At 34.3% G+C, this 144,179-nt stretch overlaps 8 protein-coding genes and 1 long non-coding RNA gene across 17 annotated transcripts in view; 7 read left to right on the top strand and 2 right to left on the bottom strand.

The window, feature by feature from the left end:
• Positions 1-1,104, top strand: part of LOC105338374 (uncharacterized) — a 7,176-nt gene extending 6,072 nt beyond the window's left edge. The window contains exon 2 of the mRNA XM_066080171.1: positions 1-1,104. This exon is cut by the window's left edge and continues 1,079 nt beyond it. The gene's annotated coding sequence lies outside the window, so the exon portion shown is untranslated.
• Positions 1,105-20,818: 19,714 nt separating this feature from the next.
• On the top strand, positions 20,819-21,792 carry LOC136274062 (uncharacterized). The gene is made up of 2 exons (XR_010712346.1): positions 20,819-21,318; positions 21,541-21,792. It is a non-coding gene; the product is annotated as an uncharacterized lncRNA (long non-coding RNA).
• Positions 21,793-23,411: 1,619 nt separating this feature from the next.
• Positions 23,412-27,130, top strand: LOC105338375 (uncharacterized). The gene is made up of 6 exons (XM_066080170.1): positions 23,412-23,550; positions 24,291-24,476; positions 24,799-24,992; positions 25,138-25,337; positions 25,437-25,628; positions 25,949-27,130. The coding sequence occupies exons 2-6, from the start codon at positions 24,303-24,305 to the stop codon at positions 26,320-26,322; spliced, it is 1,134 nt and encodes a 377-aa protein (XP_065936242.1). The 5' UTR covers positions 23,412-23,550; positions 24,291-24,302; the 3' UTR covers positions 26,323-27,130.
• Positions 27,131-30,087: 2,957 nt separating this feature from the next.
• Positions 30,088-32,383, top strand: LOC105338379 (tumor necrosis factor receptor superfamily member 19). Of its 2 annotated transcripts, XM_011443467.4 has the most exons (6): positions 30,097-30,382; positions 30,490-30,671; positions 30,847-30,923; positions 31,031-31,192; positions 31,284-31,355; positions 31,442-32,383. In XM_011443467.4, exons 1-6 carry the CDS (start codon positions 30,182-30,184, stop codon positions 31,456-31,458), a joined length of 711 nt encoding a protein of 236 aa, XP_011441769.3. In that variant the 5' UTR covers positions 30,097-30,181; the 3' UTR covers positions 31,459-32,383. The 2 variants fall into 2 exon arrangements, with proteins under 2 accessions (XP_065936241.1, XP_011441769.3); XM_066080169.1 differs by lacking the exon at positions 31,284-31,355 and having other exon boundaries at positions 30,088-30,382.
• Positions 32,384-35,353: 2,970 nt separating this feature from the next.
• LOC105338380 (protein MTSS 1) lies at positions 35,354-59,961 on the top strand. 8 transcript variants are annotated; one of them, XM_066080165.1, is made up of 17 exons: positions 35,354-35,753; positions 38,409-38,470; positions 38,601-38,674; positions 45,828-45,912; positions 47,681-47,772; positions 48,024-48,098; positions 51,123-51,280; positions 51,524-51,685; positions 51,895-52,035; positions 52,585-52,605; positions 52,981-53,055; positions 53,754-54,165; positions 54,969-55,072; positions 55,804-55,902; positions 56,715-56,895; positions 57,383-57,508; positions 57,798-59,961. In XM_066080165.1, exons 1-17 carry the CDS (start codon positions 35,682-35,684, stop codon positions 58,535-58,537), a joined length of 2,679 nt encoding a protein of 892 aa, XP_065936237.1. In that variant the 5' UTR covers positions 35,354-35,681; the 3' UTR covers positions 58,538-59,961. The 8 variants fall into 8 exon arrangements, with proteins under 8 accessions (XP_065936237.1, XP_011441774.3, XP_065936238.1 ...); XM_011443472.4 differs by having other exon boundaries at positions 52,936-53,055; XM_066080166.1 differs by lacking the exon at positions 52,585-52,605 and having other exon boundaries at positions 35,355-35,753.
• Positions 59,962-60,468: 507 nt separating this feature from the next.
• On the bottom strand, positions 60,469-82,353 carry LOC105338382 (uncharacterized). Its single transcript, XM_034480688.2, has 3 exons — positions 82,216-82,353; positions 61,691-66,160; positions 60,469-60,665 (listed from the first exon to the last, which is right to left on the bottom strand). Exon 2 carries the CDS (start codon positions 66,148-66,150, stop codon positions 61,702-61,704), a length of 4,449 nt encoding a protein of 1,482 aa, XP_034336579.2. The 5' UTR covers positions 66,151-66,160; positions 82,216-82,353; the 3' UTR covers positions 60,469-60,665; positions 61,691-61,701.
• Positions 82,354-84,517: 2,164 nt separating this feature from the next.
• On the top strand, positions 84,518-100,893 carry LOC105338388 (meckelin). Its single transcript, XM_034480687.2, has 21 exons — positions 84,518-84,768; positions 87,579-87,667; positions 88,501-88,603; positions 89,236-89,338; positions 89,645-89,717; positions 90,639-90,701; positions 91,604-91,666; positions 91,787-91,914; positions 92,271-92,514; positions 92,772-92,835; positions 92,959-93,054; positions 93,534-93,614; positions 93,795-93,964; positions 94,096-94,350; positions 94,898-95,342; positions 95,565-95,773; positions 96,211-96,330; positions 96,424-96,528; positions 99,620-99,722; positions 99,975-100,117; positions 100,471-100,893. The coding sequence occupies exons 1-21, from the start codon at positions 84,558-84,560 to the stop codon at positions 100,549-100,551; spliced, it is 2,949 nt and encodes a 982-aa protein (XP_034336578.2). The 5' UTR covers positions 84,518-84,557; the 3' UTR covers positions 100,552-100,893.
• Positions 100,894-103,020: 2,127 nt separating this feature from the next.
• On the top strand, positions 103,021-106,065 carry LOC105348758 (uncharacterized). The gene is made up of 2 exons (XM_020062501.3): positions 103,021-103,205; positions 104,426-106,065. Exons 1-2 carry the CDS (start codon positions 103,118-103,120, stop codon positions 106,060-106,062), a joined length of 1,725 nt encoding a protein of 574 aa, XP_019918060.3. The 5' UTR covers positions 103,021-103,117; the 3' UTR covers positions 106,063-106,065.
• Positions 106,066-106,208: 143 nt separating this feature from the next.
• LOC105338383 (uncharacterized) lies at positions 106,209-109,600 on the bottom strand. The gene is made up of 8 exons (XM_034480287.2): positions 109,160-109,600; positions 108,254-108,414; positions 107,387-107,991; positions 107,236-107,302; positions 107,082-107,139; positions 106,860-106,972; positions 106,688-106,769; positions 106,209-106,557 (listed from the first exon to the last, which is right to left on the bottom strand). Exons 2-8 carry the CDS (start codon positions 108,402-108,404, stop codon positions 106,464-106,466), a joined length of 1,170 nt encoding a protein of 389 aa, XP_034336178.2. The 5' UTR covers positions 108,405-108,414; positions 109,160-109,600; the 3' UTR covers positions 106,209-106,463.
• Between the last annotated feature and the right edge of the window lie 34,579 nt (positions 109,601-144,179).

The following is a 144,179-nucleotide window of genomic DNA, read 5'->3' as shown; positions in this document are numbered from 1 at the left end:
AGATACAAAGTGTGAATGGTCAAAGGCCGATATGTTACAGTCATACTCGCAAGGACATGTTACATTAATTCATTTATTTTACAACACTATTTTCTTAAGAAGTATTTCTTTCATTTCTATATGATTAAAGACGCACGATTAAGTTTCAACTCAAATTGAAATTTTACTTAATCTAAGTGTACTTATGAGAAAATATATATCAAATATATAAAATGCCTTTATAAATTTTCTCCAACAGTCTTCAAAATGTCCTCTCTCTCTCTCTCTCTCTCTCTCTCTCTCTCTCTCTCTCTCTCTCTCTCTCTCTCTCTCTCTGCGTATCGGTTTCAGCCATTATTTTGTATTGTAACCACTGGGTCGCTAAAACCTACTTTATCCTAATGTAGTCGAATAACTACCCTGCTTATTCAACTCTTTGCGATTAAGGGTTCAGAATACCATGCATGTAACATTGTATTGCTAATGTAATTATGTCAACAACAAAAGCAACAAAGGAGCGGGAAAAGCTATTTTAGTTACATTTTTGAGTTGCTAAAACTACGTTGCCAAAATAATTTTTTGAAATAAGATATACTCTCTATGCAGAAAGAGTATTGTTGTAAGATACATTATACATTTACGTCGTTCCTACTGCTAAAACCTTAACCAATAAAGGTAAACTTACTCGAATTTCTATTCTTACGAATAGTCAAACGCGGAAGTCTTATCAAACTTTAATCAAAATTGACGTCATATTTCTGTAAGACATTTCCTAAGTGATTCTAAGGGAACCGTCGAAATATTTCTGTATTTTAGTTTGGTTTTACAATTTGGAACCTTTTCCTGCCAGCATTTTTATATTGCTTATAAGTTTGATTGTCAGAAGTTTTTTTATATACTCTGTGGTTGTGTGTGCATAATTTTTAATAAGCAATGTATCTTACTATATAACTCAAAGCAAAATATTTTTAGAGAGAAAGCGAAAATTTTGTTCAATGTTCATTGACAGGTTGTAGATTTTATTGATTTTGCATTGATTTTTTCCTGTAAATTGCTGTTTAAATACTGTAGAAAGGGTTTCTTTCATGTTGCTCTATGTTTACATTAAAGTATACACCAGTTTTATATCTCGTTTTATTTCTTGATCAAAATTTTTACACACAAATACTTGCATAACATTAGGTTGAAAAAAAATGTTAATTTATTGACAGACCACCAATGTTACGGTACAAAGCGGCACTGCTTTTGTTAATTTCTTTTACTTACTTTACACAGAAATAATGCAACGTAAAAATTAACTTGAAGAAATACAACGTGGACCAAAAAATAATCAAAGTACTGAAGTACTGAAAGCCCGGCTCTTTTGGTGTGTCTTTATGCACATTGTGTGTAGTAAAGACTGTTCAAATCTCTCTCTCTCTCTCTCTCTCTCTCTCTCTCTCTCTCTCTCTCTCTCCCATGCTTTTAATGTCGGCAAAGCGTCAGAGAGCGACCAAATTTTGTAAGCGGCTATAAACAAAAATATGTCTATCTAGTAGACATATTTTTGTTTATAGCTGCTTACAAAAATATGTCTATCTAGTAGAAATTTTCAACAGTTGCTGCCTTGAATTTTGCAACAAACGTTATATATTCAATCCCCATTTCTTCAGGGCGCAGCGAAGTAGTTCATGGAAATTCATGCGCATTGTATGTGTACAAAGTGCATAGTCTTGTTTTTAAAACACGTTATTAATATGAAAACTAAAAAAGATAGACAATTCTCTCGAAATTAAAAAATAAAGAAACAAAATGCCAACACTTTTGACAAAACGTGGCTCTTTGTGTAACTATTTCGTATAGCGGAAGCTTTTACTTTGACGCTGTTTGGTTTTTTGTTTACTTTTGAAGTTGTGCTATTTATAGTAACATTGGCGATTTGCCTGTGGCTTCAGCCAGGACTCTGCTTTCAGCAGAGCCCGGCTAAAAATGTATTAGAGGCTGACTTGCTTTTGGAATCACCTACATATGACACGATTAATGGAATGATTTTTTGAAAAAAATATTGAAAGGCATTTCCGTCTTGACACTTCTCGTGCACTCTTATGAACAAAAACATTTTGCTTCAACAAGTAAGTATTTTCATGTCTTTCTTAATAAATGTTAAATTAGATATTTGATCAACCCTAATATTTTTTTTATGAAAAAAGAGCAGAGAATTTTAAAAATGTGATAGACTATAATTTTCGTTATTTCATTCGATGCAGCTACAGTTCAATATTTATCAAAGGAATAAGACGCTTTGCGTGTCCGATTTAATCTAACGCTGTACCATGCAGTTGTTTGCTATTTGATTGGATTAATTTAATTATAGCACGGGAGTCATACTATTGATGGACATGAAAGCAGAAGCCTAAGGCCAAAGTACTACTGCGTGAATATTATAATATTGCCCCTAATGCAAAACATAGACGGGTTTACTGCGGTTAATGACAATATACACTATCTAACTGCACGCTATATAGTTCTTTTTCCTCATTTATCGAAAATATATTATTGCTTGTGTCAATATGTGACATGTTTTCAAATACTTCCAAAACAATACATATGAACAGCTGCAAGATGTATCTTAAGGTATTATACGTCTTAGTTAGCACTGAGCTCACATGTACGAAAACAGCTTTGATTATTCAATAAGCTCTGCTACTATTTTTTCTGACATTGAACATAACCTCCCAATAAATTACGTTTTTAACCATGGATAATAGTAATAAATCTCTGTATGTTTAACCTGATCTCTGTCCGTTTAGATATTCTCTCTCTATATATTTTTTTGCTTCTCCATGGACCTTTGGAGGGTTATCTTGAGCATATTTGTGTACCTCTCCTGTAACCATATCTCGCGCAGCCCGTACGGCTTGTGTAATAATAATAATACCATTAAGTACCATTACATATCAAGCACGTGTTGACAAGGAAGAAGATACAAGATAGTGCACTGTGTAAGGGGAATTTCTAGGAAGATTCGCAATAATCGGATAGCTGGGGAGATTTGATAAGGTTTGGAGTGTTTTATGGGAAGAAATGATATAAAACTTAATTTATTTTCTACAGAATCCAAGTATCTCAATATCACTCATTGGTATGATGTAAAATATTAATGCTGGACAAACTTAATACATTAAATGGGTTTTTTTAAGCAAATAAAAAATATTTATCAAAGTTTGTTAAATTTATCTCGTAAAAATATATCTAATTAAATTATTTACAATAACTTTATTTGATACCTTTATATCATAAGAAATTTCGATTCGATTATAAGGGGTTGTCACGCAAAATGAAAGTTGGCCTTGATTATTCCTGACTTTGAAAACAGCTGTTATCAGAGCGTCTTTCCCCAACCAGGAAGTCTATTTTTTATTTGTAAGGAATAACGACCGTCTATTTGCACTGATTTCCACAAAAACACAAAGCACCAGACAAATACTATTTCAACGTACAACAGCTGTTGAGGAATAATTAAACAAATATACCTCTCGCTCTCCATTTAAGACCCGGAAGAGTATTTGCTGGCCTAATTAATCGTCTTATCACGAAGGTAAAACTTTTTCCCAATCGACTTAAGATGCATTAAGTTTGCTTGACTCTCTAGATATTTTGATTACACCTTGTGTGTTACATATGACACGATGTTCCAGATCCCAAATTATTCTTAATAATACAGAGATCAATGTAAGACTTATATCGAGGCCACAGTTTTCGATCCCGTTTATCAAATTTGCACTAATTCCAGTGCGGAATTGATTTTTCACTCAATTAAGATAGCTCACTAGACTTTGAAATAGTTTCTCAAATCAGCAGAAAACTACTTGATTGTGAAATATATCACAATCCGTAAGAAGTATATAAGTCTAACAGAGGAAAATATGTAGTTCTGGAAAAAACTATGATGTTCAAAAATATAACAAAAGCCCCACATGGTTCATAAACTTGATACTTTGATGATATATATACAACCAAATCAATTGACACAAGCAAATCATCAAGCAATTCAACAAAACATTTAAATCACTATCTGATGACGTTGTGTCTCAAAAAGTTTAAGTGTTGGTGCAGTGAGCTACCATATTGCTTCCTATTAATAATCAAGCAAACCGAAATCATCTTAGAACCGGAGGTTCATAGGCAATGTTGCTCACTTGAGAAACGTTGTCTCTTGACGGGAGTGTAACACTGTGACTCCATGTCTGAATACCATGCAAACACACCAATTATTTATCTCAAAATAATTGTTTATTTCAACACAAACAAACAAATTAAACACAAAACAAAATATAAAACTTCACCCCGACAAAAGACCCATGAGTCACATCGCTCACGAACAAACAAATTAAAAAAAAAAACAAAAAACCCCACCCAAATGATTTATCGTAACAAGAGACTTATGCATGGGTAATACCGCTAACTTTAGTTACTTGGCTCCATATATGTGGATACCACATCATGTTACCACAAACTTTTAAAAGAAGTTTTAATATGCTGCTTATAGTATATTACCACACAGAAGAAAAAAAATTAAGTGATAATGTAATTACTCGATACAACGTTGATATGGATTTTATGGAGTGATAATAATGTATTCTGAACACAAACAGGAATATTTACCTTCACAAAATATAGCTGATTCGGGAAACTGAGAGAACCAACGACATATTATTGGACAATTGTAATGTCGTTTTGTTTACAAACATGAGAACCTCTTTACGTTTTATTTGCATTAAGAACAAGGCAACACCATTTTTTCTTTCATTAAAAAAATGGAGAAATTAACATCTTAAGGCCAAGAGTCCTTTATGTTTCCCTTACGATATAGGGGTAAGATGCAAGCCATAAGAGACGGTGGCCTCTTTGAGTCGCTATAGATCTAAGTGTGGGTCTGTAGAGGCACCAAGAACAGGAATGAGTCTATCAGATAACTGGACAGAAGATACCAGCAGCAATGCCTTCGCCACTAACCTACTGCAGGTATTTATTTGTTAAAAATTATGTCTTTTCAAATATTTATCTGAAATAGACTTTATTTATAATGGTTTCAAAACTATCCCCATATTTTGCATTTGATAAAAGTTATATTTATATAATTCACACAACTGATCCCTTTATTATGATTTATTCAGACGTAATATTATAGAGACAACCCTCTTTGTTATGGTGGAAAAAGAGGATGTACAGCTGTATATCATTTTTTTCTTTGTTGTTGAAAATATTCTAATATTAGAAATAATCTTTTATCTTTTCAATTGCCAATTTGGACTTGACTTAAACATAATAGATACCCAACTGTAACTTCGAGGCAATCAAAATTTGTGTCTTTGGATTTTAGCTGTAAAATATTTTTCTATTGTTCACAAATTCATAAATGAAAACCTGCAGGTTCAAATGATACACATGTTGCATGATAATTCTGTAAATTTTATACAATGTTTGTATTGAATTACAGTTATTTGTACCACTGCATATACCGCTCTATGTATAAGTTACATTTAGTTATACAACTGTATGTATATACAACTACATGTCCACATGTATGTAAGTGACCATACAGGTGAAATGACTTAGGGCTATAAAATATCAGAAGCCACTAGAAGAGGTAATTAAGTAATGATTACTTGATAGATGCATAAAAGACAGGGAGTTATAGGGATAGTAGTCTGTTTCTAAATATGTACATGTAAAATATGGAATATAGGATGGTGATGATGATGTTGATGATGAAATATGAATAATATGCATGAATGTAATTATCATAAAATGCACCCTATTACATTAGTAACAAATATTTCTACCACTTTATAAATCAGTTATTTTAAAATTTGTTTGTAAATTTTACCGTGATTCAGAAATTTTAATTTCTGCTCTCTACCATACTTATATGGCATAAAAATATATATTAAGTATCATTTAAATGTATCAAAGAAAGCACTTATTATTAAACATATTTATTACATACTTAGTAATAAATACAGGTTTTTTGCATATGTGATACAGATGACGTCACAAAATCCGAATCGGCCTCCGGGGCTGATACAGGTTATCAGCCCTCCAGGGCTGCTACGTATCCGTATCACACCCCTTGCGGAACTCCTCTGCCTTTTTTCGCTTCGGTATTTTTGCATGTTTACAGACGAAAAATAAAACATTTTCAGTTACAGTCGACATTTTTAAGTGCAGTTGAAAATTTCAAATGCTAGCAAATGTTTTAAAGCAGTCAACTTTTAAAACCTGATGAAATTCCGTTCTGTAGCTTCATGTTTGTTAAAACAAGAAGAACTAATATTTTTATTAAATACATGTACATGTCTAGACTTTTTTCAAATGATATGAATAATCTAATTGTTCAAGTTGATGGGTTTTCTTTTTAAATTTATTACGGGCCGCCGGAAGGCGGTCCGTTATTTGATACACATTTAAATATTGTTACTGCGTTTCTGCGGGGTAGTTCTTTTTAATAGAATTAATACTATGCATATTTTTATGAGTTAAAAGTAAATTTGCATGTAGAAATATGTGTTATGCCTTTTAGAAAATATCACATATTTTTTGTTTTACTTGTAAATGAAAAGTAGGTCATACTTAGTAGATTGTCGTATTTGGCGCGTTTTTATCGAGACTTTAATCTATTCGGAAAATTTCGGAGTTCTTCATTCTTTTCAAAACGGAATGCGGGACATACTAAAGACCTAAAATACTAAAGACCTGAATGTCATTAAATCATATATAAATGATATATTTGAATTTCTATGTGCCGTGTCAAATAAAATGACTTGGCGTGTGTTTTATAATATTTCCATGTAAAATGTGGTAGAAAATATCATCAAATGACATTATATTGATTATTTACGCAAGAATATGACAGAAATGAAAATTTGAATTTACTGGAAAATTTGAACTAATCCATTTTTATTTTATTATGAGGTCCCTTGAAATCATATATTAAACTTATGCATTAAGTTTTCATTCAATACAATGCAACAACCAAAAAACCAAAATGGTTTGAAATACATAATCTCCAAGAGAAAAATGATGAGTTAAACTTTGTATTAGAGTAATGTACAAATCAATGTGTTCTCCATTACTTCATACTGTGGCAATGATCATACAAATTCCGTTAGAAATGCTTACAGTAACGAAATCGATTCTTTATGATAATAGTAAAATGTTAAACTTCAAAACAAGTTACTGAAAGTATATTAAAATTTACCATAAAAATTAGTACAACCAACTCTTATTTTCTTCTTTGTGGTGTGTTTTTATGTAAACAACCAATGATTCATACAACAATTATATTTTTTGCGGCCCATTTGACGCTTGCGTCAATATGATTTCTTGTTACAAAGTATGTAATAAATATAATAATAGATACCCTTTTCCATATCACAGCTTGTATCAGCCCTCGACCAATATCAACCCTCGGGCCTTCGGCCCTCGGGCTGATATTGGAGTCTTGGGCTGATACAAGCTGTGATATGGAAAAGGGTATGTATTATTCTCTATATATTTGAGCAAGTCTAATTTTAAGATATACCAATATTTCAAAAGACACTGCATGAGCGATAACTCTCAATGTTAAACTGAATTACTTTGTTTACGACATTAAAAACAAATTTAGAGTTAACAACTGCGTGTAGAATTACTAAGTAACTGTGTTATATCGTACCGAGTCAGCTTTCATCCATATTATTGATCCAACTAAGTCTTGTAACAAGAAAGAAAAAATTAAAGCAAATAAAAAAAAAATTGCAATATATATTGCAATATTTTACACGGGTTGAGAGAGTGCGAATTAAAGATAACATAATAAATTTTCAATACTTATTTTTTTAAATCTCTTTAACTGAATTTCGTTTTATACCATGACTACGCAATTTGAAAGCAAATCTACACGTACATGTATACTTTTATAGTATGTTCATCATGTATATCAATATATATAAAAAGTCTTAAGTGATGCTTTCAGTCGTTGATAATGTTTTAGTTATTAGAATCATCGATGGCCACAGAAAGTATGAATATCATCAGGATTGTAATGAAAATGGCTTTCAGCTTTGGTTTGAATTATAATATAAAAATAAAATCCATAGAATGGATTCTACGGTTTCCTTTTTTTTTTGAATTTGTGGAAACGGAATATTGTGAAATTGGGCATAAAAGTCATTATATGAAAACATCTTAAATATGTACTTTGTTGGTGTTTTTGTCCTATTACGAAGTTTAATTGATTCTACATTGATTCTACATTCTAAAAAATAAAAGTAAGCAAATTTATAAGCGGCTTATTTATTTATTTTTGAAATAAAAAAAAAAACATTCAAATTACTTGAGAAACTCTAAATCCTTGTCAAATTTGCGTTAAATCCTCTTTAATAATGTCTTTTAAATATAGCTTAAGTGAAGCATACTAAAAATAAAATACCCTCAAAACCATCTGCGACACCAAAAGTGAAAAGAAAATTGAAATTTCATGCTTTCATGTTTACATTTTTTTCAGTGTTTGTGTCTGTGATAAAACTAGGAATCGATTTTGTAATGTACAGTGATGATTCAAATAACGTATTGTTGGGGCGCAAGCGGAGTTTGCATAATGAAAAGAAATCAAAATCTTAAAAATATGTCAATAATCTAATATTCAATCGCACAATTGCTAAAGATTATATAAAAATAAGTTCATTCTTTGAATATTATGGGGTGATAATTTCGGTCCCGGCGTGATTAAAGCTGTCATAAAGCCCTTGGGGCTTTATTGGATTTGATCCGACGTACGCCCCGGCCAAAATTATCACCTCATAATACTCAAAGAATGTTTCCTTATTCACATCTCATAATACTCAAAGAATGATTCCTATTTCCCTAAATGGTGTTTTTGTTTTAAACAGTTACTTGACAAATCCGTATATTGACTAAGAAATCCTAATGAGACTAAGAGAATTTATAAACTACGTTTCGAAGGATCTGACATAAGAAATGAACTTTATTCCTTTTGATAAAGTTCTTGATCTCAACACTCTCTGAACTGAGCACACTGTAACCTACATGTATCTTCATTTAACAATAAAGCTGCATAAAAAGCTGCATAAAACTCTGCCTTGCATTTTTAGATATAAATATATGTTTTTGGTCTTAATGCATATTCATCTTTGACGGCAAGTTACAATGGACCAACATATATATTTTTTCTGTTAAAAATAAACATAACAAACATTTAATTTACAAAGATAATTATTTGTGTTATGAATACCATGATCTCAAGTACAAAGAAGATGGGGGAATAAGATGGCGCAAATGCCCATTCTGTTTAGTAGTGAAATACAATTTTGAATATAATTTTTGCCAATTAAATCCACTCAAATATATCATAATACATGTTTGCAAAAGCAAAATTTCTAACTATAGTCAGTTTGTAATATATTTAACAAAAAATAAGAAAAAAAATATTGATGGAAATTTTGGTGGTTTCGAACCCGTAACATAAACACCCTAGGTATATAAGGTTAGCTTATGTCATGTACTCTAACCACTGAGCCATTTCAGACACAACAAAATGGGCTTTTTTAAATAGTGTGTGTGACTTTTGCCACGAACTACCAGACTTGTATTATTTTTTCAAAACGTTCAATTGTTGGGATACAAAATGTTATTTTTAATGTATAGTGGGTCATCTCTCCACGTTTTTGTTGATTGAAATTGGTTTGTTTTCCAATAGACCTTAATTAGACTATGAGAAAAATATGGAGCATAGACCCACTCTATAAAAGAAAACGCCTTGTAGTTCTAAAAAATGACAGTATTTTCAGGTTTTGATACGTATACGCCTGTTTGAATCAACATATTCCAAGTATTAAACATACCTATAGGTTAAAAATCAATGATTTGTTAAATATATATTGTTTTAAATGATTTTTAAAAAACAACATCAGATTTATTGATACTTTAATTTTTCAGTAGCCTGTCTGACCGTGAATGGGCATTTTACACGCCTTATCCACCCATCTTCTTTATTCACATTATTTTGTTTTTGTTTATTATGATCCATAAAACGTACCATCCTCTACCAACTACTTCATTAACAAATCTGGACTTTGCTGCTGCTCATATTCAGGAATTCGAAAATACAGAATTAAGTCCAGAGAATAATCAGAAAATGAAATTATCTTATTGAAGAGAGATGGTTTATAACGAACTTCCGCTATCATTATCGATAGAAACAAAAGTCCAAGCTTTGCATGCAGGTTATGGTTTGAGAATTAAATCACACTGTACATGGTAAATTTTATATTTTTGTTTCATAGAATTTTTGTTTCTTATATTAAGTGAAACTCGTGCAGTTCAAGTAACAAACTCATTAAAAACTGAAGCATCATAGATGGTCAACTTTAAGCAGGGAGTGTTGTATTGATGTCTTTTCAAACTGAATTAAAAATTTTAAATCTTAAGATATTCTATCTTAATTGTAAAGATAAAGTTTTAAAATATGTCTATGTAGATATCATTTTAAAATATGTTTATGCATGAGAGTTTACAAATAAAGAAGTGGCGGCCACGGAGACGCTTTGTTATAAATTATGGTTGTTTTTAATGCTTAACGTTTATATGCTTCTGTCATACTGAAGCATTAATTTGAATATGAGTCTTCGATTTGTTTCATCTAATCATTGATTTCACTTGTTTCCTTTCCCAGAATGTTGAGAATTCACGCAAAACATTTTCTTTGAAATTAACGTGAAATACTGTCTTCGAAGTGAATGTCAGTTTTAAGGTGGTATAGGATGTCTGTCGATATTATAAATGTAGATAAAACTAAATTGCAATCTAAATACTTTCACAACTTTACAATTTCATAATTTTACAATAGCTGACCAAAATGTTCTTTTTTTTAATTTTGGAAAGGTAAAAACGATAAAGACCCAGGGCTAACTGAACTCACTAGCTTACGTTCTAACCTATTGCTCTAAGCTATTAGGTAACAGTTTCGGGAAAGAAAACATTTATAAAATTAAACTTCATTTTACTGTTTATTTCGATAGGAAGTAGGTCACAATTAATTAAGTTGAAGTTCAAGTTCTTTATTCCCAGAGACAAATATCTCAAAGGTTATACATGTGAACATATACATATTTAAAATAAACAGTAAGACAAACAAAGTGTACATAATCAATTTTGATGATTGTCCCATACATTAAAGGTGTCCCATGCCACTTTAATTCTCCGATGGGCGTGGAAACTCGTGTGTCCCATACAGCAATGATGTTTGCACATGGGCTTAAACATGTTTATCTGATAAATAAATGACTCATATATGAATTTGCAAATAAATATTGAAATCAGTTGTACAGATATTTTTTTAAAATGTGTTTTTGCACGAGATTTTTCAAATATAGAAGTGGCCAGAGACTTTTCTCATTAGAAATCTAAGTAAGCTAGCCAACTCTCTTGCCTTTCTGTTCTATTAAGGGTTAATATAGTTAAACTCATTGGTCGTAGACTTATACTAGTATTTGATTTTCTCTAGTCAAGCATGATGTTTTCCCCAAATTATGACATTTCCCCCGATAATGACATTTTTACCTATATAACATTGGGCGCACGGCGGGTGTTACCGGTCAGCAGAGGGTGCTTACTCGTCCTAGGCACCTGATCCTACCTCTATCTATTTGGAGGTCCGTGTTGCTCTGCTTTGAATTTGTATTTCGTTTATTGGATTTTTGAGATGGTTCACGGTTTGTTATTGTCTTTTTTTTTTTCAATTTATCCTTGAGCTCTTTCAATTTGCAGAATTAAGCACGAACAACACAGCTCAAAACTGTTGTTCAATAGGTTATTTCTGTTCCACCAATTGGCGATATCTGTTCCACCAATAGGCGATATCTATTCCACTGATTTTGAAATTTGATTTAAGAGGGCTGGATGGTTGTGGCCATTTTTGGCAAAATTAACAGGCATACAACGTTGTACCAACGTTGAAAATACGTTGATTATGGTTGACGACGTTGAACAAAAAAAAAAACATCGTTACAAGACGTTGAAAAAAGACGTTGAAAATCTAACTAATTTTCAACGTCAATATGACGTCTTGTACTCGAGATATATCGACCAAAACATGATATATAATTTTTTTTATTGTATTGGTTTTTGTAATAAACATGATCATTTCTATGGCACGCCAAATTCACAAAAATGAGCTAAACATAGTTTCACAGTCGATAAACTAGGTTTATTGACTGTTAACTATAGTTTACGGATCGTAAACTATAGTTACCGACGTTAATCTATATTTCACATCTGAAAACTATAGTTAACGCAATAATCTATGTTTCACATCTGTAAATTATAGTTAACACTTAAAACAATCATTTGCGGTTGTTAAACAAAGTTTATCTGATAAATAGGGTTTTATGATCAGTAAACTACGGTTTACAAATCTAAACCACGCCAAATTCACATAAATTAGCAAAACATAGTTTCACAGTCGATAAACTAGGTTTATCGGCTGTTAACTATAGTTTACGGATACCGACGTTAATCTATATTTCACATCTGTAAACTATAGTTTACGAATGAAAACCTATGTTTTTCTGTCTGGAAATACACGTTAACAATAGATTTTGCTGATAAATATAGATTCACATCTGTAAACTATAGTTTACATTCGTAAACTATAGTTTAGAGTTGATAAATATAGTTTCATGATTGTGAACTTGATAATACAATTTGCATTCGTGACTGTGAAACTATGTTTAGCTCATTTTTGTGAATTTGTCTGATAAATGTAATGTAACGTTTCTGAGTTCAGGTATTCGGCTGCTCTGCCTGAGCAATTTAAGAAATATGTAAGTAAACTATAACTTTCTCAATCAAATATTTTAATCAATAATATTTACAATATCCCACTCTATTATGGAGCGCGCGCGCTTTCTATTAACCCTAACAGCTATCACAAGCTAATATAATAACAACTTAAGTCTCGAAAGCCTTATTCAGGCACATAAGACTTATCCTAATATCAAGGGTTTGTTCTCACCTATTACGAAGTGAACACTTTCAGCTTCAGACTGCAACTGCCTTACAACCTCCGTTGTAGCCGCTTATATACTATCACAACCCACGTGATCAACGAGGATCGAAAGGGAGTGATAAACCGGAAGCGCTTATTACTCAGCTCCAGTAAACAGAATGGGATAAATGATCTCGATTTCGACATCTGTTTCATTACCCACGCTTCCAGGAAATGCGTCTCGCATCTAAATCATTAACCTGGTCTAACTATCACGCAAGGGACATGAAAACTATAATATTGACAATAACAAAAGACTAAATTAACGATTTTCAATTATTCTGATAAATCAACAAATGATTAATAGAGTATGCTCTATGAACAAATAAAATCAGCAAAAAGAGTCATTGTCATAAAAAGAAATCCTTCATAATACAAATCAGCTAATGATTTATGAATGGCGCAAGCGCCGCTGTTTTATGATCACAAAAAAATGTTATGATTTCAAAAGATTTCAGTCAACAAATGCCAAAACGCTTCCTTTAAAACCAATTCTCGTCCTCGTGAATTTCAACAACTGTTTTTCCGTCTCTTTGATAAGTCTCCTGCACTCGATCCAGTTTCCGCCGTTTGTGTCCTTCAGTCTGCGTACCCACATCTTCGAACTGCCCATTGGTCTGGGTACTGGCATCGACAAGTTGACGCTGTGTCTGTGTATTTGCATCACGAGACGACAATACAGACACTGGAGATAAATCTGCATCAATGGATGAGCGTTTTCTTGGAGTGGTCATCGGGTGTCGAAACGGGGAAGGAGCGCGTGGCGTCAGAAGATCCTGAGAAACCTTCGACTTTGTTGCTGGCGCGCAAACAGGAGTCGGTCTTGTCGGCTTTCTTTGGACAACTTCTTCAACCAGGGGCTGCTGTGGTGTACTTCCAACTACATCCGACATATTCCCTGGGTCCAGTTGCTCCCAATCATCAGTGCCGCTATCAGCCGTAACTGAAACAATTTCATTATGTCGAGTGCGGCGATGTCTCCCCATGTCACTTTTCTTATTCGTGGCATAGTCACAATCGGCGCATTCAAATTTCTTCTGCCTTCGCTTTCTTCCACATTCCACCACATGCTTTTCCCACTCGCTCTCATTTGCAATCCTGACATTACACATTGGACATCGATGTCCTTCCATCCTAGGTGTTGTTTTTGTATTCACCATTATCTATTACGAAAAGGAAACAAACATGCTGCAATTACTCTAATTTCAAAAACTCGAATGAACACTGTATTTACACATATCAACTATGAAATTTTAAAGCTCTTAGCGCTGTAATTGACTTCATAGTCCTGCAGCCATTTAGGTAAGTTTTTAGTACGCCGCGGTCTACTATTTTCGCATGCGCCAATTTCTTCTTTTAATGCGCAAGGTCCCTCAGCAACAAGAACATTGTCTTGAGATTGCTCGTCAACAATCTGATCATCCTCTTTCCCAACCAGATCTTCCTCAGTTTCTCCCTGAAGGATCTGAGGTTGACATCTTCTCATTCTATCACAATGTATTACTGTGTTCTTCCCGCGAGACCCGCATGCAACCGTGTAAAGAACATCAGACACTTTATTCTGTACTTCGAAAGGCCCTCTCCAAAAAGATGATAACTTTGGACAGCATCCACTCTTCCTTACCGGAAAGTATACATAAACCATATCTCCTGTCTCGAATGAAGACCAAGACACCTTAGTATCATGATACTTTTTCTGTCGAAGCATCTCACCTGGCATATGTTCTCTCACAACTGCATGCGCGTTTTCTAAGCACTCGCGCAAAACCCAGACCCATTGATGCGCTGGAATGTCTTTCATCTCTGTTGGCATTTCAAACATTAAATCTAGAGGTGTTGTTGCCTCTCTTCCAAGCATTAGCATATTTGGAGAAAAGTTGGTACTCTCATGTACTGTTGAGCGGTACGCCATAAGGATATAGGGAAGATGCAAGTCCCAATCCTTTTGATTTTCTTGAACATAAGTGCTCAACATTGATATCAGCGTTCGGTTGAAGCGCTCAACCATCCCATCCGATTTAGGATGATATGGGGTAGTCCTGGTTTTTGTTATTCCCAACAACCGACACATCTCCATAAATAGCTTGCTTTCATACTGGCGCCCCTGATCTGAATGGATAACAGAGGGTACGCCAAATCTTACTATCACCTGCTCCATGATTGTGCGGGCGATAGTTTCTGCCTCCATATTCGGTAGAGCAAACGCCTCCGTCCATTTCGTGAAATAATCTGCGACGACGAGAATATGACGATTCCCCCTGTCTGTTTCGGGTAATTCGCACAAAATATCAGAGGCCAATCTTTCCATTGGCACACCAGATGCTAGAATCTGCATTGGTGCCCGACGCTTAGGGATTGGATTCTTTCGTCTACTACAAGCATCACAGCCTGCTATGTACTGATGGACGTCCTGTTGTAACCCCGGCCAATAATACCTCTGTCTAATTCTGGCCAATGTTTTCGTAACACCAAGATGACCTGATGTTTTATTATCATGGCACATCTTTAGTACATTCCTCCTCTCTGAGTCAGGTATTATGACTTGAAATGTCTTTCGGTTTGAAGGAAGCAAAATCCATCGCCGTACTAAGAATCCATTTTGAATGCTCAGTCTCTCAAATTGGTTCCATAGTGACTTCACTACATAACCATATTGTGTCACATCAGAAAATGCTGGTCGTCTGCCATTTTCGACCCACTGGCGCACTAGCTGAATATCTTTGTTACCTCCTTGCGCTTCCAGTAGATTTCCATTTTCTGCTTCAAAGTACTCTTTATCGAGTTTTGGAAACGCTTGCAAAGTTTTCACTGATGGAAGAGGCGAATCTTCCAAAGTAGGGACATATCCACATTGATTGCAGGGTATCCTACTAAGCGCGTCCGCATTTCCATGTTTCTTACCTGGGCGGTGCTCAATCGTCATGTCATACGTGCTAATGACCTCGAGCCATCTTGCCAACTGGCCCTCTGGATTCTTGAATTTAAGCAACCACCTAAGCGATCCATGGTCTGTTCTTAGTAGGAACCGTCTGCCGTACAGATAATGGCGGTAGTGTTTAATAAAGTGCACTACAGCCAATAACTCTTTTCGAGTCACACAATATCGTTTTTCGGCTTTTGTCAGTGTGCGACTTGCATAAGCTATCACGCGCTCCTTTCCATTTATTTCTTGAGAAAGCACTGCGCCTATAGATATGTCTGGCAGTGATAATATTGGTGCAGAAATCAGCCTGTTTCGAAGTGTTTCAAAAGCATCATGTGTCTCCTTTGTCCATTGAAACTTGCGCCCTTTCTCTGTCAAGCGGTGCAACGGTTTTGCTTCTGAAGCAAAGTCCCTGATAAATCGCCTATAGTAGCTGCACAATCCTAGAAAGGAGCGGACCTCAGACACAGAAGACGGAACTGGCCACTCCGCAACTGCTTTGATTTTTTCCGGGTCTGTTGCAATGCCCTCTTGTGAAATGATATGCCCTAGATACGAGACCTTAGTGGCAAACAGATTGCACTTTCTTGCTTTTAATTTAAGCCCCGCTCTCAGCAGTCTATCAAATACCCTTTCAAGGTTGCAAAGCATATCGTCGAATGACTTACCAATAACTATAATATCATCGAGATATACAAGACATTTGTCCCATTGTAGACCTGCAAGGACCGTCTCCATTAAGCGTTCAAATGTCCCAGGCGCACAGGTAAGACCAAAAGGCATTACCTTGAACTGGAATAAACCTTTGCGCGTTACAAAGGCTGTTTTACTCTTGTCATCCTCTTCCATTGCAACCTGCCATTAGCCGCTGTTGAGGTCAAGCGTAGAGAATAAAGCATGTCCTGACAGATGATCAACTGCTTCTTCTATGTTTGGAAGGGGATACGCGTCCTTAACTGTGACTTCATTGAGTCGTCTATAATCTATGCAGAAGTGCATCGACCCATCTTTCTTGCGCACAAGAACCACAGGTGAAGCCCAGGGGCTATTAGAGGGTTCAATTACCCCTTTCTCCAACATTTCGTTCACCTGTTTATCAACTTCTTGCATTAGATGCAAAGGAATTCTTCGTGCCCCTTGTTTAATTGGTTTCTCTATAGGCCCAGTGTTGATTTTGTGTTTAACTACTGAGGTTCGACCTAAATCAAAGTTCGAAGAAGCAAACAAGTGCTGATACCTTTGAAGGAATTTATCGGCTTGCATAGCTTGTGCATTAGATAGATTTTCCTTACATCGATCAAGCAATTCTCGCAAATCAGGTCGTAGTTTTGAACTATTTACTACCGCTGTTTCTTGTGGATTCTCTTCATCAGCAGCAGTCATCTTTGCCAGCAAAGTCCCCTTGTATATTTGCTGAGCAACGTCTGTAACATTCATCAGACATACAGGCACCGTTTCACTGCCCTTAACCAATGTCCTACCTACGAAAGCACGCCCCTTCTCAAGAAATCTCTCTTCTGGCTAGACAATATAGTCTGAGGCTCCAAATGTATTCTGTCCTGGAACTTTAGCCTCTACAATCATTTCACTCCTAGGAGGGATACAAATATCGTCGGCCGCAACAACACGAAAACAACCCAGGGTCCCCTCACAAGAAATGCGATATTCCTCATTGTTAAGTCGTATTGTATTAGAGTTGAGATCTATAATACCCTTGCCTTTTTTCAGAAAATCTAGACCAAGGATTCCATCGACCGTAACATCTGTAACCATTGCTGGGATAAATGCTTCAGTCTTCCCAATTTTGATATGATATTCTGCTTTTCCATATAGAGAAAGTGGGTTTCCACTTGCGTTCAAAACTTTCTGTCCACTCTCCTCTAGTGCTGGGCGTTTTTCTGCTGAAATGATATCATGCACCCTTTTTGAGATCAACGTCAATGATGAACCTGTATCAATCAACATTTTTGACCGTACTCCATGTATATCAGCTTCAACAAAAATACCAGATTCGTTTATCATGGTGCTTCCACCAACATGTCCTTGCGCATAGCGCTGCTTCCTCCTGCGCTCACTACGAATCCGCCGCGCATTGCCACCTTTCTTCGCTGATGCATTACTGTTTCTGTTTGTTTCTATATCTTTAAGTTTCGGACAATTTCTACGAATGTGTCCCTTTTCCTTGCAGTAATAGCAAGTCACCCCATCATTTGTGTTTCTGACTGGCAACTGTAATGTTCGTCTCCTCCGAAAATTCTGATCTTGGACCTGTTTTTCCAAGTTATCTAACTGGGTTTGCATCCTCGCCATTAATTCAATAAGCTCTGTTGATTGTGCGGGTTGATCGCACTCGCGTTCCTTACCCTCAACCATCCGCAAATCACCTCGCCTTTCTGTTCTATAGTATGCATCTACATGTAGTTCTACAGCAAGTCGGACTGCATCATTTAAGTTTTCAGGCCTATTCTGTTAAATGCGCAAGCGCATAACCGAATTTACTAGTGCATCAATGAATGCGTCCTTACCAAGCGTCTCCCTTAATTCCGCTGTCGCCGTAGGATAAGCAACGCACGTCAATCTACGGATGGCCTGTCCTAGCTCGGACAGGGTCTCAGACGCTCTTTGTTTTCTCTCCTTTAACTGCGCCCGGTAAAGTTCGGTCTGATTGGGTGGAGCAAATCGTTCTTCAAGAGCTTTTACCAACAAGTCATAATGCTGCCCTGTTTCTTTCGAAACATTTCCCAGTACGCCCTGAGCTGTCCCTCTTAGTGATACAGCTAAATACAGGCCTTTCTCTTTTTCCGACCAATTGTTTATAGTAGCGCATGCATCAAAATGGGACTTATAGTCAAGCCAAGAATTACTTCCATCAAATGTCGCTTGTTTGATGTTACACCTTGAACCTTTATTACCGTGGTCAAATTCCTCTCGTAGTCGATTTTCATTTATCAAATTTCTGGTTCCAGCTCCCAGGCTATGCGTCTGTGCGCTGTTATGAAAATCTCTTTGTCGATCATTTGGCGCATTCGCTAATAAAGCAGAAGCATTCACAATCGACGGCGCTCGCGCTCTCCGCTGTGGGCTCACCATAACTGGATGTTCATCATTCCTTAAGCTGTAATTATACAGCGCATCCGCAAGTTCTGTTTCACTTCTGCCATTTCTGTTTTGCGCTCTCGCTGATCGCAATGTAACATGTTCATTGGATACTCCTTCAACAATGTTTCCACTTTGCTCATTTCCCTGCAGTACCACTGTATCATCAGTTGCATGACTCTGGTCCCCGATCGCACCAACCAAAGTCGCTATGCCCGAATCGCGCGCTTGCGCTCGTCTATCTAACGGTGTTGAGTATCTCTCTATCTCCTTGCGCAATCGCTCGCAACTGCTCTCCAAAAATGAAATTTCTTCATCTACTATTTCCTCCATTGTAAATACTGATTTAAAATTATTAGTATAGATTATTTCTTTTGCCGAATCCCGACGCTGCCACCAAATTTATGTAACGTTTCTGGGTTCAGGTATTCGGCTGCTCTGCCTGAGCAATTTAAGAAATATGTAAGTAAACTATAACTTTCTCAATCAAATATTTTAATCAATAATATTTACAATATCCCACTCTATTATGGAGCGCGCGCGCTTTCTATTAACCCTAACAGCTATCACAAGCTAATATAATAACAACTTAAGTCTCGAAAGCCTTATTCAGGCACATAAGACTTATCCTAATATCAAGGGTTTGTTCTCACCTATTACGAAGTGAACACTTTCAGCTTCAGACTGCAACTGCCTTACAACCTCCGTTGTAGCCGCTTATATACTATCACAACCCACGTGATCAACGAGGATCGAAAGGGAGTGATAAACCGGAAGCGCTTATTACTCAGCTCCAGTAAACAGAATGGGATAAATGATCTCGATTTCGACATTTGTTTCAGTAATTTCACGATTTGTGAAACTATAATAACAACTCTTAACTATAGTGAAATATAGTTTCACAGATGTAAACTATAGTTAACGAATCATTAACTATAATTTAGGATCCGTAATCTATAGTTAACAGCTGATAAACCTAGTTTATCGACTGTTAAACTATGTTTAGCTCATTTTTGTGAATTTGGCGTGCCATACATTTCCCTAGATTAAGACTGTACATGCAATTATCGATCTTTGTACTTACAAATCTTTAAAACAATGCCATTTTTACAAAATACATTAAAAAATATAAACCAAATGGCCTAGAGTTGTAAATTGTCAGTGAGGGTGCGTTAGCTATTAGCGTATCACCTCGACAAATCTGCACTACTTGAAACGAGCTGGCCAATTAGTATCAAATTACTGGCGCAAACGTTAACAAGCTGTGGAGAGCGAGAGCACATTTTGAATTTGAAGGTGTGAAACTGAGGCAAAATGATTTGGATTTTATCATTGCAACGATTGGCTGTTCGTTCGCTCTAAAACGCGTTCGCCCTTGACGCCGTTCGCTCTAGTTTTCGTTCGCCCTAGGTCCGTTCGCTCTTGACGCCGTTCGCACTGGGTCCGTTCGCCTTAATTTTATATAGGATTAATTTATTTATATATTTTTGTGTATTCTGGTCAATTTAAACATTTTGAAAGATAGATATATGATTAATGAAAACAATACCACCCTTTCCACTTCTACATAATAACAGAGACATAAATAACATGTTATTTATGTCTCTGATAATAATCATCATTTTACTGACGGTGACATTCTATTGTTACGAAAACTTGTTAATTGATTTATTTTAATTTTTTAGGTCTTAGCTCTTTTTACGTCTTCTCTGCCACAGGAGATGCACGGGGGGTTGACCTCTGCCATAGTTGACAGTAGTTTGATACAGTTTCATGTTCCATATCCGTATATATCTCATAAATTTAGAGATCAAAGGAATGTGTAAATGTGTAAATTTCCAAAGATACATGTATAATAGGTGATAATCATCTGCTAAGCTTCTGAATGAGACAATTTAAGTCTCAAATTCTTTAATTGGTTAAAAAACAACAAGCGAATCATTATAAAAACAAGAAGACGGTTATCGACAATTTACGGCAATAAAATCTTACAAGTATACCAATTACGTCTTCTTCTTTTTTGATGAAGGAAAAACGTTGAATATACGAATAAAGTGAATAAGTTTAAAGTTAAAAGTTAATGAAATAACTTATAATATATAAGGAGCGAACGAGGTTTAAGGCGAACGATAATTTGGGCGAACGATAATTAGAGCGAACGGACCTAGAGCGAACGGACTAAGGCGAACATGTGGATAGGGCGAACGCACCCGAGACCCATTGCAACAGTAAAGTAAGTCATGTTTAAACTTATTAATAACATCAATTGATTTTAAAAAATGTGAAGGAATTTAAACACATGCATTATTGCATTGATCACATAATGTATGTACATGTGTTCCTTGCATATGTGATTTGTTGTAATATTACAATGTTTTGGTTAAAAAAAACGACATTTGGACTGATCAAAGGAGTTAACATTAAATTATTGAGTGCACACATTCTGTTTTTGCAGATGATGTTCGGGAATCCCGAGCGTATATCGAAGCAAAATTGAGAGTCCCATGATTATATGTCAGGAAACTCGATGGATGAGACAGGAGGAAAATCAATGAATTATTGTTTAGGACAAAAGACGACTCTTGTGATTCAAACCAACTTTTGAAATGTGTATCATCTGTGTTATGGTGAACTTGTTGCTCCTTATTGACTAATTAGAGACTATTGTGAGGAAATTTAATTCCTAAATAAATTAAGTATTTTCTTACGTTTGATGACTTGTTGTGTATAAAATAATCTGAGCTGTTGTATAATAATTTAAACCACTTGGGTTATATACATGTAGTTTAGAAGCTATCATTATACGAAGAGTTAAAAGACGAAATTTCAGCCATATTTCAACCAAATTTAGATATTGGATAAACGTCAGAAGACATTGAATCAAGGTTGAAACAATGTCAGAATTTAACGTTGAATCAACGTCGAAATTTCAACGTCCATTCAACTTTCATATTCAACCAATTTTCAACGTCATTTCAACGTTAAAGGGTGACGTTGTTTCAACGTTGATACAACGTTGAAATGCCTGCTGGGAATTAATTTGTTTAGAGATATAAAAAAAGAGTTTTAAAAAATCAAAACCAAAATATTTGGATTCTTTCTCTACTAAATAATAGTTTGTTACCAAAATACCGCAATCTAATTAAAGCAATATGAGCTGTATTTCTTAGAATTTTATTTTGCTGGAAAAGCCTGCTAGAATAATAAGTCTGCATGTAACTTAAATTTTTATGATAATAAGATTTTAAACAATCGAAGAAAGATTTCTCTTCTAAGGAATATATAGCAGTTCAATTTTTGTACAGAACGACAATAATTCAAGTTTGCTTCAATTAAGGTTTCTTAACAGCTTTTCCAACAAAAATAAGGCTAACAGAAATTAATATACCATGATTTTTTTTTATCATTTTAGTAGAAAATGCCATTTTTGTGAGAGAAAAAATTTGAGCATGAAAATTGCAGCTCATATTGCTTTAAAATTAGACTTTAATTAGACTAGAAAATTAGACTATAGCGTATCGTAGAGGAGCTGAATTACAAGTCTAATTTTAATTTGATTGCAAAATACCGTATTTATTAGGTTTAAGGCTGGCCTGGTAGCTATCCCCCCATACAGCCTCCTCAAGTTTTATCTTGTTAATACGTTTCTTTTGCATGGTTCAATGTTTGTGAATGCTTGACCTCCTAGTCTATGTAATGATTTAATAAGTACAGATATTTTGTCTTTTTGAAAGACATATTGAAATTTTCATGTTTCTACAATCAACTAATTTTACGACCTTGTTATGTTTGTTTTGGAAGAAGAAAAAAAAGAGATGGTATGGTCATATTCAATATCTACATATCGTTTCAATTTAGCGTAAAGTGATTGTGAAGAATTTTAAAAATAACTTGCAGTGTTTGTAAACAGTAGTCTCGTGATCGAATAGGGTCAATGCGTCTGGTAGTGGGAAGGGAGGAATTCTACTGTTATTTGTTACCGTTTAGTAATTTTGGATTTTTGAATTTTTTTAAATCTTAGATTATATAATCAATCTTAAGGTGAATTTTATTTGTAACAATATCAATACATGGAACAATCTTATATATGGGGGGATCTTTACCCACAATGCAACGCGAAGTCCTAGATTTTAACATATAGGCCTATTTAATATATGCAAATTCAATGTGATCTCAATCTAACCTTACATTCGGTGTTTTCCTTTTATTTTTTACATATCATTTAATGAATTTACTCTCTCCAATCTGAACTTATTCAAACTTGAATTTTGGTCGTAATGTCTTACTTTAAATCAACAGACGAGCTAAAGGTTCGAAGTTCATGCTTTGTCATTTAAACATGTGAAAGGATGCGTAAAAGTGCGTAAAACATAAACAGTGAAGCCGTCCTTCATGTTTCGTGCTATTTCTTAACACCAAGGGATCTAATTATCCAAAACGTTGATTTGTATGTCAGCACAGATATGTAAGTATAATTTGATCTTCTATTTTCTTATTTTTCTGCCGTCATTTTTATAAATTAACAACTATTTTCACATAGCTCGTGACTTACTTACTTGGCTTAGAGCCAATGGTATGCAGTCTAAGGAATGAAGTTTATGTTTGACAGACAATATGTTTAAATTCGGTTAATATACATGTACTTTATATGAGTGTTAACAGTTGTTTTATTGTATATTGATATTTAAGGGAAAAAACATCGCATTTTCGTGAGATACTGAAAGGGGATTTATCACCTCGAAATACATTGATGAATAACTTGTGTCATTTATTTATGAAAATGTATATCGATAAAGGCATATTTACAGAGAAAGAAATTTGTATTTTGTTACAAAATAAAAGGGCAGTCAGTTCCAAAGCTTACATTACATTCTCGGCGTATTCAATGTACTTGGCGTACTTTTAAATTGGCAAAATGCCAGCGACTTTCAGAGGAATTTCATTGATTAATTCAGAAAAGTAATCAGTGAAAATGAAAAAAAAAATCATAATATGCGTGCTTATAAATGTATTTATCTGAAAATGTCTGTAACAAAAGTTCCGGTACTTTAAGTTTGATTTGCTTTGATAATATATATTTACTTGCGAATTGACAACAGAGACCGATTCTCACTAATTAAGGCATACCCTACAGACATATCGATGATAAAATTGCTTATTTATACAAGAGCGGAAAAATAACTAATGAACAATGAATACTTTCAGGGTTTTCTGACGATGCGCACATCCTCCACTCTGATCCAAGCACTGTGCGTCTTCAGTATTCTATTTGTGGGGCTTGTTTTGACTAAAAGACCACCTTGTGAGGCAGGCAGGAGGCGGTACTCCGAGGGCAAAGGTAGATGTGTCCGCTGTAGGTGTCCAAAGGGGACCCAGCTGTCTGGCAGCGAGGTTGGTCAACCTTATAGTTACCTCACATGTATATTTAGAAACAGTAGGCAAAATTTAAACGAGTTCAAGAACCATCCTGGTTTGAAACTTTTTTTAAAAATTGTGTTAATACTTTTTAAAATTATTAAGTTGAAAAAGGTGTCGCCTATTGCTAAATTAGAGCTATATCTCTTGTGAAACAGTTTATTTTCAAAGTAATATGAAATTATCCCTTAAACTGCATTGAAAGAAAAAAGATTAGTCATCTTCTTATCTCAAGTACATGTATTCCAACTTTTGTTAAGCAGGTACTTACTTTCTTTGTTTAATTTTATTTAAAAAGGATATTCCCAATGACAAAGTTCTCGGTGCCCTACAATGTCCCAACTGCACACGCTGTAACCCCGGTGAATTCAGCAATGACAGGACAGGCTTTTTGTGTTTAGAGTGCTCAACACCCTGCGAAGAACGAAGAAGACTGACTAAAGTAGCCTGTGATGGGACAAACAATGTTGACTGTGGACAGTGCAAAGAAGGGTAAGGCAGCAATGGACCTACTGATATTTGATTATTCCTTTTCGTTATGTATTTGGAATAGTGTCCATTATTTAGCAAAGGCTTCATAATAACATACTTTTCTTCGAGTTTATAGCTTCATAATACCATTCTTTTCTTGCTGTAGATACTTTGAGAGATTACCAGGGGATGTATCGTGTATGCCGTGCACAAACGAGTTAGATCGAGCTGAATGTGTAGGTAAAATCATCACTCAGTCTTCTACAGCCCCGCCCATTAGTATTAACAGGAAAACAACTCTCGTGGAATCTCATGGAAAAGAGGATCAGGAAAATGGATCCGTCAACAGCACGTCACACTCAAACGGTATAAAGAAAATGAAAACAGTCAGTTGTAACAGAGATCCTTTCAACTATATTAAACTCTTCTTTTTTACTGATATTCAATTTTTTTTTATGTTTTCAGGAAGTCAGCTGATCGTAGTCATTCTTTGTATACTTACCCTTGTATTGATTATTGCCATAGCACTAGTTCTTATCAAATGTATTCCAAAATTTTGTAACATTTCGGACTGGATAGCTGAAAATCTTGGATCAGACTCAACGGTGAATTCTAATGGATCATCTGGCTCCTTGTTGAAAAATAACCTGGCAAACGGTAATTCATTTGTGTTAATGTCAATATTCGTTGAATATTGTGCTGCAAAAATTAAAGTCTTGGCTGATGAATTAATTGTTCCTTCTTTAACTGATCGTTATATTTGATTAAAAAACAAACAGGAAACGAGTACTACTTTTAAGTACTGCAGTAATGATAGACAACTCATATATTGCTTTTAAATTGTCAATATTGTGGTTGCATTTAACTCAAAATCATCTGTGTTTTGGCGTTTTTTTCTTCTTGAATTCATGTATATACAGGTCTATGGTATGTGCTACCTTACGTTTGATCATGTTTGGCAAATATTTTATGTACAGATCTGGAAATGGACGCAGTAACTCTTGCTGGTCGGGAACCGGTATACCCAGAGTTAGATCCAGAGATAACCCAGAGAATGAAGACTACTGTTGTCAACAGAGATGGTAGTCTACTGCGGACCATCGCCACCAAGATTGACCAGGACCCTGAACCCGCGTTTTTGCTGTTGGATATCAGCAGAGGCGCGATATTTCAAGAGAAAAAAAGTCTTAAGGGACGATACGTTTCTGAATATTATTTAGCAATCCTTCAGAAGTGGGTAGAGAGAAATTATCAACAAGCCACTCAGTTTGTACTGTATATGGCTTTTTGGAATGCTCAGATGTTCACAGTCTGTGATATTATTTTATGTGACACTCAGTCCAATTGTTGAGGCAAATTTTTATGATTTGTTAATCTGATGCATAATATAACTTTTACACCTTTATCTCTGGAAATCTATATTTTTAGGAACCCCCTTTTTATAACCGATTTTCTTATTTTTATGTATATAGCTTAGTACATCGAGTTCTTCCGGTCCCATCAGTGAAATCAGATGCTGAACAGTTAAATGGCCCGGCTTTGAAATCACTGAACTAAAGATTTAAAATAACGATTGTTTTGGTGTAAATATTAATAGGTTACTGCCATTCATTACTGCCATGCAGAGTATAACGTATATAATACGCTCTGTGATCAAATCGGATGCTAAGTACATTGAAGTGTCTTCAATATATTTTGTTTTCAAAATGCATCTCTTCTAAAGAGGTTGCCATACTAGTATAAAGATTAGTATTACAGGAATATATGAATATTTAAGAGACATCCATAAATGACATACATGTAGCTGTGTCAATGCTCACATCTTGTCAGCTTGCTTTTTTAATATTAAAAAATGGCAAGCTAGAAATATTGTCAATATATGCCGAATCAATGCAGATTGTTTTAATATTATCAAATCATTGTATATTGTTATAAATTTCTATCACAAGAGGGACGCTACACTCAGTGATTGTCGCACGCTGATGTTTCTCTGTTGCTTGCATGTTACTAGTACATGATTGTATAAATGAATGAAAGATTTATAGATAATTTCTACTTTTATACAGTCTATAAATAATGATGATTATGTGTACATACTTGAACGTTTCAGATTTATTACATTGTCTTGAAAACATAAATGTATTAAAAATTTAGCGCGTTGATTGTTTTTATTACTTTAACCAATTCTTAAAAAACGTTTCATCAAATATTTTAAAAGTTGCGTACGTGATATAAAGATTTGTATGGTGGCATATCTCTGCCCCTTGTGTGCAAGTTATTTTTCTATCAAATATGTCGACATGCAAGATAAATATGTTGACATGCAAGATATTTATGTCAACATGCAACATAACTATGTTGACAGACAAGAAAGTTGCAATAAAAAGGAATTATACGAAATCTCAAATATCGCCCACATGTGGCATCCAAGATGCTGGATGCTACTTATTCATGTCGACATGCAACTTATTTATGTTAACATTCGAGATAAACATGTTGAAATGCTACTTATATTTATGTCAACATGCAACTTCTTTATGTCAACATGCAACGTATCTATGTCGACATGCAAGTTAGTTATGTTGACTTATAAGATGAATATATTGACATGCAACATATTTCTGTCAACATGCAACTTAGTTATGTTGACATGCAATTATAAGTTGCATGTCAACATATTAATCTCGCATGTGAACATACCTAAGCTGCATATCAACATATTTATCTTACATGTCAACATAACTAACTTGCATGTCAACATAACTAACTTGCATGTCAACATAATTAAGGTGCATGTTGACATAAATATAAGTAGCATGTGAACATAACTAAGTTGCATGTCGATAAGTAGCATCTAGCCTCTTGGATGTCACATGTGGTCGATATCTGAAAATTATTGAGATTTTTGATAGCTCTTATTTAATTGCATTTTTTTTGCATGTCAACATAGTTATGTTGCATGTTGACATAACTATCTTGTATGTCAATATAATTACTTTGCATGTCGACATATTTGAAAGAAAAATAACTTGCACACAAGGGGCAGAGATATGCCACCCATAGATTTGTATCAAAGGCACAGTGATATCGATTTTATGATAACCCCACACGTTCGAATCGCACTGTATGGTAAATGGGAAATGAAGCCACAAAGTTGATATATGCACCTAAAGATTTATAAAATTCTTTTTCACCTCCTATATAAACGTAAAACCTTGAAAGTTTTTAATCTTTCAATTCTTGCAGGAACTAGAACTGAATGTTTATTTTGTTTGGTTCGAGTGAATCTGTTGGTATCACTATCTTATTTGATTAAGTTCATCAGCCATCACTCTAGCTTCTTTTAACGAATGGGTGGCTAATTGTATGATATTATATAAATAGTGCCTGTTTGGGAGGGTAACAGTTGAAATTGACACCCCAAGAAAACCATTGTCAACCGACGCGAAAATGTTACATGCGCGAAAATTATGCGCGTACGGTTCGCTGTAGAATTCACGTTATTCCTATATAAAACAGTAAAATTTTCTTAAAAATTTTAAAAAAAGACATTCAGTATAACAAAATAAATAGTGCCTGTTTGGGAGGATAACAGTTGAAATTGACACCCCTCGAAAACCATTGTCAACCTCCGCTTCGCGTCGGTTGACAATGGTTTTCTCGGGGTGTCAATTTCAACTGTTACCCTCCCAAACAGGCACTATTTATATAGTGTGTCTATCATGACATTAGGTTCTTAACTTTCTTAAAATGTTTGTTTTTAAAAAAAGATAGTGTCAAATATTTACATTTTACAATGTCTTTGTCTGATAAAATTACAAATCTATTTTGTATAATCCAATACAGTTCAACGATGACTTTATCATTCAATTATACAATTCCTCAACATTATATTTGAAAAAAAAGTAATAGGGAATCATTCTTTGAGTATTATGAAGTGCATGATAAAATACGGTCAGGCGTGATCAACTTTATCATAAATGATAAATGGATTTGATCACCCCCGACCGTATTAAATATCTCATAATACTCAAAGAATGATTTTTTTATTCCTTAAATCAACGAATTAATACTTCAACTAACTGATGGCGAGAGATTACTTAGTATTTCATTAACCACAAAGGTTAAATACAGGAACTGTATTATGTTCGAATGAACCCACTTCGTCAAGGTTTCGGGCAAAAAAAATGTACTAGTGAGAAAACTCATAGCAATGTTTGTTAACAAATCCTTTTGAATTTAATACAGGTTTATGAGTCGAGTTTTAGAAAATTTATATTTGTGATGTTTAAATTGAGACTATTTGTTGCTTTAGTAATTAAAATCAGTGTTGTCAACATTCCTGTCCAACGGATTGAAGATGATGGATTTAAAGAGATAAATCAGAACAAACCTTTAATCACAGACAATTAATTTTAAGGTGCAACATATTGAATAATCAATGGATCAGTTGATGGACTGAAAAAAGTCTAATATACTGAATCCACATTCATGTTCTTATCAGTATGTCTAAGAATATAAACAACAATACAGAATCAATCCGGAAAACATTCAAGTTTGTTTCGTTTTCTTGTCTTGGATTTTTTCTTCGATTACCTGTGCGTATTTATAAATCGGTATTTATAACTTTTTTATTTATATGTAAATATTAATAAGGGAAGGAAATTATTCTACTTTCGTTTTCTGTTAATTCGTGATCTGTGCGTGATCAGTTAAAAACAAATTTTATTTAGATAAATTTATTGAGTTCAATCCAAAAAAATAAATACCTTCTGATAAAAAAAAATCTACAATGCAATTTCTGAGCCAACGATACGAAAAAAACTGGAGTAAAGATCAATGATTACTTAATGCTCCAAACAACGATTCAGGAGAACCACTGGTTATATGGACTATTTGAGTATCCTCTGTATATTGCTAAAGTTACTGAAAATAGGCTTCGGACACCCACCCTACCTGGCAAGTAAACAATTATCCGTCGGACCCCCTTACCCCAAAAATAAATCTTGGATCCGCGCATGGCCATTATATTTATTATTATGTAAACAAATGTTATTCTCGGTGTCGTGATATGTGCATGATCAGATTCTCATTGGACAACACAGTAAATTAGGCAAAAAAATGTTTTATTTTGGACCACTCAAATTCGTTTTTGAGCTTTGTTTATAAACAAAGAGCATGACATTTTTCTGTCAAACCATATCTTGACTATGAGTTTGGGATCAAAAGTACTAACAAAACTTGAAATGGGAATTCTTAAATTCTTACCTTTTTTGCTTCTCTTGCACCTGATTTCCTACATCGATGTAGAATGTGCTCAAATCAAATGCAAAATAGGTGTAGAACGTTATCACAACGGTGACTGTGTAAAATGTACGTGTTCTGAGGGAAATGGTCTCAGCATTTCACAGGTAGGTCAAAGCCAGACATGGCCCCAAAATAAAGGCTAGCTAAAGAAAAAAAAAGTATCATAACGACGACCAATTTAACAATTGCTCAAAATGATTTTTGTGAGTAGATGCTGTCCAGGGACGTTACGATGTGCCCGCCCTGCTCGCCTTGCTCGGTTGATGAGTTTTCTGGACCCAAAACAGATCATCTTTGTGTCAATTGCTCGACTTCCTGTGAGATTCAAAATAGAGTTACCGTGAGACAATGTGACGGAAGAAATGACGCGATTTGTGGACAGTGTCTGCAAGGGTAAGTGCGTCTTCCGATTTTCTGATACAGCCTCCTCTATGACTAATTGCTACACTTAAATGGTAGATATTTTGATTGTTACACTTGAAAGATCAAATCTTGAAATTTTTTTCCTTTCTTCATTCTTGCTTTTTTAGCATTGCGCTTTCAATAGTCTTGTTTCGTTTTGACAAAGGTTCAGCGAGGATGAACACAATATCTGTTTATCTATGGATGAGCATGGGAGAAGGAGGCGAAAACAGCTCAAAGAAGGTAGGGTCATTGGAAAAATATATATATACTTACACCGTAATTAACTGCATGTATACACATGAGGGATAACAGGAAAATAATAATTTCCAATCATGTGAATATTCCAGAGGACCATACAGTTTACTTCGTCTTTGCCGGTATCGCCATTCCAGCGATGTTATGTGTCATCTGTTACTGCTGTCTCAGAAATAAGATTGGATCCTGGAGACGAGGGTCAGCAAAGCGATGCACTAACCCCAGGGACTGTAAAGCCCACTTAGTATACACCAGTAAGTATATCTATCACTATCCCTCTACTGAAGAGTAAATATTTCAATTTATCTATTTACATGTACTTATTTGTGGATTTTACCTTTGTAGTCAACGAAAGTTCTGTTAAGATGACAACGTACGATCCTTGTGATTCGAAAATGGATAGAAAAACATTGATTGGTAGATACTCTCTCTCTCTCTCTCTCTCTCTCTCTCTCTCTCTCTCCACTTTTTATATATTATCATAATTTTACCGTGTTTTGTAGGAAACGAGGAGTCATGATGCGTCTAGAGGAGGATGAATATTGTGTGTAGTTTTTCAGAAGAACGTGTTGCTTGCTTCTTTGATATAAACACTCAATGCTCCATGGAATTTGAGATTCAGCATGTCCAATTGAAGAGAATTATATTTTATTACGTGTGGCTGTGGTTGGGAACGGGGGGGGGGGGGGTAAACAAGCTGGAGAGGGCCACATTTTAACATTTATATATAATCTTGTAACAATAAGATTTTATATAGAGTATATTAGGCAAAATGTCCTTTAATATCTGTTCGCTCTGATTGTGGTATGTACATGTACCATATATTGCTTTGTCTTGTTTTCATTGTTGTTGGGTTTTTTTCTTCTTTACAATATTGTGATTACATATGATATACGTAATTCTCTTGTCTGTCTATTTTATACAAAATCAATGCATAATATTTATTGTATTATTGATGAGTTGGTTGCATACGCGGATCTAGCGTTTTCTGGGAGTAGGGGGGGGGGTCCGGGGGATAATTGTGTTTGCCAGGGGGTCAGAGGCCTATTTTCGGTAAATTTACTCTGTGCGTTTATTATTTCAGGTTTATTTTTCAGAGGGGGGGGGGGGGGGGCAGACCCTCCCCCCTTCCCCTCCACTAGATCCGCGCATGAGTTGAATGTTTTTTTGGTGTTTTTTTTTTAATAAATTTTGTTTAAATTTTTTGGATAAACTTTTTTTAAGTATTGTATATACTTGCATTTTAATGTAAGCCATCTATATCGGTTTGATCTTCGTTATAAGAAGAAGTATACAGAATGTTCATTGATTTGTACATAATATTCCGACCCATTGTCTTTCAGGAAATTATATTTTTGTAAAACTTTAAGGTGGCAAAATGTTTATGTACGGGAGAAAGTTTCTGTGCCATTTTTGAAGAATGAAATAAAAATTTATAAAATAAAGGTTTTAACGCGTTATAATTGTTAGGCAGAAAAACAATTTCTTGCAAAATGAACAATATATATATATGTACATGCGTAAAAGCAATTTAGGTATATAGATGATATGATGTCAATCAGTATATACACATACGTCAAAAATTGTTATTTTTTATAGAACACGGCTGTATGATTTATCAAAGTCCAAATAGACACAAAGATGCTTTTCAGACGGTGATGTCCGCAGGTCTGAGATCGATAAATTCAGTTGTAGAACGTCTTTTGAAAATTAAATATCATAATATGTTTTCATGAAATATGTAATGAAACCAAACACTAGCGAATGGCTTTATGGGTATGTCAGTTGCAGAGCAAGTTTTTTTTCTTTTTAATTACAAATCAGTTCGTTATGCAAGCAATTTCCATATTTATAATACAGACATCACACATATTCAATGAGGGCAAATTATGCTGTCTCCATGCAAGTGTATGTAAAGGCTGGGAGTGTCGTGTATGTTACATTCCAACTGTATGAAACTTGTCATATGACTATAATATTATCATTGAAACATCTCCCAGAATTGTGCCCAGGACCTGGCTGCAGTTCACGCGATTACACGCATTCAGTCAATTTGACTCGATGATTGTTTTTGTCACCAGTTTTAAACAAAGGACATATGGGGTTTAATTTTCTTCAGTTCTATAGTCATGAACGTTTCACGTGTTGAGGTCTTAATAATCATTATGGAACACTTTGCCGAACAGTTTAAAATCTGCAACAAGTATAGCCAAATTTAAGCAAGGCTTGCAAAACAATAACCCTGTAGATAAAATAAAATCTAAATTATACAACCATGGACAAAGAAATGCAAATATACTTCATTGCCAGTTAAGAAATTTTTCAAGTAACCTTAATGCAGACTTGTATAATCATAATTTAGTTGAATCATCAAAATGTTTAAGATGTGGGTACTCCTATGAAGATTCATTTCATTTTTTCTTTCATTGCCATTTTTATAATACTCAGAGAAATTCTCTGTTTAGATACATGAGTGATCATGACATACCAAAAGATATTAATATTTTACTACATGGTTATGATTGCTTATCTCTAGCAGAAAATATATCATTTTTTGACCAAGTTCATCAATTTATAAAAAACAGTAAAAGATTTTAAAATGTAAATTAACAATGAGTAACACTGTGCTAAATGTACTTCACATATACTAATTACTGAGCCAATTATACTATAACTACAATGTAGTACTATATATGTGTATATATATGTCTCTATTTTCTTTTTTGTTCTTTTGTCCATCATTATATTGTTATTTATCTAAATCCTTTATTACTATACTCTTTATAAGTTAGTAAATGTCCATGTAAATCTTTGGAAAGTATATACTATTAGTATTATAAATATTTATACCTTGATATCAGATGGAGAGATCTAATATAGGCTAGTATTGCCTGCTGTTCAATCCAGATTCATTTATACTTATATGTATATTTTTGAATAATACATTTCTGAAACTAATAATCATTAACCGTCGTTATTTCATCGAGCAACAAGATAGACAACTCCTACAGCCTACGATGGTAAACAATTTGAATACATGCAAGTTTGAGAACCGATTGCTATCTGTCATAGTTTAGTACCCAATTTTTCGCCTAAAAGTTTTGCAAGTTGCTTTACATGATTGAAGAGTTATGTTTACGATATGCGTGCATACATGTAAAGCGTGCATTCATCAATCAAATTCTTTTCTTGATTTTATTGGTCAACGTGTAAAGAGGAAAACAAAAAAGAATCGGAATAATTATAATTTATTATGATTAACACGTATAGAACACACGTGTTTATAAATCTAATCGAGATGAGTGAAATATTCAAGAGGTGATAGATTTGGAATCAAAGTACATGCACTACCTTGTACTTTTACACGTGGTTTATTGTCATTCTTTAATTAATGTTTTAATAGAATATAATTACTGTTACATGTATGAAAGAACATGAATGCTAAAGACCCATCGAATATACTAGTATACGCAGGGGGTTCAATCGCATCAGATACTTTGAATAACCATTTGTTTTGTTGCCCCGAAGAGACCAAAGATCAGTGGCAAAATGTTTTTGTCCTGCCTGTTCGTCCGTTGGTGTCTGTCAAAACTTCAACTTTCTTACCATTGCAAAGAAAATTTAGCGTGACATCCATTTATACATACGGCGCAAAAGTCAATACCTTCAAATGGTCTAAACCTCGCAGACATTTTTTATTAGAGAAATAAAACATACAGATAAAGAAAACTACTAGGTTATTTTTTTTACGGTGTCTGTTGGGTCTCCCTAAATTTGCAACACACAATATCCATCTTAATTTAGGCCTACCACAGGCGTCGGAACCGGCCCCCCCCCCCCACTTTTTTGCAAAGTTAATACCTAACCATTAGAAACATAGCAGGATGAGGGTTCAGTCCCCCCCCCCCCCCCCACTTTTTCTCGCAGGAAAGATTATTGTTCCTAAATTAACGTTGAAAGATTCAGAAGTTGGATTCAGAAGCATACTAGCCCCCCATGATTTTGGAGAGAACAAATTTGGGTGAGTAAATTTTTTTTTTGGAAGTATAGGTATACTCCCCCCCCCCCCCCCCCGCGGATTAGGATTTCCATGATTTTGGGAATTATTTTTTTTCTCAATATTTCTGAGGATTAGTCTTTCAATTTGCTTCCGACGCCAGTGCCTACAACAATTTGCATTTTTTAAGTTGAAAATAGTATCTACTTATTATAATCTTCACTTTCTCACTATCAACTGTCAATTTTTACAAAAAAAAATAAAATTTTCATTGGCTCTCAAATAATTTAGATCAATCAAATTACTTCACAGGTACATATAACTGTTTTCATAGAAGGACAATATTTGGGCTTTAGAATGAATAACCCTATTGGGGCCCCGTACATTTATTTCGTCCAATCAGATGTCGTAATACAACTCACGTGGATTTGTTTCGTTCTCAATGCATCTATGCAGTCTATGGTAGCATGGACGTTACACATGAGGACAAGTGGATAACCAAACACACAAAATATGGATTATTTTAGTGGAAAACTCTGCGGGAATAAGATTTGAAGTCTGTTTATTCTAAATCTAGGTAAATTGTAGACAAAGGGACGCTGTATTTATGGAAAAGTGTTCCAGACGTGGCGGTATCTGTGAATTTGAAATCAGCATTGTTTTTATCGAAAGTCTCTTCTGAAAAGCAGTTTCATTTCACTTGTCGCCTGCAAGCCGATTGATTTTTGTGGGTTGTCGAAGACAAAATGGAAGGTGGAATCGAAAAAGATTGTACAGCACTAGGTGGGCTGTTTCAGACTATCATAACTGATATGAGGGTAAGTTGGACCTTAGGAATCATTCTTATCAGGCCGAGCTATTGTTATTACACAGTCAAGACGTTTAACCCAGTAATTGATTGAACATGACAATAACAAAATTACGAATTGATGCTGTTGATTGAATGACCTAATTATAATGTTAAATCTTCAAAATAAACAGCAGAACGAAAAATTGCACATTGATTTGTTTCTTTTTATCAAAGAAACTTTTTAAAATTATGTGCATTAATATTTTCTGTATTTCGGTAGCTCGGGAACTTATTTAAAGCAAATTTTACTGAATTTTGAGATTATAGAATGAATAAATTAAGTTGCATTTTTAATTTAATGATCATATTGTATGTGTTATTTACTGAAAAAGTGCTGAATGTTGTTATAGCTATTCTTTTTGTAATCAGGGAGTTTCCTTGCTTTCTGTTTGATTCATTAACTTTCATCTGTTTTCAACTTATTTTGATCAGACATGTGTTAAGAACCTCAGCAGGTCTGTTAGGCAGTAATCCTTTTACCTCATGTATACACAGATTAGTGGCTATCTTTTGCCTCACAAAGAAAACCATGACTCAGACATTGGATCTTTAACTAGGTCAGATTAGATTAACAAGATCAATGATTGATTAATCTTAATCCCTTGGATTAAAAAAGAAAATAAGAGTTCTGGTGTAGGATTATAAGTTTTAAATCAGCAAAGACCTCTAATGCTACAGCTATATATTGTCCTTAAAGTATTTGTAATGTTCATATGCCGCCCATCCTTCCTTTGTAATGTTGTCTTATTAATAAGCAGCTTAATAATATGTACCAAAAACTCAACCATTTTGCTGTATGATGAAATATCGGACCTTGTGCCTGTCTGTCACTTTATTATTTATTTAAATGAAACAATCCTTAAAGGAATCGAGAAAGTGTTCAACCATGACAGTAGATTACATGTGTAATAAGTTTAAATTCAAAAATGTTAGTTTTTCTAATGCATTAAAGCAGCTGTTCATGGGTTGTTGCTAAACATAGTGTATGCACGTATTGAAATAGAATATATATGTTTTAATGTAGCATGCATCGAGGAAACACGATTCCCTTCTTTTTTAGTTTTATGTGAACACATTGTACCGGTAGTCATGCATGGGTTTTTTTTCTCCATAGAAAGGACTAATTAAGGAGTCCTTGCAAGATGTGTAGGTAACGCAGGTGTTATAGATCTACAGTTCGATTTAGTTATCTCATTTTGTAAGTAAGTTGCTGTAGTGAAAGAGAACTTTTTGACCTTAAGTGGAGAAGGGCACCTTTAAAAAGTTACCTGAACAATCATTTGGAGACTGATAACATCGGTTAGGCCAAATTTAGATCAGCACAAACATTTGTAGAATGTAAACAGCCATGAAAGTTACTGTACCATTGGTTTATACCATTGGGCTGTCTGACAGAGTAAATTTTATCTCTGTCAACACCAATGCAGGGCCTTGTAAAATGCCTCATAGATGGCATCCTAGTAATTGTATACATGTATTGAACCTAGACACACTTGATATGTAGACAAAATGTCGGGTGGTTTGTCTGAATGGGAAGTGCAACACACACCTGCAGCGAGTGTGCTATTATGCACAATTGATCCTTTGGTCGATCGGGTATAGAATCAACTGGTACATGTTAAAAAATATCGGCAATATTTAATCACATGGCGGGATTTATTGTGCAGCACTGCTGCAATAAAATCAGTGGAAGAAAAACACCCTTTGTGATCTTGTTCTTCAGTCTTCTGTGCTTTCATTTTGTAAGGAGGCAAGATCATTTACAAAGACTTTTGCAAGAGGTTTTAAAAAAAAATGAGGTTATACATGTAAAGATTGCAGGGAGGTTCATTATATTTAGAGATATTGCATTTATATTAATAGCTCAGAGCCTCAGACATTGCTCTTACATCAAAGGAGAGTTTATTAATCTTGTAGATTTTTAGTAAACACTTATTTTTTATGGAGATAAATCGATTGATTCATAAATCAGTCCATGCTGCAAGTAAATGTACAAAGGTTTTGGATTTATTACAACTTAAGCTACAATAAAACAGTTTATCATGACATGTTTCTAAGAAGAACCAAGAAATAGTCTTGGAATTTTGATAGCTTTCAAGATTACATAGAGATAGTGGCCCCCCTGGGATGGAGGTTCATTGATCTACAAATTGTCTCTTGTCAGTGTCCAGAGTTATCTAAGCTGACCAGTGTGGGGCAGTGTCCTTGGGGCAAATCCTGTTATTTTCCTGTGGACTCTGAGAGTAAACATTGGGGGGTTTCCTGATTAGGGAAGTGTGCTTGTACACAAACTGTTGAAGCCTTATCTGTGTTGACAAGCACTGGTCTAGAGTCGACTCTAGAATAATAACTTTAAAATATATGTATTAGTAAAGTAATTGTTTGTTTGGTGTGTTCCCCAAACTAGGGGCTAAATTGCTTGCATGAATATGTGTGTGCCAAAAAAAAATAAATCTACATCCTTTGATGGTCAACTATGTTCTAATGTTTACATTAATGTAGTCTTAGACTTATGGTAGAAATAAAGCTTTCAGCAAACAGAAGTGTATCACAACCTATGGACTTTGTAGAAAGGATATTCCAATTTTAGTTTTGAATTAAAATCTTTGAACTTGTTTTTCAGGCCAGTTCTGTGGTTTGGGAAGATTTTACCAGTAAAGCAGCCAAACTTCACACATCTCTCAAGTAAGAATATAGCTTCTTTGTTGATAAAAAAGAAAACAGATCCCATCTAAAATCCCAGCTGTCAGATAATAAATAAATTGTATAATCTACCCTCAGTATTGAGTAAACAATTTGCACTCTTTAATTTCAGAGCCACACTGGCTGCCATTGGAGGGTTCCTGGAAGCGTTTCAGAAAGTTGCCGACATGGCAACAGGGTCGAGAGGTAAGGAAACTCACCCAAACACCAAGAAAACCAAAAAAATGTTGATAGGATTTATGGCCTTGAGATGCATATGAAATTCATTTTTAAAAGCGATATATCCAGAGGCACAGAGAACCAGATGAAGGAAGTTTTTCATTGTTGCATTGCCTTTTTCCTGTACTGAAGGGCTGTTATTAGTAATGAGTGGCAGTACTCTATTCTTGGCAGCCGAGAGCTGGATTACTGGGTGTTTGATATAGAGCTTATTTTGTGGCCTGAGTTGTTTGTTGCTGTTGTTGCGGTAAAGGAGAGGAAGACTATGTCCTCCACCCAGTAAATTTGTCATCATCTTGGAAAGCTACATTAATAACAAACACTTCATCAAGGAACAGGAAGTCTACTCACTGCTTTATGATGTATGAAATGTCAGAGATTTGAAATGTAAAATTGGGCCAGGAAACGATAGAATAAATGAGGCAGGATGTTTCATCTCAAATAATGAGACTTGATCATGCAATGTTTAAATGCCACCTGTACTTTATCAGTGGAGGATTTGGCCGGCATGTCATCTGTAAAATAATTTCGCGTATAGAGTTCCATCAATATAAACATTTTATGAAAAGAGAAAGTACATTTTATATACAAATTTAATTCATCAAGATGTGAATCATCTGGCATATATATATCCGACCACATCATGGAATAGAAAAAGCAGTGCTCTGATTCAAATGGACAGAGAGTCTTAATTAAGGGCACCAGAGGGAAGTCAAATATACATGGAAATAATTAAAAAAAGGACATTGTTAGCCAGAGAATTAGCCATGAGTAGCACCGACACATACTTGTCCCATTTCCTTGAAATTCATTTTAAATAGGAGTTTTAATTAGCAAAAGTTAAGTTATTTTGTGGTTTTGTACAGACCACCAGTTCTGATTGGTGTTTGCATACTTTTGTTGCATACTTGACCTCAACATTTGGTTTTAAACAATTTTTTATGGGCATGAAAAATACACAACATGTTGATGTAACCAAAAACCTATAACACCTTCAAGGATGTTTTTATTCACAAACCTAGTGGAGTATGGCTTAGTTATATGGAAGTGTCTTTTTGCTTTTGATACATGAATTAAGTAACCATGTCTAAACCATAGTTTGAAACTGTTATCAGATAAAGACAAGCAGTCTTGGTGTATTCTACATTTTGAATGATCCTTCATGAAAAAACTGCTAGGTTTTTCTCTGTAATTGAATTTGTTGATTTTTTTTATGCATAGTGGATTACTACTGTTTGGGTTTTGATAGGAAAGTCTCAGAAGGCCCTATCTGAACCACATGACATGTTATCACTGCTTGATATAGATAACTACAGTTAGAGATACAGGTTATGTAATATGATGGTAGAAATATAAGGGTCTTGGGTGGAGAACTGATGACTTATTGGTGCTGTAGAAATGTACCTCTTGCCCCATATGTGGAGAATCAAATCATTTTTTAGAAACTTGAATAAATGAGAGTTGTTTTTTAATCAGTACGTTTTGCATTTAGAGAAGGACTGGGACAGCAATACTTGTCTTATTTAATGTGTGGAAGATGGGATTGTCTTGTCACTCCTCATAATACATGTACAATGTATGAACAGATTTATTAAGGCAGAAGGAAGGTGTCTTATTGCCTCATCGCTACAGCATCTTGTTTGTTTACAATGTACATACATACTATTGGTAGGGTTGGTCTAGACAATTATACCTCATGTACACCCACTATGATATTCATTGACTCCCATAGCTCTCATAAATCATAATTACAAATCAGTGCTCTTATCCACTTGTCATATCCTCAGACTTTGTCTTGTCACGATCCACTGATCTCTTTCATTATTTGGACAACTGCTGTGTGGTTTTGAAATTGCACACCTTTAAAATATTATGACATATTGCATGTGCCAATTTGCACTTTAATATCCGTTGTTGGCATGTACAGGTACACAATGAGCACACCCAAGGAAATTTTCTTGTTCAAGCCTTTATTATTTAGTTTTATTTATTCTTAGAAGACAGTATCATTTTCCTGGTATGTTTATTACAAGTTGTAGTTGGATGGCTATTGCCAAAAATACAAGTATGAATCTTAAGCAGTAGTGTTAAAATATGGAGGTAATCTAGTATGAAAAAAAAGAAGTATTAAAAATACAATCAATGTACTTGGAGCCGTGTTTCTACCATTTAAAGATGAAGACTTAATTTCAAGACCCTTTGTACAATAATGACAGGTGCCAATTATTATTCATGTTGATACCCTGATCTGTGTCTTAATCTTCTGTTTGGTTACACAAGGCTGCACCTACTTGGAGCCATTACCTTCTGGGTAAGAATTGGATGAAATCTGAGCCGTGCACTCGTCAACCCATAAACAAGGTCTACCCTAACTCAACACAGTTCTGTCATTGATGAGAGAATTACAAAATCAGCCCAACTCTATACAGGATACTACCCCCCAAATAGTCAATAGTGGATCACATCAGGTTCTTTCAAAAGACAAATGTTTTTTATTCTTTGTTAAGTGTGTTTGTGCAACTTCAGAAAATCAGATCTTTCAATATTGATAACTTCTTATACAAAATTTGAGGGTCGAGTGTTCCTTCATGAACAGATAGGGACACACAGGAAATGGGATTTAATTACCATTGAAATGACCTCGATCAATATTAAATCCCATTATGGTTGACTGGTAAAAGCATATTTTGATGGAATTGTTGATTGATTTTCACACTGTTTTGTTCAACCATGTGGAAGAAACCAACACCGCAGAGCAAGATGGCTCCAATATTTAAACCTCACACATGCTCTCTGTCCAATGTAATCTCACAGATCAGTTTTAAACATTTACATTTGCCCAGCATAAGTAGGTATTTTCAGAGAAAAAGTTTAAGAAAAGGATTATTCCATGTTTTGGGGATTAGGTTTTAAGGCGGACATTTTGGCTGGGAACTCAATTGAGGTGAATACATAGACTTGAGTATGTTATTGCTGTTATGTAATGTCCTTGAATGACTTGGTCCAACATTTGACATTAAAGGTAATAAAGTTAGCAAGCATTGTATAGATCACCTAAGATCTAATAAACACTGGCAACAATACTATGGAGGGGGTCACTATGAATGGAGTTAGTTACTAGTATTTAGTAAGGGTCTGCTGGTGCAGGGAAATTTTCCAGGTCATGTCATGTTGCAATCTTAGGAACGATGTAATGGAATGTGAGACACACCACTAATTTCTTATCCAATCAAGTCAATTATTCATGTACAACAGATGAACTCATTACAATGAAGGTTTCATCATTAAAAAAGATTGGCCCAAGGCTACAAACATGTAGCTTTCTGTAGGGTCTACATCACACAAATTTAATTAGTGCCAATTAAATTAAATGGCTCGGTGCTTGCATGATATTTCTGTGATTTGCGACAGTGAAGATGACCCGCTGTATTTCATACAAACAGGAGGAATGGATAACCAGTATTGATTTCATAGTTTGCTTTGATTCGCTGAAGTTAATGTAGAGCCATTATTTACAATCCAACTCCCTCTTGTTCAAGGAATGATCATGTTTTTCTGGAAAGAAATTTCTTTGGGGGGGGGGGGGGGGGCTTCTGGACATGCATCAGAGCATTTTGAGATTTTGGCTTTCTGTCTAAATTAAAACCCTTTAGAAGTACGTGTTACAAATTTTTCTTCAGCTAAACTATTTTTTCTCTTCTACAAACTTAAAAATATTTTTTATGTAATTTGATCTTGGAGAGGAACCAATCAGTTACTAATCTGGGCTGTAATTAATGTGATTAGTTGGGTCCACCATTGTTCTATGGCAGCCATTGATCTGAGGGTGGATGTCTGTTTGCACTGTCAGCAGCAGTATGTGACGATCAATAGCAACACCATGACAGCCCGACCTAAGTCTATATTGACTTGTACAGCCACTTTGTATGTCACTGATCAAGACTAGGAAGAGATCTGCTTGCATTGTTCAAGTCAATGGATTTGGTTGATTTTCAAGTTTACCCCTATCTGTTATTTAACCTTTCCTTGTTTTCATTTATGAAATATTTATTAAGTAACATGACCGGTAAATCTGTAACTGAAATACGATAAAAGATGAGGACATTCTAGGTATTACATGTTGTCATATGATATGTTGTCCTATAAGTTTGTGTATAGATCGTACTGCATTGAGGAGTCTGCACTGCTAAGAGAACCAGGTGTTAGTCGACATTAATCCTCAATAACCAGGACCTTAGACAGAGAGTGGCTAATTAACGGACATTATATGGCAATTGTACCTCTTGTTGTCTCTTTTATCTTCTAGTTGAGGGATCAAGTACTTGTTTGAGATACCAGTACTAGTATTGAACATGAAAAGGTTTGCAATCTTCACTAATCGACCTTTTGGCATACATGCTTTAGTTTTAACACCCCTGACCCGCTGTGATTTATGGCCTGATAAACAGCTGCCTTGTCCTGTAAGATGTCCTTAGCTGACTCTGAAGGACAACACTGAACAAAGTTTTGTTGAACTTGCAGAAATTGTGATTTTTGAGTGAGAAGAGAAACGAATCAGATAATGCCATGAAGTCATTTCTAAGGGCTTAGTAAGGGAATAAAACTTGATTGAATGCTAGATTTAAGAAGAAGCACATATTGATAAGGTATTGAGGACATTTGTCTTGAATATGAAATGTCCTTAATGATAACCCAGCAATGAAACGAGATGGTCGAAGGATTCTCAGTGAGGATGCTACAAGTTGATTAAAGTTTATTCAGGGTCACTGAAATGGCATCAATAAATAACAAGTTAGCCCTTAGGTATTGGTGGGGTGTTGTCCAACTAAACAGGCAGGAGTGCCAAGGAAAGATGTGTTTTATAGTCTGCATTAAGTCTTTGATGTCAGCAGGGTCTGTGACCCCATGACCTTCAGGGTGTGAACACAACTTGTGTTCTACAGTGCATGACCAGCCAGGGAGATTGCTAAGATTATGCATGGTTGTGTGGCTGAATGTGAAAACCATTGATAAGATACCAGGCTGATGATGGAGTGCTCCATGAAGCAGAAGAACTGAGTGATGCAGGGAGAATTGGCAGAAAAAGAAGCCAAAACCTAGTGTATGGGATACAAAATGATACAGATGTTTGTATGATACATGGGGAAATCGTAATCAGTATATCCCCAGCTATTGAGCTTGAGCCCCTGTGTGTGCGAGCTGTATACATGCAGTCATCTCTCATTTCTCTGGAATGCTGATGTGTGGAGTCAATAGATACATTCGGAAGGCATGCACCAAATTGTTCAAACATTACTGCCTTAGAAGAAGATTCTTTTTTTTGGGGGGGGGGGGGGGGGTGGGGGAGAGAGAAAAAAAGAGAGATAGAGGAGAGAGGGAGAGAGAGAGAGAGAGAGAGAGAGAGAGAAATATAGATTTTTGTTTATGCAATGTGATACAATGAATAAATCAGCATAGATCTCAAAGCTTGCAGCAATCTTAAGGCCATGTGGTTTAACTTCTTGTAACCCTGACCATCAGAGCAGGAACTCATGCATTGTAATGAAATTACACTTTCTGGTTACCCCTGTGTGGGAAAGTCAGAGTGGGCTGGTGTGTAGAGTTTACAAGACTGTATATTACACATCAGACAAAACGACAAGGTCAGGACATAAGTATTAAGGTCGAAATATGGGGAGTCATGTTTTGACAGCTAATTTACATGTATTAAAGCTGATGTAGGCAGTATTTGACACACTGCTCTATTTTAGGAATTTATGTGTTAAATTAATCCCATAGCTAATTATTTTAAGCTTTAGTGGAATCAATACTGGGAAAAGCAAGCTCACTCCTAAACCATGTGCAATGTTTTATAGTGTAAGGATGAGATGTGCATTACTCGGTGCAGTAAATTACTGGTAGTAAATGTCATCAATTACACTTCTTGGCTGACAATAATGGCAGCTATATGTGCAACAAACACAAACATTTATCTGGGGAATTGTCCCTCTGTCCTGAACCTGATAATGCAGGGATGTGAGTGAAGTAGAACCGTTCTCTATTTTATCAATACAGACAGATTTGGAAATCAGATCTCTGTATAAAATGGTATCTGTTGCACTGTTTGTAGAAGGTCGAAGCTGATCATTTAAAAGATGTGTGCATTCAAGAGATATAGAGCTATGATGTTTATTCAAAAGCACGCTGCAGTAAAGACCAGGGAGAAAACGGCCTGTCTGTGCATTGAATTGTCTGCCAAGGAGTGACCTCATTTTGTGTTAAGATTGAAGACAGCCAGTCAAGATTGAATCTCTGATTACATAAAGCCAAAACTTGAAATATTTTAAGAAAACTTGTATTATTTTGAGGAATTTATGAGAAATCTTTTAGTTTGAAATATATAAACAGGAAAGGTACTTGAGACTTTACTGCATCCTGTGTTGACAAAATAATAATGGGAGAAACAAGTGAGAGGGTGCTTATCCCTCTCCAGTTAGATGAGCTAGTCCTGTTTTCTCTTAATATGCTCATTGTGCTACACCCAATGGCTTTTCTTCATCCTCTCACTCAGCAGAGGGGTGACATGATTTCAGGCAGGAAGAAAGTGCTCAGTACATTTTGAATAAAACCACATCTGTTACCAGCAGGGTCGACTCCTCCATTATTTTTGAGTGGCTAGCTATTCAGCATGCTTCAGACGTGAAGTCAGATGATTAGACATGTACTGTGTACAGTACATGCCTATTTACTGGTACTTGTAAATATGAATTGTGCCAGTGTAGATAGATTTGAATGCTGCCATGCTATAAATAGACATTGACCCTCCATGGTCAGTGGCAAAACTTCCTTCACCTGGTTGCAGTCTCTGATAATTGTGGCAGGATTATCTTGCCCGGTTCCTGTTTCTCAGTGCCTGATAAGTCTGAGCCTATCAGACAACCAGGTGTTAATAGGCTTATACATATTTATAGTACAGACTCATTACATCATATACACTCTCTTCTACTTCATCAAAGAAAACCAGCATCTGTGATAGCTCTGATATTTGTACTACCTATTTAAATATACATATATTATAGTGAATTGTTTTGACTAGTATTTAAATGAGCAACAATCATGATTTAATTCCTTTACTTTTCAGGTGCTACAAAGGAAATTGGTTCAGCTCTTACAAGACTTTGTATGAGACACAAGAGTATAGAAGCTAAGCTGAAGGCGTTAACAGGGTAAGACTAAAGACAAAAGCAGGTGCTTTCAGCACACTCAAGTACAGGAAACAAGTTCCTCAGCAGTCCCCTTCCCCTAGTCCCCACTCCCCAGCAGAATCAGACAACACAGTGTAAGAGCAATCACATAACAGAGGCTAATTATGTTCTGTGACAAAGTCACCTGTTTCCCATAGTCTATTCTATGCGAGTACTATTCATTATGTTATTTGGTCCCTTATTTCACAGACTGAATTCAAGTAGTGACAGTGCCAGGCTTTGGGATTTAGTAACCTTGTAAATGCCCCGTCTCATATTTTTAAATCCAATACATACACAGTTTTTTAAGTACACATATTTTATTCTGTTTTAAACTGAGTGCAAATCATTGGGTTTAAAATATCAGTATTTTCTTGATGTTTCGTGTACTTTCAACTGTGTTGCTGCTAGATTGGTAGAATTTTGTAAGATGTTCTCTTGCAGTGAAGGGATTATTGTTTGCACATTTATTGGTATTTTTGGGTATTTTATTGATGAAATTGGTGCTGGGTTGAAATTAGAAAAATATTTTCTTTGCAGTAAGTAATTACTCTTGACTCCACATTCCATTTCCTTTAATTATGCATGGTTTCCCCTGCCTCAGAAATCTGACTTGCATCTTTAACTTTGGTCATAGATTTCCTTTCTCTAGTAAATACATGTACTTAATTATTCTCTTTCACCATTCCTTGATTGTCTCTAGATCAATGTGAGCTTTGCATCAATCTGTGACTTCTTAGATAAGAAATCCCTGTGTCATAATAAATGTATGTGTACATATACAGGGAAAGATGAGACCGAGCCCCGTTTATGAGGGGGCTCTACTGAGGAGGTTTACTGCCCTGTCTGTTGTGGTGTAATTTGATAGCTGTGTGTGACTGGTCTTCACACCTGGGTGATGTTTTCCCTATCAGTTACAGCTTTCTATTTGACAGTTTGTGAGTCCCATAACACCCCCCAAGATTTACACAGCTTCACTCAATTGTAGTATAATCCTTGTGGTGGAAGGCCTGTAAACTGGACCCAGAGTCTGTTTGATTCTGGTTTTATTGGAACGTTATGGCCTGTTAATAGGGGGATTCTCATTGTGCTGAGCTGGAGATAAAATCTGACATTATGACACAGTAGAACTAGAGTCTCTCTAATGTCTCAATAACGGCAATATCCTACAGGAAGTCACACACAGCTCAGGACTAATGACCTTAATTAGTTCCTCATCACAAGTGACTCTTCCTCTGCCTTCCATTGTATATCCTCTAAGAGCATCTTTACAAAGGTCACAGTGTATCCATTCGATGAAGCATCTCATCAGTTGGCCAATACATTGTAATTTCTTACCCCAATCTTAGTATATTGTTCTTGTATTTGAGTCCAGTAAACCAATGTAGAGACAGATATAGTTACATAACCCATCATCTCATCCCATTCTAAATGCAATCAGCAAATCAGGCTCTCTTAGATAGAATCTCCTTAGACTGTCCATTTATGTATATGTTTCAATTGATGTTTGATAAGTACATGTACTGTGAGTTGAGATTAACCATTTATATACATTTATATTAAGAATTTATATTTATATTAAGAATGCCCAATGTTCAGTGGTTTGATTTTGTTTCTTCTTGTAACAGTAATTCAAATATTTTCATTTGAATTAAAATTCATTATATTTTATCAAGATTTGAATTGAGCAATTCATGTAAATTATATAGAGATTTTTTTTTTTATTAATGCTCTTTCCATTATTCTGCAGGTCCATAATTGATAATCTAGTCAATCCAGTTCAGGAACACAGTGAAGAATGGAAAAAATCAGTTGCCCAGTTAGATAAAGAACATGCTAAAGGTAGGAGACTTTCTAAGGACATTCCAATCTTTTTCACGGCATTTGTTATCTGTGATGTGTTGAAATCTTAAGTCTATGCTGTATTTAAACCGGTCAAATAAGTTTTAAATGCCAGACTTCCTAATGGTCGGTGTTTGAAGTTTGTTATTGACTTGCACAATTGTTACTGCTCTATGACCAATTTTTGCAACCAATTCAATGCAATTCAGATGATTGAATTTTATATCTACAGTGTAATTTCTTTTTTCCAGAGTACAAAAAAGCACGTCAGGAGATCAAGAAGGCAGCTTCAGACACAATGAGGCTACAGAAAAAGGTCAAGAAAGGTCAGTAAGGTTCTTTTAGGGAAATTTTTTTTTTACTTGTGAAAGTGAAACCACAGTTATTAAACAGTTATTTTTGCATAAAAGTTATATTACCTATTTGCTTAAAGCACCTGCTAGGGTTGAAGAGATGAAAGATTATCTTCCCAAAGTTCATCAGATTTTGTTGAAAACAGAATTTGATATATTATGTGGTCAAAAATATTAATGTGGTCAAAAATAAAGAGGAGTCAAATGTGTTGGAATTTTGTCATTTATTTGGAGTTTGATGATGCAAAAGCATTCTGTTTTTGATACAAATAAAAAGATAATGAAAGATTGCAGGAGTGGAAAAGTGTTTCCCTCCTCTAGCAATTGTATAATGTTAAGTATCTTTCCTCAAGTGTTACATTTAACAGATAAATCTTAGTTTATTTGATTGACACTGTATCAAAGGAATACAGCAGAGATTAGAGCTGTAGAAAGTCTAAGAATATTCCCATAAGCAAGATATGTTTCTTAGAAACTGTGTATCTCTCTGTAAAAAAGTTGGCTGACTGCTTTATCATGATTATACAAATAAAAAAATGTTAGAAAATTTAAAATATTTTTAAAAAAGTACTTGAAATCCAAGAAGACTTGGTTGAATTATTACCATTGAGAGTACTACTTGTAAGTTAAATTTTGAGGTATTACTGACTTAGAAACAGGTCCCATTATCTGTATAATAGTGAAAAAATAGATAAAAAGCAGAGGAACCATGGATGTAGAACAAAAGTGGATAGAAAAAAACCCCCTTAAAAGCTGCAGTGGCTCTCTGAAGATGAAGCCAAGGGGAGGTGAACAGCTGACATGTCATATGTTAGGGAGAACCGTTGAACTTTTGATAGCCCTGAACTTCCACATCTGAACATCCTGTAACAAGGAGAGCTAGATCCTGCCCCGGTGTGATACTTCACTTCTAACAGGCCTTGGTACTTTAGTTCTACATGTATGATATATAGCATGTTATTAACATGACACAAAAAGATGGAACCTGGGCATTCAGAGACCCTGCAATTGTTTTAACAAATAATGTTGAATTTAATAATTTTGACAGGCAAAGCATGCCATTTTTATCAGGGTGTGTTTGAAAAGAGGAAATCTCAAATATGATCCTGTAGTGCTTAATGATTTTATATGATAAGGATCAGGGTTTGAAAGCTGATGGGGTCACTGAACCGATAAAAATTGTGTATCCTTTAAAGTCATCCCCAGAATTCAACACAACCCAAGTGAAATGGAAGATGGCATACACTAGTACACTGTAGTTGTATGTACTGGTGTATTTGCGTGTTTCGTGTGCTCTTGATAAAAAATAGTGTCATTGTTGTTTTCTGTTGAAATGAGTTAATTTACCTCCTCAAAGGTATCTCATGTGTAAAATGTACATTAAATGTTTCTGGTTCAGGGGAGGACAAAGAAATAGTGTTGTGGTTAAGTTTAATCCATTTGGTAAATTATACTTGAGGAAATGTGTGAAATGAACCTTTTCCTTTTATATAAATAAATATCTAGAACGTAGTTAGTCAGAGAAGGAAATCTGAGTAAATTTGAGAATTTTGTAAGATGTAATGTGATCAATTGTATTGTTTTCATGTACAGAAACTTGAAAAGAAAATATATTGTTTGGCTGTGAGTTTTAATTCAAACGGTTGTATTTCAAATGGAAATAATCCTTTTGGATAGGATTGTGACAAGGGGTCTGAGGTACATACTGGGTGGAAATAGCAGGATGTTATCCTGTAATGAATAAGCATGGCGATTAGTTCTGTAAATATTAATTTACACCATATTGTTCAGGAATTATTGAGTGAGCGATTACATCAGAGTAACTTGAGAGCAATGTATCTTGCTGTCAGTTATCTTCTGGAGAGCTCAAATTTGTCTAGACAGAACAGTATGGTGACAGTGCTGTCAGCTAGCTATACAGTTGTGTATTGATGGAGGGGTAACTTAAGTCAGCCCAGATTTTATTCCGCTAACACTGACCCATTTTGTACTGGAAGTACTCTATTCATGGGCAGAATCTATCTCTCTCTCTTATACTTCTTATTTTGACAGTTTGCTGGAAGAAGATCTTTTGTAGAAAACATTTAGGAGGGTATTTATTTATGTTTTTATATGTAAATGTGGAATGATCAATCACAGCTAGGATACATGGTAATTGCATGAAGCCTACACTTTCCCAAACAGGTCTACTTAGTTATGCAATATCTAGGCGTGAATAGGGGCTAGTTAACAGAACCTACACCTGCATTTTAACTGTGACACTGATAACCTGTTGCCTTGGGTCGGTATGTAAGCTGACTAATGCAATGTGTTGATAAATAAAGTCAGCTTTGATTGATTGAAGTACATATACACACCAATACATCACAATATCAGCAAAGTCTGCTAATAGAAGGCATATCATTAGCAGGAGAAATTGCCCTTTCTGTTGGTACACAGAATGAGTAGAGGACTGGAAAAGTTTGCCCTGTTTTTGTTCTTTCCATAAAACAGGCTCTGGCAGCTCCATTTAGCTCTTTAAGTACCTGAAATTGCATCATTGTAATTAAAGTGGGCCATATTGACTTGGGAATTGTTTAAACTCTGCTAATAGCTGCTCATTCTTTGAAGAATATCCTGCAATCTAATATGAGATTGCTCAAGACTTTTGTATGATTGGTCACATTTTTTTTTTATGGTTACATAACAGAGAAAAGTTAAACCAAAGAAAGTAATGCTTAAAAAATTATGATTTTACATTGTAACGGAACTGATTTTAATACATGTAATGATCTTGGAAGAAAGAGAGATAAATAAGGAATTTAGATTTTAGTCATGCAAGATATTGATGAAAAAAAAGACGTTTTAATGAAAGATATGGAAATCACACATTCTGAAATTGATATATATATCTGTGTACTATAGATGGTGCAGAGAAGATCACAGCAGCAAGGCTAACCTTATTGTACATACTATATGTACCTGCTTACCACTGACAAGCTGTTGTTGTTATTTCAGGAAAGAATGAGATGCAGCTAAAGCTGGACAATGCCATGGAAGATGTTAACAACAAATACCTGGCACTAGAAATGGCAGAAAAGAACGCCGTACGCACAGCCCTTATTGAAGAACGCAGTCGCTTCTGTTTTTTCATTAGCTACTTGAGGCCCTTTGTTGTAAGAAACGAATGCCTGTTATATATAATTATATTTACTGTAAAAACTAAAGTCATATTTATCTGTTTTAATAAGAGGTTCTGGGAAATGAAATTCTTTTTCTTGTTCATATGCATAATAGTTATTTGTTAAAGAGGCTCTACATAAACAGTTGGTTAGATACTTATGTTGACATCTGAATATGAATCTTGGTCATTGCCAGTATGGATGTAGAAGTTTTGAGATAATGAATTTGAATTGAAGGACCATGAGGTGAGTTTGCTGACAGAGATCACGCACCTACAGGAGATCATGGAGCACCTGTGTATGCAGTGTAATGACCCCCACACCCTGCCTCCAGCCAGCGAACAGGTCATCATGGATGTAAAGGGATTTGATAGCAGTAGTGTGTGGAACTTCTCACAAGTATGTCTCCATATATGTTATTCATCTTACATTTATAAAACAAGTGTCATTTATTATTTCACACCTGTCCTTGCATTATTTCAAGCTTAAACAGAACCTTGTCATATACTTGTATATTCAAGAACGCCTTACTTTCAGAGCCATCAAAAGATGTTGAGATCTTAACATCCAATCAGAGATATCCAGAGTTGTTTTGTTTTTGCTTTCAGCATTCACCCCCGAGCTCTCCGAGTTCAATAGGATCGCGTAAATCCAGCATGTGCAGCATCAATAGTATTACCTCTTCCTCCAGTGGTTCCATCAAATCACACTCTCCCAGTCACCTCAATCATCTCAGAAACTCGGCTCAGGTTAGTGCTGCACTGTCCCATCATTGGCTTCCTTCTGTAGTTATGACAAGGGTCACAGCTTTCATGTTTTACCATTGAAACATTTGTAGCGTGAGGAAATGTGGGTCAGAGTTCTTGTAAGTTAAGTTGCAATTTAAGTTTTAATTGACAATGATCGAACTAACGTGAAAGAAATGGAATGGATTAGGTTTTAATTGAAATAGTAAGATTTACTTTATGAAAGCTCAAGTCAGTGTACCATTTGTGATGTGGTGACCCTTGTCATTTAGTCAACAATAAAGGTGGTGGTGAGAAAGATGTCGGGTACAGGGAGACAACTCCTTTGGTTTGCATGTACATCCTATTTCCTCCCTACATTACCATGTAATAATGTGACATTTTCTTCTTGTGCTATAAGTTTTACGTTGCTTGGTTAGCTTCCCTTATGCATGTTTTTCCCATATAACCTTCCATGTAGTTGCTAATGCATTATAGGTAGACAAACTCTCATCAAGTTTGTGCAGACTCTGGTTTTGTGTGAATTGAACAATCTTCTTTCTATTCTCTCAGCTGCTCCCCAGATTTCGATTAGTAAGTGGTATTGTAACCCCTGCACCACACTAACATTTTCACAAGTCCTTTAAAACCACTTTGTATCCCTCTGTCAATGGAGTGTGCATGATATATTTGTGGAGGTGTGAATGTTTATAATTACATTTCTCAATTTGTTTGAGGAAAGAAAATTGTTCAGATTTGTGACAGATAGACTATACTTCTCTATTTTCCAAGTGGCTGTTTCAGTGTTACAATAAAACGAAAATTTGGATTCAGTGTCATTAGCAGTCGGTCTATTCTTCTCGATGTCTTTTTTGGCTTCGGAGTTGTAGTTTTGTCAGTTGCATGCTTTATTTTTATAATCAGACAATACCAATGGGTACAGCACGATTAACGAGCGTTTCTTCCCAGGACTCCGGATTTACATCACAAGATACCCTGTTTCTGCGACCTGCTACTCCCACGTCATTAAAAATTCGCCAAAAGGTACAGTCCATTATTCCTGTGTGTAAAGCTTCACGGTCTACTCCTCCACCATTGCATGCTGCTAGTTAGACCATCACCAAACCCTGTGAAATCATTAAAATGATTGCAAAACAAAGATTACATTCATCCTTTGTATTTTATTGAATCTATGCATTAATCTATGCATGAATTTCAATTTTCAAAAGCGTAACTGAGTAAATAGGAGTTATATTTGTAGTAAAAACAGTAAGAACTAGTAAATAGGAGATAGATTTGTAGTAAAAATAGTAAGAACTAGTACTCTATAATTTGGGCTGACATAAAAAAAAATTCAAGCATGCAAACTGTCCCAGTACAATCCTAAGTCATGATTGAATGATTTGACAGAAAACGTACCCTTTCTTGTCTAAAACATGATATGAAATATTAATTTTTGATGGTCAATTTATTTATTAAAAAATATTCTCATAGGAGTTCTCTCTTTGTTGCCTTGACAATAAAATGCTTTGATTTCTTAATTGGCAGTAACATATTTTCTTATGGTTTTATTGTTATTTTTTATTTTTGAAATCGATGTATTTAATGTTGTTTGCTTAAAGCTTAAACAGCTTCTGTACTATTGATCCTATTATCTTTTCTTTGCTTTTTAATCTTTACAATATGTTCTTGACAGTAACTTTTTAAGTTATTACTGTATGCCATCTGGTTGTTTGACATAGGATGCAGATCAGTTAAGTACAGATAATGCTGATGCAGACTCCCAGTCATCAACGCCCTCGGACAACACACCGTCTGCTAGCTCCACGTGGACCAACTGGCCAAACCCACCCAACACCAACTCAAAAGCAGAGGACAACAGACCACACACAATATCTTCTGCTTATGAAAAGACTCACAACAGACCAGCCCTGTCTGCCAGTCTCTTTGAACCACCCTCAGAAATGGCAGAAGAGGAAGACGTTCAGATGAGGAACAAGAAAAAAGAGAGGTCAAATTCCTCATCCAGTTCTGGGTCGGGACACTATGCCCGACCACAGTCTGCTACCATCAACAAAATGCAGCCAGTGTTGCCACCCCTCGCCCCGAAACCAAAGTCCAAGGCAGTGCCACCACCCAAAGTCCCAACACTAGGTCTGTTTAACATGTAACCCATTGTTCATATTTAAGAAGAACACAATTGTTTAGAACATTTTTTTATTGCAGTATTACACTTGTTAAAACTATTTTCCTCAAACATTACATAGGGAATAATGCATACCTTTTTCATACTACACCCGGTATCAGCCCGAGACACCAATATCAGCCAGAGGGTCGAATACCCGAGGGTTGATATTGGTCAAGGACTAATACATGGTGTAATATGGAAAATGGTATGTATTATTATATTTATTACATAATTATAGTAATTTAATATATCAAAGACATGATTTTTGTCCCAATTCAACGTGATAACGTGTGAATCATGTTAGACATTGTTTTGTGACGTATGCATTATTGCCTTAAATTTCTACCTAATTCTGAACTGAAAAAATTCAGAGAAGTTCCAAGAAGGTGCGATACGGATCCGTATCTACCCTGTAGATCTATATCAACCATGCAGAATCTATATTAGCCCCTGAGGCTGATAGGAGTATTATAAAGTTAGCTGTAATGCATATGCAAAAAGCCTGTATTTATTACTAAGTAGGTAATAAAGTACAGTATAACATGTTTATAACGAATATGCTTGTAAAGATTTGATGCTTACAGCAAAGTGATTTTCATTCCCTGTGACTTAACTACATGTTGTAAACTTGACGGATATAATGAACGACGCTGATAACGAAGCAAAACTGCCATTCCAAGGCACTTCATTTTTAGGGTATTAAACTGTGATTAAATGTGGAATAGATTGTTTCTCCATATTTTGATTAGATGTATATTCCTATTTTAAGGAGAGGCACCTGCCTATGTGAACATGAGTGATCTCGCAAACATGGCTGCCAACAAGCGAAGGGAGTCGGAGACTGATTTAAGTCCACAGCCCGGGTCTACTGAGGTATTCATAATAACACCAGTGTCATTTCCTAGCTTTCACAGAAATGTTGCCATCAGTTCACAAACGCACCTATTTGTAGCAGTATGAAACTCCATTGTTTTAAGGAAATAATTAGAATTGTGCTTGAATAAAGAAAATAAACACTGATCATCAAATTATCAATCTTATTTTGCATGATTTTCTCATTAAATGGTGAGAAATATTTTCAGCTTTCTAAAATGCCTTTAATTGCTATAACTGTCATGTGCTAAGCAGCTAATACAATTATCAACATATGCTTGGAAATGAACCATTTTATTCAACTACAGCACAAAGCATGAATTAAAAATTTATGTTCCAATATTTGTATTATTTTATTTTATCCTATTTATGTATTTATGATTTTGTTTATGGCCAATATTGTTTATATTTGTTTATCACTTGGTCAAAGTTCCAGATTTGTGACCAGTACTTTGAATAGTTTTCTATTCTACATTGTAAAAATGAGGTGCTGAACAAAACTGGAAATGCTTTGAGTTTTAAGCTACTTTTAAACAAGTAATTCATTACCGGTAAAAGAAATTTGAAACACTGTTATTTGGTGCCAGGGAACCTTTCTGATAACTATTTAACAAAATAACAGACTTCTAAAACTCTTGTTGTAGCTTAAAATTAAACTTTCTTCACTATTGCCTACAATTTTATTTTCTGTGGCCTTTTGAACTGTCACTCTTTTCTGTGTAAACTACTAGCTCCCCGAGGACCTGGTGGAAGCAATGCAACAGTTAGATAGTGCTACCGCTGCCTTAAACAGCGAGTACGAACAAGAGGAAGAGAAGCACCAAGCCAAGGCAAGGACTCTATATTATCAGTAGAAGGGTGCTGGCTATCTCTCAAACTTCTCTGCACTTTTGTATTGTAATGTGACCATGTTGTGAAATGGGAATAATACTTATATTTTATCTATTTTCACTTCTGTACAGGTGTAGTACAGTAGTTCTTTGTGGTACTGTGATCTATATACTGATATTTTGCATCAAAGTCTGTGAACAAAATCAAGTATTTGCAAAACAATTTAAGGAGAATATGAATTTTATTGTTTGCTTGCATGTTTTTATTGCATGGATTTTAAGTTTGGCACTGATCTAGAGTAATACATCTTTCACAAATAACTAAAATATCAGACTATGTATTTTAGTGGATGATTTGTTTGCAGATAGATTTTAGTTCTTTTTTTTTTTGAATTGAAATTTAGATGGATAACAAAATTTGCCATAGTATAAAAGTAAGATTTATCACGACATCACTGTTTGCAGTTGGACTCACTCTTTGAAGATTTAGACATCTCACACTATGACTGTTGAAGAATTATCCAGACAACTTTATCTTAATCAGATTGTCACTCGAATTTATATATGTGGAAAACCATGCACCATATTTATTTGACTACACTAAAACAGAAAATATACATGGAGCTTAAGTATTGATTTTACCTAAACGTCACAAAATTTCATTTTATAGCATTCCATTCATGTTCACATAATCATAGAACTCGTAATACTTTTTACTTAGATTAAAGCAAAAAAATAGTGCATTTGTTTGAGCAACCAGTAAAGTAATAATGGTTTTAATAGTGAAGATACCTTGTAATTTATTTGTACAGATGAAAAGAAACACAATGGAACTAGCGAAGGCAATACAGGAGCTTGAAGCCAGCACAGCGGCGCTCCAGTCCACTTATGATGGAGACAGCAGCACTAGTCAGCACTCCCTGCAGTGTTCCAGTGGTTACGGTACCATGAACAACACACCAGCTCACTCACAGGACACAATAGCCATGGGAGGTGAGAGTTACTGCCTTGCCAATCAGGGAAACATCATTTCCTTGGTATTTTCTAAATGATTAGGTTTTTGTTCATTTTTGTTTTGTGCAATGTTAAATTTCCAATTTTGATTCATGATTTGGTAATGTAGTGCTTTTAAGCTTTAATCAAGGCATGTGTTTGAGTTTTTCTGTTAATCAGAATGATTTCATTTCATTAACTGTCTATATCCTTATATTGTGATATTCTCAGGAAGTCTCAAGAGACGTTATGTGCAGACTCTCAGCATGTCACCTGCTTCAAAAAAGTCTTGTAAATATTCAACTTGCCTGGAATATTCACCTTTGTTTGTTTCTTAATGCATGGTTTGTTTAAAACTTTGTGCTGTGCTCTACCAGAGAGACTTCTTCAGAGTATCTGTTCTCTTTGTACGCAGATGCCTCCAGAAGTTTTGCTTCTTTTTCTCTTTGTGTTTTCACTTTATTTTCCTATTACATTGTGTTTGCAGATTTTGATCATAATACTTCAGAATGCATATCTGGCAATGAAAAATATTTCACCATCCCTCGTAATTCAGAAATAGGGAATATGTTCAGAGCTGAAATGCAGGCTAAGCGGCCGGCCTCCACTGCAGGTGTGTTGGGAGTGAGATTTAAGCGGCACTAGGTCCTGTTGAATATGAAAACTAATCTATCACATGTCATTAAATGTTTTTGTGTTTAATACAGAAATGCATGTCTTTGTATATGTTCTCTTATGTTATTATAGACAGAATGACTAATACATGTACTGTATGTCAAACTATGTATGCTACTATTTTTAATATTCTATAGTATTTGCATATAATCAGATCCTGTAAAAGCTTGCATTTGAAACGTGTTTATCAATGTGGGACTTGTGTAACATCATTTCGCTGCTTGTAGGTATCCCTGTGTCCAGACAAACAGGTGCCCCTATCACACGGCGCAGTTCCATGAACACTCCAAAGCCACCGCCCCCTGTCAGACGCTCCTCCTCTATCACAACAGCAAATCCACAAACTCTACAGCGACTCAGAAACACTCCCCCTAGACAACTTCAGTCAACTTCTCATGGTCAGGATTCGGACCCAAATCGTACATCGTTACATCGCAGAAGTAATAGTTCAGGGGGAGAACCAGCATACGCTGAATTACAAACAATTCAAATGAGTATTCATGCTCGGCAACAGTTACAGTACCAACCTGAGGCCAGTCCATATGCTTCAGTTGACACACAGCAGATAGCTTACTCAGCCCCTCCAACTCCCTCCCAGTATGGGAATAGATCTATGCCACCAAGTGGACATTATCAGCCCTCCAGTGTTAATCAGGCAGAACTAATGCAGAAGCTGAATGCCCAGTTCTCAGCACTGAATGCTCCCTATCATCAGGCGGATGATAGTCTCCCCCCGCCCCCACCAGAACTAGTCCAGGTAGACCCCGAGTTACCTCCCCCTCCCTCAGCAGCAGAACTGGAGGAGATGGAGAAAGTGTACAGCACCCCTGCTGTACAGCGACCTCCCCCAGTAAACCCTAAACCAGCTCACCCAGGGGCAGATCCCAGTAGACTAAGGGCTTCGTTAGTGTCAGAACTAAAAGGATTACGTAAAGTTTCTAACAGTGAAAATGATTCTGAGTGCTGACAGATACCAAAGGAAAGTTGGAAACAGGCACTCTAATGATATTGAAGACAACAAAAAACAAATGATTTATTCTATGATTGTTATTTTATGAACAGATCATGTAAACAGGACATGTAATGTTCTTAAACAGACACTCTTATTTTACGTGTATTAACTGCTGTAAGTAATTTGCCACTGTAAACATCATCACTGGTTTTTTTTTTTTAGTCTGTTTTTAACTTATTTTTAATAAAGTAGTATTTGACTTGGGATAAAGTCATTGTGATATGAAGGCAATTATTAATCATTTTTGTTTTTCATTCCCATTTTAGGTACTTGTATGTTTTGTTTGTTTACTGTGGTGCAATTACTCTGACTAAACATAGCTTTTTCAAAACACACCATTTTGATTTGCATAATATATAATTTTCGTTATTACGTTTTTACAAACATAAAATGTTAAGATGTTCTTGTAATAAGCAAGCTTTATTAACTTGCAGACTTAACAAAACTTTCCTTAGTTTCAGCTGATTTCCTACTAAAAATAACTCGTGACATTTGTGTTGAAGGTAAAGTTAGCCTATCCCCGCATTTATTAACTATTAACGTCATATTCAGTAAGAATAGTTTGTCTTCTTCACGTTTTCTTGTGTGCCAACAATTGTACATTAATGCCATTGGTTTTGTATATTCATTGATCTTCCAAAACAATCTCATCATGTTATATATTAGCATCAGGGAAAACTGTTGAAATTACTGATCACATAAAGAGAGGGTGTACAGGGATGCGGTGTGTGAGTTTTGTTTGTGTGACATGCATGTGTGGTCAATCATTTCATCCCAGAATAGACAAATCCTCACACTTCATGGTTCAACAATACATAGTGCAATTTTCATGTAGTGCAAGTCTTATTTAGTATTCATTTTACCGTGTGCTATTGTTTGTAATTTTTTTAAATCTAGTTTTATCCAACACAGTACAGCAGCTTTCTCTGTTATAAGAGTTGTATGCACACCATCAACATACACTTTACATTGTGTTTTAATTTTCAATACTTATTCAGACTTGTCAATCTTGTACATGTATAACGTAATTAGAATGAAGATACAAATGTAAAGCTTGCCACCAAGTGTCGTATTAATCTTTACAACTTCCTCTGCAAGACAATATTCATTATATATGAATCTTTATTGGAAGCAATAATATGAAGGATTAATCCTGATGATAGCAATAAAACAGAAAGTAAGCAGATTACCACTTGTATCAATGTTATTATAATCAGTTTGTTAAATTCTGTCATATTTACTGTTTTTACAAACAGGTGGTACTGATTATATTGCTAGTAGCTTGTGATGTCATGTTGTCGGTAAATGTTGATAACAGTTAGGACAATTCTTGATATGTTGTGCATATAAAATGCTGGAATAAAAAAAAATGTGTAAACGAGTGTTGTCACTGTTATAATATACTTTATGGAAGCTATATTCCTTATACTAAAACATGCACCTTGTCCTGTGCCTACTTTGCATACAGTAAAACTCAATAGATTGCAGTGATCGGTTTACATATATATATACTTGTAAGTATTGCATTTGTTAAGATGAAAAATATGGTACATAATTCATATGAAAAGCAATAGAAGTGTGTGCACCAAACTCCACTGAATATATAAAAGGATACTGATGCTACAGCATTAATTTAGCAACGCAGACACGGATTTGAAGCATTTTTTGGGGGGATGCTTTAAAAATACTAAAAATACACTATTTATATGGTTGACGTTAAAAATACGCCGTCAAAGAATGATTGTGTTAAATTGTATACCAAATAATTAAAGACCCGTTATAAGGGTTTTGTAATTCCATTTACACCTTTAATAAATGCATGTAATCCATCCATTTGATTAGAGAACTATGCCACCATAGATAACAATAGTAAACCCAACAATTAATGTAAGGTATTATCCATTTATTCACAGACAAAATATAAATCAAATCATGATGTAGAAAGAAACGCTTAAAATAACCATTATTCTTTATGGATAAAATGACTGAAAATATGCTTCCAAAAAGAAAAAAAAATAACGACTCTCTGGAGACACGTGACCGGAACAGGTAGTGGTCCCAGCAACTGCCATCTCTGCTCGCACTGAAAGCAGAATGTGTTTCAAATAAATCATTCAGTTTTAAAATGTCAACCTGGTTCTATGTATTCATGGATAGAAAGAATATAGCTCTCATATTTCTTCACTGATGCAAACATTCTAATAAATAGATTAACACAAGGGATGCCAAAGAGTACTCTACTACTATCATTGACTAAAAATTTTCAAGTGGATTACTCGTTATAAAGTAAAAATCGAAAATTTTCATTTTAATGCACCAGTTTTTGGCAACAACTTAAGTTTACAGACGTATTTTCTAAGCATTATAATTCGTAGCTTAGTCTGTTTCATCGGAACCCTATGGGTCAATTTTAAGAGGCTAATATATTATTATTATGGAATAAAGCTACCTATCTGCATACATGTAATGGAAGAAACAAATTTGATATTTCTTTTGATGTTAAATATCCATTCAAGTTATATATTTGTATAATTTTTCAATCATATCAATAATTATAGGACTTTGTTTTCATAACTACATGTATTAAACAATAATTGTTGATTAGGCACGGGACAATTACTTATCATGAAAAAAGACACGTTTGATGAACTAGTACCTTAGATATGTAGCTTAATTGTGTGCGTGTCCTAAAAGGGCGTTTGCTAACAAATATTTAGATAAAACAGTTTCAATATACATAAGTAGAAACCATGTATTATTATGTTTCTTTTTTCTTTTTAGTTAAGATACATGTGGCAGTAGCATAAGTTTCCTTAAAAAGAACATGCGTACAAGTTTTAATAAATCAACGAGTACTCTACTAGCGCTCGACTTAAACCTCCAATTAATCGTTTAGTCTCTACAAATAAAATTGAGTTCCCCAATTAAAAACTGTTGGAGCGCTTGAAATATTGATATAAAAGACGACTTTCAAATTGAAACGCCGTACATATGCATGCACGTGCAAGTCCCAATTTTCATACGAAATTGTCCCCTACTTTGTTTTCACTGAACACAATAATGTGTCATTTATTTTCTGAAGTGTTAGTATTGTCAATATATGAATACCTTTCTCTCCTCTACATGGGTGCTGGTGAAACATGGAGCTGTTTATTTCTATAGTAAGTATTGTTCATATCTCGAATAACGCCCTCGGCATCCTCTATACATCTAAACGACACCAAGGCAGAAGTTCCACCAGAATCCTTTCCAACCATTACTCTGACAGACTCCAGAATTGGACTATATCCTTGTACCATACTCGACACTTCACGGACGGATACAGTAAAGGGCAGGCCCTTTATAAGAACAGGGAATCGTCTTCCTTGAAATGGACCTGGGGGTCCATGCGGAGGTCCAAGTGGAGGACGCATACCATGAGGTGGAGGGCCATGTGGCGGGGGTCCATTGTGGGGCGGTGGACCATGTGGCGGAGGTCCATTATGGGGTGGGGGTCCATGTGGCGGAGGTCCATTATGGGGTGGAGGACCATGTGGCGGGGGTCCATTGTGGGGTGGAGGACCATGCATTGGTGGGCCATTGTGTGGACTGTGCGGGGGTGGACCCCTAGGTCCTTGTGGTCCGCCATGAGGTGGGCCCATACCGTGAGACGGTGGTCCATGCATTGGAGAATAATTCATTCCTCGTGAGGGCGGTCTGATTTGTTTTAGTATGTCTACCATTTCTGACTTTGGAATAGGCTTTAGGCTAACCTCGTGGTCAGCAATACATCTATCTGGCATATTTAATGCTTTTTCACATTCTGAATTGTCACTGAACTCAACAAACGCTTCTCCTAATGGCCTTCCATTTGAATCATGAACTATGTGGATTCCTCTTTGAGCGATGTCGATTCCATCAAAAAGTTTGGCAATGTCTTTCGCCACAACATGAGGAGGTAATCCTTGAAGGTGCACACAGTGGAGATTTGTTGTTATACGATTTCTGTATTCACCATCTGGTGCTAAAATTCTGTTTGGCTCTATATTTGTAGGATTCGGCAGTAAAGGTCTTTTATCCGGTTCCTCACTTTGCTTGTTTGCCATCATCTCTCTCATACGTTCATGTAGTTGTTCTACATCTCTAAGACTTCCCGCGCTAACGCGTATTAGACGAGAATTAAACATTTTCCCATCGAACGTTAAAGCAGTCTGGAAGTCGGATAACGTTGACATTTCAATAAAGGCTGTACCAGTACACCGATTTTTTATGTCATACTCAATATGGATACCTTCTCCATTTTTCGCAATTTCGCACCCCTTAAAAAATTCTACAACATCCACTTTCTTTCCGTTGATACCAAGTCCTTTCATCTGGATAATGTACTGGGATGTTCTGAGGGCTACACCCACTTTTAGACGTTTTGAGTCCTCCTGTTCTGGCGTCTGTTGGAGTTTACTAGCTGGATCGCAATTATCAAAATCTTTATTACTACATTTCAAAATTTCGATTCGACTACCATCAGTGAAGATTTTTCCATGAAAGTTCAACCCTTCTCTAAAACTTCTTTGGTTTTGAAACTTAATAAAAATAACTCCTGTCATTTGTCCCTTTTCATTTTTTTCACTTTTTATTCCCTCCCATGGTATCTCACATCCAGTGAAGAACCGGCGAACATCGCGAAAATTTGTATGCAGTGGCATACCCTTAACTTTTACAGTTATATCTGTTTCAGTTATCTCGGTTGAGGTCAAAGGTCGCTTTTGTCCTCGGGAGTCTGTATCTTCGGCTGTTTTTCCTAACTTTGGAACATTTGCATTGCTATTTGATTCAGACGATTTACCATATTTCTGGTTGCTACTGGTATTAGATGAAGTACGTTGACTGTCCGAACTTCTTTTCTCGAGTTCCTCTTTTGAACGAGGTACATCCCTTCCAAACTGATCACGACCTTTGCTATCTCGCCTTTCGTCCTTCACTCTATCTCTTATATCTCTCCGGTCACGATCTTTGTCACGATCACTCCTTTCATCTCGCCGATCTCTTCTGTTGCGATCATCGTCTCTGCGCCTATCTCTGTCCCTATCATGTCTGTCTCTATCCCGCGATTTTTCTCGGTCTTTATCACGCGATCTTTCTCTCTCTCTATCACGGACTCTATCTCGGTCTCGGTCTCTATCCCGACTGTATCTATCCCGCAAATCCCTTGTTTCTCTATTGTCGCGCGAATCCTTTTCACGACTTTCTCTAGATCCACGACTGTCTTTTTCTCTAGACTCTCTACGATCGTCACTCGATTTAGCTCGCATGTCAGAATCAGATCGTTTGCTGTCTTTATTATCTCTAATTTCTCGTGGCCGATTATTTGGATCTCTCATATCTGCATCGCTTGGAAATTCAGGTCTCCTGGGTGGCTCAAATGGTCTGTTGTTTTCCTGTCGTTTCATTGGTTCATTGACTTCTTGGTCAAAAAGAGATGGGATATTATTTCCCGGAACTCTGTCATTCGGGTTAACGCGAGCAATAGGTGGATGTCGACGGTCTTGATCCACGGGAGGACGATCAAATTGGTCTAAATGTGGCCTAGGTCCATGCTCATGCATCCCTGGTCTGAGGAGTGGTGGTCTTGGTCCTCGATGCTCCATTCCTCGAATACCAAATCTGGTTGGTCCTCGTCTTTCATTAAAGCCGTCATCACCATCAAATGGGGGCCTCGGTCCATGTCGAAAAGGCGGTTGCATTCTAGGACCTCCTGGTGTACTGAAAGGTGGGTAGTTTTCAGACAATCCTTCAGGTCTTGCACCTGGAGGCCCAGATCCGAGCAATCCTTCCCCTGACCTAGCGTCATTATCAGGCCGATCCATATCGTTTTCAAACGGAGGTCTTTCGTGAGGAGGTGGTCTAAATCTCTCTTCATCTTGTGGCGCGGAAGATTCCCTCCAAGGGGGTTCCCTTTCCGGAAAATGCTGTTCTCTGTTAAATGGAGGCCTTTGATTCGAAGGAAATCTTTCAAAAGGTGGTCCACCGCGGTCTGGAAAATGTTCTCGGTTACTTTCATGCATAATTCTAGAATCATTTGGTCTATTGAGCGGAGGTCTTGAATCCGGTCCATCGAACTGGGGTCTTGAATTAGAAGGTCGATCAAACGGCGGTCTAGAGTCGGGTGGCCTATCAATCAATGGTCTTGATACTGGAGGTCTATCAAACATAGGCCTAGAATTCGGAGCCCCATCAAAAGGACGTTTGTCTACTGAATGTGGTCCACCGTGATCAGGTTCGTGAATATCGTAGTGTGGTTGATCTGAGCGATAGTCGTCTTCTGCAGGTTGATTTGGTGGTGGATTAAATCGTGATCGTCGATGCGGTGGTTGATCTGGTCCACGCCTCTCAAAGGGAGGATCGTTGTCTGGGTTCCATTCGTAGGAATCCTGTTGATTGTGATGCTCATCCAAAGGAGGGCGTTCCAGGAGAGGCGGCGGTCTACTGTGTGGGAAAGCTCGACTGTCATTCCTATTAAAAGGCATATTAGGTGGAACACGTCCCTCGGGTGGATATGACCGCTGATCCCCATCCTTTGGCTCAAAATTTCTATTTTCCATTCGATCAGGACGGTACTGGTCTCTGATGCCTCCGGGATGTTGATACATTTGTGGGTTATTTTCGTCCGGTCTTCCATCGTAGCTACCTCTGATGTTAAATTCATTTTGTGGAACATTCCTGTTAGGCTGTGTCTCATTGCCATCTTGATGAAAAGACCCTCTTGAATAAGGGTCTCTGTTATACAAATCTGGAGGATAATTATTTCCATATCTTTCATTGGGGAATGCTGAATCACTTTTGAGTGGTGGCTTCTGTTCATCACTTTCAGGTTTACTAAATATCCCTGGATTAAGCAAACCAGACTTTGATAAATCGGATATTAATTTGTGTGGATCAAACTGGGCATTTGGTTCACTCCGCGTATCCTTATCAATCTGACCCATTCCGGGGGTTGGATGGCGCTTTTCAAATGCTGTCATAGGTCTGGAATTGCTATCTTCTGATGAAAGTGAACCTTTGCCAGAACTATCAATTTGCGGATATCCTCTACCCTGCCCGTAAACTGAATCATAACGATGGTAATCAAAATTCCCTGGGGCTTGTTTCTCAAGCGACTCCTGTTTGGGATACTCATGACTTTGTATAGCTTCCATTTGCGATGGCGGATATGGATAACTCTGTGAAGGCACTGAAGCCGTGGGAGCAAAGCTATCTTGGGATGTATAGGATTGTTGGGAAGATGAAGACGAATGCTGAGGTGGAAACGATGGCTCGCCAGCGCTTTGTCCTCTTGCTTCAGCAATGACTTGCTGCATTTGTGTTTTGCTGCTAAGATAAAGCATAATTTGACTTCCATCAATATTACCCAAGTTCAGCATCATGGCTTGTCGGGCGTCTTCATCTGTACTGAATGCAATGAAGGCATCTCCCTTCTCACCGCCGATGATATGAACACCCCCTGGTGGTATATTCAGGTCCTTGAAGTACTGTCGTATGCTGGCGGCACTGGACGACCAAGGAAGTCCTTGAAGACGGATGATGACGGACATGGTGTTTATCCTGAAACAAAAAACGATTAATTAACTCTGGGGAAATGTTGCTAATTTTTAACTTTATCTGTTACTACAAACTTGTTTCGGTGCCTTCGCTTTATCAGATAACTCTGAGAAATTGTGTGTAGATGCACTCAAAATTAATATTAAAATATCACTGGCTATTCCGAATTATTTGGAAAGAAAGGTAGTTTACTTCGATATCTTGAATTCTTGGATATCTCTGGGTTTTTTAATCGGTCCCATGAAGTTCGAGAGGAAAAAGTTGGACTACTTGTCTATTTTTACAAAGTTAACATGATTTGCATATCCACATACATGTAAAAAGATTACTCTTAAACCGAGGATAATTAATTTTTATATGAAATTATCGCTAATCATATAAAAAAAACTTTGGAATATCACTGACCATGTTTTAAGTCGTTGTATAAGCTTGGATTCGGCGCATCTTATTCGTGAAATTAAATGGCCAATCTATTTTTACCATGGTCATTGAAAAAGTGTACAACTATGGTGTAACATATATTTACTAGCATTGTACGAAGTTTTAAATTTTGATAACTGCATTATGAAAAATCACATCTTTTCACCTCAACCGTTTTTTTTTATACACACAGAAGTCGCCTACATGCATTAGGCTCTTTTGATGCCATATCCTAAATTTTCAACTAGAACTTTTCTCTCAAACATACGTATTGCCGTACTATTGTTAATGAATATGGATGCGGATGCATAAAAAATTTGTATTGTGAATGTGATTAATATTATTTATTATAATATTAATATAGTGGTTAATATATATTTAACCAAAAAATATGATTTTAATTTTTTGGAAAGGTAAAAATTATAAAAGCCCCAGCGGAATTCGAACTCATAACTAACAAATTAGTAGTTAACGGTCTAACCCATTGTGCTACGGTGTTAAGTTGTTTATTTTGATCGGAAGTATGTCATAATATAGAGGTGTCCCATATACCTATATGTACCATCTTTAATAAATTTGTTTTCAAGGAAACTTGGTGTTAAAACTTTCAAAATGCTCGAGTCAAGAAACCTTAATGTACCCGAAGATGTTTCTTCATCAGACATTCTCGTTGTATAGAATGATAACCTAGCAACAATTCGATACCTACTTTGGTTTTATAAGATTTTCAAGAAGCGTTAGGATGTGTAAAACACCTACTTTTAATTTTCCAATGCTCTTTCGTTCGTGATGAATAACATTATGATGTTTTAATGTATACATGTAGGTGTGGTGCCCCAGTGAAATGTAATAGGTAAACCATCAGCATTTGTTCAATACTAACTACAGGTATTTTACCCTTATAAGAAATTTTAAGATGCTTTTATGATTCAGTTTGAAAATATTTGAACGACGAAATATATTTTATTTCAATGGTTTTCTTTTTACACGTTGAAATTTCGGTGTCCTTATCCACTTTAACTGCACTCACTCATTTATTTTTGTAAAATTATCTTGTCTTTAAACGGCTCATAACAAACTTTATATCGTCGCTTCTATTGTACGAGATCCGTCTTCTTGACGAGGTTTATTTAGGTTGTGAGAACAAGGGATCAACGCATGACCACTTTCTCATCGAAAATTGAATCTTTAACGAAAGTATAATCGCAAAGGCAAGTGCTCATGCGTTCAATCTATCAAGGGGAAGGAACTGAACCAGGATATGACCGAACATCGCACGTGTACAGGAATAAGTCGGATCTTAATTGAGATATTACTTAAATTTTCTCAATGATTTGCATTAAATGTCGTAAAGAATTTTGGGGATAACAATCTCTAGAGCGAGACTGTCAGCATTTTGCAATGCAATGAATGTGTACACTCACTTTGTCTAGTATAAAAATGGTGCACTGTTCTACAGAATTAATTTCTACCTTTATTTTTAAAACATAAATCATAAAACTAAGACATTGCAAATTCACTAAGGTACATATACACATCATGATAAACCTTCGTATTATGAAATACTTTTTTTCTATCCAACGTGCAATGAAAGAGAGTTTTAAGTTTTTTTATTTTTGATCGAGAGTCATTTTGTATAACCGTAGGTGAAATGTTCACAAATAAAAACAACAAATTCTACCGATTTCTTTTCAAATAAACTAAATGATATCGCGCGCAAGCGCCGGAATTAACACTTTACACATTAATATGATACAATGTTTAAAATGATGAACATTTCAAAAACGTGAGTGGGTATTAATTGTGTCGTATCTCTTCATTTTGTTCTTTGTCAAAATTTCACTATTATTTTTACCATTGTCCCTAAACATATTTTCAGATAAAAAAACCCCAACCTTTTGTGAATAAAAACACTAGGGGAGGGGGACCCCCCCCCCCCCCCCCCCTTCAATCTTCCCGTTCTCTGCATACACCTTATGTTCATATAGACTGCTCATGATTTACAAATTAATGTATAAGGTTTACTTCTTTATCAATCTGTCGTGCTATAAAATATTATGAAATTAAAACGCTACCATATGCATATTTATTTCGATTTTTCAAACTAAAGTTGTCAGATCCAACGTAACTGTCCGACAATTAGTCAACCCACGTTCCTAGCAACCTCTTTCCATTAAAATTAAAATCGCATCATCAATCGTAAATATTAATTAACTTTTTAGTATAAACCAAGGGTGTCCAATCCAAGGTATCTGTCAGTAATGCCTGATGAATCGTCCTATACTGGATATTTGCCATGACGTTAATTAATCAACCCTCGGTCTTGGTAATTCCGTTCTAGGAAGTTCTATTCTATTCTCAATGGAGATCAAGATCGTAGCAGCTAACCTTGACGCTAGGTCGTAGATATCTAAGTCTTTTAAACGGATCGTTAGGTTAGCCGCTAGGTTTCAGATTTGAAGTTGGAAAATGAAATATTCAATTAAAAACTAATTACATCAACATAGTTTGTTAATTTCAAGCGAAACATACATGTTAAAAATCATTATAACTTGAAGGATGAACAAAATATCGCTGAGAAAATGGATTTCATGTTTGTTACAAAGTGGTAATTAAGGTGGCCATCTTGTATTTGATGCATAGCATAAACTATTAAGGTTATGAATATTTACGTATAGCGGCTAGGCTAGCTTACCGTTCAACTACGTAGCCCTACGTAGCAGCTACGACCTTGAACGCAGCTTCGCAGGCATTCTAGTCATCAAAACTAAAATTGCGAATTCAAAAAACGAATTTTCTTAATTTTGTAAAATCTTAATTTCAATGTATACTTAAGTAAGATCCCAGTAAATATTTCACTATTTGCGTAATCATTTAATATCATTTGATTGTAAGCATATATCTTAATGCAAATTTCTACGGACTTGGATCCGCCAAAGCGTGTCCACCACCTTACTCTCATTTATGCTATTCGGCTTGGTTTATCGAAAATGAAAGTAGAGTTTTAATTAATTTTACAATATTTACTTATCAAGTAAAATTGAATTATATCTTACGGACATAATTTGCCTCGTGTTAAAATACTAGAACCAAAGGTGTAAGCAGTTACTCTGGTGCAGGCATATTTGTGTTTATTGGCAAAATGCCTTAATTTAAATAAGTATACATGTATATCTTGAAGAGACGCTTACAATAATTTCACATGAAATGAAAATAAAAGAGGCATTTTTTTCGAAAATTTAACGTAATAATAAATTCCAGTCAAAATACAGTAAAACATATAACGAAGTCCCAGGGACGGCCAATTTAACTTCGTTATAAGCGTAATTCGTTATATCCGTCAAGTTTACAACATGAAATAGAGACTTGGGGAATAAAATTCACTTCGCTGTAAGCGTCAATTCATTATAAGCGTGTTCGCTATAACCGTGTTTTACACATTTAGACGTCCTTATTTACTACTAAGTACCGTGCAATTGTATCTATTGTAAACTGAGGGACTGATTGACTGCCGGACGGATCAAAAACACGATGTTCACTTAATTTGCAGATCGGGGTGGGGGGGGGGGGTGGAGATTGTGCTTCACAGACCGCGCTTGTCAGGCGTTTACCCATCGTCTGATGCCAAGGTCCGGAGTCCGTATAGTTCCTAGAAGGGAAAGAACGTTGGCTGTGGGTCTTAGATCTATAGCATTTTTTCTTTCATTCATTTAAAGTTTGTACTGCTGAGGCTATTTCTCTACTTTCATGTATGGAGGTTTTTAAGAATTCTGGTAGCTGTATTTAAACTGTGGGCCATTTCTGGTCACAACAAGTCATGGCTTCAAAACTGACACGACAAATTCATAGATCATTACCTCCTAATTATTAAGAAAACCATTCTTTATAAATGATCGTCCTGTTCTCTATCAAAAGAATTTTTCGACATTTCATAAAGTTGCTTGGTTCAACTGTATAAAAGTGTCCAATTTAATAAATTTATAATATGGACACTCTAAAACAATAGTTTTATTATTTTCGTTTTTTTATATACATGTATCAAGCATTTATGTGGGTAGTGTTAAGTTCAGTGAACACCGCTCATAAACCGTCACACAGGTCACCCCCCCCCCCCAATAATACAACAAAAATTATTATTATAATAAATTGAAAAATAGTGAACACCGCTCATAAACCGTCACACAGGTCACCCCCCCCCCCCAATAATACAACAAAAATTATTATTATAATAAATTGAAAAATAAACTTAGGTAATCAAAGATTGCAAAGCCCACTGAGACGAGACATCACCTCTATGAGACCACCTTTATCATATTTTATGAAAATCATAATTAAAGGTCTTGGATATTCCTGGATACTGCAGTGTAGTTTGACAGAGTATGGTATATCATATGTTGAAAAAATTGTTTGATAATCATATGTTCATTTCATACAGTATTGTAAGATACAATGTATACCAAAAGACTAATATAAAATACAAAATTGCATCCTAAAATACTATGCAATTTTGTGTCATATGATACAATGTAATACTGTAATATACAATATGATATTGTAACATACGATGTTATATATAACAATACCATATGATCTAATTTCATATCATAATAGACGAAAAAAATTGATAAATATCATATCATATAATTTTATTTTCAATATAATATTATATTATATAATAATTAAATAGTGTTTCATATATTACGATAGTGTATCATATCATACAATACTTTGTCATAGGAATCATGCTATATCACTTAACAACAAACACATCTATCAAGCAAATTTGAGTGAGGTATGAGGTTTTTTTTTAGCATCCTTGATAATGGAGATCAGGCCCTGTATCTGAAGCTACTCTACGATACATTTATATTACAGTTAAATCAACCATGCAAGTTTGAAATAGTACTATTATCGATAAAACATGTGACCTGTTAAAAAACCTATAACCTTTTCCAGCATCTGAAACCTATGGCTCTGATTCAGCATCCATGTCTGTGGAGTGCATCAGAATCACAAGATGCATCATCTTTTCAAAGGATGACTGCACTGAAGAATGTGCGATATTTGCGAGAACTTTTAAAGTAAGAATGTTTCTTTCAGTTGCAGAAATGGTCAACATCCACAGTGCAACTTTACCTAAAATAAATGTTGTTACCAAGTACGAATTTGTTTTCATAGGCCGGGGTCATTACGATTTCTTAAATCTCCATACAATAATGAGAAGCCACTTTCATACTGACTTCGTACATAGCGCATGTTTATCTATTGTTCCCCGTTTAACAGGTGTTGTATATTTGCATTATCTAAGTTATGTCAAAGGATGACTATTATAATAGACATGACAAACATGCGCTCATGGTTTAGATGAGAAAATACTGCATCTTCTTACTTTCGCTTCCTCAGTTGATTATTCACCACGTGATTTTTCACCTCAGGTAACTTTGTGAATACAAAATTCTATCACGTGAAGTGTAAGGTAGCATGTTATGTTCTTACTAGGAGATTGTTTTCGAACACGTTAAGTTGTCAATCATTGATTTATAGTGATTCTGTTCTATGGGTGTGGTCTTATTGTTAAAACCATAGTTTTAGTACACTTGAACCATATAATGTTAAACAGCGATCATTTATTTTTTATACATGGCATTGTTATTCATGCTATTCTAATTATATTACCATTTCAAAATGTCAGCTCCACCTCTCATGCATATTATTAACATCAATTTTATATTCAATCAAAGGCAGATAAACGAAAATTCTCTTTTTTTTTATAGTTGTAAGGAGAAAAATATAGACAGGGTTTATTTTATCACAGGCAAATATTTTAATTTATGATGGAAATTGACAAGACTCTTGAATGAAATTAACAATAGTGATATAAAGTAAAGAAATAAACGCAACAGAGGCTACCGAAAAAGACCCAAACCCAGGCGCTAAGTGCAGTCATCCTTCGATAAAGATTGAAACAATTATAAACAATTTGACTATCAAAGGGCACCTGCGCTAAGATATTTGACCAGCTATCAAACCCAAACCTTATCAAGCATCCGAAATCTACGGCTTAGATTCATTCAAGCCTCTCAAGTTCGTACATGTAAGTACCTGTTGTAACTGGAAAAGAATAACAAAGGGCACCTGCTCCAAAAACTTTAACCTGCTCCAAAAACCCTAACCTCATCCAGCATCCGAAATTCATGGCCCAGATTCGGCATCTGTGTCGTTCAAGTCCATGGTTAGGTCCAAATGCATCATCCATGCAAGTTTGGTGAAGATAGGACATATAATAACTTAGATACCGGACCTAAACAAAAAACTTTAACCTGCTCCCCCGACTTCGACTCGGTAAATGAATGTTACCTTATATTACTGCTACATTGATTCCCCGTTTGTTAAACTGAGGTTGATAATGGGCTAAAAATATTTATCGGTTCTCATGCTAAAATACATGTACAATGCGGCAGTCAAGTATAACTACATGTATTTTGCATGTTACTAATGCAAGATTTGAATAAGAGGAATAACTCCATTTTTCATTTTAACTTGAAATTGAGTTATTCCGCTTTTCAATATGACACTGCAGCAGCATTTGACCACATGCAAAGGTGTTGACGTGCCTAACTGAATTAATGCATCTATTGTAGGGACCCTACAATAAATGCAATACTGGGCAATTCTTAATTCATAATTTTTAACCAATCATAATGTTTTATACCTTTACCCCTTCCCCCATCACAAAAAAAAATTAAAATCAACACTACCGTTAGAGGGAAGGAGCGGGAAAGATAAGACTTTCTGTTGTTTATTATTACCCTAAAATCACACAAACACCTGTTTTAGATCTGCGCGTGTATTTCAAAAGCATCACCACTTGATAGAGGGTATGCTCTTTCGTTGTACAATCTTCACAGATATTCAATTAATGTTGGTGTGTACCATGCATAATTAAATATTACTCAATGGTTCTTAATAAAGAATATGAAGGTGTCAAAATGCAAAGAGGATCACCGAATCCGACACGTTTTTTATTCTTCAGAAAAGCATAATTCCGCTCAGGTGAATAAAATATTAATATAAGGAGGTGTGTGCCACTTATCGTTATTAAAATAGATAAAAAAAACATTATAATCAAACACCTTTATACGTTGAGAGTGTTTAAAATTTACACAATTACTGACAAAAAAATAAGTTCTTCATGTTTTTGGAAAGTCAAAAATTATACAAGGCCCAATGGGATTCTAACTTGCATTCGTAATTAACACTTTAACCTATTGCGCTACGCTGTTAGGCAACACTTTAGGGAAATATCTTATTAAACATAAAATTATCCTTGATTTTATTGTTTATTTCGATCGGTAGTACGTAACAACATGGAGGTGCCCGATTCCACCTAAGCTCATTGTTTTTCCTGATACCACACCGTTGAAATAAGTCGAACGTAGAAGAATAACATGAGTTTCCAAAAAAATTTATCATTAAGATTCACAACCTGTTCTTTTCTTTGCAAGAAGAAGTATAATTTAACTTTATTTGGCAATTTTAGGGGGGGGGGCTCCAGGGGCGCGCCCGCTTCCTCTAATCCGCCACTGGCTTCTAAACAGTAGTAACTTAATATATGTATGAAAGCGAAATTGCTGCTGTTAACTCAATTTCACATACAGAATGAAAGAAAGCGCTTTATTCGCAACTGAGAGTGGCGACTTGATTGAATTGTATAAGTACTAAGTAATTCGAACATCAGAAACCTAAAAGAAATATAAAGAATCGAGATTCACGTTTCTACGTCAAAACCTAACGAATGCTTACAAGAGTCATTGCACTCTTCTAAACGCAACAAAACGTGACTTGATCCAGCAGCTGTGTCATCCAACTTCCTTTACAAGAGTCCGTAAACCATGAAAGTAATCGCAGTCCAATGATAAAGAGGAAAAGTAAAGAATCAGTTACCACGAAGACGATGATTTGATAGAAACACCAGTCCCTTATATTACTTCGATTACAAAAGGCCGTTTTCGTGTTGACCTTGTAAATCTGGGAGCGCAGTGAAACTTGAAAGCCCCTTCGATTGTGTGCGTGTCAATTGTCTTTAAGCTGCTTAGTCAGATGACATATTAAATTCTATGTAAGTTGTACAAAGATGGTTTTGTTAAAAATGTGTATAACAATAGGCAAAGCATTATTTTCCTGAGCTTAAAAGTGATATTTTAATGGTAAAAAATAATGTATGTTTACCAGATACACTTTACGGCACAGGATAACACGTTATTCAACCCAATGTATATAAACAAAGTGGGACGAATAATTCAAGCAATTAGCGGATGAAACTTGATGGGTTTCTCTTTTGTTAACACCCTCATGAAGTCTTAATTTTTGTTTAAGCATACAGCAATAATTTGTATTTACTTTGAATTTTTCTGTCTTTGAAATGAGACCGATTCTGCAAGTGTATAAATAGGTGAAAGTCTGTAAAAGTGTAAGATGATTGGTTTGCATGATCATCATTTGATACTGCAATAGCCGAAAAAAAACCTCTGACCAAGCAGCTTTAATATTGTCAATATGGGTGTCCCAATAAAGTATTTGATACCGTTTTGTCAAAGACAACAGAATTGATTTCTTCGACAATCTTTATAACAGCGTGTTCCATTTTTTTGTTAATTGCTATTCCATATCAAACTAAAGAGAAAGTAAAATAGTCACATGACTAATGAAGAAATGTAAAAAAAAAAAAAAAAAAAAAGCAAATGCCATCCTCTCTGGTGTCGACCCAGTTGACCAAGTCACTGCGAGACAGAATTTCCTTTCATTTTCTGCGTTGCACGAAAACCCGATTTTAAAAGATTCGCAAATATCCGTATATCGGCTACCAAACAGGCCGACCGAATGTTTCCGTCATCACAGTGGAATGTAACCTTGTGAAAAGTATTTATTTAATCTAAGATGAATGTTGTAAAAGTTAACATTTGCAATTGGTTTGGATAGAGCATAGAGGCATATTTATCTGAAAGAAGGTGTACTGGTAGGGCGATGGACGATCCATTGTCACTCCTGAATGCCAAAAAAAATAAAAAAAAATAATAAGGGTTATAGAAAATAAACCTTTTTCAAGATGACTGCTATAACATCCGACATTTGGGATAACATTGGGAACTTGCCTTACAGATTATTCAACGCATCTTGAAATGAAAAGCAAGAATGTGTTAAAGGCTTTTCCACTATCTGACCAACTATAATGCGAGTTCCGTAGGCCTTAGAAGTCACTTGGTATCACCACAGTCCTGCAGATCAGCAGAGGATCAATAGAAAAAGGATTGATTATGATCAAATATGAGGTGTATGTGTTTTTGGTGCGTGTTTTTTAGGGGGAATGGGTGTTATGATAGTAAGTTAATTGGTTGGCAACCATTCTAATAAAATGTGGGGGATTAAAAGAATAGGTGACAATTCAGATACAAGTAATACTGATGCATGGGGCGCGTGGTAGATGCATTGCCTTTAAATACCTTTTACTTTAATATAGTACAGAAATTATGGAAATATTTAAAAGTGCATCCTAACATCAAAAATTGTTGATCCCCTTCCCAATCTCTGGCATCAGGACCTCAATATGAAGAAGGTCATGGATTTTATAATTTTTGTAAAGACATCACATTTTCCTGTTTAACAAGCTAACCATGAACTTAAATTTGCATGATAGATTTAAGGTACTCATAAACTTGAGCCATAATTTTCCCAATTTTGGTTAAGCAACCATTTTTAATTGCATGTATTCCAGATTGACAAAATTGAAACTAGAATGCCATAGCTTATATTTCCTTCCCATAAAATCATATCAAATATTTAGAAATATATAAGAAACCCACACTCAATTTTATTTATGATTTCAAGTACATGTAACTAAACACAAATATTGCTCGCATTCAAATAGGTTTTTTCTGCCATATTTAAAATCATGAACCTGCTAGAAAAGCGTGGCTTAAATGAGGACACGTTTATGCTGATTTGAGAATCCTTCCCTAAAAAAGTGGAGTTATCATTTGAAGTAAAATTCACTTTGCAACGACTTCTCTTGTAGTACAAAGTTGTACCATTCAGTCGGACCAAAATATCTGTTGGTTGATGCCTCCTTTTCCGCAAACCTTGGATATATTTCAAATGTCCAGTTACTGAGAACTGTTACATGTATACACGAGAGTCGATGACGTCATGGCGTCCCAAACTGTTTATTTTTATCCACGCTGAGGTGTGCCGAAATCTACTACCCACCCAGACATTTCGTTTTATGATATTAACCAATCAATCTTATACTTGAAAAGAAAAACAAGCCACTTGAAAGAAAACAAGACATCAGTAAAAATGTTTTCGGTCTTCTGTTTTTGTTTTAAGCCAGTGGCTTCATTAAAACAAAATTAGGGTCAGTAATTTTTAAAACAATGAATGATAAATACTTAAAAATATATTTCTTTTCCTGTTGTTTAGCTTTTAGAAATAACACCAAATATAAAATTTTATCTTTTGGGACACCGTGTGTCATTAGCTATATACAAGGATTGAATGTGTGCACACAAAGCTACCACATTTCTAAATTCCAAGTATAAAATAGAGGTTTCAAGTGCAGGACACAAAACTCCGGTATAGTCTCCAGGTCGTTGATGTCAAACGTCAAATTTAATCGCCCATCTTGAAACGTAACTTTTATATCATAAACGTTCGAAAACACGACAATTTTCGCGAAAATCTGATGAATCTAATATATATGCTTTAGTCCGATTCCATCCGCCAACGAAAAATTATTTTAACGTTGGAGAAATATTTCAAACAATGGGTTCTCAAGATAAAACTTGATATCATGTCAAAGACTAGAAACCGTAAAACGGTCATACATTATTATAACCAATAAGGAATAACTGTACATTTTGGGTTTATGGCGATCATAAACCCAAAAAGCTAGCATTATTCCTTATATTTACATTTCATTCCGATTTATTTCATTGAAAATAACATTTTAACGTACTTTTGTATGGTAACGTGGCCAACAATGCATACGATTAATTTTATTCTCTTGCATGCCTATTTCATTTTCTGTACCAATTATTTATTGGAAAATAGAATTGAACTTTGTATTGCTATCCATGACAGATGCATGTACAGAAAAAAATGGCATGAAGTTCGAGTTTCCAAAGAAAATATATCAGCTATATCATTTCTTGGATGAAACATGACAAATTAATTATTGTAAAAATGGCATTTGTTTGTTTTTATTATTTTTTATAATTACTATCGTTGGGAGTATTTAACAAGGTTATTTATTTAAAGAAAGGTGGACGACTGTTCGTCCCCATCTTTACAAATGTTACAATTTATAAAATTATGAAAAGATTATATTTATTTCTTATATGTTTGTTTTTTTCATGTCAGACAAACTTTCAAAGAAGAGAGATCTGTTGAAGTTGCCAGAATTAGAAACTGAAAGTTAAATTAACGTTTGTAATAATTTTCCTCCTGACTTCTCTTACATCATGAAAAAGGTGGCATGCTGTGTAACTCGTCTAAATAGTCTTTGTGCGACATTAATTGTACTAAGAGCCAAATATTCAGCTTCTGAAATGCACATCCATCCCTCAGCAATGTTCCTGTATATTGACATCATCATAATTCGATGGAAAGAATATAGACTGCCTAAGTTGAGCTCTTGTAACAAGCTTGAATTTACGTAGTAAATAGCAATACAAGTTCTGTTGGGGGAGTGCCTGTACATAATGCATTTACCTGTATCACTTTGTTGTGCATGAAAATATTTGTGTGTGAGAGAGAGCGAGAGAGAATCAAATGCAACAACAAATGTTAGTAGTCATAAAAAGAAATATAGTTGGTATATAGTGTCAAATTATATAAATTATTTATCCTACTTGTACCTTTAAGTGTTTCTTTTTTATGTGAAGTTTAAATGCTTACATGTAGGAATAACATGTATATGTAGTAAGTACAGTACACGTTTTGCTTCAATACACACTGTTCAAAGCGTATATCAAAATTGTACAGATGTTTAAAAAAAATGCTTGCTGAACAGTTTAAAATGCAAAGAATTTCTAATCCTATATTTGTTGAAAAAATTCATAATCACTGCCAGTCAAATATTCTACATATAGAATTGTGTCAATGATTGCTGGTTTTGTGCTTGATCCAAATCCAGAGTTGAGTCCAGATCAGACCTTCATTGATCTACTCTTCAGTCTACAATCTGTGTTTGTCAGATTCCAACACATGGTGTTTGCTTTGTAAATGACCGTACAGTTAATGTATTTGGTTTGTCACCAATAAATAAGATGTATATGTATAAATGCAATATAATATAACTTAATGTATGTTAAAAATGCTGTCCTGGTTCTACCATCCTTTACATCTATTGATATCATTAATCCTTTTCAATTTTCATGTTTAAAACACAAAACCAGTTTATCAAAAAAATTTGATCTTCATGTAAATATCATTTGCATTTCAGATTGAAATATATTTATTTTTTAAATTAAAAGGACCACTTCCAATGAATTTTTCTCTCTAATGCTCCACATAACTGTTTCAGTAGAATTTTCTTGCATGAAGTCATCCTTCAGACATGTCATTGATAGAAAGATTTCCAAAATACTGGTACTTGAACGCGCTTAAACCGTATAATTCTAGAACTTCATGTCATCAATTATTCTCTTCAAGTTTTCTTTTCCATTTATTGTAAGTCTTTACAAGTGTTTACATTTATACCACAATTTCAATCTCCATTCTTTTATTAAAATGTATATTGCCTTTAGAGTTCAGTTTGTTTCATTACTTGAAATCATTTAGTAAAAGTTGATTGCAAATGATTAGATGGGATAAACACTTTTTAAATACCAACCTTTGCTGCCATTACAGCAAAATTAAAATATAAACAATAATAAATAAAGTTCTATAATTCAGCCATCTAAAATACAAGTTTAACAAGTTATCAAAATTTGCGCAGAATAATGTATTATTGTAGTGTTTTTTTTCCAATTCAATGTGTTATGTTTTGAGCAATATAGTTTCAATAGCTATTAAAATTTACTACTGATGATTGATAAAACACAACTACTGCTTCTATAATGTTTGTAAACCTCCATATCTTTTGATTGGTTTATAGTGTCAGCTTGGATGATGAAATCAATGGATGAACTTTCGTCCGTCTGATTTTCCAAGCAAAGACAATACACTAATATTGGCTCACTGTATGAGTTTTAAGTTATGTAATTCTCAATAAAAAATAATTATTGTTAAAATTTGCTTTAATTGCTGCATGAACATTTTCCAGCAAAACTAAGAAAGATAGGCATGCAGACTGCATAATTCAGAAATAATACATGTATTGTATCTTCAATAATTTACATTGAAGATAAATATTTCTTTGGTTTAGACTTCAAAGGCATTAAAGTCATTCTACCTGAAAAGGAATTATTCAAAATACCATGTGTATTTGGAAATAATTTAATTCTGGTTGTAACGCGCTTTCTGATTGGCTAAAAAAATTGTTTTGTATCGTAAAAAGAATGTTGCCTACGTCTTAGTAAGACTTATGTCAAAAACGTATCAATACGCCTGACGTTATGTTTGAATTTTGTACAATTTTACATCATTTTAAAGGTCAAATGACTGTTTTTATCTACACTGAAGAGTTAAAAATTAAATTATAAGCAATGAATTCAATATTTATTAGTTTTATACGATATAAAATGGTTTGAAACAGTTTACGCTTTCTTACAAACCGCAAAGCGGTTTATAAAGCGTAAACTGCCCCAAACAATTTTATATTGTATAAAACAAATAAATATTGAATTCATTCCTTAAATCAAACTGGCACGAGTAAAAAATGTAACTTGTATGTCTTTTATCAACTCTGAGAAAATATTTGTATAAGGTTGTCAATAGAATAAAATTAATTCCAAATCTTTAAATTCCCATTGTTACAATTAAACTTGGATAGAATTTATGTAGTTTTATTTACATTCACATATCATGTTGTTTTATCACTTTTATGTATAGTAAATCTTTTTAGCATATTATCGTATACATGAACAAGCATTTAACATACACCTACATGTATATAGAAATTTACTATCTAGTATCAAGCTTTTGTTCATTCTTTGTTTCTTAATTTATCGTACTTTTAATGAATATGTTAAAGTGTGAAAACCATCTTCGGTTCGTGTGCATGCCTAATTCAATAAAAATCACAAATTAATTTTAAAACTTTTAATGTTAGAGTGCAAGGAATCATGATTTTATCAGGAGCGACCCTATCAGGAGGATGACTTTTTAGCTACAATGTAAGTCAATTTTACATTTAAAATCATAATACATGTATTCCCTTCCTATTTAATCTTAAAAAATATATAATTATATATAGAATAAAATTTCTATCATGTCATTCATAAATCATGTAAAAATACAATCTTTTTTTAAATGCTGTGTGCTTTCTGTCAAAGTGCAATCATTTTATGTATGGTGAATCAGAAAAGTTTGTTCACAAGGCTTTCACGCCACATTTTAAACTGAGGCAGGGCCATTAAAATTGAAAAATCATGAAAATTTGGGAGATTCTTTTGCAAAATTCATATCAATATATTCATGTCCTTAATTTTGGGGGTAAAATTATGTAGCTTAAATTAACTATTTAAATTTATGAAAAAGGTACATCTTACAAATTGGGATAGGGCCTTTCAACAGCTCAAATTATAGACAAGCAGGAGACATTATTATTCTTTACATTACTTTGTATTACATGTTCTTTTTTTACTATACTTTATGCTGTTTAAAACACTTTAAGATGACAATTAATTTACTTTACTTTAAAACAAAAACTTAAGAATTTGCTATGTGTGGGTTGTGTTTACAAGCAATTAATTAAATTTGGAAAAAGTTTTCACAAAATAAAAGTAACCAAATTGACCAGTTCACACTTTGCAAAAGTGGATTGAGTTGTGTCCCTTTGCAGGGTAAACTCTGAATTGGTCATAAAGAAAAGAAATCAAGATCCTGTGATGAAATCTCTCTGAATTTAACTTATCCTGTTGCCTCATCATGCAATAAAAATACATCCCAGAAGCCAAATTTTAAATGTTAAATGACAACGTTACAGTAACAAACCTCTCAGGCTACTGTGAGAAACCCTTAAGGCAACCAAGGGACACAACTTTTGTAAAGTTTTGATTGGTTTCAAAGATAGCAAATGATTAAGATAATAATGGTAAATTAGTGCAATATATATAAACCAATTCAAAAAAAAATATTTTCATTCAATTTGTTTGATCATTTGTTTTAAAAAAAAATGGAATAGGACCGATAACTCATGTACAACTATGGTGCATAACCACGTGATGACATTATACTATAATTCATATTTCTTCATTCTACAGAAAATTTATAAACATTCTTTCATGCATAGTATAAAATTTTGCGGTGTTCATATGTTATTGTAATTACTTGTAAATTATCAGATGTGTAAATCTGTCGATGCGTTTGTATATTTACGTTAACCGACCCCTCCTGCACTAGGCCTATAGGCTAATTTCACATGTCGACGAATTCATCAATTTTGCAATCATGGCTATGACTTTTTGTAATTTCCGTACCTGTACAACAATCTTCTAAGGAAAAATACAGACGTCTTTCACGATCAAAATACCATCTTTACATAAACTGTAGGTTGGATTCTCCTGCGGCCTTTGTAAATTTTCCTTGCCAAAATGGCGCATAAAATGTTATCGATGTAAAAGAAAATATATCCGGATAAAAACGAATAAAAATTAAAAATTCCTATCCTGATATCACTTTAATTTAATTTACTTAAATTGACAATAATTTTAATAGATTCTAGATTTTATCAATATGGTTAAAAGTATTTGATTGCAAAGTAAGGTTCAAGATACATGTATATATTTCAATGGATAAGATTGTTTTCAACATACATACCTGTATTTTATTGTCATATAACCAGAGACATAAATAACATGTTATTTATGTCTCTGATATAACACAATTAATTCTGAATAACTGATTCTAAAATACTTTTACAGTCATACTCTAACCATAACAATTTACAAAGGTATATGTATTGGTTTAAGAATTAAAAGAAAAAAGAAATACATATTAATATTTTTAAATGATCGAGTTCAATACTGAATTTTCCTCAAGTAAATATCTCCTGACTCACGTAATCGGAGACTCTAAATATGTAACTGTAACGCGTAACGATAAAATAATAAATCAGAGTGGCAAAAATATTGATAAAATTATTTCAGTTTCCGTTAATATTATATCTTGTTATACTTTCATGTTAAATACTGAAATCTGATTGGTTTAGACGCAGTTCATAATCTGTTCTATTACCCTCAGCGTTAGCAACGCACTTAGCAACGGGTAACATTACAAATTGTTACATGCGCAAAAATCATGCGCGTACGGTTTGCCTTAGAATTCACGTTATTCCAAAATTAAGACATTCAGTATAACAAAATAAATAGTGCCTGTTTGGGAGGATAACAGTTGAAATTGACACCCCTCCAAAACCATTGTCAACCTCCGCTTCGCGTCGGTTGACAATGGTTTTCTCGGGGCGTCAATTTCAACTGTTACCCTCCCAAACAGGCACTATTTTATATAATATTGTAATGTCTCAATCGTGCTAAGTAACTGACAAAAAACTAACTTATATCATATGTTATATCAACGTCTTATTTTTTACAATAGTATGTCTTATTTAGCATAAAGTCATAGTCGTATTTCCCACTATTTCATTTTTAAACCCGATTTTTTTTTCAAATATTCAACGGTCCTGCATTAATTTGTTTATCCGAAATTAGTGTGTCTATCAGATTTATAACATCATTATTTGCGGAATTCATTGACAAGAATGATTTATCGTTCACAAACATTCAATGATAATCTATTGTATCAGTGATTTTAATACTTGTAAGGTGGTGTTTCCGTTTGGTAACTCGATCAGTTGTACTACTTGAACGTAGTTGAAGTAAACCCCTTTTTTTCATTTTTTATATCTATATATCAAAGAAAAAGTTGATACACTTGTCGTGGATGGAAATTAGAGTTCGAATACGTTTCAGTTTTAGGGCTTCCCTAAATTTTTCAAGTTTTTTAAATACCCTAACCCCCCCCCCCCCCCCCCCACACACACACACACTTCACTTCGGAAATAATTTAATAAGCGAGAGTAGTCTGTTGGCATAGGGGTTCTGAAACTTTATCAATACAAAAAATGATGAATCATTATTTTTTTCCTATACGTTAGCTCTAATATTTCATAAAACTTCCGATTTTTCTCATGTTCCAATTTTATCCGAACCATACGATTCGTTCAAACGCAACCACAGCAGCAAATATAAATAGATTTTCTGTAAAAACAAAAACAATACAAACACCAACGAATGGTAATAAAGTTGAAAAGATGAAGCAATTTTTGGTTATTCAAAACTTCGCTGTATCTAAACATAGTATCTGGAGTCTTTGAGACCAATGAAAGGGTATGCCGGCATTCCACCCCATGGAATTTCGCTCCAGATATTCCACGCTCTATTGCTGTGGATAGTACGATGTTTTGCACCAAATTAGTATTTGAGGTGTTTTAATATTTTCGTGGTATTTTCTGATATCATGGAATAATATACCCGAAAAAATCTCTGCAATCCAGCAGCTTCTACATTGTTCTATAAAAAAGGGGCCTCGCCCGGGCTGGGCCCCTACCAGGGCTTTGTCCTGGACCTATTGTGGGCCTCAAGGTGGCCCTAAACCCCCCTACCCCCCCCCCCCCATCTACAACTGGCACCATTTAACTTCAATCCTAGATCAACACCTGATAATGTATTTGGGGCTGAAAATTTAAGGACGAAATATCAATCGGGCCCAAACATCTCAAGACGAAACGTCTCGTTACCCTTGAAAACGACCATAAACAATAATGGCGGTGAACATGATTTGGTGCATATTTTTCTGTTTGCCATTCGTTTTTGGTCTGGAAGAAAATGAATATTTTCAGTTAGTAACTAAAGATGACTGTACTACAGAAACACAACCAGGAGGACAACAATTTAAACAATACTTTAACACAGAGAAGATGAAATGCGAGACCTGTTCGCAAAACACATCATTCCAAGACGTTAGCTCTGACGGTAAGCGATGGGAACTGGAATAGCGCATATTTATAATTAAAGTGATATTCAAAATAGATAAGCGGCTAGATATGGATAACTAAAGAACCACCGTCTAGGTTGATAGTTATATTAGGATGATTATTTTATGGAAGGAATATGCTGACAAGACATGTCAGAACATGACAGTAATAGCAAAATAATTTTGCAGTTTCACTGTTTTCTGTATTTTTCTTTAACTATAATTAATCAGGTAATATGTAAACGGTGTGACCGTTGGACCGAGCGCAGATTTAACACAGTGCAGTTTGATTTTTGTAGAATAAAATTTATTTGAAATGCACACAGTAGGATCCGCCTCGTTGCCTACTCAAAGCATTAGTCAAAGTTTAACGAAACGTCGCGTGCTCAGTCTACATTATGACGTCATGTTTCAAACGTAATACACCGAAATACATCGGAAATAGCCGAAGAGAGTTACGTTATATTCCGAACTTTTTTTATTTCTTCTTTCATTGTTTATCAATTTAATTCATATAAAGGCCGCGGTAATAAAATTGAATACTTTATTCAGTATCTAAAAGACCAGTTCCTTGATATTAATGTTTTTATTTTCCATCTGATAATTTGGTAAGACATACATAGAACTAGTCGTGTTTCTTGACTGAAGCACTATTGAAACTTATCCCGTGTCCTCTTTTACTTCTTTTGATTCAAATTACCTTCTATTTAAATACTGGAACATTTTAATCGAGTTTAGGGGCAACAAACATCGATAAGCACCGGTCAAATAATGATCGAATTAACTTTTTATAAACAAAATGGCTGCCAATATGGTGGCGCCCATGGCTGGAAGAAAATTTTTTTGGCCTTAGTACCCTTGATTCAACTTACATTTTTCAATGATTTTTTTTATATATACGTGTTCCCATTAATCCTCGCTTCCAACAGGTTTCTTCACAGGACACTCAAATATTTGGTTGCATAAAGAAGGAAAAAGTTGTTTTTTCCCTTTTGACCTTTGGGTTGACCCCGCAAAGGGGAACAACTTTTGCAAAGTGTGGATTGGACTATTGCCGATGTAACATATTGCTCAAAATTGTTGAATGATAAACCTAATTCATCAACTGTGAAACTATGTTTGTAGTTTGTTTTTGTTAACTTGGCTTGCCATAAATGTGGTCAAATTTCTGAATCAATTATTTGAATTTTTGTCATGTTATAAAGAAATATGAATTATTTTTTTATTTTGATTAAAATTTCAATATTTATTTTGAAATGAATATTTAAAGATGCACATTTTTACCATATTTTTGTTGATTTCATTTATGCTTCTACATGGAAATCAACAAAATATTTATTGCATGTACATGTATTAAATAACTTCCTATCTTATTTATATCCATCTTTAATACATACCGTTATAAGGGTAAATTTTTGTTTCACAAGAAGAAGGGATGTATTAATCAATGAATAAATATTGATAATGACTCTAATATAGGTGATGAAATAATGGTATTGTTCATTACTCTTTTTAAATTACGAGTTAACCAATTTAACCTACGATATTTTTTTTTATCCATTTGACAAAAGTTTATTTCCACTGAATGACAGTATGTATGGTACATGCAGATATAGTGTCAGAGTTGATGTTATTTTTGCATTCAGCAATTTAAGAAGAAATATAGCTAAAAAAAGAAAGAATTTGATTTAAAAAAAAATGTTATAATGTTGAAAAAAGTGTCTTATTTTTATACTGTACGGAAGCCCGTTGGTGCCACGTATGAAAAATATTTTATCTGGCGGCCGCCAGATAATTATTTGGCGGCCGCCACTTATTATCTGGCGGCCGCCACATAATTTTCTGGCGGCCGCCATATAATTTTCTGGCGGCCGCCACATAATTAACTGGCGGCCGCCATATAATTTTCTGGCGGCCGCCAAATAATTATGTGGCGGCCGCCAGATAATTATTTGGCGGCCGCCACTTATTATCTGGCTAACCTGGCTTCCTGATGCGCGCGCAATTTTTAATGGGAGCTTTTTAGGGAGTTGTGGATACACTCTTATTTATTAGTTTTATCAATTATTTCTGAAACTTGACATTAAATATCAATTGCAGAGCTTAGGATTTTGAATAACTGGTTGAGTTGAATGTATAGAAGACTTTGTTGTTAGAATCTAGAATGAATTTTATATTACTTTGTGCTATGTATTATACATGTATGTTGTAAAACATGGTATTTTAAAGTTGATTCTGAACTTTTAAAACTGAAGTAAACACCTGTTCAGGAAATCTTAACATTAAAAAACCTTAACTTGAAAGGAATTTTATGTAAACATGTATAAGTAAAGGAACGCACTGCCTTCTATATGTTTTAATTTTGGTATAAGAATTTACCAACGCAGATTAAAGTCAGCTTTATTGACCACGACAGCTAGTACAGGCAATATTATCACGAGAGCAGATCCATCTATGTGATCAAAATGTGTTCAGTATTACGGAAGCCCATTGGTGCCACGTAACAAAAATATTTTATCTGGCGGCCGCCAGGTTTTATCTGGCGGCCGCCAAATAATTATGTGGCGGCCGCCAGATAATTATGTGGCGGCCGCCAGAAAATTATATGGCGGCCGCCAGAAAATTATGTGGCGGCCGCCAAATAATTATCTGGCGGCCGCCAGATAAAATATTTTTGTTACGTGGCACCAATGGGCTTCCGTAATACTGAACACATTTTGATCCCATAAAAAAAAATAATCATCCATTACAACTAACATTTTTTTCAAATCATTGATCGATAACTTTTAATAAATTTTGTTTTAAAAAGGTTATTCTTGTGTATGCAGACCAGGCTATCGATATTCAAAGGATTTTGGAGGGTCTAACATTGAGTGTGTTGTGTGTGAATCACAACAGGTAAGGCTGTAAAGTTAACAGATGGTTCAAATGTACAAGTATTGTAATAAATTGGAAAATATCAAAGAATAAAGAAAAGTTAAATTGAATAAATCATTCTTGGGTTAGAACTTATATTTAGATTCTATAATCAATAAGACAGAACAATTGATTCATAAAATGTACTGATGGTATCAATACATTATTTTTCTACTGTACATAACTACAGTACCATATTTCATTCCCTTTGAAGCAAAATAATAATCCTGTCGCTACAGAGAAATTGTATCTCTCAATAATATATCATTTTTTTTCTTGATACTGTTAATATTAAAGAGTGTGATCTGATTTTCCGGATCATCACACTGTGGTTTTCCGAATCCCTATTACCCTAACCCAGTACTCCAATCTGAAACTGATGACGTTAGTACATGCAATAAAATTGCTTTTAAGACATTTTAGAAGAGTTTGTTAAAAAAGGCCTTGTTCAGTAAATAAATGCTGTGCAGTTAATTTTAAAAAAGTAATTATGTAATTTTAACTTAAAAATGGACACATGTTTATACATTGTACCTGATAATAAATTTACCACACAATAGTTACTTGATCTAAAGAGCTAGATCACATCATGTTGCCAGGCGTGAATCATCAGATCAAGTGCTTTGCAACTTGGCATAGTTTGATCCTTCAATCTAATTAAAATGAGACGTTCTGAATCCGCTACTGCTTGTTTTAGAAGCTGTAGCGGATTAAGAACATCTAATTTTAATTAGATTGTCAGATCCTTTTGATCAAGATACAATTACCATATTTTGTATATATTATATGATAATCTTCTTGTTTTTGTTGACTAGGCCAGATCAGCTGATGGCTGGAGGTGTGTTACCTGTAATTCTGGAACAACATTTAATAATCAGACAAAGACGTGTGTGCCCTGCGCAGCCAATAATGTTCCAGGTACAAAGCGCCTATGATTTATCATAATTTTTACAAGAATGCATATTCTGCTATTTGTCCTTGGTCTGTCATCCTTCACAAGCAATAGCATTTTTAAAAACCCAGCAAAATGACTTTATGAAAATTTGGATGAAATATGTCTCAAGGAGCTAAAGCCACAATCCATCAAAATATAAAAATAAATTTTCATTTTTTTCCCCATATCTTTTTTTAATGATCATGATGTGTTTGAAGTCATATATACATGTATGTATGTGCAGCCAATGTGATAAAATACTGATGTAGAGTACAGGGCATCGCGTCCTACATACAAGATACAACTCTTTTGTTTTGTTGCTAACTTAGAATTTTATAAAAAAAAAAAATCACTCTCATTTTGATGGTTCATGATCTTTAGCTTTGAGTGAATATGAAGTGCTATCCAATATCAAAATGTTTGTTCAACTGTTGGCAACCGGAGCAAGTTGGTAGTGAGTTTCTGTTATCACTATGTATATTCCAGTACCTCAACTTTGGAATTCTGATAAATGAAATATATATGTTTGCAGAGCAAAATAAATCATCAGAATAGAGCAAGCAAAGACATACGTGCATACCAGTAGTTATATGTAACATTACACATGTCGTTGTAGTGGAGAGGACAGTTAATGGAGCATTGGTCACCTCTGGGGGCAGTGAAGCCAGGACCTGCCAGAGATGTAGTGCCAACACCAGTCTTAATGTGGAGGGCAACAGGTAACACTTATTTCATTTATATATACTCTGATTTAAACACATTTTATCAAATTTGTATTCTCTCCATGTATCAATATACATGTACTAAGTAGCAAAGGCAGTCCCCTCTCTCTCTCTCTCTCTCTCTCTCTCTCTCTCTCTCTCTCTCTCTCTCTCTCTCTCTCTCTCTCTCTCTCTCTCTCTCTCTGAATTCAGTAATACATGTATCATAATCTTCTATGCTTCTTGGTTTTCATGATTTGTCTTGATTTAAACTCAGTTTCCCTTACTTCTACTAATGTGAAATGTTTTGCTTTGTACATGTAGATGTGAAAGATGCACAATGCTACTGAAACTGAACCCAAGTGTGAGCAGTTGTAGTTGTGACGCAAATAATCTGGTGAGCACTCCTTGTATTGTTGATACCTAGTGTCTCTGCATTAAACATCTCAAAATTACCACATGAACAAAATTTGTGCATACAAAACTGTTTCAAAATATGTTTTATGACAACTAATGATACATCTGTTCAATGGCTACAGTACAGAGTTCTACACAAAATTCTTCCTGTTAACTATTATTTAAAAAAAATCAAGATCATTGCAAATGATTGTGGTACTTTTTGTAAAGAAGAAATAGAAACAATACAACATGTTTTCTTTAGTTGTACTAATGGTTTACCCTTGTGGAATAATCTTAGTATGTCTATATATAGAAAAAAAAGTATAGACAATAGACCTGTGAACTTCATAATCTTATATACAAAACAATTCATATTTATATGTCTAAAGCAGAATAAGATTCCAAACTATGTTGATTTATTATATTCTTTGAGTTCTAAATACAAGATAGAGAAATATGCATCAGTTCAAAAATTTCAACTTAGGAAATTTGAAAAATGCTGGTCACAGTGGGAAGATTTTTTTTGTTTATAATTGTATAACTATATTATACAGAAGTGGAATTTGCTATTAATATTATTTCATATTTTTTTTTACCCATCTAATTTACAACCTCAGGTTCATTTACTTTTGATTTTTGAGTGAGTGTATGAATGAAATGGTATGGAAAGAGAGTGATTATAATATTTTTTTAAAAAGTTGACCTCAGTTTAATAGAAATTATGTATGCTTGAATTTGAAAAATTCAAATAAAAAAAAGAAAAAAATCTCAAAATAATATTTCAAAGGAGCTTTTAACATTATGCAATGTCAGATGCTTACACATTTTCATGTTAGGCAGAGAACAGCTGTCATATGAACATGTATGTAAATTCCAGTTTTAAGATGCTTTACGTGACTACTTATTTATTTTCTTACAGGCGGGTGGAGTTTGTTTTCCTACAACCATTGTCCCCCTCACGATCAGCACCTTACCTTTGTCTGTAAGTATCACACAGGCCTAGATATACAGTATGTGCACATGTACTATCATTTATATTCAAGGGGCATATTTTCAGTGAGTGTGTAAAACTTACTGGTTTGTTGAGAAAATTCTTTTAACTAGACACTTTTGACTACCAGAGGTACATGTATATCAATGTTCAATCACATTGAAACACAATTCTTTGGATCTTCAAATAGTGACTGAGTAAAACATGTGCATGTATAAAAAAAAAATATAAATATAGGTTTCTCGATTAGGTTTAAGGTTAAGGTCATAGCAGAATTATATGATAAATCCTTGTCTGGTGCATATATTCTCTCCCATTGGTCCAGTGGGACTCGTACTTAAACCACAGGATGCTTTTGGCTAAAGGGTGTGTATTTAGTGTCAAGGTCATATCAGCCCTAAATAAAAAATAAAATATATACTCTCCACTTAGCTCTATTTGGCTCAAACTTTACATAAACAGAGCTTTCGGGTAAAGGGTATGCATTGACAATGAACCAAGTTTTAAGGTCTGATGTGATGGTCATAGCATATCTGTTTATGATCCAGCTTTAGACCATAAATTATTTCCCATTTGCTTAATCTTGCTCAGATTGAACCAAAATAATGCCTGGATGTAAGGGGTTATGACATGAAATTAGAAGTTCTATGCCAACAGGAAAATTTCTAAGTTGTAGTTCAAAGGAAAATTTTCTGAAATGCTTTTCATCCTATTGTCCATTTTATGAGCTAGGCCCTTTGAGATGGACACCATCAAAATGGTGTCTAGTTTCTAGGAAGTTTAAGCCATGAAAATAACCGGTTAACATTGCAGTTTATAGCTATCAAAATAATTTCAAGTTTCACAGTGTATATTCTTATTTTATAATAACACATGTTTTCCTGTTTTTACAGAGTGGATCAGTGGAATCAGCATATGTGAAGGAACATGTTCAGGCAGCTTATTTGATGTGTAAAGTAAGCTTCACTGTAATCAGTTTTGGTTTATGTGCTTAATTATAATCAATGCAACTTATGTACTACCGGTACTTTGTAAAGGATTGAGCCAAGTTTACCACCTGTGTGTGAATGTTGTAGGACTTTGTGAACATAACAGCCTGCCAGATCCTGAGTAACCTGTGTGTCCTGTCGTGGTACAGGTATGATGACTCACCTGGGACGACCACTACCTGCAACCTGTACAGACAGATCCTAGCGGACCCTCAGTACGTGTTGACACGAAAACCACAAAATAACAACTATCGTCAAAATCAATCGAATCTGTAAACAATACTCACAATTTATTACATAAATGTTGTAAGGTCAGTAAACTAGTGAAAGATTCAGCCAATTTGTCTGTCACACATTATTTCTTTGGTGAATTTCGACCTAACATGTGAGATTTAGTTTGGCATATTTAATTTTACTGGCCCATCAATTTGTATTATGTCGTTGTGAAATTCATGTATAATCAAAGTTACGGTATTCTTTTAGTAGTCTGTTGGAGTGAACATTCTAATTTTAAAAAGGAATATTATGTATGATATGCATAAAGACTAATTTTTTGTAATTTTTTTTTTAGGAAAGAATACATTCCTTGGCTTTATTACTCACAAGAGGGGAACCGGGTTCTGGACGATGACAAACTGACAACAGAGTACACATTCTCTCCAGCGTCTCTGCTGGAGTATCGAGTGGGGAGGTACACTCTGAACGGGACTTACCTGGGAATATCACCTGTGACAGGTGGTCTACTACAGCTGTGCTCAGATACAACCTCGAGACTCAATGCTGCCTACACATTTGGAACTTATTATGAACAAACTGTAAGATTTTTTTTATCTAAAGAGATATTCTACAAATTCAAATAAAAAATTGAGTCCTTTGTAGATTTACTTAATTGAATTGTTTTTAAGATTCAAGTTATCTGATATTTTGTCAGTATTGTTCATTATATTTATGTAGGTCTTTTGCTCATAAAGTGACCTGTATTGAGTTTTAAAATACATGTATATAGAAAAGAGAGCAGTTTTCCTTGTTTGTTTCATGTAGAACTTCTAAACAATGAACTGTTTTGTTCCAGTGTTCCATTCCTGCCATAGAACTATGGGACACCAAGACTTATCAGATGGAATTCTATGATTTGTGTATCCTTTCAGTAAATATTGCCATATACATGGATATAGCTCGTTAGATTTATGTTAATTGACCTTTTTTACCCCTTTAAAGTTCTTAATGATTTGCGACAGTTTGTCCTTTACCATTTTAAGATATTGAGTTTACAAGATTTGGAGAACAACAGTTGTATTCAGCCCCTGTGAAAATCAACAATCTTGAGGTTAACCGAGGGGATACTGACAATAGAGGTACTAAGTGGTCATATCATGTAGAATCTCTGGGAGGCTGAATGGTTGTGATATTACCCATCAGACTCAACTTCTATTCAAATATAAATTTCTTGCTATGAACTATTATTTCTTTTTAAAAGAAAATATCCTCCATTTATAGCTAGGTTAGAAATTTAATCTGATTGGTAATTTATATATTTTCTTAAAACTATAAACACAAGCTTTTCTTTTCCAAGATATGTGAAAAGTATGAAAATAATCTAAGCTAGCTACTGAGCCCTTTAAATACAAACAGTAAACAAATTGCATGAAATTTCTTAACTTAAGGCTTTTGATAAGAATTATCAGCAGAAACAAAGTGATTTGAATACTTACAGCCTAAAACACCTACATCATGTCAAGATGCAACATAGGCTCCTTATTTTGAAGTATGATCTGCTGAATTGTTTATAAAGTTTATGTAACAACCAAATTCTGAATGCTGGTGTATGTTGTAGGCACAGACTCGCAGAAATGGACTCTGAGTCGCAGATTTTTCATGGTGGATAACGTGGTTTCCACAGGAACAGATACAACTGGTATATCATATATTTGAATTGAAGACTTTATGTATTCCAGCTACATGTATATCAAATAATTAAATAAAAGATTTTATGTGTTAAACGTACTTGCACATAAGTGCAACATACATGTGTATTTCCAAATGGAACAAAGATTTGTGAGCATTTTCAATAAATGGACTGTTTTCTACATTACAGGAGGTGCAGCAACATCCACCCTGCCTCAGTACGTGAGATATGCCAAGGACATTGAGATCTCTGTCACACTGGATAGTACTTTGGGAAATGGACGTATCTTTCCTCCCTTGATGACTATCACCTATGACCAAGTATCACTGGCGAATGCACAGGCCGGGGCCACCATTACTGTAAGTATAGTCTACAGCCAATTAATTTAGCCATAAATGATAAAAAGCTTTTGTATAGAATTATATGCCATCTGAAATTTATTAATCTTCTTGCTCAGTATTTTTACATGAATTATAACTATATTTTACAGCCCACCTTCAAAGTAAAATACAGCATGTCATTAGTTGCTTACCTAAAGGACTTCCAGATTGCTGTGGGAACACTTTCTACTCTTGGTGTAATTTTTGCTGGATATAAAACATGGGCGTGGTCCAAGAGAGCTGGCCGATTGGCCATTGACTTTGCAGCCATTGTCAATTTTATATTTTTCGTCAGTGGAGTTTTATCCAATGTTTTCTTTGTCATCACCTTTGGAATAGCTTTCTACTTTTTCATCTTTTACAAGGTAAGTACTATACTCAAAGTATTTATTCATGTTTGCTGTACTTTTCAAAGGAAAAATGTCATTGTAATTGATTATTGACATTGTTCGTCTTTTAATCAGACATTTGTAAATACATGTAGTTTTTAAGATTATAAACAATGTTTCACAGAGATTTCTGTCATTTAGATTACCGGTATATATAATGGAGGTTATCTATCTTTTTCCCCATCTACAAATTTTATAATACTGACAGCAGTTATATCTGATAATTACATACTTTATAAACTTAATTTGAATATCATATTTTTTAGAACTTATTTACCAAGAGTTAAGATTTTCAAGTGTTGATTGATGTAAATGTAGGGTTTATTTGATAAAAAGTTAAGCTTTCTAGCTTCTTGAGTTTTTAAAAATTGAAATTTGGGGATTTTCCTCTTTAGAGTGTCAATAAAATTTAGTAGCTTTAACCAGATGTTGAGTGCAGATGTTGCCCTGCCCAATATAACAAATGTAACTATATCCTTTCTTTCTTACACTTTGTTTCATTAGTCAGTGCCCTTTGTTACAGAGACAGAGTGTTGTGTATCTCTTCTTGTTGGAGGGGAGCTACTATGAGGAATGGCTGGGTCTCTTTGGGTCAGCCTTTGCACTTAAATGTCTACAAGTGGCTCACATGGTGGCAACACAATGCACAGTTGATATTTTCTTCATCGATTGGGAAAAACCAAAGGGCACACTCGGTATCAAAGCAGATGGCAGCAAGAAAGAGAACCCAGTATCCATTTGGAGGACATACTTTGCAGCCAATGAGTGGAATGAGATTCAAACGTGTAGAAAAATCAACCATATATTCCAGATCTTTGCTGTAGTTTTCTTCCTGAATTATGTAGGTTTTGAAAACACTGCAACTAAAGACCCGAATGGCCAAGTGGTGAAGAGTTCTGGTGACTACCAGGCTCCCTCTGACCCGATGTTTAGATATGCTATAGCGGCTCTGGTGTATCTACTTGTTGGTAGGTATTTGCTTGCCGATAAATTCTTAAATCTTAAAAAATATGATCTCATGCCAGGCATTTTTGGTATAATTTTATGTGTTCTGATTTATAATAAATTCCTTTGTACATGTAAGTAGATCATTCTTTAGAACATGTCTTATTTATTGTTTTATAATTATATCAATTTCTATATTATGGGTATTTCATAACTTCTTAAGAATATTTATCCCTTATTTGCAGCGTTTGTACAGTGGTTATTTTTCACACTGTTCTACGAGCGGTTCTTTGAGGACAAGGTTCGGGACTTTGTGGATCTGTGCTCTATGGCCAACATAAGTGTTTTTATCATGCACCAAGCTCAGTACGGCTACTACATCCATGGCCGCTCCGTGTATGGCAAGGCAGACACAAACATGAAGGAAATGTTTGAAATGATGAAGAAAGAGGAGGTATGTCACTAACTCAAAACATCTTCTTTTTACTGTATCTTGTCATGAAAAGAGGGTATCAAACCTGTCTGATTTGAAATTTCTATAGGCAGTTTTATTTTAAAGCCCACCAGTGATTTTTAATTTTCTGAAACTTGTATTTTCTGATGCAGAAAGTATTAGCCACAATATTATTTTTACTCTATGCGAAAGGCCTTTAAACATGGATTTAGGGACTTTCAAGTATCATTATTCCCAATAGTCTTTGTAGACATCAAGATAGAAGCATTTATGATAAAAACTTGTTCCAATAAAAAGAATGTAACTCGATCACAGCATTCATTATAACAATGTATGAGTTCTTGAATAGATTTAAGTACATTTACTGTAAAATACTATGCTATGTACACTGCAAATCAATATTTGTTTTCATTACATGTGCCATTTGTTGATTTCAGAAAGACCTTGTGGGCCAAAGAGGGCTTCTTCCAAATACAGAGCAGCAGACATTTGTAATGACACTTCCAAGGAAACTTCGTCTGAAGTATGAGGAAGTTCTCTTGGCTGTAGCACTAGAGGTACACACTAAAATCCTCTCCTTCTTATGCCCTACTTATAATATGAACTTAAGACCATTCAGTGGACTGATCATTTTGATGTGATTTTTTCAGAGTGCTGCAGGGCCTCAAGCAGGGAAAGAGAAAGGTGGACTCACTGAAAAACAAGTGGAGGCCTACAATATCATCAATAAATTCCTGTCCACCTTTATTGATCATGTAAGTGAAGAAATTGGTATCTCTATAATGAAAATGTAAAATTTGGCAGTATAATTTTTTCTACTTAAAAATATCCTATTTAGCAGTTTTTAGCTCACCTGAGCTGAAAGCTCAAGTGAGCTATTCTGATCACATTTTGTCTGTCGTCCGTCCGTCTGTCCGTCTGTCTGTCTGTCCGTCTGTCTGTCCGTAAACTTTTCACATTTTCAACATCTTCTCAAGAACTACTTGGCCAATTTCAACCAAACTTAGCACAAATCATCCTTAGGCAAAGGGGATTCAAAGTTGTGAAAATTAAGGGCCACACCCGTTTTCAAGGGGAGATAATAAGAAATTAATGAAAAATTTCGAGAAATTTTCAAAAATCTTCTTCTCAAGAACCAGAAAGCCAGGAAAGCTGAAACTTGTGTGGAAGCATCCTCAGGTAGTGTAGATTCAAAGTTGTGAAATTCATGACCCCCGGGGGTAGGGTGGGGCCACAATGGGGGGTCGAAGTTTACATAGGAATATATAGAGTAAATCTTTAAAAATCTTCTTCTCAGAAACTAAACAGCCAAGAAAGCTGAAACTTGTGTGGAAGCATCCTCAGGTAGTGTAGATTCAAAGTTGTGAAATTCATTATCCCCGGGGGTAGGGTGGGGCCACAATGGGGGGTCGAAGTTTTACATAGGAATACTGTGGTTTCATTAATTTTCAAGGACATCAATTTTCGTGGATTAAGTGAAAATCACAGTTTCAAGGATACGTAAATTCGTGGCCAATGACCCTATCAATACAAAATGTTAATAAAAATTACACTTCAATGAACATTTAATTTCGTGGATCAACTAAACAACGAAATCCACGAAAATTGGTATTCAACGAATATTGATGAAACCACAGTATATAGAGTAAATCTTTAAAAATCTTCTTCTCAGAAACTAAACAGCCAGGAAAGCTGAAACTTGTGTGGAAGCATCCTCAGGTAGTGTATATTGAAAGTTGTGAAAATCATGACCCCTGGGGGTAGGGTGGGGCCGCAATGGGGGGGTCGAAATTTTACATAGGAAAATATAAAGTAAATCTTTAAAAATCTTCTTCTCAGAAACTAATCAGCCAGGAAAGCTGAAACTTGTGTGGAAGCATCCTCAGGTAGTGTAGATTCAAAGTTGTGAAAATCATGATCCCTGGGGGTAGGGTGAGGCCACATTGGGGGGGGGGGGTGTTAAAATTTTACATAGAAATACATGTATATAGAGTAAATCTTTAAAAATCTTCTTCTCAGAAACTAATCAGCCAGGAAAGCTGAAACTTGTGTGGAAGCATCCTCAATCAGTGTAGATTCAAAGTTGTGAAAATCATGATCCCTGGGGGTAGGGTGGGGCACAATGGGGGGTCGAAGTTTTACATAGGAATATATAGAGTAAATCTTTAAAAATCTTCTTCTCAGAAACTTATCAGCCAGGAAAGCTGAAACTTTTGTGGAAGTATCCTCAGGTAGTGTAGATTCAAAGTTGTGAAAATCATGATCCCTGGGGGTAGGGTGGGGCACAATGGGGGGTCGAAGTTTTACATAGGAATATATAAAGTAAATCTTTAAAAATCTTCTTCTCAGAAACTAATCAGCAAGATGATTCTTTATAATTGTTAAAACTTTGGCTCCAGGACAATTCTTCGGCCTCACAAGAAGGTTCAGAGTTTGATGTAGCTAAATATCCCATATATAAACAATTGTAAAGGATCTTTTTGAGAACTGCAATACTCAACATGTGATATGACTATAAAATTAAAGCAGGCAGCTATTTTTTCATTAGAATCTTTTTGTATTACTGTATTGAGTTATTGCCCTTGATTTTTTTATTCTTGATTATTTTAATTAATGCATCCACTGTTAACCAATTATTGTGATGATTATTTTTATACAATATTAAATATTCACTGTATATAAGTTGTTCTGCATAAGAAGTTTTGGGTTAGGCCGGATTAGTTTGTTTATTTTTGATTTCCAATTTTTAGATACTATGAATTATTTAAGGCTGGCACATATATAGGGACAGTGTCTATTGCATGAAGGTGAGTTACTGTTTGGGGTTAAACTTAAACAGGTATGGATAGATTGAGTGTGTGAACATCCCTGCTCTATCTAATCTACGTGTTTTCTAACCTTTGATACAAAATGTGCAGTCATTCCTGCCCTGTATCGCATTAATACAAGTGTGCAGTCATACCTGCTTGTATTGGTGGTGGTTGTGGCGGAGCACTAGTGTGGCGAGCACTAGTGTATGGTCATCCCTGCTGGTGTTCAGGCCTTTCTAGCGTAAGTGTGTGGAAGTCCTTGTTTGCGTTAGGTTGAGCTGTTGGTGTAAGTGTGCGGTCATCCCTGCCTGCTTGTGTAAATGTTGGTACCTGTTGAGTTGTGTAGTTGTGCGGTCACCCTGCCTGCGTAACGTGTGCAGGAGCGGTGATTAGGGTCTGCTCTTGTAAATATTGGCAGCAATCAGGGCTATCCGAGTTCCAAGGGGGAAAAATGGATTTTATTTATACAGGATCTACATGTATTATTGTACATTGTCCAGATTGTTTGTATTTTGACTCCATTAAGCTGACTTTATCATACCTATTGTTCCTCAGGTGAGCGATGTGGCCCATGGGCCTCTTGTTTTGGAAAGCAGTTTCTACCTAATAAAAACATCACAAATGCCTTACATACATGATTGAATACATACAAATTCAAAAATGTTTAAGATTCATACACAGTGTTCTTCTTTTTCTTCAAATTTAATACTAGCTAGGCCACACCAATATAATTTGCGCTGTTTTTTGTTTTGTTTCCACTCTATTTTTTGCATTTTAAATAGTTTTAATTTATAAATCAGATGCAAGTAGAAAAAAATATAACTGTCCGAACAAATTTATTTTTATAGTGCCTAAAAATTTTAGCTACAAGAAATGATAATCTTATTATTTATTTGCTCGCCCACTCGTACCTTTTTTTCACTGGATGTCTGACGAACAAGAAATTATATTGATGTGGCCCTACTTACCTTCTTAACCCACATTTCCAGTTGTTCAATATGTATTGATGACTTCAATTGTTTCAAATACACTGTAGTCCCTGAAGAGTCTGGACTACCAGATCCGAGACAAGACACTGTTAGAGAGCATCATGGACACCGAGTTTCTGGATGCTTCAGAAAAAGGATATTTTTACAATGGTATGATATACAGACTCTTTCAAGTCTTAAATGTCCATGATTATTTATCCTCTTTGAGAAATTTTTCATTAAAAGAAACAAATAGCAGTATACACATACATGTATTAATGTATAAAATGAAAGAGTCAACAATAACAAAACTTGATAAACTTTTAAACTAGAAGATCAGTATAAATTGAACCCACCTTTTTCAGAGAGTTTTTTTCTATAAAACTTGCTTACTAAGAATATGTGGTTGTTGTTCGGTTACAGATAATGGACACTCGTTTGACCAGTGCCTGTTCTATGGGAATGAGATGACTCTCCTCCTCTTTGACACGTTACTATTCTGTATCGTAGATCTCATCGCCAAAAATTTTGTGTTGGCAGGAATCATCACATATATAATAATAGAGGTAGGGCTCGTGTACATTTAATTTAATACAGTTTAGTTTATTCACCAATCAAGGGCCCTCAGGGAGGATACACAATAAAAAAATAATACCCTGATTATAACAAATAATGAATGAAATAATTGGCTGGAATGTTCAGGGTCACATTACAAACAACCATTTGTAAAATGATTCATCAATACAATGAAATATCTGTGCAAGATATTTTTGGCAGTCTGGTCATATTCAGCCTTCCTTTGAAGTTTAATCATCAACGCTTAAAGAAAGGAACTGATATAATCAGACTATTCATATTTTGTACACATAAACTTTATCCATTTATCCTTTTATTTACTTTATTCACCTTGTTTTTGTAGATTGTTGCATTAATACGAGATCATGGAGGAAGGAAGAATTTGGCTAAGAAAACACTAGTGGATGAACGGTTCCTGATATAGTGCTACGTGTTGCAATCTCAGCTATGTTTGAGATACATTCATGTATACAGCGAAACCAATCATGACTGTCTATGGGAACATTCCATTCATTTGTGCCGTTATTTTTACATGTATTTATTTTTATTTTATTTTGGTATGCTAGAATTCTCAGACTAACCCGTCCATAATGATGTTGTATAATGATGTTAATATAATATTTGATATTTATAAGTTAGTGACACGTTGTACCGTCCAACAATTGTTTTTATAAAAAGAAACTACATGATATTTTTACATAGTTTAAATGATTTGTCACACTTGATGCTATGACTAGATTTGTTGATAGTGATTATTCAAGTTAAGGTAATTATCCATACGTCACAAAACAACGTCTGACGTAATTCACGCGTTATTACGTCTTATCCGTGCCCGATCTAATTGAGACCTAACTTTAAAAGGCGTATTTCAAAACAAAGAAATCAATCTGACATAGAAATTGGTTCAAAACAAATATATCAAAAATCCTGACAACTACAATCAATAAGGCCTACTGGGGTATTAATCAGCGAAATAACATGACTGGGCTGTGTCGATTGCGTACTCGTTTTGAAAATATAGACCACTTACTTTTGTCCTGCATAAACATCAATCCATTATAAGGTTGAATTTAATCCAATTATTTGAACATTATTCCCTGAAAGTCCATAAACATCCAAAATGAAATACTGACCGAGATCTATATTCCAGTGCATAAGGGAGATAAAAACACAAGGGGAAATAATTTGACCTATATCATCTTTTATCCTGTTCGCTTAGCAACGAGCATAGATTTATTTTCCACCAAAAAAAATGTTTTTAAAATAAAAATCATGCACTGAAGAGGTTATTTCATAATAAGAACAGTCTTTAAAACCAGTAAAAAAAGTTTGAATAGAGGTTTTGTCTTAAAGGCATATATCAGGTAGTTAGCATTATCCACGCATGTGACTGCAATTTCTTAATACCGATCTCGATCTATAATACTTACCGATATCCAAAGAAACCATCTTTTGCGATTTAAATAATACACATTAATCAACAGTTTGTTTAAATCATGTTTTCTATTTAACAATAATCAAAACGTATTGTTTTAGAGTTATGAAATAATAAACCTAAGCACAGTTTTATTTTTACGGATCTTTTTTCAAAATATATATTTTAATGATTTTACCAAAAATATGTCAATTGTGATCCTGAAAAGGCCGGTCCCTAGGGTAATTTTATTTCCAATTGATTAAGGGCGTTAAGGTGTAAATAATATCAAAATTTTAGAGAATTCTGTACGTAAATAAAATTATAAGAGCTTAAATTCTCTTTGAAAATTTATTCATTTTATCTAATTTATATGCAGATTTATCTATTTTTTGATAAATAAGCAAGTGTAACATAATTTTTTTTGTGTTGAAATAATAATTCCTTTATTTATATAAGATATAAGTCGAAAAATAGTGTTGTAAAAGTCAAATTTCAGGCATAGGCTTGTATTCTTTATGTATGAGAAAAGCGCCATTTTCCGCAATCGGTTCTATTTTTAGCAACGGCCCTAGCTATTAGAATACCGATGGACCAGCCAACAGGGTAAAATTTGATAAGAACATATCCTCAGATACACGTTTGTAAAATATGAAAAAATTCTGTACACATTTTATTTATCTAGTGGGGTATGGACCATTACCTTAATTGATTGTATTGAATGAATTATTGTATAACAGTAACTGTTATACTTAAATTAAAGAAACAAAATGAAGATAGGAATAAATAATATGATCACGCTCTCTCTTTTTCTTATTATTTAGTTATTTGTCAAATTTAGTCAAATCTCTGCTTTTGAAAGGGCTTTATTTGATATAAAGTTGTTGCATGAATAACAAATGATTAGTTGGACTACAAGCACTGATGAACATTAGCAAACCCCCCCCTCTCTCTCTCTCTCTCTCTCTCTCTCTCTCTCTCTCTCTCGTAATGCCAGTTGTTGAGGTGTTTCTATCAGGGCTAGATAGCAGCTATTTTCTTTTTGTGAAAAAAAATCATAGATATTAACGGAAACACATGAGAAGATTTATTTTGATTGTAATTTAAAATGATTATTTTTGAATTAATTTACATTGCATACGCAGATCTAGAGGCTTCAGGTGGATGGAGGTTCCAACCCCCCAACCCGGAAAATTTAACATATAAAAAAATCATTGATTTACCTACTAAAAATAGGCCTCTGACACCTCCGCCCCACCCCAGCAAACAAATTAAGTTATCCCTCAGACCCCCTATAAAAAATTTCTTGATCCGCGCATTTACGAATTGGTGTACAATAATTTGGGGGAGGAACAATCCACAAGGTGGCAAATCGCACAATCGAAAACCGACTAACGTACATGACATTACACTTCCTAAAATTTGCAAATACAAGAGCCTTTGTTTGAGAAGTGAGAGGAAACCTTGCAGTTATCACCCGCTATCACTGGGAGTGAGGGAGGCGCACCTGTTATCTACCTGTCGTCATAAGGAACCATTGCATGAGATATCTTTGCAGCTGCCCCTCAGGTCGCTAATGAAGACGAACACGGGCTGGAAGAACATGATCTTAATTTCTGTACATATTCTTTGTTTCGGTCTTTTTGGTGGACCTTTCCTCAAAGGTAATTATATCGCCTTTTTTGAAACGTTCTTAAAAATTGATCATATAATTCGTGTGACAAGTAAACCAAAGATGTAATAAAAATATAATATTTACATTTTGTAATTGAATTTACGCGTTATCCTTTAAATTAACTAATACACTGTTCGTATTTAGCCCTTTACAACTAAATTGTATATATGTAAATATGTTTGTTCTTCTTATGTACCTCTTGTACCATTATATGGTGTTGAGTGAAATAAACTGAACTGAACTGAACTGAGCCCGAATCGCGTGTAAAATTAATTTATCAACATTTTAGACACGTTTACAGAATCGAAAATAAGTGTTAAAATTCTCCAGATGAAATAATTAAATGTCTCAGTAACTTAAAGCTTGCGTCTACAGTTACATGAGTTTCAACGCATATCAGTTTAAAATTTGTGACAAATTAAGAAACAAATAGAATATATCAAGTTTCAATCATGTCTATTATATAGTTGATCATATTTATATGAAGAACGTCTTTAAAAAGAATTGATATGTAATGAGATCAAGTTAAATGAATACTCTATTACTTTGCGTTTTATTTGTCACGTTAGAGAGGATAACTAATATCGTATATAAAAATTAAATTCAACAAGAATCGTGAAGATCGTGCGATTTTATTGGACTTGAGTGACACTTTGTATACCACAGAGAGTATAGCGAAGAGCTCGGTAATTATACATTGACACTCTCAAATACGTTTTTTACACGTACTTTTTCGAAATAGCTTACTATTGTATGAGAAATTTCTATCCTGTATTAACATGTTTCTAGTTTATTCCTTTACTGGCTGCCAGAAGGATCAAAAGACGCTGTATATATGCAATGATGCTTTGCTTAGAGACGGCGTGTAGTTAAACAAGAACAATTATAAAAACATTGTCTAAAATATATTGTGTTTCCATGAATTTTTATTATTTTTAAAAATAATGGGCCAATTAACACATGTCTGTTCTTACGTCAGCAGGTTGATTTCTCGTGAACTGCAAAATCTCGATCTTTTTATTTTTAAATATACATTTTGTTGATAAAAACAAATCATTAATTTGCAGTCGTTCCTTTGACGATTGCGTCAACGTCTCAAGTACCCGGTACATTTATTTTAATGGTATATGAAGATTTTGGTGTGGGAGTAATAGCAATCATCATGAATTTTAAGTAATCATAATTATTTTCCAATCAAACTTATTCCAGATGCTTCAGCTCAGAACAATGGTCACAACGAGGGTGGAGGGAGACCATTTGACCCAAATGAACTTATGAAACAATTAATGCAACTGAGGACGGATCAAAGTACTTTCGGTTCTTACAACCCACTAGACGTCAAACAGGCAGCAAAGGTTTACTTCCAGAAGGGCGATTCTCCCGGAGGGAGCCCCCGGCCGGAAAGCGCCCTTGCTGCTCCGAATGGCTTTGATCCAAATGGAGAAAGCATGTTTGCCGGTCACCAATCGGAAATATGGAAATTTGCTTCCAATTACAATCCCAATGAACACATACAAAATTATGTTTCGGAGACGACGGACGTCGGTTCACTCGGAAGTATTAAAACCCCGCAAGGAGGACTTAATCAAGGGGTGCCTTCAGAAACCCATCTCAATGGTCACTTCAATGCCAACACGTTAAACAGTAATTTGATGACAGCCATTGACAAGCATAAGTTTAAGCCTGGTATAGGCTCATCTTCGGCGTTTGCAGCCCCTGTGAGCGCCATGAGTGTTCCCGAGCTGTCTGGAAACCAGCTACCAGGGAGTTTGCACATGGAAACCAACTTTAACCCGAATCATTTAAATCATGAACTGTTTCACAACCTTGACTACAATCCCCAAGCTCTTAATTCAGAAATCATAGTTCAACATCATAATTCTCTAATTGGACAAACACAGGCTCACGGAGCGAGTGAAAACAGCGGACAAACAAGCAAACATGATGGTGTCATCGGTATAACAGGATTACAAAATGGTGGAACCCAGACTCAGAATGGCGGAAAACTGTTGACAGGAGGGACTTTTCAGCCGAGTGTTGGAACCCAGAATAGTGGAACGGGGGTACAGAATAATGGTGGAACATTAAATGGCGTGAAACCACTGGCTGGTGGAACTGTGAATCAAAATGGCGGAAAGGAAAATGGAGTAACGGATACAGAAAACGGGGGTACAATAACGCCAAATAGCAATGTACCACAAGTTGGTGTAACATCCGGTGTTAACGGGGGAACAGGGATAACCGTAAATGGGGGAAATACTGGTGTAACTACAGGCAGCAACACCCACACCTCAATTCTACCTCATTATCATATTGTGTTAAACAGTAAAGGGGAACATGTGCTCGTACAAGAAACAGAAACACCGGGAAAGTTCATCGTTATAAAAACCATAGCCGAAGAAAAACTTGCAAATTATTTGATTGGAAAACTGTCTTCTGGCACAAGCAAAGGATCCCTTGCTCCTAAGTCGCTGTCTGCATTTCTGTCTGCACAGCTTCCTTCTACTTTCAATAAACAACCTAGTCAACTTATTGAGGCAGTGTCGCCACTTCCCGGCCACATGGGCAGCTACAACGGGATGAATGGGGACATGCCATCACTACAAACAAAGCTGTTTGGAACTGACACTGCCCATGCTACAGGAATAGGAAAGTTAGGAGACGAGACCAATGGACAGATCCCGGGTGTTTTTGGGATAGGTTCTTTTAGGAGAGAATTTCAATCAAGTAATTCAGAGAAACACGATGGTACTTCATTTGGAGCTGTTCACCAAGTGAATACAAATCCTCGTATTTCCGCTACTGGAATCGGGAGTCTTGGCTCCGACACTCTGTCTGATTCATAGATGGATGGTCGGTCTAGATCACTCCGAGGGAATCGTTAATGAAATCGGTTTTGGACGTGCATTAATATTTAGAGAAATAACAAAAAAATTGAACTGTAAATATGTTGAAGTCCGGAAAATAATATCAAAATACCCAAACAACAAGATCAGAAATAAAATGCAACGTTTACTAGTACTTGTTCACAATATGTACACATAACTTGAAAGCTGAGTAATCATTGTAAAAGTAGAATTTTACATTGCATTGTTTATATAACATTTTTAAAGTAAAGAAAACACACACTCACAGAATGCACATTTTGTTACTGTCATTAACTATTGATACACATGTATAAAACCGTTTAATGTAAACAAATACAACTACAAAAGTAAAACATTGGTTCAAGGAATACTTAAAAGGTTTATATGTTGAAATCACTCTCATAAACCAGATTTTTCCCCGGCTTTGACTGATGCTTCTTACAGGGCCGCCAGTTGTGTTGGGATGTTCTGCACCTAAATCAGACAAACGGAATATCAGAGAATATTATTTTAGTGTAAGAAGTGATAAATGCATGTATCATTTTACTATACTACATGGATGTCAGACTTGACAACAGAGTTTTCGAAATAAAAAATTACTTGCCCCGTTCTCTGGTGCATCATGTTATCCGCACTAGACTCTTCACTTTTAGCATCACAACAAGACCAAACTAGTTCCGGGTGTACTGAGATAAAAAAAAATTAAAAATTTGATCTTTTACTTAAATTTGAATTTTAAAAAAATCATAATTAAGATTGGTTGTTTGCATTCATACCTATAAAGCCCGGATGGTGCCTGCACACTCTGTCGGTGGCATGTATGTCGACAAAGGGAGCTAAGCATTGCAGGCAGTGACCACCGGACAAAACAGACGCTTTCTTGGGCTTTCTGAAGACAAGAATAAAAACAAAAATCGAACAGTTCTTAAAATCATCTTATGATTCCTCGATCTGTTGGTCATACTTTACTGCAATAACATATATATTATAAAGCATACTTTTTGTTAGTCCTCTTCTTTTTAAATTCTGCTTTCGATGATTCTTTGACTTTTAATGCTGCAATACGAAATAGGAACACTGACAAATTGAGATCTTTGATCCCCCATGAACTGTGATAAAGTTTGTGTCTTTGATTTAATTGCAAACTCTTACCGACATCAGTAATAGTTCCAACATCATCTTCAAAATCGTCAGTGCTCCAGTACTTGGGGCGAGCATGCTGCAAAAACACCAAGACACAAATTAAGGAGTGTACCGATTACTCCTTGTATTACTTTAACCGTGTCTGATTATTTTACAGTACCCTTTTATAACTTCTGTGCCTGAGGTCCTCAGATTCCTGCAGCTCATTGGCTACTTCAATCATCTTGGCTTTAACAACTGGGAAATTCTTATTGTCCCTCAAATATACCTTCACGGCCGTCTGTTTCTGGTTGGAAACTATAAAGTTTGAGTTTTCATCATCACAAAAGAAAACAAATAACCCGTCAGGAGCAAAGTCATCTCTGACTTGTTTATATCCAGGAGATTCTTTGAATTTCTTTATATTTCTAGCAAACATAGGAAGTACAAGACGTGTTAGGTTGCTATCTTTTTTCAATTTCCTATTTTTCATGCAGTCAAACTGTTTCTTAGTCATTCTTTCTGGCTTTTTTTCTTCAGGCTTGAATACTTTGTTCCTGTTTATGGCATTATACGTCAGTTCATCATACGAACTGTCCATCAAAGCTCTGTATACAATATAAAGCAGTTTTGTCTCGCAGTATTGCTCCAAAGAAAAAGTTTGTTCGATTACATTATGAAGGTAACTTCTCAAATTTGGAGTCATTTTTGGGAGTTCCACCTCTTCAAGGTGTTTGGTTACATGAAGCAAGTCTTCTTCTGTCATACGATGAAGACTGCTTGTCTCTTTAAAAAGTTAAAGAATCAATTATCAGTGAACTAAACGAAATTTAACCATGCAGCTTAAAAATTAATAGTGAAGTCACAGATAACCAAAAGGTAATTATTTAATGTTCAGTGAAATAATGACCTTGATCGCGTTTAGTTAAAATTTTTCTTTTTTGATAAATTTTATTTAAAATTTTAAAATTTTATAACAACCAGCAAGGGCGTTTTTTCTACCAAAAAAGAAGATATATATAGGTACAATAAAAGATCAACAACTCACTATGTCTTCTGCATGAGCAGACGGCAGACGCGAGACGTGTGAGGTATTGCTTAGGGATAACTCTGTTCTTCCTTAATTCTTTCGTCAGCACTGCGAACTGAACCCGGTTTCCGTGATACATACATTGTGTTGGAGTAATCTTGGCGGACATTTCGTTGTTTCTAATGAAAAAAAAAGAAAATCAGAGAGCTCTCGCAAAAGTCATCAAATGGTGAACGATGCAAGTTCGACAGTCTTGGTTTTTATTTCAGATCGGAAACCAGCTAAAATGAGCTATATAGCTATACAAATATAGTTGTATGTACAAGAAAAAATTGTTATGTAAATCTGAAACAAATCGTGCATGCAAAGCAAAGAAAAAGCAAAGTATTTAGTTTTTTACTTAAAGGGGCATGGTCACGATTTTGGTCAAATTTTATTTTTCTGTTTTTATTATTTACAATGCTTTAGGAATGCATTTCTAATGATCAAATGGATTTTGAGAGTCAATCTTAGAGTTATAAGCAAGATACAAGGCTCACAACTCTTGTAATGTATTGTAATTGTAGTGTAAACAAGGCTCGTGTCCTGTTTTTGTTTACATATGTTTAATACACCAGTAAAATCTTTTTTTAAACTGATTTGTCTATCTTCTATTTTACGCATAAACACAAACAGATTCTAACGTTTAACACATCATTTTTGGTCTAAAACTGTAATTTTCACTTCAACATTCAAAATGTAAACAAAGTCTTTGTTTGCATAGCAAAGAATTGTAAGCTCTGTAACTCGCTTATAACTCAACAAATGACACTCAAATTTTGGTTGCATATTAAAAATGCTTTACTAAAGCATAGTAAACATTAAACTCGGAGAAATAATTGTTGACCAAAATCGTGACCATGCCCCTTTAAAAATAATACATACTCGTACAAGATTCACACGGAGTGATAATCCTTCTATCCAGGATAAATATTTTGATCGACTGGCGATTATTGATTCTTTAGTTTTCTGTATTTTGTCTAAGAAAACAAAACATTCACACCTTTTAGAGTTTATCCTAAAACACTGTACCCCTCAATGTCTTGTTAGAATGAACGGTAATATACAGTTTTTTATGTTGTATCACGTATTCTGGAATATTCCAAACATAAACCTGACGAAATATATTGCAACACCTATTGCATCGAGTATAAAAATCGACGTGTTACTTGGAACTTGAATAACATTAATTCTTAATTAAAACGTTCAACTGGATCAAATAAGATCAGATTTACAACATCACAAACTGTAGGAATATCGAAGAAAAACTTCTCAGACTCTAACCACAATAGCCTGCATAGATCTACTTTCGCTTTATCGAATCCCATTTCCTACGCAGAGTTGTCGTTCGTTACTCAGCGTATGGTAGGGAATGACAGTTTTTTTTCTCCTAACCAAGCCATATTTCATCGATTAAAAAAAAAAAATTAAGGATGACGTTTACTCAGAATGAAAAAACAATCCACTGATGATAATGAAAAACCAACTATTGTGTGTTATAAACCTTTTATTGTAGTGTTATTTTTCATTTTCAAAAAAGTAGGTCAATGACCTACTTTTTGAGTTAATGGCCATTGTATATTTTTGGAAAATTAAAGGAAAATCACTTAAAATTTTACACTATGACTGAGATTTTCTTAATTGTGAAAATAATACAAATTGCTCAGCACTTTTGAAAATGAAATACAATTTATAAATGGCAGTGACACTAAATACATACAAAGCATTAAGTTTTCCTTCACAATTTTTATAAATATTCCAGTCCGAATTTCCTCTATCACTTTTCAAATTCCTACCCATTTTTGATCCAATTTTACAAAAAATTGAATGATGATAATACAAAAACATTTATAGAATTAAACTACTTATATTGATCTTATTCTGTTGGCATAAAATTTATATGAGGTCAATGATAAAAATTTTGAGATATGGTGTCTTTTCTCGTTTTTAAGCATATTTCAATATTTTTTAAATTCATGCCATACGGTTATTATAATGAATAAATGAGGTAAAACTACCAGAAAATATGCAAAATTATATAGACTAAAATATAAAATCTTAACTTTTAATATTAGAGTACTACCAAAAATGTTTTAGCAGAAAACAAAATCTGCAAAATTTAGTCCGAATTTCCTCTGTTTGGCTAAAAGTCTATTTTTGTTTTGGCATAATTCCATAATGTAGTAGAAATATCGAATGTTATGTCAATAATAATTCATTTCACGGATACTTTTTGTGTTTAGAACAAATTTTACTCATGACATTGAACTTTATAAAAATCTGAATTCGAGAACTCAAACCCTGAGTAAACAACACCCTTAACAACAGGTGCTAAGTTATCGCTATAACAAAAATAATCAGGAAACTTGTTAAGGTAACGGCTTTTTTTTATTCATTAAAAATAAAATCCCCTATAAAAATTAACCTCAGAACGGATTCCATAATTATGTTGTCCCATTGCATATACATGCATACAATTCCTCTAATAATACAAAGGTTGACAAACGGAAGTGTTGTAACGCTGAAACTTTGAAAATTGTGGCATTGTCACTTCACATACGCTCTAAACACTTCATTGAAATAGGACTAAGGTGGTTCACTACACCTTGCAATAGTTTCTCAAATCAGCAGAAAATTATTTGATTTAGATAAAAAGCATATGATGCATCAGAAGTATAAGTCAAATAGGCTAAAATACGCAATTTTGGATTTAAAATTATGATCTTTAAAAAAAAGTAGTTAGAGTAAATATAAACAAAAGCCCAAGGTGGATTCGAACTCATGATCTGCGGTTTACAATCCGTATACTTTAATTTAATTTAAACATATTTTATTGAGCAATCAAATGAATTAGGCAACAGGCAAAACCTAGTATATAAATACAAAGTCAAGAAGTGGTGTTATAAAATAATCATAGAATATAGTATATAGTATAATTTGCCAGTTTACAGACTATGTGTTTATGTATATGCTAAACAACAAGTTAATTTATCATCATATGACAAAAGTCAAGCTTATTATTTACTAGTATTATCCAATTATCCTTTGTCTTGTATACAAATATATCAATAACATATCACTCTGTAAACTGGTAAATTATACTACGTACTATATACTATATTCTATGATTATTTTATAACACCACTTCTTGACTTTGCATTTTGGAGAGGGTTTATATAGGCTTTGCCTGTTGCCTAATCCATTTGATTATTCAATAAAATATGTTTAAAAAAAATGATTCAAACAATACAATAAAACATTTAAATCGCCATCTTGTGACGTTCCTTCGTAAGATGGGCGAGCTACCTTAAAACTTTTAATGACAATTAAGCAATATCTTGAAGGTTTGTTTTTTTTATTATAATAATATGATAAAACAAAGATACACAAATATTTCATGTCTTTGGAAAGATATGAAGTACAGAAACAAATGAACCCTTGTGACATTTACAGCAGTTACCTTTACAGATACAGTGCATTATTTTTGATACCAACTCACGGCGACTTTGAAAATATGTGGACGGGGAAAGTACATATAAAACATTGTGATGTCGTCCGTTATTTTTAAATGTTTTGATACGTTCGTTAAATATAAGAAAGTCGACCGCGATCTCTCTCTTAATCGATGGATTGAACAGGTACACATCTATGTAACTTTGTGTGATTACTGTAGAGGACATACCAGTAATTAATCTATTATATTGCTGGAATTGTTTTAACAAGAAATCAAATAAAACACAACCAATAACACTCTTTGCATAAATATTTATTTTACTGAACAAAAGTGATGCTGTTCAACAGCACTTGTATAAAATATGATAAAATAAATGAAATGATAAACAGTCATATGCGCGGAGAGCAGAAAGTACAATCTTCCTTTCCCGCATGGTCATTGGCATCCTCTTAATGAATGTTAATTACACCGGCAAGGAGATTTGGACATCTTTCGCGCGTGTTCCCTCGTGAAACAACCACAGTGTCTATATTTGTCACTTCTCTTCAACCAAGACGGGGGTTCAAGTTTGCTCTTGGATGCAATGTCATTCACGGGTTTTCGTTTCCACAGCTGATAAAATGACGCCATATTTTGACCATTCACTCCGTCCGTAGATTTCAGATCAGAGCAAGCATCCTGACATGAACATGAACACACTGTGTCTTTAGAACCGATTGAGGAGAATGAACTGCTTCGTTTTGGAGTAACTCTATCTATGGCGGACTGCCGGGAAACACACTCGAACACGCTTGCAGATTTTGGTCTTGTATGAGAACCATCCGGGGGATCCTTTGCCTGAAAATCCTTTGCTGGAAGCTGGAAAGCCTCGGAACTTTTGCTCCTTTGCTTGAGACTATGTCGCTGGCGTTTGATACCCCGTCCATCCTCACAGTTGTCGATGATAATCAGGGGGATGGTCACCCCATCGTCAGAGGAGAGCTCCGCTGTTGTCTTTCCCATTTCTTTATATTCACCAATGATGCTGTCAATGTTTGCTAGTTTGAAGATGACTACTGTTCGATCCTTTATATATAGTCTACAAGGGTTTTAAACATTGACGTCATGACACAATTTTACACAATCGTCTTACGATATCAGATAGCCGAATTGCATGAGATGCATCCCCTGATTTGGATCTGGAGTGATACAAGGCCCGATTAGGTTGGGTTTGGTTTAAATTCTGCACTGCGTTCTGGCAGTCACCCCTCGTCCTTCTCAGATCTGACCGATCGAACTAAGTGCCCCGGCGGGTAAACAATGGAATTAAAGGTATCTTAATTTGTCTTATTTATACTTGATGGTTTTATTTTAAACGTTGTATGGAGCAATTTATTAAAATTGTTAAATCATTAGATAAAAGCAAGGCATAGTGTTCTATTTTTTCAACTGAAGGTACGAGAAACGTTGACGGTGCTGGAGCACAAGCGCGTGCATACAATGTCAAAACCCCTGCAATATGCTATAAAACTCTTGTATAATGTTTTTCATGACAGCCGAGACAGCATCAACATACAAAGTTATTGAAAGGAAAGAAGTGCAATAATCCATTGAAGACCTATATGATTGGTGGAAATAACAAAAGTTTATTTATGCTCTATTACGCTCTAACTTTCCATTATTAGTTGGCGTTTGCATTGCCGAGTCCGCACATGGAGATATTGCGTTGCAAGCAATAATGCAATAATACAGTCATGTATACATACATCTTGATTAAACAATATACATGTACATGTGAATACAATAAGAAAGAACTCTGGATAGAATATTCATTTTTAAAAAATAGGATTAACAGTTTTGTCAACCATTGTATTAGAATTATAGTTAAGTCAGGCAGGCAAGATCTTTAATAAACTCTATGGAAAATTTATTTTTAAAAAGTTCTCCTATACAATGTGACAGCTGTATCACAGTTTAGAGGAAGGGTGTACTCGACTACCTGATCTACTGATGCGATAAGAGCTTTGTTCTATTTCTAGACCGGGTACTGTACTAGGTCTTTGTCTAGATGTTCCTGACTCTGTCAATCAAGTCAGTGAGATACAAGGTTAGCAATGACAACAGTCAAAACATACAACCATATGCAAAAAAAAATGTCCTACACCATGAGACACTCGGCTAAAAAGTGACAGGTAAATGCATTTAATGAACATATTCTTTTTTTTTAAATTTATATGACATTTAAATTTTACTACATGTACATGTATTACATAAAAAAAAATTAAGCGCCCAATTCAGGAACTGAATCAAATATTGTGTTAATATTCAATTGTAATAGGCCCCAACGCTATCCAGGACTTTTTTTTAAATTAATAAAAAAAACCCACTTTTTTAAGGATCAATTGCCGATTTTTTTTAAAAAAAAAAAGAGGGGGGGAGGGCACAGTGTTTCAATTAAGAAATCGATTCTGATCCTATTGCTCATCGATCGTGCTTCTCAATTCGATTTTGACTCCGGTGTTTCTTAAGTTGATTCCCTATAGTTGACAAATGCCACAAAACTATCTAGCTTTAGATTTACCCTTTAAAGCTTAACCCATTTCTTCTAAAAAGAAGCGCTGTATCACTGCAGGAGGATTTTGGCCTGTCATCATAAAACAGATTGCGTTTCAATTTTTCTATTGTTTATCAATTAAATACATAATTATGTTAATTGCCAATTCCTCAAATATATATTTAAACCATCCCAGCTCAAATGAAATTGGTATCCTTTTGATGTGATATTAAATATCTTGATTATATCTTACATGTACTAGGGTGTACACGGGTAAATTTGCACGTGCAAGTCCGCATATCTTCCGACATGTTTAAGAAAAAAAAAGGATATGGTACCAAGGATTGTAACGAAAATATATGATATATATAGTCTCATATTCTCGAAAGTCAGTCGCAAAATTAAATTATTCAAAAATGAGACAATTAATGGTGTATTATTCCTCAAATAAAATCTGCTTAAAAATTACAGAAAGGACACTGGCCATAGATAAACGTCTTTTTTTTTTTATCCATCTAAGGGATTCATCTGAAACCCGGTATTGCACAGAAATGGCTATAGCTGTAACTGATGTTGATGCTAAATGTAAATTGAAAGATGTTAAAGGAACCCAATTATGGTACTTTTATGTGCGTATTAAAAATAAAAAATAAATCACATTACACTGACAGTTCTTTGTGCACTTGCAGATTATTTTTTACACGTATGCCAGATTCGTTGTGGTAACAAGAGAAAGAACAAGAGCAGATTTGTGTGCCTTTTTATTTAAACTTCCCCTTTCATTTTCATAATAAAAAGTAAGAAAATAGTAAAATATAAGTTTTTTCAACGTTTGAATGTTCGTTGTATGGAATGAGAATAGGCTATATTAATAGGATGTTATAACTTTATTGGCCCACAAATACATTGGTAAAACTTAACGCGGAGTGATTTGCACCATTGGGTATATATTGTACGCAACGATCTGATTTGGATCAAAGTCTTTCATAGGGACTTGCATAAAAATAGTGTGTGGATTGTGTATTTCTTATTGTAAAAATCAAAACTGTATGCATTCAAAATTTTGCGCATGGCTCTTTAGAAAATCAATTTTACCATTTCCATTTCCATTTCCATACACTATGTTAACAAAATTGTTACATAAAAATAAACTTGGTTTGATACAAACATGCAAACATTTCAATTAATGATTTAAATGAAACTTTAATGGTTTTCTTACGACTTACAGAGAACTTACATTAACCACTTTAATCATTTCAAATTTATAGAACTACACATCAAGCTTCAAAAATTGGACCATAAAACTAGTTTCACACAATATATCAGAACTGATATGATACTTAATCCATGTTTACTTCATTTTGAGTCCGGCCGATATTTTGACACGAAATAAAAATGTCTAATGTATATAACTCCGGACAAAAGGTAATGTTCATGATATAGATCCACAATATTTAAAGAACACCATTTAAAAATAGCATTAATCAGGGGGAGGAGATCTCTTGACTGACGTCACCACTACAGTCTTAACAAAATATGGACGAGAAATGCAAACAAGGCTAAGTTGATTTAAGTCAATCAGATCGTCTACAAGAAAAAGATTGAACTCTTGGATTGGCGTCTATTATGTCAATCAGATGTTTTTATATATGTTCACATGCTGTTATTCATTTACGTATTAGTAATTCATTGAGAAGACACTACCACGGCTACAAAACGTGGCACGTGCTGGTCATTGGAGAATCGTATGTTTGCAGTCAGTTAACTAGTAGTTCATTAGTTGTATGAATGACACTCCTAAGAAGTGTAAAATATGTAGTTTCTTATGTAAAAATACCAAGTGGTCATTATCTAAAAAAAACTTAATAAGTAATGTTGTAAAGACACTTTTAAAAAATGTTAAATGTAATGCAAATATTTCAGATTAGAGAACAGATTTCATATAAAAACATAAAATAATGGCAAAATAGAAGGGAAACTTTGCTTGACCAATACAAACTATATGCATATAGAAATTAATTGAAGTCTCAAAGATATAGTTAAAATCACGGAAACTGAAATTCAGATTCATTACTTCAATCTATCGGGTCCTAAAACTGTGAAAAAAATTATCTCTCTCTCTCTCTCTCTATTTTTTTTCCTTAGTCATCGCCACTACATAACCCGCATCATTAAAGAAAACATTTTATTGTTTAAATTAACATCTCTCTTTTTTAACAAATTAGTGAAATAGTAAACGTAATTTTATTGTCATATTCGCTTCGCTCTACAGAGGAGCAGAGTGGATCGTAAACCCTTGGTTAGCGATGTTGCTTTCTTATAAATGAACATCAGCTCGTTAGGTTAAAGAAATAGCCTTATCGAATTTGAGTCTGACATCATTATTATTATTTTGCAGAGTCCGTGATTTTTTTTGTTTTGCCGATAGATTTCAGTCCTGTCGGTTTCTATAGAGCTGTGAATTACAATCAATTTCAGCAAAATATTGAGGGAATCGTAATTAGTAGATGTAAATATAAAAACATGAAAAAAGACGTTAATGGTAACCAAACAACAAAACTTCAATTTTTCGATCGTCAATTTTCCATACTTATGTAGGAATATTTAAGGAATAATAAGGAATCATTCTTTGAGTATTATGAGGTGATCATTTTGGTCGGGGCGTGATCAAATCCAATATAGCACGAAAGGCTTTATGATAGATTTGATCATGCCCCGACCAAAAGTATCACCTCATAATATTCAAAGAATGATTCCTTCGCGGGTAGGTTAAGGCAACTCCGAGTTTAATGACCGTCAAAATTATGATCAATTTAAAAAATGTTTATTTTTATGAAAACAGCGCGGGATATTTTAAATACCAAGTGAAAGAGTTCACCAAGATATTATCTTTCTACATCGGAATCGACTCAATCTTTGAAGCTGCCGTGCCATGGTATCACGTGCCAGTTAAAAATAGATCACTTTTTTACCTTAACAAAAAATCAAAAAGTGTAACACTACCCCGAAGTTCATTTGTATGTTTGCTACAATAATTCGATTGGCAATTAGTTCATGTTTATAAGTATTACTGCTAGAATCCTATTGTACATCGCATAAAATAAATATTGTAAATATTTTATATTTATCGGAAACCCTCTCAACTTCTAAAATTTCATTGAAAATACTACGTATTTTTCGTTTAAAACGACAAAGCACACGATTCTAGCAACACTTTTCAGGTAGTTTAGGTCATATACCGTTGATATTTACCAAAATCATCTTTCCTAATATCCGGGGTAGTGTTACACTTTTGCCATTTTTTTTGTACACACTGACAGAGGAAAGGCTGGTCAAGCCATATAAATGTCGATCCGCTTACCTTATAACACTCGCTGATTAAACAAAATATCCATGCCTGTATTATCCTGATTATATTCTAACTGACACTCATCTAAATCTTAGGTATCTGTATTACATAAGTCTTATTTCGGCATTGTTTACACTGCATTCCGATAATTTGTCTCCCGACATGAGGTGCGTTCAGAGTTGTACCGTTGGTGAAATTAAGATTTACCGCTGGCAGCATTTGGTTGCCATTGGTGAACTATGGTAGCCAGTGGTCACCAAATGCTGCCATTTGTAGCAATTTGTATAGGTAGTACCATGAACGATTTTTTGTCAAATCCGACCAAATGGTAGCCTTTGGTTACACTTGGTTACCAATTGTAACCATCTAAACATATAAAACAGTTAAAAACAAAACAAAATACCTTTCCTCTGTGTAGTGTGACTGTTTCCCTTTAAAACAGCTTCATTGAGTGATTTATTATACTTATTCCCAATTATATAAAGAGGTCTACAAAATGACGAACGTTACCAATTGCTATCATTAATACAAAGAAAGTAAAGATTAATTGCAAAATTGATAATAAATATTTAACGCCAGCAAAAAGTATATTAATTAGAATCAATTTTAACAGGAGCTTGGACTTTGGGTAGTTGGGTCAAACAGCAATGTGACATAGGCCTATCAATTATTTCTTTGCTGACCACTCAGCCATGGATCTTTGAAATCAACAAGATTTGTCTGCCTTATACAGTACAGGCAACGCGGATCCCGTATTGGCCCGCGTTACCGTCACGGTATTTTTATCGTTCCCGCGATACACCATCGCGGTTTTTGATCGCGGTATGGATTGCGACCATGATGACACCGCGACGGTGTGATATACCGTTATTCCTGCTGCTGCTTGTTGTTGTTACTTTACCTGTACTGTACATTACAGGCAATGCGGGTCGCGTAAATCCACATCAAATATGCGACTTCAGATTTAAGCATAACAGCTGCATTGTAAATAAATTGTGGTCCATATTATTATAAAATTAATAAATTATATTTATGAAATAGAATATCATGAAATCGGAAACTACATTCGAATTACAACATAACATGATTAATACGCTGTTAAATTTTGTGATGTGTAAATAAGAACACATAACTTTGTATTTGACGGGCTTATTTCAGTTATTATTTCTATTAGTTGATAATCCTGTTTTTATAACAATCTTAAAATTAAATATTTTCATTAGATGAACTCGTATCAATGCAGAGCAATATCATCTTTTCTTTTTATAAGTTGACACGCATAGCGCCGTAAACTGTCAATACAAGTGTATGTTTTAAATTGAGAAATGAACAAATGTCGGGAATCAACTAACAAATCTATTTTTCATTCAATGATAAAATTATCATTCATATATAAAGTTAGTGCTGCGTTAAAGCACATGGAATCATAACGTGTTATCAGTATGCGTTTCCTGTGTATACATATAAAGTTTAAGTCACGATCATTTTCTGTGTATACATGTAGTGATTAACAAACTTAGGGTAGAAAACGACATGCCCTTGAGGGTTTTCACACCTATTCACGACCAAAGAAAAAGTCTATATCGCGTACGGCTTCGTCTAATTGCACAACAACTTACAGGAGAGAGAGAGAGAGAGAGAGAGAGAGAGAGAGAGAGAGAAAGAGAGGGGGGCGTTTAGGCGTAATTAACGTACACTTATGTCAAATATACTAATATCCAATACTAAATATTCATAAAATTAGTATTCATAAAAGAATATGGTACACTGTGATTGAATCCATCATGCAATTGCAAATTTGAGTCCACGTGCTGCATCTGTCAATCAAATCAGCCCGCTAGCTCTACAACTTGTTTCCTCCATGATAAAGTTTCGTTCTATTAGTTTTATTTTTAATAAAGAAAATAAGAAGTATGTTTAACAGTTAAGTTTTTTTTTAACAATGTTCGTGATGCATGATATACTGTGTTTGGAAAGTTTAATTCGTTGTGTTTTTTCTCTATCTCTCGTTTAGTTTATAATGGAGGTTTTTTGCGGGAAGGAAAATCTTTAACACGTTTAGCGGTTAAAGAACGCAGTAAAATGAATCAATTATTTGATATTACTATCAGTAAAATTGTTTGATATGCATGTAGAATTCTTCTTGGTCAATCGTTTCACAGATTATCTACCTGCCTCATTCCTGTGTATTCTGTGCGTTCAAGCGTGGAGTGATTTCCTGTCAGTGCGACCACCGGTTTCACACCTTTGTGTAAAACAATTGGGACTAAAGTCAAATAAAGTTAACTCCGACAGGCATAAAGCGGTGGGGGGGGGGGGGGGGGGTAAGGTTACGATAACAGGAAACGGGTTTACATATTTGTAGTAGCTGTCAATAAGAATAAATGTACATGCACACATAAAATGATATCAATACATTTACTGAAATGTTTTTTATCGGCATGAAATATCAACAGCAAAACTTTCAAAACATGTTCTTAATTTCTTTGAAATTTAAGAACGGTTTAACAACATTTCCTTCTCAAAAAAATTTATCTAGTTATTCTGTTAAGAGAGAGAGAGAGAGAGAGAGAGAGAGAGAGAGAGAGAGGCTCGGTCGCGAGCCAACGCTAACCTCCATCACGGCAGGTAGCTGGTACACCATCACGACACCATTACATGGGATACCCACAATATCTTTCGATTACATAATATTATGCAATTCTGGGTATCTCTAAGGCTCCTTACTCTTTATTTGTTATAATTCAGTTCAGAGAGATACACGTTAATTTGATATTTCGCATATTACAATGGGGCGTATTCGAAGGTGGCAAAGAAGTTGATGAGGAAGGAGAGGCCGGTAGACACTCGCTATCTTCCATCTCTCGCAGCTTGGCCCTCATGTCCTGCTCACATCCAGTATGCAAGACCACAGCTCGATCGATTTCCTCAGGCCGGCCCCACTGAACGTCATACTCATTTCCACACTGAATATTTAAGTCAGACTGAGTCTTGAAGAACACACGGCTTCGCACTTGAAGATTGTCGTCGCAAAAGTAACGCACTAGAAAGTGGGAATCCTCGCGCAATGACAAACGACGAGCCATACATGTACCTAAAGTAACGCAACACAAATTCACTAAAACGTGAATTCACAAAAAATGTACACACAGAAGACCTTGTAAGAAATGAACGGAACGTTCTAAAATTACTGGATTAGTAATTTTATAGGAAGCCCTAATTTTTAATCACTTGCTTATCATTAGTTGACACGCATGGACTTCAACAACAAACAATACAAATGTAGGCGAACCAATTAATTGTTAAGAAAACACAATCACACTGCGTACACATTTATAATTTTATTGGCAATTAAAATCATTTCATGATAATTTTTAATTTAACGACCTTTTTAAAATATGATAATGGATTCGAAAATATTTTATTTGCAATTGCTGCACAAGTATTAAGTTAAATACTTTTATAATTTATTCAATAGCTATGAAATTAAAAAAAATAGTAAAAAAGACTCCAAGTATTTCGATTATAATCTCTGTCAAAATCTGGTTAAATATCGTCATTAAATATAAAGAAACATGCAATTTATTTGTCATTCGGGGAGATAACTCCCGCTTGTATACGATACTTTTCCATCGATAATTTTACCGTGGCGGGGACAGGTAGATGATGAGTTTACCGTGATGGGAACGCGGTATACCTGTCTCACCTGGCCGATCACCTCGATGTGTTTATACCGTGACGGGTCGCGGGAAACACGGGATCCGCGTTGCCTGTACTGTATATAAAGCCATTTCTACGCAATCTTTCCATATTTCGCTCGATATTAGCATCATTTTAAGTTGATTTGATGCAAGAAAAAATAACGTCCTACCGAAAGTCCAAGCTAGAATATCAAAATGGTTCTCTGGCACACATTCTCTATAATAACGACATGTTTCTGGGTATAGAAGCTGGTTTTAAAAGCCCTTCAGTGGTATTCATTCAATAAGATATGCATATATTTTATTCTAAAGTCTTTATTTACATCAGCATCTAGAGGCATCTTATAACCCGCCATGTTGAATTAGCATAATGGCGTCACCTACCAAACTTGCCTAAGCTCTAGGCTGCCGGTAGATTTGGTGACCTCATTTGAAATTGAAAGTACACCAATGGTCAACATTGGTAACCAATTGCTACCATTGGGAACCATTTGTAGACATTGGTGACCGAACTTGCCGTTGGTAACAATCTGTTGAACTCTGAACGCACCTATGATCTTCTCTATTAAACATGCTTGTGACGTCATCAATGATAATTATACGTAATAGAGAGAAATCGAAGTTATATTCAGTTAGAAGAGTTTCTAGTGATATTTTATGTCTGTAGTTTTTATAATTTAAACAAGAGATAAAGTTAAAATCGACATGTTTCTGAGTAAAATATGACATCATGCTGCTTATTGTGACGTCATATCGATCAGAGGAATTTGATCGCTGTGAGTTGCCTTATCATACCCGCGTTAATTACTTATATTTTTTTATATAATTTTTAGCCATCGTACGATTAAATATTCAAATATAAATAAGCAAACCCTGCTGGCGCCTCAATTTGGCGTCATTTGTATTATGGGTTATATAGTACAAAATCGATACGTAGTGTTAAAACAGACAAAGACACTGGAAAAAGTAAATATATAGATCTACATCACCTGCATATTGAGTTTTTGTCTTCCAGTAATTCGATGCGCAAGGGCATGCTCTACGTATGAACAATTTTTTTAACAAGACAAGCTACTGACAAACAAGTTAATGAACCAAGATTATCAACAGTCTCTATTGAGAATTTCGAAAGTTCTATAGTCGATACGACGACCTTGTCAGCAATACAACTTCCTGCTAGGTCGAATGCTGACTGACGTTATTTTTTATACTTATTGTTAGTGCATTAATTATCACCAAATATTGTCTACGGATTTTTCCGTTTTCCCGATTATTTCAAAGAGCACAAACGGGTGTGACCGGTCAGCAGAGGATGCTCCTCCATGGCACCTGATCCTACCTCTAACAGTTGTAGAAGTCAGCGTTTGCTCTGCTCAAGTGTTGTATTTTTCCTTTGGACTTTTAATTTTGAGCACTGTTTGTAATTACCACATTTAATATTCATTCTTTATATACCAATGATATTTAAAAAGAAAAAGAAAAAAAAAAACAAAACAAAACAAAACAAAAAACCAGTGCATCTATGAACGACATGATTTCGAAACGTGAATTATGAAAATTCTCGATAAAATTCTTACTTTGACGTTTCCTCATATTTTTATCTACTCGTTCACGATGTTTCTTGTCATGATAAAATATGGAGGAATTGCTCGCTTGTGCAGAAAGAAAAACGATGTAATTATGGATAATATCAATAGAAAATGATAATTCGTGTTTTTTTACATATTATATTTTCCTAATCTTTTACTAATTTACAATTTTAGTTGATAAAGTCAGCACCGAATGACTCAGTACAGATTTAAATTTCTTAATCAATTAAAAATTAACAAAAACATTTCGTAGTTTTTATTGATTTTTATTTAAAAGATTTTGTTAATACTTTTTAATAATGGTACATGTACATATGTACATGTTTATTTTGGACAACAAATATAATATTTTCACATAAAAAAAACATGCTTGATACAGAAAATATATCTTTGGAGTATTTAGCCTTTTTTCACGTACCATATAAATACAGTTTAGAAATAACAAGTGAAATTGTGAAAAAATAAACAATAATGGCAAATTAGGTACACAACAGGTTTTTACACATGATTGATACCCAACTGAACACATGTGGATATATAATCATAATCAATTAGGAGTTAGTATTTTAAGTATGATCTCGTGTTAAACAACCACATTCTCTGTATGGTTGGCTTCTTTGAAGAGAAATGGGTTTCTGTAGTCGACAACGGGAAGCTAAATCTTCTTCAGACCTTCGCTGCCATACACGATAACTAAAGAATGAAGCGAGATCCTGACCGTTTAAACCCTCAGAGGACGAAACCTTGACCAACGCGTTCCTATCACACACGCAATTATTTGGAGATTGTTTATCAAGAGAATTCAAAGAGGCACTTCTTGACTTTAACTCAGCCACGTCTTTGTAATTGCCATTCACCATGGCCTTTTTGTGCATTTCTTTGGCATGAACATCCAATGGAAAAAGTTCTAGGGAATATTGCTGTTTTGGAATAGCCCCTGAATTAACATACTGAAGCTGTGGCTCTGCGCTTCTAGGCCTTCTTCTCTGAACTTTTGTTTCGTTGCCTGAACATCTCACCTCGCTAATGACAATGTCCGGAATGGGCAAACCATAGCTTGCGCTTCTTCTATGCATGATACGTTAAGTTTTGCTGATAACAAGTTAGCTTCAACAGGTTCTTTAACCGATTGGTATTTAATATGTTCATTCTGAGTTGTACAGGAGTTTAAATACTTTTTCCAATCGGAAGTCTTTTCAATTAGAATTGCAAAATGTTGATCATATGATTTCAAAGGTATATGACGTTACCTTGTTTTGTGTGCTCAACAAAGGTACATTAAAATATTTTCACACACTGAGTTTAATTTTTCATTCATACATATAACAACGTCTCGTGCCTTTTAAAAGGAGGACCACTTAGCCTGTTGTAAATCACGTTTTACATGACCGTGGTTATTAATAGATTGCTGATACTTGATAACTGATTTTATCTCAACTTTGAATTTTAAATACTAGATTGTCGCAAAACGAAAAAGGTTTATGTAAAGCAAGACTACTTGATGATAATAAAGGTATCTGTAAATGGTTAGCCTGTTAAGTTATTAATATTTTTTTTATATTCTAACCAATCAAATACACCCTCTAAACAAAGTAAACCCCTATAATGTAATAGTTATTTTTCTTTTGTACCGTATAGCCAGTTTTTTTGGCGGATTTGGGCCTGGAAGGTATACCATTAGTTTTGGCGGATATAATTTTGGTGAATCAAATTCCCTTCACTAAAATTCTACAGTCAGTTTATGTTTAAAAGCAAATGTCATCATTACAATGTGGTAAATGATGTCCGATCCTTTCTTCACACACTTCAATATTTTCAACAGAAATAACTACATATATTTAAAATAGTACTTAATATTTGTATGTAAAAATATACTTTATTTAAATCAATTCAATTTCATCATGAATAAACTATTAATCAGACAATTATCTGCAAGTGAGTCGACAATGAATCACGTCTCCTAAAATGAAATACAAGCTAAGTAAACATCCCTGTCCCTGGAGTTAATTACACACCTAAACAGGGAACAGTGAAATTGTGTTTAAACAAATATCTTCTAATTCATATTTAAGTGTAGATTTTATTTATTTATATGGTAGTTTTGTATCGATTATAAGTACATGTATATTTATTATATTTCTATTATGCGTTTATCAAACTTTTAAGGGTTTATTTCTGAAACATAGATAGGGTTGCGTTTTTTCAGATCTTTACTATGGCCCTTAAAGATGTGCTTTAGAGCAAGCGACAGTCCAAAATCTAGGTAAAGAAACAAACCCTGCACTGTCCACCATTTAAAACAGTGTGTAAAATATCACTGAACTGAATTCTAGTGAATTGAGCTATAAATCCAAACAACCACGTCGCTGCAGTAATAGTAGACAACCGGAAGTATGCCCCCCCCCCCCCCGTGACTTTCGAACTTCTATTCTTTTAGAAATTCTACAAACCGTTACTGCAATTCAATTTTAAGATAATTTAAAAGAGAAGAAGACTTCACATATTACTAAAATCGGACGCGGGTAGTCATTAGAGTCTAATGAGAAACCATTAACCAAGTCACCGAGACCGTCGCTGAAAATTTAAGGACGAAAATCTAGCACAATGGATTAATCAATTTTGATACAAAATACACATTCTGCATTCAATGTCAAACATATATATATTAACAACTATGAGTATGAATCCCTGTATTTCTTTCGAAAATTAAAGTACGTTCATAGCTCTACAGAAACAGCCAGACTGAAATCTACACGCCCCTTTTATCGAAACCTACAGCTGTCGAAACCTACAGCGACTGAAACAGACAGGAAACGGATAGGACGGAAATACATGTATACACGCCCTGTTTATCGATTGGTGGAAACCTACAACGACCTGAGAAAAACCACGGACTGTACGAAATAATCATGATGATGTAAGACTTAAATTCCCATAGCAGACGATTTGGCTGTTACTTTTAGGTAATTTTCTGACGTACATCAACAGTAACTTAGAGAATTTGTGACAATCCGGAAATTGTCATTCCGCCTCTGGAAGGTTTGAACAAATTTTCATAAAACTTAAACATTTCATCTAAAATATCAGATTTGGATATAACGGTTTTATTTCTTCTTGAAACGCGTATTAGGTAATATTATTTTGGTGTTTCTTTTCTTATGCTAGAATAAAAATTGTGTATCTTTTCACCTTCATTTATCCATGTTGTTCTAGATCTAATTAGTGCTTACTCAGCTATTTAATTATATAGTACATTGAAACATGGATTTCCTTTTTCAGCTTTTTTGTATCTATTTATTTATTTCAGAAATCATAGTTATTAAAGTTAAAACAAATAAAGATGTAAAGGGTACATATAAATTGCTAATATGTGTACAGAAACAAAAGAACCTACAACATGTAGATGATGGTACCTTAGCACCTAGAGACATTCTTTCTTTAAACAGAGAAACAGTAAAATATTGATTCAAGACGCCATCGGATGTTTTCTGACCCCGATTTTTACCTTTTCAGTAAGATAAACGCAGGAAGACCACCATCTACTATATGGAAAATCCCATCCAATGTTTTCGAAATAGAACTCTGTAAATTTATTGTTAAATTATGGACACTTCCTGAAATTTCACCGGAAATTTGTCTTATGTGCAGCAACCATTTTACCAACGTCTTTGAGCACATCTCCACCGTTTGTCCAGGGACGTCTGCATTTCGAGAAGCTTGGTGGGATACAGTTATCGAAAACTTCGACATCTCTCTTAGTGCTGAACTCAGTGGTCTCTGTACACGTGACATCTACCTCTTTTTGCTCGGGTCGAGACTTATCTCCAACATTACAGCTAACTTTGATTTACGCACCTTGCACATCCTCAACTTCCGCTTCTTGAGGGACATCGCAGCATGGTACAACCGATACCTGTTTTCTATTCAAAACACGACGTAAAATACCTGTACAATAGTCAAGATACTTTTCTACACTGTGCACATTGTTATAGCTGTAGGTTACATCAAGTTATACTCAAATGGACATCCCCATGTATATATGTTTCTGTTTTTGTTTTCTTTGTCATTTTTTTTCTTCGATGCCAAGTGGCAATAGGGTAATATAGTGTTTCTTTTCTTGTTTGTGTGTGTAATGATGTTTGTATATTGTTCTTTGTAAAATTTCATGCCACAATCTCCTCAGGGAGGAAATAAAGAAAGAATGAATAAATGGAAAATTTAACGATGACTATTATTATATTGACGGAATTAATGTCACAAACAATGCTGTGGGGTGTTTATTAAACACTATAAAGAACAATGTTTTGATTTGAATTGGGAAAAAATTACGATGATATGAAAAAACTCTTTGAAGCCTGGAAAAAAAGAAAGCTTACTATTTTTGGAAAAATTTTGTATAGTTAATTCTCTAGCTCTTTCAAAACAGATTTATGTAGGGTCAATTTACCTAACCCTTATCAAGATTTTTTGAAAAAAAACATCATATGCAGCATTTTTAATTTTACTTGGAATAAAAGAGATAGAATAAAACGAAATACAAAAATTGGAAAAATTTAAGACGGCGGTGTTGGTCTTGTAGATATATAACTGAAACTTTAGAAAGATTGATAATTTTGGATGTTTTTTTAATCTACCTACTTTGAGTTGTTTTAAAGGGGGAATGGTCACGATTTTGGTTAAAAATTATTTTTCCGATTTTAATGTTTACAATAGAACCAAAATTTAAGTGTCATTTGTTGAGTTTTAGGCGAGTTACAGAGCTTACAATTCTTTGTTTTGTAAACAAAGTGTTTGTTTACATAATGATAGTTGAAGTAAAAATTCCAGTTTTAGACCAAAATGAATGTGTTAAACGTTTGGAACTGTTAATTTATGTTTAATATGAATAAGAAGATAGACAACTCAGCTCGATAAAGATTTTTACTGGCAAATGACACATAATTATGTCAACAAAACAGGGCACGAGCCTTGTTTACATGACGAAAAAGTGTGAGCCTCTCTGACTGACTGACTCTCATATTTTATTTAATCATTTGAAATGCATTCCTAAAGCATTGTAAACATTAAAACAGAAAAACAGAATTTTTCCAAAGTTGTGACCATGCCCCTTTAAGGAATGTTAAAGGTTAATCAATATAATCTAACTTTCAAATGCAACATTTGCACAACAAACATTGTGGAATAATACTCTGTTTGAACATAAGGGAAACTCATTATTTTTCAAATACGGGGTAATGAGTAAAGTTGTTTATGTCAAAGATCTATATAACAAAATTGGTGAATTCAAAACACTGCAAAAACTTTCATATGATCTAAAGAAGAAAAATAATTGGTTATGTAAGTACAGTATTTTTAAGAAAATAATCAAAGAAATTTTTTTTATATGAAGTGTTGTTTTAAAACAAAAAATACTGAAAAGAAAAGTTTATAATTTTCATAAGGGATCATTTGATAAATTCGATAAGACAGGTAAAGGACTATATATGATATGGGCCTAAAATGGCCCCCTAAAATGAACATCATCATTTTACTGTAATTCTTTGATTTTTTACTTCAGATATATATGTGATGTGTTTACATAATATTCATTTTGATTCAAGTGCCCACAATATAGAAATATGACATCGTAAAGACAACCTTTTCCCGCCATTTTTGCATTTATAGCATAAAACAGCTTGTTTTCAAGCACTTTTTCTTCCAGAAAACATAGAGCGCATGCTTGAACAAACAAAATATTTTAATCAGAGATGTATCTAGCCAAGACTAATAAATGACAAAAAAATTGATCTTGTTCAAGCATGCGCTCTATGTTTCCCATTCGTAAAAATATTTTTAAAAATGTCAATTTTTGACTGATTTTGATTGAATTCTAAAAATAGCGTCACTTCTGACGTCACATACTGCCACTGAGAGCAAAAAATCAAATAAATATATGAAAAATATATTTTATATCAACTCTTCTAAAATAAAAGTTAACTTTTTATTGTACCCGAAAAACTTAAAAAATGGCGAATTATGGGGGCCAAATTTAATTCCTATCATATATAGTTCTTTACTATGAAAAGTACAAGGGTTGACCCAAAAGTAATGTCACACTATGCACCGCGTTTTTATTAAATGATACATCAAAATTCTCCTTATCATATTTTAATTTGAAGTAAAATTTTGATTAAATTTCGTTGAACATTTAATGAATATTGATGTTTATAGCATGATATAAACGTGACATCGCTGCGTCAAGAATTTACGTCTTCTTTTAAGGTTTGTATTTCTGTATAAATTACATGCTTCAAAATTTGAAAAAGACCCAAACAACACAATGTTTTGAAACAGAATATGTAAAATAGCTTTGTAGAAAGATAACACTTGTGGTGGGTTCGGATGCTATATTTATTCTAACTAAACTTTCACACCGATTAATGCTTTCCCATGCATGCTAACATTTAAAATGTAAACATATGTTGGTCTCACATAAACACACCGCAAGCGCTAATGGCTAGCTGGCTGAAGGTTTAAGATAAATTGTTTCTAATGGACATTACAGAATACACCATAGACTTTTTTTCACTGTTTTAAAACATTAGGGAACGTTACCGCCCATTTCGGATATCTACGCAATGCCTTTTGTCTAAAAAAGACTGGACGTGCGAATAGTGATACGAGGCATTTTTTGCTTCGATGGATAGAAATCACTAGAAAAAATGTACTAGAATTGACGTATCAACCTAAAATTGAGAGCAAGCTCGAGTGAACAGGGTACCTTAATCGTGGTTCCAATACCTAATAAAAGCATATGTCATGTAAATAAATAAATTAGATACTAGTAGACAGAAGATATACGCTCTGAAGAAAAGTTAAAAATAGGTTCTTACGTCATGAGCTATATTATAAAGCTACGTTCATGACTTTTGAAGAGACCCCGACAAACTGATCGTACATTAAATATTATCCAGTATACATGTACTACCCCCATCGATTACAAAAAGAGTAATTAGTTACTTTATGGGGGAAAATGTAAAATAGAGTATCGTGGCCAAATTTTATAGAGTACATGTACTAAATTACGAAATTCTACCAGAACGCCAAAGATCTAAAAATAACGTCGCTAGCGTGAGGCCACTATTCTTGCTTCACGCTCTACACAATATATATTTTCGTCAGAAATATTTATCATAATGCATTAAAATTTTCAGGTCTGAATTGAATTGGGTATAGATATCTCTTATGACTTTACGCGGATTTTTAACGATTTTATCGCATCTGTGATATTACTTTTGGGTCAACCCTCGCAGCTTCATAATAAATTCAAACCACTTAACTACCAATCTACATTAAACAAATTATTTAATACTGGCAGAGAAAATAAGATCTAGAAAGACATTTACGAAAGCAAGATAAAAAATGTATGACAAAAGACTTAGTGAATTTAATTACAATTTGTTAGATAATATTCTGATTGCAAGTTCTATCGATACAAATGTAAATCAATGTCCGACGCAAAATGTGAAATATGTCCGTGGGATAAGGAAGACAATAAGCAGCTCATATTTGATTGCCTTTCTGTATAAAGATTGTGGCTAAAATTGAATAGAATTTTGAAATTTCGATGTATGTATGAAAAACATCATGGTAGGCTTTTTGTTAAAAAAAATAATCAAAAACTGTAATCTTATTAGATAAATTATATCATATGTAACCGGTCAGCAGAGGATGCTCACTCCTCCTTGGCACATGATTCTACCTCTATCTTTTTACAGGTCCGTGCTGCTCTGTTTTGAATTCGTATTTCGTTTTATAAATTTTTGAGATGATTGGCAGTTTGTTATTGTCATTTTTTCATGTATCATTTATGATTTATAGATATAAAATGACATGTAGAATGAAAGAAAATTTTCAATCACGTAACACACATGAATTTTTTTAAAAGGTCTTTGTCTAAAGAAATGGACTTGATGCTGACATTTTCAAAAACAAAAATATACAAAGAGAAAATAGTAGAATTTATTCGATTCTTATAATTTGTATATAAGTAAAGACTTAACTGCTTGCTCGACCCGGGGCAATCAGACATTGTAAAGGGTAACTTAAACAATAAAATAAAACCCGTGCTAGCGTGTTTTGTATTTTTTTCTGCAATGATCACTACGTTCATAACCCGCATGAATCATCAAAAATGCATTTTATTGTTCATAATTACATCGTTCTTAACAAATTAATAAATTTATTTTCAAAAGTATGTAAATTCCAATAAATTACTGTTAATGTACATTTATATAGTAGTAGGCTAAAAGAAACAGCCAAACCGTCTCCTTTGGTAATTTGAGTCTGGCATCATCATTATTATTTCGTACAGTTCGTGATTTTTCTTAGGTCGCTGTAGGTTTTGACCAATTGATAAAACGTGGCGTGTATACTTCAGTCTGGCTGTTTTTATCAAGGTGTAAAATAACTATAAGTTTCCGTTGGAAATAGAGGGAACTATATTTGGTAGATGTAAACTTATACTTCTAAATAAATTATATATTGAAAAAAGAAGAATATTCTATATCTAGAAAAATCAAAGAAAAATAAATCAAGTAAGCAGAAATCATCCAATTAAAACAAAGCATACCAAAAACCCGTGAACCACCACCAAAAAAAGACACCCCCACCAAATATTCGATGCGTATTGAAAATTTTCTTTGAGTGTGGCTCTGTTTGCTCATAAATGTTATCTATTTTATTTTCCTATAGTATAAGACGATGAATGTAAGTATAACATATAATGGTTCCATACCCATAACGTGATATTCAACCTTAACATTAAAACAAAAGAAAATGGTGTACACATCGTCCTTTTTTGTTTCCTTTTTCACACTAGAAAGTGACAACACTTTTAAACATACTTCAAGCCATTATCTATAAACCGCCTAAATAATAAAAAAAAAGGTCCAGAGAGTATTGTTTTGCATGCCCCAAAAGCCGTCAAGTTAAAGGTATATGTGGCGTATTTTTAGTGAATATTGATAATAAGATTATTTGCTTTATTTCTTTACTTAAAGATAGGACTTTCCCACAAATTACGCTTTATAAGCCAATCACATAACAAAGATACAAGAAATCAATTTTTTTTTACCGTTACAAAGATTTGAAGAGCCCCGCCTTAAATGGGTCACGTGACATCCATCTACGGTCTATTAACAACAGACGACGAGAAACATACGTATACCGTTAAGTTTGACAGACTAAGTAAAATTTTGAATAAAGAATAAATCAAAACTCTCAGTACATGCATCCTTCAGGGGTATTTACCCCATTTACCGTGTCGATGATACTAAAATTGTGTTTCATCTTTAATACACGTAATTAAGAATTTATATTGTTCTACATTAATGAATATCGGAAAAATAATGCTTCAAGTATCATCTGATATATATATATATATATATATATATATATATATATATATATATATATATATATATATATATATATATATATAGTTATCTTATTTAAGACATAAAAACGTTATTCTAATTTGTGAACAAGCTGTTTTTAATGGTAGGTTTTTCTGCACTCATGTGCAGTGACGTTATAAAAGGCGGATCACATTAATATTCATCAAACGTGTAGCAAAGTTTAGAGACATATAACTGAAGAAAGAACATGTTTTATTGGTCTAGAGTTTGTGAAACGTCTCATTATAGGCATCGTCGGTGACCCACGTGTGATTCACATCGATTCTCTCCATCATCAGGAAACTTGTGGACTCAAAACCGTGGTTTGCGACGATGCATTATAGGAAGCATGATGTATAGTTTTGCTCATTCTCATGTCAACATTTTTACTCCAAATACGCCACCAATACCTTTAAGCTGCTAGTTGTCACTAAGATCAGCAAAAAATTAAAACTTTAAAAAAAAGTTCAAATGCCTATAAGGGGTAAACAAGGTTTGCTATGTATTTCCATCAAGCAGAAAAAACTTACCATAAGCATTTTGCTGGATTCCTAATCCTTTCAAAAGCTGGACATCCTTTCTTTATATAGATACTGAAACAGTCATACATACATTTATTTGTTTTCTAAAAAAGAGGGATATGATTGATATTTGTTACTTCAATTTTTGAAAGTCACGATTTTGATTAATTTTATTAAAATAAATCAACATGTCAACTCACCCTTTTGAGTATTAACAATACCTTCAATATTATTTTGTGATAATGTAACAGGCCATGATATCAAGAGTATCAATATTAATTTTCAACACCCTGGTTTTTTGTTATCTACATGTTTATCTGATACTTATAGGGAAAAGCAACTCAACAAGCAGCAAATTCATATTGCTGTGAGAAGGGTATTCTTTTTTATAATTCGTACAACCAAATCTGGAGATTGTGTTTGATATTATAGTTTAAAAAGGGAAGATGCTTGCTCTTGTCCGATTTATGTTGATTGAAATTCAATTCAACCAAAGAGATATAATGCAATTTTGCGACATCAAAATTTAAATAAAAGCACGTCTTTTCTCCCAAAATTTTTTGAGGAAAAAAATAAAGAGTTTCATTTTTGGAGTCATAATTTACTGGTTTTGGCCAAATATTATTTTATTTATACCAATTTCAAATGGTATCAGATATTCTGGGACACCCTTTATTTCTTTTGTTACGTTAAATGTTTGTATTACTTAAATCTTGGGAAAAATTGATTTTGTAATATGAAATTTTATCACAAAAAGGGTAGGGAAATGAGATTAGTTTTGTCGTGTAGCGGGATCATCAGGAGGCAACAGTGAAAGGGGGGGGGGGGTCGCACACACGCTCAAAGGTTTTATAAACCTGCAGGCATTTTTACAAATCTATCTTATTACTATGGTGCGTCCTGAGGATAGGCCTTAGTCTTCTCAAAGCACTCGTACATTTAAGAACTGCCATAACATTATCCCAACTTTATGGAAGATAAAACCTTGTCCTAAGACCATCCTAAAGTTGTAAAATTGGGTCTTGTGTAAGCCTTCTGTCTTACGGATCCAATTGAGGCTCAGCTCAAACTTAGTGATGACAAGTACAGTATTTCTTTCTCAAGCGGTTTTATTAAAGCGTGATCGTATAGTTACAACAATTAAAAGCAGCCCAAATCAAGAGTCTCAGAATCTCTATAAGCGGAATCTATCTATATGCGGGATCTATCTATGCTCAACATCATTTTACATGGGTATATATAACATTTTACTTATGATGGACAGTTCTTACTAGTTCGGCCCATTTACAACGATCATGAATTGAGTGTTCAAAATTAAGATTAATATTTTATTCCTAAATAAAGTAACAAAACCGTCAAAACTGCCAATCAAAGAGTCTGGATGCAGGATTTGAGTCTCCGAGTCCTGGGTCTCGGAGTCCCCCACCTAGTATGAGGCATCACTTACTCATAGTACGTTCATTCATACATAGAATAAAAGGTTACAAAGGTTAATATATAGAATACACAATACATGACTCAATATAGAGTACCAGAGCTATCGTTGCAGACACAGAATCGCCAAATATGTCACTTGTTGTTAAACTCTCAATTTGGATATTATTATGCCCGTATTATGCACCTAGTTTCATAACATCATTTAGGAATACTACGCATTGCTACAAGAGTCACAAAGTTCATTCTGTTAATTATCATTAACACCATTCAGTGCGCAGTATCTAGGTACACATAAATATTATAGTGACCATTATGTAATACTAGCAATTCAAGGTCATAGCATGGCTTGCGACAGTTGTGATGGTTTTTCTTAAGATAGGTAGAAAAAAGGCAATATTTTTTACAGTCACTATTCGACAACCTTTTCAATTCATAATTCATTTATTCTATAACAATATCAACTTTAAATATAATGTTCGTTAATCTTTATTTATATTAAGAGGAACGCCGAATTCTCCACCTCCTCTTTTATAACGTGCCTGTCTGGGATCTAAAGAATTAAAAGATTTTATTTTTTCTTCACAAATACTCTGTCTATGTAGCAATAGATGAAAATAATAAACTTACATATACATGTATTTTCGATAATAAAACTGGTTTGAGTAAGTTACATTCTTTGCTTTGATTTTTGACCGAAATGTTTTTAAAATGTCTATAGCTAAAGAGTAAAATATCGGTTTATATAGGTAATGCATTTGTTGTTTAAATAATTTGACTTTTAAGTTTCTGGCATGCTGCATGATTATTTAATTTTTTCTTACGACTTTTTAGTCTCAAGCTGTATCGATAAATACTTTCTTTACACAATAGATCGGTACTTTAGATTTCGATGGGGTTTTCTTTTGTTTGAACTTAATTGCTTATGTTCAATAAGAAATATCTTTTAAGTAAATATATTTTTTGTGAGTGAATAAAAGTTTATATATACCGGTCTTATCGTGATAATAAACATGTATAATTTTTCCTGTCGAAATATCTTTTTTCATTCATCCCTGCAAAAAATTAAGAATGGTTTTAGAAGATGTATAGGAATTAAAAATTAAGGTGTGTCCTAAGTTACTGTCGGACTGTATCTTCAGATGTGTCATAAGTTAATATTAGGATGTTTTTGACTTATCATTTACATCGTCTTTGGCGTGTTTCACTCCCGTAAGATTGTTAAAAGAAGGCAGTAAGAGATGTTAATTTGGAGGTGTTAATCAACTATCAATTACCAGAAATATATTCCCTGAATGACCCCCTGTCAAAGTTATTGAAGTGCAACAAGCAATAAACATGCTGTTTTGCACGGTTGGCTGACATGTTCATAATCAAGCTAATATTTTTACAGAATGTAGAAAGGTAGAAGACATTCAACATTTCTTTTTTTTTTCTTGTCCAAAGTAAACCAAAATTAGGAAGGAGTTTTTCGATAAATTCACAGTTTAGGTAAATCACATACTCTTGAAACATTTTATTCGTGGGAAAGTGTGTGTGTGTTGGGGGGGGGGGGGGTTAGATAATTCGGTGTTAAATGAATATCTTTTCTCAATTGTTCAATTTTATATTCAAGGTTATTATGATTTTGACTAAATCTGCAAATTATATTGCATCTCTTTTTAATCTCTTCCTTCCTTCTCCATCTGAGTTATATATACACATTATTGTAGAATATTTTCACATATGTACAAGCTAGGAGACATACTTGAATATGTCATCGATGTAGTAGAGGGCGAAACTAATATCTAACTATAACTCGTGCCAATCCCCTTTATTGAAACAAATTATTACTCTCAAATATGTTGAAATTATTTTCAGGGGACGCACTTGGCTTCAACAAAATTCGTTGACTCGCTTTTTGATTGGTTTATCTTCAGATAAAATACCATCTATCTTGTTAATATCATTGTGCTTCGTGGCGAAGTGTGATAAACTTTTGATTGTTTTCTTCTTAATTGTAGCGATTCAACGAATCAACAAGTTGTGCCATACAGAACATAGATTCACTGCAGATATAAGTTTAAAGTTTAATTTGGTCCGAAACATTTCATGAGAAGTTCTTGTTGCAAACAATTTTCATGAACTCATCCTTAATCTTGAACATGCAAAACATTTTAGTTTGTTTTATTTGAGATGAATGTCAAAAGAAGACGGATATTTTTAACAAATCAATACATAAAATAAGGTTTGTAAAATGAAAGATTATGGTGCATCAGGAAATTTCCTACAATTCCATACTCTTTCAAAAAAAAAACCGGCTTTTAATTATAAAAGAAACCTAAAGCGATATTCAAAATTCACAATTTTATATTTTGAGTAACAAACCAAAATAAAGGCAATATTACACATGAATAAAAGTCGCAGATGAGTATAAGAGAGAGAGAGAGAGAGAGAGAGAGAGAGAGAGAGAGAGAGAGAAGAGAGAGAAAGAGAGAGAGAGAGAGAGATGTTTATATATAAATGATTCAATTTAGATTTTACTGTTTTAATTGAAATGTTAATAGTTGAAGAGGTATATATTGCTCGGTTTTTTATCCCGATAAAAATAGATTTAAGCTTTATAGAGTTTTTGTTTATTCTTTTGGAAGCAGATAGCTATTGTAATAGCATTAAATAAAGTTAGACTAGGCCACACCCCGTAAAGTAAAGGGGTCCAGCATCCTATTGAAAAAATCACGACACTGAAATATAATTGAACAAAGGGAACAAAACCTTAAAAACATGAAAAATTAACCGAAGACTTGGGAGGCTTTGATTGTCGTAGCCATTTTAAAGCAAGAATAATCTCCTTATGACAACGATAGGTCTGTAAAAAGATAACAGTAACTCTCCTATTTTCTAATGTTAAATGCATAGGTCTTTATAAAGTAGAGTAAACTTTATGGTTAAAAAATAAATATTTAAAAGTTTAAGGCAGATATGTTGGGTGAATCGAGGATTCAAGTCTTACACGTAGGTATTTAGTCAGGAAACGTTATGTTCATCCAAATGTTTCAATGTACTGAACGTTTGGACAAATACCAATCATTTATAAACAAAGAAAACTCGTAAAAAAGATTAAACACCAAAAATGAGAAATCTCTCTTCTTCACAGCCCTTATAATCTAGCTCTGCTTATCAAGACTGTTTGTTATTATGATTTTACATCACGTGATTTGTATCTCCTTTATTGATGATATGATTTTAAATGAGTAAATGTATTGAATTGAACTAAATATGAAATGATTCACCTGATGATAATTTAATGAATAAGAGGCACACATGCCTTGGCAGTAACCTGAGTGTCATAGCCATTAAATTGACACCTCATAGATTCTCATGTTTGCATTTTATGAATTATTTTGAATCCTTAATCCTTGTCTAAGACTCCCTTTATTGTTTAATGTTTAAAACATTTAAATGTATTCACGAAAACGCGGGGAGGAGAGGGATGGTGTTTCAAGAGTCGGAGGAATCTCACATTGTTCCAAGCAAAAATTTACTTTTATTAATTTTATTATGCACGCACCATGCATACTGCTTATCTCCCATGACTGAGATATTTCCAAAAGAAAATACATGTATCGTGAAATCAATACATTTTCACTATGTGGTCATGTTGAACCCATCCTTAGGTTGAACCCTAGTCCCGAGGATTACGAATTTCACATTCTAGGAAAAGGACTTCATACACATCAAAATTGTTCATTCAGTTTATATATATCCCACATTTGTGGAAGTGGAAAAGAAGAATTTTTGAATTTAATACATTTTCACTACATGGACATTATATCCCATTAGGGACCGAATCCCTGACACAGGGACTATCAATTTCGCAATTTTGGTAGAGGGCTTAATGGACATGAAAATGATGCATTTAGTTTTTCTCAATTATAAATGGAAAAGAAAATTTTCTAAGATTAAATACATTTTCACTATAAAGCCATAATAGCCTCAGCCTAAGGTCTGAGTCCCTGATCAAGGGCCAATGCATTTCACAATTTTGGTAAAGGGCCCCATGGATAGTTTTTCCATGCCTACATGTGTGGCAGTATAGAAAAAGATTTTTGAAAAGTTGGCCTTTTAGCATATTTGACCACCGCCCGGGAAGTCTTGAGAGTGATGGGGTCAAATATTTCACATAATTTAGATTTCTTTAATCCTAGATATGCTTTAAACTATAAAAAATTGTAATAATTAACCTTGTAGATTTCAAGAACAAGTTAAAAAATTGTTAACGAATAAAGCACAACTTTCTTTTATGCATGTACATTTTTTTAAAGAAAATCTCGATCACTTATCGGTGCAAAACTTGAGGAAAACTATATATATAAAGAATGATTATAACTTGCATTGGTATATAGATAACATAACCCCAATGGGCGAATTACTTACGTGCCAGCCATAAATACAATTTTTATACGTTTCAATCCGTTTATTCACTCAAACCATTTAATACATCGATGCAAATGGCACAAAATTGCGTCACAAACTTTAAATTATAATGTTCAGAGTCTAATTATACATATCTTTATAAAACAAAATAATATTACAAGTGTCAATAAGCATTGGTAAACAAATGAATAAATAAAAATGATAGAAAAAGTGAATAATCACTTGCTCCTGGATGTTTAAAATTAGAGTGCCTAGTTTTTTCAATGATTTTAAGTTTGATGTCGTCAACAGTTTCCTAAATTTTATTGTAATTGGTTTGCGACAATATCTAGTAGGAAGAAAATGTGTTTGTAAAGTTGAAAGTATTTGCACTCTAAAAATAAAATTTGTCCGCTAGTTTACCAGTACTACAGTTTTCAGTTTAAAACTTAAAACGATTGTTAGTAACTGTTTATCTATGCTTAAAATGAATAAAAAGATAGACAAATAAACTGGAAAAAAATGTTTTACTTGTATATTGAATCAGTGTAAACAAAAACAGGACACGAGCCTTGTTTACATGACAAAGAATTGTTAGCCCTGTATCTTGCTTATAACTCTACGAATGACTCTCAATTTTTTTTTGAACATTTGAAATGCATTTCTAAAGCATTGTAAATAAGAACAAACATGAAAAAAAAACATAAAAATAGAATTTGATCAAAATCGTGACCATGCCCCTTTAAAGGAATTCCATACCATCTATCAGTTTCAATCTGTAAACGATGATTTGATGTTCTGAATTTAATAAGTTGTTTTCATATATTTTTCAAAAGAATATCTAAGTAATTTTCTAATCCAGAGTTTTGTTAAGATATCATATATATTTGACCCTTGGATGAATTATTTATTACTTTTGTCCATTTCTGAATAAACTGGCCTTTTGACCTTTGTTTAATGGCGGCAGAAATCCATTTAACAGTAAATATTGCAGTGCATTGCTCTGTCGAGAAATTAGAAAAGCCATCTAAAATATCTAAAATATGTCGTATTAAACAATCCATGGAGTCACTCAGTCGTTTTATACATATATCGATTTGATAAATACTTATATAAAGTAAATGCAATCTTGATATTGACCTTGAATCATTTTTGTCTTATACGACACAAACATATAATCTTAGTCAATTTGTTGGAAGCGATTTCAACAATATCATCCTCTTGATTCATAAGTATGTTTCTAATTGCGATTGATTTTGAAATAAGAACCTTTTTTAAAGACAAAAAATAATTTTATTTGATATTTTAACTATTTGAAACAATGTACCATTAATGATGTCGGTGATATTATTTGTCTTATAATGAGTTAATTGATTCCCTGATTTATGATACATGTAGCTTTATCTTTTAGTCCCTTGGAGGGTCAAATACGATAGTCTCTACCTTATATAAACGATCTTCAACACGGCGTCCCAAAGGTATGCTTGTGAATCGTAATATTTAATTCTTAAATTTGACATTTGATATCCAATTTGAAATCTAGAATTCTTTATTTCCTATTTTGAATTTGGCTTTCATATTATCATTATTAAAAGGGAACAATTTTGGTCAAATTCTATTTTTCTGTTTTTATCATTTACAATGCTTTGGGGATGCTCTTCTAATGATCGTATGAAATTTGAGAGTCAGTCGTAGAGTTTAAAGCAAGATACAAGGATCATAATTCTTTGTCATGTAAACAAGGCTCGTGCCGTGTTTTTGTTTACATGGGTTTAATACATACCGGTAAAAATCTTTTTGAAGTCTACTTACCATTCTTATTATTCATTTTAAGCATACATAAACAGATTTTAACATTTAACACATTCATTTTAGGTCTAAAACTGTAAGTTTCATTTCAACATTCAAAATGTAAACAAAAGCTTTGTTAACATAACAAAGAATTAATCGCTTATAACTCAACAAAAGATCCTCACATTCTGGTTGCCTAATATAAATGTCTTACTGAAGTATTGTAAACATTGAATTTGGAAAACTGATTTTTTGTGAAAATCACGACCATGTCCCTTTAATTCAACTAACAAAAAAATATATAAAGATATAAAACAAACCATATGCAAAGTGAATTGAAAATGTTTAGTACCACGAACAATTTCAGATAAAAAGTTACACGGTATCAAAATGACAATGAGTTGTGACATGAGTTTTTTTTTTCAAATAAAAAGGAAAAACAAAACAGCATACGGCAAAATGTTTCAACATAACGATATCAGAAATCCATCTTCGATACAATCAATAAAATCTAAAAATAAAATTCAGAATCAACTTTCACTATTTCAAAAGCCATCTATTAGATTCTAGATTTTAAAGAAATGGGTAAAAAAGGTAAAATATTTTGATCCTTCTAAAACGTTACAACACTGTGTAAGGTGGTTTATCTTACTAAGTAACATTTACAACACTGTTTAAGGTGGAATACATCGACACACAGTATTGGTGACATTTACATGTACATAACCGAGCTTTAAGCCTACAATAAAGCTATTAATTTCACTACACTCTGCTTAGTTAGAAGTCTCTGGATAGGCCTTCACCACAGTTAAAATGCCTCCCATATACCGGTAATGTAGCAAAAAATTGCAAAATCGCTCCGAAACGATTTTGGAGAAAATTAATGAAGCTGCATTGAAAACAAAAATCAAATTATTCATTTTAATCTAAAAATTTAATTCATATTAATGAAGAAATCAACACTTTTTCACCAACGTTTTTTCTTTGCTTTAAATATACACATAATGTTGATATTTGGAAGATTTGCACTGAGTAAGAGTTATCTCCCGTATTTTCTTTGATGAACAGAATATGTATTAGCAAATTTTAATGAAAATTTACACGTATTTGTATTATCGTTTCTGCGTTTATCAATGCAAGTGTGATATTGTGGAAACATAATTAAAGATCCTCCCGTGATTTAGCTTAAATGTAATGCGCATGCGCAAGATTGTAAAATCCAAAATATCAAGATGACTTCCGATGACGATGATTTATTAATTAGCGAAGCTTGTTTGAGAAAAAATAAAAACCAATTGAAAATCTTCAAGTACCAATGATGTTTAAAATATATAAAACAAAAGACAGAACTCTTCCGATTTCTCGGTATTAAAGCCCCAAAATTCGAGTCTATTATTTTGATATAGTAGTATAGATATATAAATCATTTCGGCGAAAAATAAGCAATTTTGGAGGAAATTGTGACATTAAATATTTAACTTTAAAATAACTAATAACTATAACTAATTAACTTATAAAAATATAACCGAAATTCTAAGGTGAATTTGAATACTTCGACCACTGTGCTATGATTACATTCAAATTGACCATACAAACAGTTTTGTAATAAAAATAAGAATAACATTGTGCAATAAAAAGTATAAGCCTTGATGTAGTAAGCTACCTAATTGAGAGGGTTCAATGGGTGAGATTTTTTGACTACATAAGTAGTTTAATCTCCTTGAGAAGAGGAACTCTGTATAAAAATAGAGGGAAATGTTCAATGTCCAGCTATATGGTTGCCTTTCAAATCTCTACTGTATAATAGTTATGCCTTTAAATAATATTTCAAAATTTGTTAATTCATGCAAGAACATATTTAGATTAGAAAAAAAAATATCCATTAAATCTTTAACGCCCTATTCAATGTTTATTACTTATTTTACTTTTACAACTTGCTTATTTTAAGAGAATATGCATATTGTATTCATATCTGTATTACAAAATACTAAAAGGTATTCGACTACAACAGCGTCAACATTAAAATCACTTTTCTTTTACAAGTGTATTTTTCTTCAGTCGTTAATATGATAGATAACATAATTACATGTATGCATATTAATTGTTATTAGCACTGGTTCTCAATATCAATAAATATTTGTTAAAATTAAGACATTTTTGTTAATGTTTATTTCATAAAAATTGATATTGGTAACCTTCACGTAGAATATTAATATCAGCATTAAGCGAGACAAATTCAACGTATACGACAACAAAGATACAGCAATTCTTTGTTCGTAGTCATGATTTCATTTATATTGAATATGTATCGAATTCTCTTGCAGGTTTCATTTTGGTACTAACGCTAAGTGAAAGTTTTTGAATCTCTGGAATGGTTGCTATTAATTTGCTTTTTAGCAAGCGATAGCCCAAAAGCTAGATAAAGAAACAAACCCTGACCACCACTGAAAACAGTGTGTAGAATATCAAACAGCTGATGTCCAGTGAATTGACCTAAAAATCCAAACAGCCAAGTGACGCCAGTAATGGTGGATAGCCTGAAATATGCTCTCATTTTATGTTCCTCTTGGGACTTTTGAACATCTATTTTTTTAGAAATTCTAAACACCGTGACAGCGAACATAAACATATTAATACAGATCAGCACACCCACAGGCAATGCAAAAGTAAAGAGAACCATGTCAGAGTGAGCGATATAACAGGTAAGTACAGAATAACCGAAATTTTCTCTATTACTTTTGACAAAGCTTACGACAACGTTGATAACTACTAGGGACAAACAAATAATCAGGTCCACCAGCAAGCATAAAAGAACCTTTGACACGACTTTAACTTCCGAAATGCGGAAAGACGTAAATGCTTGAAAGACTTGGAAAGAACATAAACTCATCCAGCAGACGACAGATAGCCAGTTGAAATGTACCAACATACCAATCCCAATGCACAATGCCCGACTCCAGAGAAAAAACTTTGATAAGATGTAAGTTATATTTGCAAAACTTATAAACATTGCAAGAATTATGATATTCATATCGGCAATACGACAGCATGATCCTTTCAAAAGAAATATAGCTATTGTTGCCAGTGAACCTAATAATGAAAGGGAAAGACAAACTAGGGTGAGATATGACATCAAGTTGTTATTAGATGAGATGAAACTACTTTTAATAACTTTAATTAATTGAAAGTACTGTTCTAAGCATATCGAAACACTGCGTTTGTCTAAGGATTGTTTAAAATAAATTGACGCGAAACATTTATCATAATCCACTAAACATACCGAGAAGTTTGATATATCCATTCTTGCATCTGTTGTTTTTATCTTCACCTTGGGACAACGATACCAGTCAGCTACTATTAACATCATTTGCCCCCTCAAACAACTTTGGCGCGACACATCTAAACTATCGTATACTAACATCTCTTTCCCACTAACTGGATTTACGTAGAAACGTTGTTCAATATCCTTGTTAAATAGATTGCTTCCGTAGACATGAAAGCTCTGACCAACGAGAGAAAAAGATATATTGACAACGCTAGTAAATGGCGGATGCGGTGGAATATTATTTAGATTGAAGCTTTTAAAAATATTCAACATGTATTCCAGCATTTGATCAATATTATGAAGGTTACTTATAGAAAGTTCAACTACCATAGCCATGTCAAGCACATCGTGATCAAATTCAACTGAACCCAAGATT

Source organism: Magallana gigas, chromosome 3 (genome assembly GCF_963853765.1).
Source record: "Magallana gigas chromosome 3, xbMagGiga1.1, whole genome shotgun sequence".
NCBI lineage: Eukaryota > Metazoa > Mollusca > Bivalvia > Ostreida > Ostreidae > Magallana > Magallana gigas.
Note: the sequence above shows the minus strand (reverse complement) of the source record. Positions and strands in the feature narration are given on the sequence as shown.

Excerpts from the sequence above, each read along its gene's own strand:
- LOC105338380 (XM_011443472.4), top strand. The coding sequence starts at position 35,682 with ATGGAAGGTGGAATCGAAAAAGATTGTACAGCACTAGGTGGGCTGTTT. Across the intron at positions 48,099-51,122 it reads ACAGAAAAAGGTCAAGAAAG|GAAAGAATGAGATGCAGCTA; the intron begins GTCAGTAAGGTT and ends TTGTTATTTCAG. Across the intron at positions 55,073-55,803 it reads CACAGCCCGGGTCTACTGAG|CTCCCCGAGGACCTGGTGGA; the intron begins GTATTCATAATA and ends GTAAACTACTAG.
- LOC105338382 (XM_034480688.2), bottom strand. The coding sequence starts at position 66,150 with ATGTCCGTCATCATCCGTCTTCAAGGACTTCCTTGGTCGTCCAGTGCC.
- LOC105348758 (XM_020062501.3), top strand. The coding sequence starts at position 103,118 with ATGAAGACGAACACGGGCTGGAAGAACATGATCTTAATTTCTGTACAT. Across the intron at positions 103,206-104,425 it reads TGGTGGACCTTTCCTCAAAG|ATGCTTCAGCTCAGAACAAT; the intron begins GTAATTATATCG and ends AACTTATTCCAG.
- LOC105338383 (XM_034480287.2), bottom strand. The coding sequence starts at position 108,404 with ATGTCCGCCAAGATTACTCCAACACAATGTATGTATCACGGAAACCGG. Across the intron at positions 107,303-107,386 it reads GGCACAGAAGTTATAAAAGG|CATGCTCGCCCCAAGTACTG; the intron begins GTACTGTAAAAT and ends GTGTTTTTGCAG. Across the intron at positions 106,558-106,687 it reads ATGATGCACCAGAGAACGGG|GTGCAGAACATCCCAACACA; the intron begins GCAAGTAATTTT and ends TGTCTGATTTAG.
- LOC105338388 (XM_034480687.2), top strand. The coding sequence starts at position 84,558 with ATGGCGGTGAACATGATTTGGTGCATATTTTTCTGTTTGCCATTCGTT. Across the intron at positions 91,667-91,786 it reads CAGCTTATTTGATGTGTAAA|GACTTTGTGAACATAACAGC; the intron begins GTAAGCTTCACT and ends TGAATGTTGTAG. Across the intron at positions 95,343-95,564 it reads TCTGGTGTATCTACTTGTTG|CGTTTGTACAGTGGTTATTT; the intron begins GTAGGTATTTGC and ends CCTTATTTGCAG.
- LOC105338379 (XM_011443467.4), top strand. The coding sequence starts at position 30,182 with ATGAGTTTGGGATCAAAAGTACTAACAAAACTTGAAATGGGAATTCTT. Across the intron at positions 30,672-30,846 it reads TGTGGACAGTGTCTGCAAGG|GTTCAGCGAGGATGAACACA; the intron begins GTAAGTGCGTCT and ends GTTTTGACAAAG. Across the intron at positions 30,924-31,030 it reads GCGAAAACAGCTCAAAGAAG|AGGACCATACAGTTTACTTC; the intron begins GTAGGGTCATTG and ends TGAATATTCCAG.
- LOC105338375 (XM_066080170.1), top strand. The coding sequence starts at position 24,303 with ATGCGCACATCCTCCACTCTGATCCAAGCACTGTGCGTCTTCAGTATT. Across the intron at positions 24,993-25,137 it reads TGTGGACAGTGCAAAGAAGG|ATACTTTGAGAGATTACCAG; the intron begins GTAAGGCAGCAA and ends TTCTTGCTGTAG. Across the intron at positions 25,338-25,436 it reads CAGCACGTCACACTCAAACG|GAAGTCAGCTGATCGTAGTC; the intron begins GTATAAAGAAAA and ends TTATGTTTTCAG.